Source organism: Rhamphochromis sp. 'chilingali', assembly GCF_963969265.1.
Source record: "Rhamphochromis sp. 'chilingali' genome assembly, chromosome: 4".
In the NCBI taxonomy this organism is placed as follows: domain Eukaryota; kingdom Metazoa; phylum Chordata; class Actinopteri; order Cichliformes; family Cichlidae; genus Rhamphochromis; species Rhamphochromis sp. 'chilingali'.
The window spans coordinates 35,306,800-35,450,978 of NC_137948.1; the positions used below are offsets into that span (position 1 = coordinate 35,306,800).

At 38.4% G+C, this 144,179-nt stretch overlaps 3 protein-coding genes and 2 pseudogenes across 5 annotated transcripts; 3 read left to right on the forward strand and 2 right to left on the reverse strand.

Annotated features, from left to right (window-relative positions):
* Positions 1-1,474: 1,474 nt before the first annotated feature.
* LOC308395319 (serine protease 1-like) lies at positions 1,475-20,703 on the forward strand (the record flags this gene model as incomplete). The annotated part of the gene is made up of 6 exons (XM_080880120.1): positions 1,475-1,523; positions 19,139-19,331; positions 19,464-19,640; positions 19,998-20,059; positions 20,324-20,466; positions 20,548-20,703. 6 exons carry the CDS (start codon positions 1,475-1,477, stop codon positions 20,701-20,703), a joined length of 780 nt encoding a protein of 259 aa, XP_080736246.1.
* A 7,206-nt stretch (positions 20,704-27,909) lies between these two features.
* On the reverse strand, positions 27,910-31,012 carry LOC308395028 (uncharacterized protein; the record flags this gene model as incomplete). The annotated part of the gene is made up of 4 exons (XM_080879682.1): positions 27,910-28,425; positions 28,732-28,891; positions 29,290-29,392; positions 30,642-31,012. 4 exons carry the CDS (start codon positions 31,010-31,012, stop codon positions 28,295-28,297), a joined length of 765 nt encoding a protein of 254 aa, XP_080735808.1. The 3' UTR covers positions 27,910-28,294.
* A 2,131-nt stretch (positions 31,013-33,143) lies between these two features.
* LOC308395320 (kallikrein-8-like) lies at positions 33,144-116,754 on the forward strand (annotated as a pseudogene). The gene is made up of 6 exons: positions 33,144-33,192; positions 34,377-34,557; positions 34,718-34,895; positions 116,024-116,076; positions 116,342-116,499; positions 116,599-116,754. The product of its transcript is annotated as a kallikrein-8-like (transcript).
* Positions 67,140-77,433, reverse strand: LOC308395920 (F-BAR and double SH3 domains protein 2-like; annotated as a pseudogene). Its single transcript has 7 exons — positions 77,186-77,433; positions 71,194-71,292; positions 70,746-70,898; positions 70,528-70,649; positions 69,165-69,248; positions 67,491-67,674; positions 67,140-67,406 (listed from the first exon to the last, which is right to left on the reverse strand). The product of its transcript is annotated as an F-BAR and double SH3 domains protein 2-like (transcript).
* Positions 110,733-113,906, forward strand: LOC308395921 (lysosomal alpha-mannosidase-like; the record flags this gene model as incomplete). The annotated part of the gene is made up of 5 exons (XM_080880970.1): positions 110,733-110,842; positions 112,580-112,753; positions 112,830-113,023; positions 113,460-113,592; positions 113,698-113,906. Exons 1-5 carry the CDS (start codon positions 110,764-110,766, stop codon positions 113,904-113,906), a joined length of 789 nt encoding a protein of 262 aa, XP_080737096.1. The 5' UTR covers positions 110,733-110,763.
* Positions 116,755-144,179: the final 27,425 nt, after the last annotated feature.

Sequence of the window (144,179 nt, forward strand, 5' to 3'; positions counted from 1 at the left end):
GGGTCTGGCGCCTGTGGCCCGGCTGGGCCCCTTCCGGGGTGTGGGTTGCCCTCAGGCCTCTGGCCTCTGGGCCTGAGGCTTGGTCCTCTCTGGCACAGCCGGCTGCCGGCAGAGCCTGCAGGCACATCACTGCAACCCCCTCTGGCCTCTGCTCTGTGGCTGCTGGGTGACCTCTCGTTTGGGCCGTGACTTCTCAGAATAGAACCAAGGGGGGAGCAGATATAAAGAAAAGAGGAGGGTGCCTAGAACTGAGCCCTGTGGTACACCACACAAGAGAGCAGCGGAGGATGACACATGGTCACAGAGACTGACACAAAAAGTTTGCCCCACCAAGTAGGACATGAACCACTCCAGCGCAGTTCCTAATGCCCACCCAGTGCTCCAAACAACAGAGTAAAATGGCATGATCCAGTGTATCAAACGTAGTTGTCAAATCTAAAAGCACAAGAACAACATAGTTCCCAGCGTCAGTAGCTAAAAATATGTCATTAAAGCTTATTCAGTGCTATGAAAGGGTTTAAAACAAGATTGAAAAACCTCTAAAACATTTTGCTTTCCCTGGAAGGTCATTCATTGGCTGTAAACTATCTTTTTAAGAATTTTGGAAAGAAAAGGTTTGGAGATGGGCCTGTAATTTGCTAGAGTCATTGGATCAAGAGCAGGTTTTTTAATCAGGGGTTTGACTACAGCATGTTTAAATTTTTCCAGGGACTACACCTGACATCAAACTGTGGTTTACCAGCTCGAGAACCAAAGGTCCAACTGTAGGTAACACCGCTTTTAAGACTCGAGGAGGGACAGCATCATTTGGAGACCCTGCAGGCTTAGAACGACCAACAGTCTCCTTTAAAGAGGACAGAGTGGCTCAAACCTGTCAAAGACAGCAGAGCAGGGGTCATGAGCACAAGGACAGATTTGGACCCTGGTGGAGGAGACCTTCTCACTACAAAAGTGTAAAAAATTTTCACAGGCTTCAGACGAGGGCTCCATACAGTCAGTACGTGGTGCACAAAGAACAGGATTAGTGGTTTTAAATAAAACACGCAGCTTGTGGCAGTTTGACAGAATAATGTCAGATACGCCCAGCTCGACAGCACTCACGTGTGACAGCTCGGGTCGTGTCGTTCAGCCAGGGCTCAGATTTAGTTTTAGGGTGCCTGGTTTTTAATGGAGCCACGATGTCCAAAGCAGTCTGGCAGGTGGAATGAAACCATGAGCTTAGTTTCCCAGTCTGGCTGTATAAAAACTCCAGGTTAATTACCTTCTTTTTTCCGGGAAGAAAAGCAAGGTAATTAACGAGGAGCAACACATTAATTTTTTTAAAAAACAAGACATATTCAATATTTGCATGAAGAACGTTCCAGCCAATGGAGTGTTGTTGATAAAGTTCTTCTCTGTGATTGGTGACTCCATGACCACCAGTACAGTGAGAAGAGGTTTAAAAAGTCCCAGCACAGCATTCACTGCAAGCTGAATGACAGCAATGGCTCATCTGAAGTTCCTCCTTCTCCTTTTGTGGGTTGGTGAGTCAACAACAGCACTTATTTCGTATGTGTGTGTGTTTGTTTTTAAAAAACTGTTCCTCGGGTAATCAGATATCTGCGTTAACCAAGTTTTGCTGTCATGGTTCCAGGTTTCTGTGAGTTTTTTGTTTGTTTTTTTAATTATTAGAGATTTTTTTTCATTCAGGAGACTTTTTACAGCTTTTCTTTTAAAAGCTCGTTGTCTGGTCCCAGTGCTGCTATCAGGGACTCTGAGCTGTGTGAAAGAAATAGCACGTTGTGCCTCACCACCGTAGTATTGCAAACCATGCCAATCCTTAAAGTATAACACTGCACAGACATGGATCATTACTCTGCTTAGATGAGTAGATTTATTGATAATGACTGATATGAAATGTAAGAGATGTGAAAGCCTTTTTTTTACATTTAAATGTTTTTAATGATAACTTTATTAGATGTTTTGTTTTGTGTTTATTTTTTGTGGGGTTTTGTGGGGATTTTTCTTTTGGTTTTGTTTGGTTGTTTGTTTTTTTACGTACCTCACACCAAATACGAATATAAAGAAATATGTGTGAACTTTTCAAATTTAAATCTAAATTCAAATTCTCATCTATATGGTGGTGCAAAAGAATGTTTTACTGCTTGGCAAAAATCACTTAAGTAATCCCTTTAATATCAATTTTCAAACATTGTCTAGCAATGTGAAATACATCTCTGTCTTGAGACCTAGTGGAACTCAAATGGGTTTTAATCTGTTTTAAATGAAAGGTCTCCCCACCTGCAACAGTCACAGTGTGCAAAATGCTGCTTCTTCAGATATCAGTGGCTCAGCGTCTGGAGTGTAGGTATGAGTAGATTGGACTGAGGCAGCTAAGCCTGAGCCAGAGGTTTAATGTCTTTATCCTGGCAGCAGGTCAGGGTAAGTGATTTAGTATTTATATGTACAAACCGGACGCCAGCATCGATTACACGGTGGCTACAAAAAGAACAAAATATTTTCTGCTAGAAGTAGAAAGAAGTGAGCTAACTAATACTGGGAAAGTCAAACTTTATTTTATTTGGGCTTTGCTACGAGTTTAATTTCCACCTGTCTCTCTTTTCTTTTTTGAAACCCAGAATTCACTTTTAACCAGAGTTGGCAAAAGTACAGACATTCTGTACTTAAATAGAAATACAAATACTACTTTTAAAAAAATACTGCAGTATAAGTTGAAGTACTGATTCAACTCTTTACTCAAGTAAAAGTAGAAAGGTACCAGCTCTGAAATGTACTCATGTAAAAAGTATCTTTTTCTATGTGCAAAGCTAAACGAACTGTATGTAATAACATAACATCAGTTGATGGGAATACAAACTTTAGGCTAACTTTTTTTCATTCTAATTATACTTAGCTTGAATCTGAAGAGTAGGGAGTAAAAGTAAAAAGTAGTCAGAAAAAAAGAACTACTTAGGTAAAGTACCTCAAAATTGTACTTAAGTAAAGTTAAAAAAAACAATTTATTGTACTGTACTGTATTTCAGGTGTCACAGTAAGCACCGTGGTGGATTTGCGCAAGAGAATCTATGGTGGTCACGACTGTCAAAATGAGCGTCACTATCACGTGAAAGTTATTTCACAAAAGGATGGAATAAAGGGCTACTGTGGCGGCTCACTGATCCATCCACGGTGGGTTTTGACTGCAGCTCACTGCCAGGAGAGTGGATGGTGAGAAATCTACAGTTTTTACATAAAGAAAATTCATTAACAAATTGTCCTGCAATGTGTCTTAAAATACTGAAGCAAAAATAATTACCAATAATTTTTCATAGCAACAATAAGATAATAACAACATTCATCATTCTCATATTTTAATAGTACAGTCACTATTTCTCTTGTGCAGGACTCTGAGTGTGAAAGTGGCAAAGAAAATGCCCTATAAACAAGGCATCTTTGACACACTGAAGACAGCTTTCTTCAATTTCTTTAAGACAAACATATGGAAGACAAATATCTTTAATAGAAAGCATGACATCATGCTACTGGAACTTTCTGAGCCACTGACTGGGATTCAGCCTGTAGCCTTACCTGACTGTAACAAACCGCCTAAAATGTGAGTTTTCATGAAATTACTGTGTATTCATCCTTGAGATGCTGATATAAGATGTTTCAGGTTCTTATGTTAATGTTTTGATTTTTTTCTACCCAATGATTACCTGTGCCAGATGACTGTTTTTTTTTATTTGTTTTTTAATTAAATGTCACAATTTCATATTGGTAATTCTTTAACTTTGTATTGCAGTAGTCAGAATTCCACATACTGTTTTTAACCCAATCACACAACTTCAATAACATTTCTGTATTTTTAGCATATTATTATGAAGTACTGGGTTGGCAGCCTTTTCAGAATTTAGTCTCCCTCTTCTGGGCGACTGGCTTCAGAGTGGTGGACAGTGAAGCACGGTTAATCTGTTAGTGATGCACGCTGAGCCTAATTTCTAAGTTTTCAGTGTTTCAGGTGGCTCTCTTGTTACCTGGTAAGATCACCATGGAAATATGCTCCTGTTGAGATTATGTTCAGAGTTTTCGTGTAAAATGAGCAGGAAGCATCAAATTTTCATTAGTTATTTAATTTATAGTATGCTTTAAACATGACATAGATTGTCTGCTGAACTAATAAGTTTTATATAAGCAACTTGTTAAGACATACATTACTAACACCATCAGTTTAGGAGCAAACAGGTTTGGTTTGAATCTGCTCCTCAGTCTGCTTCACACTGCTGGAAATACAGCTAATAGAACACAGATTAGAAAATGTATCAGTAACATTTGTAAACTATTTATCAGCTGTTCAATCTACAAATTTCAATTTGATCTGGAGCCAAAATAAAGTGACTTCCTGACCTTCTTTATTAAGCTATGGGCATTGAAAACAGTGAGTGACCTGTTTTAAATGTACGCCGTTTAAAGTTTCAGATCTCCAATGTGTGGCTGTCATGTTAGATTAAAAACAGCAGCACCGATAGCACAGTGATGATCAAATCATAATGTTTCTGCAACTTTTCTTTGATTTGCCACACCAGTGTTGTATTTTGCTGTTATATATTTTTATATTATTTATAGCACACACACACACACACACACACACACACACACACACACACACAACCATCTCTAGGGTATACAGAAAGTGGCATGAAAAAGTATAATATCCACTGAGTCGCAGTTTTCTGGATGAAAATGCTTCGTCAGTGCCAGATATCAGAATGGCCAGCCTGCTTTGAGTTGATGGGAAGGCAACATCTCGAACACTTAAAATAAAATCGCAGGAAGGTTAAGAGCCTCTGTAACCACATGTATCTTTGTTTTGTTTTTTTAAACACCATCTAATATGCTTACACAACTTAACACATTAGACATAAAGACATAACTCAAAGCAACACTGTAGCAAGATCTGCAACATCTCTTCAACTTTTATTTTGAGTGTATTTTTACATTTTGAGTAGATGTTTGCTGGGTTTCTGCTGACGTCAACCCATTTTTGCGATCATACTAATTTGCCCTGTCTAACTAATGCTGACAGTCTATGGCTGAGAGGATTGCGCCTAATTCATGGATTCTGCATTGCTTGAGAACTGTTTGCTCATCAAGATGACCAAATCCCAAGACTGTAAAAAAACAGCTCTCAATTTGTTCATTCTTGTGTTATAAGCAGACCTTGACTAAAAAATAGTATCTAGTATCTTGTAGCCCATACAAATGGAGCCAAGCCATGAGGCAGTAGCAGGTAAATGACAGTGTGTTGTTAATGCAGCAGAAAGTGTCAGAATTTTCCTTGTGAATCAAACATGTTTATAAGCTTCTTAGTAAAGCTGTGTGGAAGCGACTTGATGACCAGAAAAAAAACATAGTATAGATCATTTTGAGAATAAAGTTGAAATTTTGAGATTTATTAATTTATTTGATGTTTAAAACACATGGATGGACCTGAAAGTAATTGATTATTATTTATTGGTCTGTTTCTAGAGGAGACGTCGTTCAGGTTACAGGACTTGGTGGGTATAGGGTAAATGCGACAGGCCACACACGTAAGAAAGTTTTTTGATGAATTATTTCACAGTTTATGCTAGACTTTATTTTGGTTTCTGTGTCTGTTTTACAGTTACATTCACGTTTTATTTGACTACTGTAATATAAACAAAGATTTTAAATTTTATAGTAGATATACTGTATGCCAGGTTCCTTGTTTAAAAATCATTTGGAAACATCCAGAAAAAAGACAAAACATCAATTTCCTCAAGATTTTAGTTTTTGAAAGGTTATGAATGACTTTTGTTCTTTGGCTTTTTTCTCCAGTCCCTGGCCAACCACCTCATCTCCAGTGTGCAAACATGCATGTTGCTGACTGTGAGCCTACCAGATACTCTCAGTGTACTGCATATGTGCCATATAACAACAGGCTGTGTCTGGAAGAACCTAATGTAGATACACGTAAGGTAAGTTGACTGCTAACATCACTGTATATCATCTCTGTATGTTTTAGATCTTTTGGAAGAAACTTGAACACAAACTATATTTTTCTCTCTCAGGGTGATTCTGGTGGTGGAGTGATTTACAACAACATGATTTATGGTGTAATCAGTGGCAGTGGTGTACGTGTCTGTACTGTACCAGCTGTTACTGTGAATGTTTGTTCTTACATGAAATGGATAAACCAGACAATTTATCCAAAAAGTAATGGAAAATAACTGAATGAAAATAACATCCAGAATAAACAATCATCTCTACATGAAACTTGTGTGCTGTGTGTTGTTTCTGCTCTAGAATATCTTCATGTTAACTGCAAATTGTGAACCTTTTTGTTTGGTCTAAATTATTGTGTTAGATTTGCAGCTTGTGTGTGTTTGAATGTGGTGTCAGGTGTGTAGCAGCTCATGCTGTTGTTCAGAAACTCTCAGACTCACACTGTGAAGATGCAGAAAGGCTTTCTGATCAGACATGCCACCAACCAGCTGCAGGGCCTGAACATGATAAACTTCATAAATCTGAGTTGATTGTTGAGGCTGAAAATGTTTACGTGGAGGCTGTTGGCTCATTGGTGGCAGATAAACTTTTCTTTTAATCACTTCACTATACAGGGCATTAAAATAAATACAGTAACTATCAAAATACGTTTTGTTGATAAAATGCATTTTTTGAAACTGTCCATTGTTTTGTCCCAACTCTAATCACACAACCCCCACCCCCAAAACAGAAAATAAATAAAATAAAATCATAATACATATGAACATATGTATTTTATATCTCATAATACATTGTTTCCATCTTATCTTCAGTCCTGCATTTTTATACTTCTAAGACCAAAGTGAAAACTAATCTTTTAATATTCACAAAGCTCATGGACACTATTACTCAAACCAGATGTCGCTGTTACACAAAACTATTTCACTCTAATGCTTCTCGCGTAAACACTGTCATAACTATTCTCATAACCAATAAACTGAGAATGTGTTTCACCTCATCAAAGCTCTATAACATATAGTTTTTAAAAAAATATTTATATTGCTTATTGTCACTGGAGGTTTTTATTTTTAGACCTGTAGAACATTAAAAGAAAATTAATATGAGAATAGATTTCAGGATTTCATCATGATTCATTTTCCATATTAGGCAGCACGTTCAAATTTCCTGGGAAGTAGTGAAAACATTTCAAAGTAGATATCATTAAATGCTAATTAAAACAACGTCTTTTAAATTGCATCAATATTTTCCTACTGAGCAGTAAAAGCACACAGAGCTCTTTTAACGTGAAGCAGCAAAGTGATGTTTAAATATTGTTTATTATTACAATAAGAGACTAAATTAACTCGTTTTGAACTCCTCAGTTTTCTCTTTCAATGCTGCTGTTTGTTTCCTCCTCCACTTGTATTTTTCTTAACGTCAGGGAATGTGCATAGCGCCCTCTGCTGTGTGTTTGAGAGCACTGCACTGCATGGTCATTAAATTAAACTGCCCGGAGGTATAACATGAGCAAAGGAAGCTCATGAAGTGAAGACGTTTCTTGGATAAGAAGTTAAACATCATCCAGAACCTTAAAGAAGTAAAGTCGCTTTCTTTCCAGGCTCCTTAGACAACCATGACCTGGATGACTGAGAACCTACAAACACACATGAGCAGCAGTTTATTTAATGTGGAGGTGAGCAGTGCACAAACCAACAACCAACAAGTTTTATTGAACCCTACTTCAGCCAATCAGCTGTGTGTGTGTGTGTGTGTGTGTGTGTGTGTGTGTGTGTGTGTGTGTGTGTGTGTGTGTGTGTGTGTGTGTGTGTGTGTGTGTGTGTGTGATTATATTGTATGATATTTTAATCGTGCTCTGTTACAATGTTACTGTTTTGGTTGTGCTGCATGAAAGACGTTGAGTGTGTATTAGGGAAGGTTAGTTACCGGAGCTGGAGATGAGTTATTCAGGCAAACTCTCGACAGCATTAACTGTCCTGTTAATGTAAAACCTTAATAAACCACGGTGAAGCAAAATGTCTTGTGCTTAAGACTCTTTTTTTTTTTGGTCCCGTTTGGATCTTTAGCCATCAGAATTGTTGTCTTAAGGCCAAGAAAGATGCCAAGCGGATCTATTTTACCGAGTGGATCATCATGGCCTTGCCATATTGGTCCATTTGATTGACCTTTATTATAATTATGTATTTATTTTATTTTATTTTCGGTTGCTACAAACGGGACAGACATGACTGAGGGATAGGACAGGGAGAAAGAATGAAAGAAAGAGAGGGAGAGAAAGAAAAACAGAGGGGAGAAGAGACGGTGAGAAAGGGGGGAAGAAAGAAAAACAAACAAAACACCTGGATCACCTGTATGGAGAGAAAAAAAAACAGAAGAGAAAACAAACAAAACACAAAAAATGATAAATACAGCACCATCACAATAAACTAGCTAGCAGTAGATAACAGTAGATACTAAATATTAAACGCTATTGTGCAGCACGCAAGATAGACAGCGCACAATGTGCTTTGAGGCAGCAGCCAAGAAAGGTGTAGTCCGCTCAGATGTAGTGTTGCTGTGTGCTGTTCTAAAGTGCATGCTTTACTAGCTGACTCTACTTTTCCAAGCGATATTTAGAATAGATAACACTCTAATCGAATTTTTAAGTTGTTCCATTCTCCAGGAGAGCATGGTCCTGCTTCCTATCAGAGAGTAGCACGGCTCCTCCCGAAAACCCTGTGCTTAAGACGCTACATGAAAGTTACAGTGAAAATTAGAGTATATATGTTCAGTGCAGATAGGCATATAGTGTATATAGTTAGATAGTTATACATATCATACAAAAATCCACCACAAACTATTAACTATTTTTCTTCCTCACTCCCTTTCCTCTTCATCCACTTGCTCTCTCAACCAAACCTGTTTTATTCTCTCTTCATTCATTTTCCTCAGTGAGGAAATGAAAGATGATATCTTCTAGAAGTATTGAACAGACTGTTAGTGAACACAGGCTTGTAATTGTTACTTTTTATTGGCATTAATCACAACAGAGAACAGAGTAAACTTCAGACTAGTTGCGATCAGGTTCTAAACCTGCAACATAAAGTAGAGGCCAACACAGCAGTTTACAACAATAAGAGTTTCAGTTCAAGAAAATAACTGAAGATAAAATGTTGGGGATGAAGCACCAAACAGACTTGAACTGCCTTTAGTGACTTTTTACTTGATACATGACCTGAAATATTGATTTGAAATCTCAAACATGATTTCACATCGTCATCGACTTGTCTGAACTTTTCTCAGCTGACCTGATCCAAAACACTGAAAACATCATAAGTTCATAAATTCAAACAATGTTTTGGAGTATAACTAACAAAATAGTAAGAGTGCTTTAAAAAAGTGCTGAACTTTTTAGCTCACAATGTCACACAACATCATTGGTCAAAATGATTTATTCTTATGATCCTAAACAGAACAATCAGAGATAAAAAGACAAATGGATACACCACTACGAAAAGTCAATAAGAAATTCAACATCAATATTTAACCAGTTCATTTAACCCTTTAAAACCGGTCAGAGCGGGCACGCTCCGTTTTGCGTAACTATTTTAAAATCCCGGTAGCACTGCAACCACGTGAGCTAGCGTGGTAGCGTGGTAGCGCAATAATTGTTTTTGCATATGAAACCGGAGGAGTTGTACTTACATCTTATGGCATCAGCTTGTCCTAGGTCACAGTTTCCTTCCACATAAAGCTTTGCAAAAACTGCATAAAAAGCACTTGCAGCAAAAAAACCCATAATATTCCAGAAACAGGCTTTGCCGATCCGATCAGCTGTTCATAACACTTCCTACGTCCATCAGCACAAACTATCGCATGTCCGTCATGTCCTGCCCGAAACCGGAAGTGACGTCATTGTCGCGGAAATGTAGTTTTTTTTACCACCAAGGCCTCATGAGCCTATACTGGTGTTTTTAAAAGTTATGTTTGACTTTATGACTTTCTGTGTCGTTTCTGGGAGGCTTAGGACTCATATTGCACTGCTGGAAATAGTTTATTTTGATGCATATGCTGCTTTTTTGCAAATTTGCACTATAATATTTATTTTCGTTTTTCCTGCAGTGTATAGAAATTGGTGTATTTCAAAAATAAAACTATGAAGACACTCAAAATAAATTTCCTGTGGTGGGAAACTTGTTTGTGCAACTTTTTTGTATTTACAGTTTTGAGGGATAAGCCTCTTAAATTTCTCTAACTAGAAATATATGTTAAAAAACAAAAACGATTTTCAATTTTTTTGTAGTTTATTGCAATTTTTTGCAATTTATGTAATTACTATGCACTTAATGCATGCATATTATTAACATTTAGGCTGTAATGGTTGTATTGATGTATAGCAACTTGAAATGCTCCCAAAAATGGCACTACAACATGTAAAAATATAATATAAGCTCTGGCAGACTTGGTTCTGTGGTAGGTCTTAAAGGGTTAAACACTTCATTCTGCCCAGACTGAAGGGGACACTTAGGCTACGTTCACACTGCAGGTCTTAATGCTCAATTCCGATTTTTTGATCAAATCCAATTTTTTTGTCTGCGTGTTCACACTACAAATAAAATGCGACAGCAAACGCGCTCTAGTGTGAATGCTAAAAGCGGCCCGCATGCGCAAAAGAAGACGTCACACACAACGCACTCTGGTTATACCCTGAGCAAACAATATTGTTTGACTGATGGCCGTTAATATAAAGACTTCCGACTTTACGTTTCCCAATTTTTGCTTTAAGTTATTTTGTTATTTACATAATAATGTAGATAACCTAATAATTATCCTTATTGCTGTTTTAGAGGAGCGGTGCTTCAAAGGATAGTTGCAGATTTCTGTCAGAATCTACAGATTATACAGTACAAATAAAATGTTCACGTTTCTCCAACGTTGTCTTCCCAACAGTTTCACTAACATCTACACTGGATGGCCAGGAAGCGTTCGCAATGTCTTATCGGGCGCTTCTCCGACGCTGATAATTGGCGTCTGTCTTGTGTCAGTGACGTAAAAGACGGATTTAATGCGAAATGACCATTCACACAGCAGTCGCTTTCTGAAACATCGGATATGTATCGGATTCAGTACCACATACGAAAGTGACCCAGATCGGATTTGAAAATATCGGATTTGTGCCGTTCACACTGTCATACCATGATCGGATATGGGTCGCATAGGGTCAAAAAAATCGGATTTGATGCGCTTTCGCCTGCAGTGTGAACGTAGCCTTATTTCCTGTCTGCTAATTTTCACCAGTCCAGCTGAGGGAGACATTGTTGAACAATATGACTGAGGACACATCATCACTGTAACATCAGCACATTCAGTTTGTGTTAAAGCTTGTTTTTCCTGAAGAAACATGCACACCATCTTTCAAGTATTATGGCATCGGAAAAGATCACAAAATCTTGAGATGCTCCAAAAAGATGCAGACAAAAACACAACAATGTTTGTCATATTCTCTAAGGTCTCCCAGGCTTGAAATGGATTCTTGTATAACAGCATTTTAGTGCAAATATGGTTAAATGAACAGATATTGTGATAAAGCTTAGAAATAGAAAATGGTGCTAAATAATGCAAAGTTTAATGAGAAACACAAACTGTAAACTAATAATGGAAGCTGTGATTCATCCCAGAGTGTGACAGAGAGCAGAGACACTCTACATATTAGAAAACACAGAATTTGACCATCTGGAATGCAGGTGACAAAAAAAGGCATCAAAACTTGAAGGCTGGTGTCCTGAAATAACATAATACTAATACTACTAAAACTACTACTACTAATAATAATACATTTTATTTAAGAAAGCGCCTTTCAAAACACTCAAGGACACTGCACACAAGCAATAACAACAACAAACATAACAATTTACAAAATAATAACAACAAGTTATTAGAAAAGTTAAGTAAAAAATAAAAAAATTAAAGTAGCGGGATGGAAAAATTGATGTGGAACAGGCTAATGTGAATAGGTGAGTTTTGAGTCTGGACTTAAAAAGAGGGAGGGAAGTGATGTCATTAGCAAGACTATAGAACTTGACTGCACGCTGAGGTGTTCAGGTCAGGTTCAATACCAGGGGTGGGCAACTCCAGGCCTCGAGGGCCGGTGTCCCATCTTTAGATGTGTCCTTGAACCAACACAGCTGATTTAAATGGCTAAATTAGCTCCTCAACATGTCCTGTAGTTCTCCAGAGGCCTGGTAATGAACTAATCATGTGATTCAGGTGTGTTGACCCAAGGTGAGATCTAAAACCCGCAGGACACCGGCCCTCGAGGCCTGGAATTGCCCACCCCTGTTCTATACAGTCTTGCTAATGACCTTCTAATTGTATTCAGATGTGTTGCAGCAGGGGCACATGTAAAAGTTTCAGAACACCGGCCCTCGAGGATTCGAGTTGGACACCCCTGATCTAGATCCACTGAGTAAACACAGCACTGCAAACACAGAAATTTCAAATACAAGATACTTTTACTCAAATGTTTGACTCTCACTTCTCCTCCACCTTGTGCTGTTTAGTCTTAAATGTCTGACTGTGCTGAGAATATGTGTCAGCTATAGTCAGTGTTTTACATGAAGTTTATGATGTGGTGATGAGGAAAAAGGTGGATCTATCTCTAAGTTCGATCTCTTAGGAATAACTCAAGTGCTTTGAATATATTATATGATTTGAAAACAAATAATTGACATTAGAGCCCAGGGCCCTGTTTCAGGAAGCCGGTTTAGTGGAAAAACTGAGTAAGTATACCCTGAGTTAACGAAAACTCTGGGTTTTCGGTTTCACAAAGCGAGTTCAGCTGCAGCCTGAGTGAGTCACTATGACGACACACTCCGTGAAGCTAACCTGCCCCCTAGCAGGTTTACTACAACTAACCCTGACTGTCTCCGCCCCTTTGTCGGAAACCTGACAGTAGGAAGTGTCGGACATGGCGTGCCACTTCCTTGAAGAGCCAGTAGATGTTGAAGCCCAAATTCTCCGCAGAGCTCTCCGCCGGGAGAGAGTGATCAGAGCGCGTTTGGACATTTTATCATTTCCTGATGATTTTCTGTGCGAACGTTACCGTTTCTCAGCACAATCTATAATTTATTTGGATAACATCCTCAGGCCATATATTACGCATGTGACACATCGCGGACATGCTCTCAGTTCATTGCATATTATTTGTATTGCACTTCGGTTTCTTGCAAACGGGAGCTTTCTGTATAATATTGGTGACGCTGAGCACGTTTCCAAGGCTACCGTCTGTCGGGCAGTCAGGAATGTTACAGTTGCACTGAAACGTCTCCTGTACTCGTCTGTGGTGTTCCCCGGTCATAGACCCACAAGATTTATCAAAGAGGGATGCCACAAAATTGCAGGTATCAGGATGACCAAAACTTAATGTATGATGTGGTGATACTTGGACTACTACTTAAATTGCACATTTATTTTCAGGGTTCCCAGGCCTGATTGGCTGTACAGATGGCACTCACATTCCAATCATTGCTCCTTCAGTAAATGAAGGAGACTATGTGAACAGGAAGTCTTTCCACAGCATTAATGTGCAGGTACATAGTTCCCTGTAGCATGTCAAACTAACAAATTATTTCATTATAGTAATGGATGCTAATTTGTGTTCTCTGCACTGTGAAGATCATATGTGATGCTGCCAACATTATCACAAATGTGGAAGCCAAGTGGCCAGGCTCTGTCCATGACTCACAAATATTCCGTGAATGTACACTGAGCACAAAATTTGGACATGGTGAGTTGAGAATACTTTAAAATATATAAAGACCAATTGCTTCAGGGACATTTGAACTGAAGTGTACCCTTCTGTCTTAGGAGAGTTCACTGGCTACTTGCTTGGTGATAGGGGGTATCCATGTTTACCCTATTTGCTTACCCCTTACCCTGACCCTGAACCGGGCCCACAGCAGCGATATAATCTGGCTAATTGCAGGACAAGAGCCAGAATTGAAATGACTATCGGAATGCTTAAGGCCCGGTTCCAGTGCCTGCAAAGACTCAGGGTCACCCCAGAAAGGGCATGTGACATTATTGTGGCATGTGTGATTCTTCACAACATTGCCACAATTAGAGGAGAACACTGTCCTTCTGAACCAGACATCAGCAGTGATCCAAACCATGAACATCCTGACCCTCCCACGGACATACAAGATGGAAGAGCAGTCAGAGACACCATATGTCACAATCATTTCCTTTGACCCATCACCTCAACATGTTGAAAGAAGAATAAACAGATTTTTTGTTCAACTGGCTTTATTGGTCGCCTGTGTTTCCTGTACACAAAGTATTAAAAGATGTAAACCTCATAAAGTGTCTCTGTTGCTTCCTCCTCTGTAACAGCTGTCAATGTTTCTTCATTATTTTCCTGTAGTAAAGAAATTAACAACATTGCTGTTCTACTGTAAACTCATATAATCTGTGGAGTATTACTCACAACTGCATGTTGGTCTGGCTCAACAGGAGGCTGCACCAGATGCAGTACACCATCACCATCAACTGATAGAATATGAGGTTTATACAGGTCACTTATAACTTACAAGGGACCAAATGGCAATTAACAAACATACCAATCACCTTACACTTCATTGTCATTATGCTCTCAAAGACAACCAAGACTGAGGCAAGGCAAAATCAGTAGGAAAATAACTTCACTACAAAATAATCCATTATGGTAAAGAGTTTATCAAATGAATGAGTCGCACTGCAAAGGTGACTGTGAAGAAAGGATGTATGCACATCATGTATTATTTTGAATTTACCCCCTATGTAGGCACTTGTGTCTTGCGGGGTTATTGACTCAGAGGATGTCCCCGCAGAGATGCCTTCGGCCACAGGGCGCCCACTGTTTTGGCTGAGGGCCAACTGCTCAGCCTCTGTGAGTGGTGGTGGTGGAGGACCCCCACCTGTTTTTCGGGCCTCCGCTTTTTTTCTGTTGGCTATAACGGGCCACATTTGAGCATACAGAGTAAGCAAATATGTACTTGTAATGTGCTCAGATAATTTCAATAAGTGCTTACAGAAAGAAAATTAATGTAGCCTCTAACTGCAATTGATTTACATGGGACAAACAGACCAAGCACTATGGCTCATAATACAATTACACCTTACCTGTTTGGACTATATTTTTATATTTCATTTTTACTTGCTGCCAGGCACGTTTGGGGCCTGTTGGGTTGCACCTGCGCTCACATCACATCACAAAATAAAATGTATAAAATAACAAATAAAATAACATATGATAAAATAACGTGTTAAATGGGTGGAAATCCCTAGATCAATGTTTAGATTAACACTCACGCATTGACTCTGTCGGCTATGTTTTGCCATGCATGCTCCCTTTCTTTTGCAGCTGAGGCTGTGTTACTTTTTTCCGCGGAATTTGCATGTTATCGGCATATGCTGCCATCAGAATTTCGGCCTCAAGCGCTGTGAAATACATTGACCGCGCCTTCTTTCCCTCCGTCTCCATGGTGACTCGCTTAATCTGTGCTCCGCTTATCAGGGCTTTATGTATCCTCGTCCGCGCGCTTCACTTGGGGTTAAAGCAACTCCGCGTTGACTGAACTAATTGTTATCAGCCTTTCTGAAACCGAATATTCCGAGTTGGACAGTTCGGGGTTACTCAACCGTGAGTGTCGTTTTTCACTCTGAGTTTTCCAAACCGGCTTCCTGAAACAGGGCCCAGGTTTCCTGTCCACCATCACATTAGCTGAGTAGATGGCAAATCTGTGGGGAACAGAGAAGATCAGCCATCAGTCAGTCAGAAGTTTCTGTTTTTTGAAGAAAAAAAAATCAGTTGATTTCGACTACAGACACTCCATCACACTAATGCAGGGACCCATTATGAGACATCAGTCCTCTGAGATCTGAGAGGAGACGGTTTGTATCAAGTAAACCAAACTGACAACTGACCACAGAGCATATAATTAAACTCATTTTGTTGCTCTGTTGGGCATTTATAAAGAGACCATGCCTGGTAAGATAACACAACATTTATACAGCACTGCCCCTGTGTGGTCACACTGAAACACAACAGCTTCTCATTTTCTTTACTAATCACTGCTGAAAGTGTAATTTTAATCATCCCTTCACCAAAAACAAAACAGTAAGATAAAAATAATGAAACTAATCAAATGAATTAACTCTTGATGATCTTATTATTAGTTTCTATTATCCACCTACTTTCTTACTGCCTCATCTCACATCCACCCTCTCTACTCAGCATCCTCCAGTTTTTATTTGTCTGTCCTTCCAGAACAATCAGTCAATATAATCTGTCATCACCAATAAAATCCTGAAAGTTTATATAAGAAGAACTTACAAAATACCTTTGTAGTATTTTGCAAGACAATCCAGGGATCAGAGTCAAGCTTTTAAAAATGGGTTAAATAAAATTATGTGGCCACATGTTTGTAGTCAAAGTAAATCATTGTGTTTGTGTGCAAAATCCCAGTCATAAAAAGAGCAGCTTATAATAACGTGTTTAAAACTAAAATAATGTAAATTTAATCAAACACAGATTGAGGGAGTATAAGTTAACACAATGCCAGTGTCACGGTCCTCAGTGGCTGACCGTGTGGAGAGCGTTTGGAGGACCCAGGTGTGGACACAGATGAGCAGACAAAATTAACTTCAAACAAAAGGCGAGCCTTTATTTGAGGCTGGAGTACATGAACTAAACTAAACGAGAGCTGAAGAGGACAACAACTAAACAGGAACCTAAACTGGAAAGAAACTAAGAACAGTGAGACTATAAACAAGACTGTGCCAGAACATGAAGGAACTATGAAATATATGAATAAGCAACATGAGTCATGACCTGCACAGAGACGTGGAACCTGACATGAAATAGTGGGTGGAACACAGACGACGCAACACAGACTGAATGAAACACAGAGACTGAATACATATAAGGGATGATCAAGGGAAGTGGCCACACATGGGAGCACAGCTGACACACATGAACCTGAAGACCGGACAGGAGAAGTGAAACTAAATACACTGACATTGGACACAGACTTTCAAAGTAAAACAGGAGACATGGAGATTAGACATGACGTGAACTTAACATAATCACACAGACATGATGCATGACAGGTAGACGCACGAACCAGGGAGACTGAGTACAGGAGGAGATGACATAAACAACTAAGAAACAAAGGACTAAACAGCAACCTAGAAATTAACTAGATGAACTAAACTAGGGCACAAATGAATACCAAAGATATAAAAAAAAAACTCAAACACTGGGTCACATGACCCAGGACCATGACAGCCAGCTTGCTTCTGTTTGATAAGCCAATGGCAGGAGAAGACATTTTACTAACAGAGATAAACATAAGCACATGCTAACCATCTGCAGCCTGACTGGAAGTAAAACAGCTCCTGCAAACCCAAAACTTGCCACTGTTTTACCTTTTTATATAAGTGGCACAAAAATGTAAAGAGACTAAATTTAACTTCACTTGTAAACTGTTGTTTTTGTTAGTCTGTGAGCTTTGAGTGCAGAAACAGTGAGTACCCTCAAACCACAAAACACATACTGTGCACACTTTTTTCTTTCTGCTGCATTAATAAACGTGCTTGACATGAATTCTCCTGGTATCATGTCTTGACCACAGCTCTGACTTACAGCTGGAATTGAGTGCCAACTTCGCAGTAGCTCCAGTAGTGATTGCAAAATGCATGGACGTGTCTTCTCTTTCAAAATATTGTATATAGTCAGGGCTGGACTGGCCATCGGGCATACCGGGCATTTGCCCGGTGGGCCGCTCGTGATTTTTCGTTTTTATGGGCCGATGGGGTTTTATTTCTTTTCTTTTTTAACGATATAAATAAATGGTGGTGGATTGGCCAGTTGGTCATGATCGACTCTGGGCTTGACCAGTTACAGCAGAGGAGGTCGAACTTTAAAGTTGAGGTGAAAAGGAACGCGATTTCATAACTACTTCAGCTAGAAAGATGCTAATTCAATCATGAAACTGATCAATGATCAGCTGATCAGCTTTTCTCTCTGCGCCAGAAAGAGGGAACCAGCAGATGTCGCGCTAAACAACAGCAGCACGTTTAAGCTGAATAAGAAATACCAACAAAAACTTAGAAAGTAGCAGCTGACCACTGAAAGAGGCACAGAGAAAGGTTTTAAGGCTGTTACCACAACTGATATGTGTTGCTTCTTGAAAATGTTGCTTCTCATAAGCAAGTATTGAACTGAACAGGAAATTCTAAGGCCCCGAGTTTTGTGCTCAGTGAGCCAGACGTAGTTGTTCAGCAGTATCACTTATTAAAATACAGGAAAGTGCAATACAAAATACAAACAAAAAAGAAAATAAACACATTGTTAAATTAAGTCAGTCAATATCTTGCTAATTGAAGAACAGATGTTTTATAGTTTTTCCTTTATGCTACTCTTAGAAAAAGATATACACACACCCTAAAAAGTTGTGTGTGTATAAATTAACTTAAACTTTGAAATTATTCTGTTAAAAAACAACTTATTTTAACAAATGCAGTATCATTTCCTGGAGTATGTGGATGACAAAGACTACAAATAATGAGGACACTTTTTTGTTAAGATGAAGAGATGTTCAACATTTGCATGAAAACTGTCCTAACGAACCAATGGGGTTTTGTTGATAACATTAGGCTCTTTGATTGGTGGATCCATCACTAACTAAAAAATGAGGCTTAAAAGGGTCCCAGCACAGCATTCACTGCAAGCTGAATGACAGCAATGGCTCATCTGAAGTTCCTCCTTCTCCTCCTGTGGGTTGGTAAGTGAACTACTGCACTCACTTCCTGTGCTTGTTTGAACTTTGTCTGTTTGAACTGTTCCTTAGGTTATGACACATCTATGTTAATAAAGGCTTGTTTTGCTTGTTTTGTGTTAATATCATGTATGTCCTTCTAATTCTTTGTTTCTCCTTTGATATCAGTTTTGTACATTTGTCAGAATTTCCCAGTATCAGGAACACTCGCTCATACAATATGTTTGAATTTCATCAGTTATTTATGATAAATCTTTTTAGCCTAACAACTGGCTGAGAAAGATAATGTTGTTCAGACAGTGAACCAACTATTTGTAAGTAAATTACTGGGCTTATTTCAGGTGTCACAGAGAGCGCAGTCCTGGATTTACACAAAAGAATCTTCAACGGTTATGACTGTGAAAACACCAAGCATCTGTACCATGTGAAAATAACTGCAACCAAAGGAACAGCTGTTTCTCGATGTGGAGGCTCTCTGATCCACAGAGAGTGGGTTCTAACTGCAGCTCACTGTTGGATAGATCAACCTGGATGGTGAGAAAATGAGAATTTCACTTAAAACTTAAGATTAGACAGAATCGAAAAGGCCAGAGGCAAAAATCATTACTGATATTTGTTCTTTATTTTCATAATAAAGACTTTGTTATAACCATTTCCATTGTTTAGGACTATGTCTGCATATGTAGGAATTCATCCAGGTCCAGGAAGTATGGTTACAATTAAGGATCACCAAATCTTTGAGGACCAAACAGGAAAACATGACATCATGCTACTGAAAATCTCACCGGCATCGATCAGGACTGACCTTGTTCAGTTACCTGATTGTTCCATTCCTCCGAACATGTGAGTTCCAACACAAGCATGATAGGTTTTCTTTTTAAACTGTTGTTGTAACCTGAATTATTTAGATTTTCTTACATGCTTAAAGCAAATCTGCAAGTATGCTTTAGAATGAGAATAAGACTCTTTACTTTAGGAGATGCATTCATGACCCAGAGTAAAGGACAATAAAATATGAGAGTGGCATAAAATTCAGAGAATAATCAGAAATTTAATGTTTAATTTTTGAATCCTCAAAGTTAATTTAGCTTTAGTCATAGTGAACTGGAAATACCCAGCCTGTGGACTCCAATCATATGAATTTATCTTGTACTCACAACACATGGATGGACTAATTAATTATTATTCTTTAATTTGTAGAGGAAATGAAATTAAAATTGCAGGCCTTGGTGGTTATCTAGTAGATCTACAGAACATCGCACGTAAGACCTATTTTATTTTATTTTTTCATTTTTCTAGCTTACTTTAGAATTTGATTTTGGCTTGTGAACCTTTTTAATTTTACAACTGTGATGACATGCAGTATTTATTTGATTTTATGGTGGATATACTCTCAGTTTCCCTCCTTTTTAAATGCTGCTCAGCTTCACACATTTTGTTCCAGAAATGAGTGAAAGCGTGTTTCTGATCTGATTTCATTGCATGAAACACTGAGTAGCTTTTGTTCTTTTCCTCTTTTTTTTTAGTCCCTGATGAACCGCCTCATCTCAGGTGTGCAAAGATGCATGTTGTTAACTGTGAGCTTAATCTCACTCCATGTGATTTACCATTATTATGGCCAAATGGAAACACGATGTGTTATGAAGAAGCTGGAGTGGACACATGTCCGGTGAGCTGCCATGCTGCTAACGTTTACTCTCCATTATCAGATGTTTTAAAATAAACCTATGGATTATATTTTCTTTCTCAGGGTGATTCTGGTGGTGGAGTGTTATTCAACAACATGATTTATGGTGTTCATGTTGGAAGTGAGGAATGTGTCTGTAGTGGATCAGCTGTTTCTCTGAAGGTCTGCTCTTACATTGGTTGGATAAAAAACTTCATTACACCAAATAATGGAAAATAATTCAATTAAATAAGATTTCAAGAAAAAAAATTAAACAATCAGCTCTACAAGAAATATGTGTGGTGTGATTTGTTTCTATCCCAGAACTACTTTTTCTCAGAAATGTAAATTTATGTGTATAAAAAAATATGTGTGGTGTGAATATAGTTTCAGATAGTAGATCATTTTGTTCTTCAGAAACTGTGAAATTGACACTGTGAAGATGGAAACCGGGTTCGTGACATGCCATCAATCAGCTGCAGGACACCTAATGATGAAACACCACTTCATAAGTCAGAATAACATTTTGGAAAGGATGGACTGGACGGAAAGGAAAATTCGGAGGTCATCAAGAGTCACCTCTAAGTCCTCCAGCGCATCATCTGTGAGCGGACAAGAAACTGCTGCTAAAATCGCTGCAGCTCAAGCAACATTGAAAATCATACATGAACAACAGTGTCAGCAAGCAGAGCTTCTGCAGCTGGAAGCTGAAAATAAAAGACAGATTGCAGAATAAACAGCTGAGGCCTGTAGATGATGTTTAAGGATGGAGGAAGAAGAAGCACAGTTGCAAGCAAAACTTGAGGTTGAAAATGCTGCCAGGCGAAAGGTTTTGGAAGAGAAGTGCAAGGAACTGGAGTGATTGGAAGCACTCAAACAGTTAAGGCTGCTAAGGCATCCATGCAAGTGTAAAAGCAAGAGCAAGATGAAGATTCAGGAGAAGAAATTAAGCAGTTACTACTTGCATGAAAATCTGAAAGGGAAAAGGAAGGAGACTCAAGTCATCACACAAGTCACATATGTAACTCACATATGTGACAGATGTTCACCACAACAAGCTATTATACAGCCACAGCATGACGGTAGCATTGCAGCACTTGCCATAGCAGATTCTATTAGTGCTAGTCATCTTCCTATGCCAAAGCCAACTACATTCAGTTGTGACCCACCAAAGTATAAGAACTGGAAAGCTGCCTTTCAAACTTTGATCAAAAGAAAAAAACACACCAGCCTCTGAGAAAATCTACTATTTGTGCAAGTACGTTAGTGGACCAGCTAAGAAGGCTGTTGAAAACTATTTCCTGTTAGGCACTGAGGCTGCTTATAAAGCACCATGGGAAGTTTTAGATGAGAGATTTGAAAACTCTTTTCTTATTGTCAAAGCCTTTAGAGATAAACTTAGTGCATGGCCTAGAATTGGCTCCAAGGACAGTTTAGAACTTAAGTGTTTGTAGACTTCCAGCGTAGCTGTGAAGCTGCTGAAAGCCAGATTAAGGGTCTACAGGTCCTTAATGACTATAATGAGAATCAAAAAAATCCTCTCTAAGCTTCATGATGGGCTGACTTCAAGGTGGAACAGAAAGGTCTCGATGATAGAAGAGAAGACTTCCAAGCTTAGCCAGTTTGTGCAGTTTCTCATAAGGGAGGCCAGGATTGCATGTAATGTTGTGATTTCACTCCATGCCTTGAAACAGTGTGATGGAGAAGGCCAAAGCACAGTGGCCGGGGTGGGTATCTTGCTGTCTGTGCGTTGGAGTTTTTCCCAATGGGAGAGAGGAACAGGTCCTGTGCTTTTGGTTCAAGAAAAGGGTCCTGACAGTTGTCTGTGTGCCGAATGACAGTTCAGAGTACCCGGCTGTCTTGGAGTCCCTGAGTGGGCTGCTTGAGGTTGCTCCACCTGGGGCCTCTTATATCTTATTGAGAAACTTGGGTGCTCATGTGGGCAATGACATGAGCACCCAAATAAGGGCTATGGTTACCGTGATCATTTACAAATATCTCTAAATCACAGAAAATACTAAAAACTCTTAAATTTTTTATCGCATAAAAGTGATTTTTGAGTAGAAATAAAAAGATGGTTTTTGCACTAGGATTTGTAGTGGTCTGAAACTTACACAGACTGCAATTTTCCTCATTATGACACAATGCCAAATCTTACACTTCAAAACCCTTCGTTTAGGCTGACTGGCATCTGACTATTTAGACCTGTTTTCTCTTGTATTTCCCTGCCTAAGGTTTCTGACCGAAAAGAAGAATCCTGATACAAGCCGCAAGCAAACATGTATATGAATCTACAGCCTGCAGAAAAGAGTGATGCATGCATGCAGTACAGTAACATTCAAAAACACATGGACTGCTCAGGATTAACTGACTAAAACCACAATGCCAGTTGCTGGGATAGATTGTAAAAAAGTACTCTGGATTCTCTGGATATATCCTGTACTTCACCCCAGTTAATGTGGTTGAAACCCCAGTGTCATCTCCCTGGTTTCAGTATGATGGCTAAAAATGATTTGTAGATGGATGGATAGATATCTCTTCACTGATGTCAACATCATAGACTCAGATGATAAATGGTAAATGGTCTGATTGTTATATAGTGCTTTTCTACTCTCCAAGAGCACTCAAAGCGCTTTATATAACATGCCCCATTCACATATTCATACAAGCACTTTCTCCTATTCTGAAGTGCATTGTACTTAACATTCACACACACATTCATGCTTCAATTGATACATCGAAGAGCAACTTGGGGTTAGGATCTGGGTCAATAATGAAGAAAATTATGTTGTCCTTCGCATGATTAAAAAAAACCTCTGATCATTCTGGCAAAACCTCACAAAATAACTAAAGTTGTATCTTTGCTGAAAGCCACACATCTTCATGATCGCAAAGAAACAGTAAACATGATAAGCATTTATGAGCTTTCAGCACACAACAAAACTGCAAATACAGTGGACATATAGATCATGTGGACAACTGCTGCTGTTTGCAAGAACTGGAGGACACTTTGAAATAACTGTAAATTTGTTACCTGATCAAATTTTTTTAGCTATACATATTTCAAAAAATTAAAAAAACATAAAACTTATTAACAAATCATATAAAAAAAAACATTTCATTCACAAAGAGATGAATTTCATTCCTTGTGTGTGTGTGTGTGTGTGTGTGTGTGTGTGTGTGTGTGTGTGTGTGTGTGTGTGTGTGTGTGTGTGTGTGTGTGTGTGTGTGATATGATGTAAGTGCTCTATGTGATTTGATTTTTATTAAGCTATTTCCAAGGTCACAAACAGAATTTTAGGCTTGCAGACTAATGTTAAAGTTTAACTTTTTCTAACTGCAAGTATGCTTGTATACCATCTGTAGGAGGGACAATGGGTTGGCCCTGCTATAATTTTCTTGAGCAACTGTGTGTTCAGAGGCCCAGGCTGACTGGCTGCCTATGCACCATCCCATTAGTTAAGTAGTTGTGAGGCATTGTGGGGATCAGAGAAGGACAGTCATCAATCAATCATTTCACAGAATTACTTGATTTGTAAACACAGTAGGGTTCTGAGACATTATGGTAAATGGCCTTCTTCCGATATTGCACTTTTCTACTCAAAGCACTCTATACAAGATAAGCAATTTCTTTCTGTGCTTAAGTGCTTCCTATCTACCATCCTAACAACATAGCTAGGATGATTGGGATGGGTATAAAAAAACAGAACTAAGTTAACCGCAATCTGCAATCTACTGACATCCAGTGGTGAAAATTTTACACACCATAACATCAGTGAACTCAGGAACACCGCATGCAGAACACCGTTCCAGAAACATATTTTTGAGGTCAGACACTGATGATGGATGAGCTTGAAGTCTCTGCTCTAATTCATCCCAAAGGTGTTCTGACGGGCAGAGGTCAGGACTCAGGGTGGAGCCCAACTCCACAAAAACAACCCCACGTCATGAGCCCCGCTCCACCAAACTTTACACTTTGCACAATGCAGTCAAACAAGTACCATTTTCCTGCTAACTGCCAAAAGCAGACTCATCTATCAGATTGCGACATGGAGAAGCGTGAGCCCGGGGTAACAAGCACTGAGTTATCTAAGAACTGTCTTCTGTTCACAAAAGGAATCTACACTTCCAACTGCAAACATGTCTTGAACACACACACACACACGTACACCAACATATACTTTTATGGTATTACATAGATGTGCTTGTCTGTCAAATTAAACTGTTATATTCAAATGGGCTCAATCTCAAAAAATGTTATTGTTTGACAGTAGTTTATCTATATTGCCTCTTTCATATCAGATTTTGTATGTTAACTGAATTGTTTTGTGTCCTTTCTTAAACCGATGGTGATTTGCTAATAGGGTCATTTTGTCTCAACTCAAACAATTTTTAGAATTTTTCCTGGTCCTTCCAACCATGAAATTAAATCAGGATCTGTCATCAGGGAAATGTACCACAAAAAATTCTAGGTATGGTCTAGTTAAATTATATTATTAAAAAAACTTATTTAAGATAAGATAAGATAAGATAACTCTTTATTGTCATTGCACAGTCATACATAGTACAGTAGTACAATGAAATTGGAAAAACTGTCCTACGTCGGCACTACATATAACACAACACGACACGATATGACACATCACAACGTAACAAACAACACAACACAGTATATTAACTTAGTATAAAAAAAGAAGAATAAGTGTATGTGTATTGCACACTGTTATTATTGCACATTAATTATTATTGCACCTTGTTATAAATATAAATATTATTGTTATCGTTTTAAACATTGTTACCTCCCCCTAAAAAGTCCAGGGAGGTATCCAGTCAGGTCAGCTATTTACATTGATCAGGGCTATTGCCCTGTTGTAAAAGCTGTCCTTGAGTCTATTTGTTCGGGACCTCAGCAGCCTGCACCTCCTGCCAGACGGCAGCAGCTTAAACACCCGGTGTCCTGGGTGTGTGCAGTCCCGTAGGATGCTGCGTGCCCTCTTGAGACAGCGAGTGCTGTACAGGTCCTTCAGGGAGGGAAGAGGATGTCCAATGATTTTTGGGGCCATGTTGATGACCCTCTGGAGTGCCTTTCTGTGTGCTGTGGTGCAGCTGGAGAACCACACACCGATGCAATATGTCAGCACACTTTCAATGGAGCAGCGGTAGAAGACGGTCAGCAGCTCCTTCTTCAGGTCCATTTTTCTGAGGATTCTCAGAAAGTGGAGACGCTGTTGGGCCTTCTTTAAGACCGCAGAGGTGTTAGAGCTCCATTGGAGGTCCCATATTTGAGCAAACACCAAAAAGAATTTGAAAAGTACTCTACATGTTTTATTTTGTCCATTCGTCCATTGTCTTCTGTGTATCCTTAATAGGGTCATAACTATAAACCATTCAGAAAAAATTACCAAATGTTTTGCAGTGTGGCGGTCCACGTCCATGTTGATTTCTTGTCTATGGAATCAATTTCTGTTACTGTCAGTCTCCTGAAAATTACAATACCACTACAATACAATACTAACTGGCAAGAGAAAATATTTTGTGAATGAAACATAATTCATTATTATTATTACATGAATGCCTATACTTTCATTGATATTTGGAAAAATATAAAATATAAAATATTTTTTACTACTACTGTATAGTTAAGAGTTTAATGATAATGTATTATCATATATTATTGCTTATTTATTTTTACAGTATCCACTAGAACAGCGGCATATGGAGCCTCTTGCAGAAAGGCAGAGAGGATGACAGTCATCATCCTGGCAAACTAACCACAAAATATCAAAGTTAACCTAATAATTCAAGAGGAAAATATTCCACATCAGTTTTATATGGACTAACATTACTGTTCTGTTATGAGTTTAAGATTGAGCTTCTTTTAAATGCTTTATATTCAGTTTAATCTTCAGTCGCACTGGGGATTAATAAAGTAAACAATCTCTCTGTATGCCTGTGTAGCTATCTATATTATAAGACATTAAACTGTATTAATTAAATAACAAATAAAATCACAGCTGAGCACCATGTGACATGATTAACTGTTGATATCCGCAGGATTACTAAAATGATTGAAACATGAAGGTGTTTTGGCAAAAAAGCTGGTCAAACATTAAACTGCAAAACTGAAAGTGCTGCTTGAGTCTGAACATTTTCAACTCACCACCAGAAAAAGATGCTGTTCTCCACAATATGTAAATAAGGATAGAGTATAGGCGATATCAGCAGCTGGATCAAAATGAGAATTTTATATCCCCCATAGTTGAGTATAGGCATTCAATCCAAAAGGTCACATGTTGTGGAGAAATAATGTGAATCTTTTGTGCAATCAAATGTTTTATTTTTATTTTAATAGCACAACAAATAATACATTTGTTAATAAATCTTATTCAGACACAAGTTTGCTTGTTGCTTGCTTCCTCACAAACGACCATTTCTGCTCCTTACATTCATCACCCTGAAAACAGCACAGTGAACAAATCATACTGAAACACTGTGTTTATTTCAGTTACAAAAGTTATTTTTATTTTAGGTTTCATGAAACACATATATATTGTTGGCAGTACTTTAGATGAAGGCAGCATGCTGCTCTCAGACTTACACTTAAACTCAAAGGGTCTATAATCTCTAAACTGATATATTTTACAAAGAAATCCTGTCTGGGCAGCGTCTGGATTTGGACTTAAGAGCTCGTTGGCATTTCTAAAACAATAGCAAACCTGCACACCATACATTGTTTTGTTTTTTGTGTGTGCATGTGAAACTTTTCTGTCTTGTGTTGTGTTCATTTATGTCTTTTCTTTTCTCTTTAATGTTTCTGTCCATTATATGTGCAAGAACAAACTTCTGAATCACCTCTTAGTGATAAGTGTCTACAGTTTCCTTTCTCGTTTGGCTCTGGATGAAGGCAGTCGCACTTTTCTCCTCTCCCTCTTCCTTCTCTTTCCTGCTTGGCTTCTCAATGTCCTTGTCTAGTCTCGTCTACTTTTCTACTTTTGCCCTGGATGACTCTCACGGTCTGTTACAACCTAAAAGAGGAATTATGGATTTGAACAACTGGTCCCTGAATGCAATTGACACGCTCTTCTCAACGAGAAGCCTGGGCTTGAGTAAGTCCGAGTGTCCTAGAGGGACGTTCCCCTCTGGATACACAATGGACGGGTGGAGGAACTGGAGGGTCGTGTGCCTGGCGGGACTGTCAATCGAGGACATTGTAGACATCTACCTTTTCGGAACCATGATAACAGGGTTCTTGCTGTTCGGAGTTGGCTTGGCCCTGGCTTATCAAAGATAGCAGAATTGGCTTTCCAAAACCCCACAAGGCTGCCCGCTGTGATGGAAATGATGGGACGGGTCGTGACTTCTCAAAATGGGCTCATTGAACGCAGCACGGATACGATCTTGGAGAAGCTCACGGCAGTCTCTGCTCTCTGAGCACAAGATTGATAACATCTCAGAGAAGCTCTCCAACGGGAGACTGAGAGACCAGTTAGACCAACTGTGAAATTGACATGCAGTTGTTCGCACTAAAGGAAAACCACCATCATTTCATGCAGCTACCATATCGGTGTCAGCTGTGGTCTCAAGGCTGGAGCTGATACGTATGTATGTTCGGGGGGTCCAATTTCACTGCAGATGTAAACATTGCATGTGACAAATAAAAGGCTTGATTGAATAGCTTCAGACTTATGTTCAAAGAAAAGAAAAGAAGCCCTCAAACCTCTACTCTACTTTATGTGTTCATTTAATGAGCGAGTTCACTTTGTTTCTCTCTTCTCTCAAACGTCTAATCTCTCCTCCTCCTCTTCCTCTGTGTTTTATTCAGTCGTACCGTTTACAGCAGCGAGCAGGGCTTCTTCTTGACCTTGGCGGGCTGAGGGCAGAGGACGGCACGAATGGCCTCATCAAACACAGTCTTCAGACCACGCTGGGTCAAGGCTGAGCACTCCAGGTATTTGACTGCATCTATACATGCGAAGACACATATATGTTAATAAAAGAAGAGAAAGAACTACAAAGACAAAGTAAGAGAAGAAAGGTTTGCTGGTAGTGGAGAAGAATAAGTTCAACTTTCAAAGAACACTATAGTCAACTACAGCTACTATACTTTTACTGTGATGCCAGGAAATGAGGGGAATAACAAAAATTTGCAGAGGCAGTCAGGCTACAAAGTTCTCTAGCATCTTCATCTGCTAGTTTCATATCTTCACTGGTGAGGAGAGCTTCAAATCTTAAAGTGCTTTTCAAGCAAATAAAGTAAGAGTGACTGACCTATCTCCTTAGCCAGAGCTAGGCCCTGTGGATAGGTGATAGGCGCCAGCTTCTTGTCCTTCAGTTTCTCAATGGTATCCTTTTCATCCCTCAGATCCAGCTTAGTGCCAACCAGGATGATGGGCGTGGAGGGGCAGTGGTGACGGACCTCAGGGTACCACTGGCAGAATACAGAGTAAAGGAAAACTAAATAAGAGGCAAGAAAGGGGAACACGCAAAATCAAGGAACGTGTTAGAGGCAAAAAACAGAATCAAAGGTGGAGGGAGATGAAGCTCTGATGCCAGGTGTTACAGAAAGGTGGATGAAGGCATGAAAAACAAATGATATGCTGTAGCTATTAAAGATGAGAGAAATACATCATCCAACTTTCACCCACAGCATCAATCATTCATTCACATCAATTATTAGACCTGTTTAGGCTTTTTCTCCATTTTGTAATCCAAGTACCTATTTTTTTTCTCTATAATAAATTACTGCTTTTGTTCTGTTTGTTCTTTTTTACATTTTGTTCCTCGGCAGCTGAGAGACAGGCCTCATAAAAAACAGCCAAAACTCACCTTAGCTCTGACGTTCTCATAGGATGCCGGGCTAACCAGGGAGAAGCAGATTAGGAAAACATCCTGGATGGAGAGACAAGGAGACAAAGAATTAGAATAGCTGCTGCAGTTTTAATTAGCTGACATGTTATACAAGTTCTGTCTCTGTAACTTTATGTCCATTAGTTACTGTGTGTGCCTGTGTGAGTCTGTACCGTCTGTGGCTAGGACAGTGGGCGGAGCCTGTCATAATCTTCCTGTCCAGCTGTTTCCCAGAGGCCCAGGTTGACCGGCTTGCTGTCCACCATCACAATATTTGTCGAATCTGTGGGGAGAGTAGAGAAGGTCAGCGATCAGCCAACAAGTCATAGGCAACCTTTCATTTCATTGGTTATTCATTCATTCAACAATCTTTCAATTCACTGATTGTTTAACCAGTGAAACTCCTGTAATGGAGAAAAAAACAGGACCATACTTGAAATACCACTGTTCACAAAAACATTAACCAACAACATTACTTTGGTTAGTTTGACACAAAAGCCATCCTAACCATGTCTAGTAAGAGAGAATAATACATAATAAGGCAGGGCTGCCCCCGTGTGGTCTCATAGTAGAATAACAGTTTAATTTCTCATTTTTAAAAACTTGAGAAATTTCATATTCATATTCAAATGTATTCAGGCTCAAATGAAACTGATAACACAAATGTTTGCAGACACAGATGTTTTTTTTACAGAAAGAAAGAGACTAGTGTACCAGATTAATCCTGTTTTATGGCCTGTCCGAGGTCTACCCCGCCCTTTGCCTAATGACAGCTGGGATGGGCTTCAGCCTACTTAATGACCCAGTAGTTAAAAAGATGGATGGATTTCCTGAAATAGAAAAGTCACTGAAATAACGTAAACTGTCAAACATAGAACAACTATGACAAACAGTCAACACTATCTGAGATCCTGCTGGTGGTTAGGGAGGATATACGTGATTCTGTTTGTTGTTTAAACATATTTATAGAGTTAAGAGTTCAGATTGCTGGAAGAACAACATTCACGCAGTCTGATTGCTGTTTTTCTCCCAAAATGTAGAAACACCTGCTAACCATGGCACACTCTGCTTTTCCATTAGGTCTGTGCAAATACTACTTAAGTACACTCATCCTCCTGTGCCATTAGTGATATTAACAGAGTGTATTTTTTGACATATATAATATAGTTAGTATAGTTATTATACTAGCCGTAGCTGCCCCGCTTATTTTAGACATTCACAATAAAAAAGTAAGCGATAATATTTCAATATCAAACGTCATAATTAAGGTCAACATCTAAATAATGCTGTGTACAGACTCACACAGGTGTTAAATTACAGCATAAACTTACCTTAGACCTTCCTCCGTCATTCTCCTCCTAATTGTGCTCGGAGACACAGAAAACATATCGGCAATTACCCCGATGGTTATCCAGGACAGCACTAAAGTCCTGAGTGCTGCAGCCGGGATTTCAAGACGTGGACGACCAACATTTGAAGACTGTTCTTCCTCGGCGTATTCCAAACGAACACGGTGCTGAATTGATCTTAAACTTTCGACAATGCTGTCATCGATGCTAACATCTTGAAGAGCAATTATCATCCCAAGCATTTCAGAAACATCATCTAAACGACTCAAAACAGTATCTACAGGTAAATGATCCCTCTCTATCTGATCTGCTAAAATGAGCAGAATTGACTGAAGTTCACACCAGTCCGCCATCCTCCCTGACCTTTGACCTAGCACGTTTTTGCTACCTGTGGCAGCCGTCCGCGGAGCAGGTATCCAGGAAAACTAGTCGATAGTAAACGATCAGCCAATAGGCGCAAAAGTCAAGCCCACTTGTTGTGTGCCCACCTTATTACTAAATTAGGCAGAGCACTCTGAATTGAATCAGGACATAAAGCACGGTCTTTATGTTGCTTTATTGAACACTGTCCATCTTACAACTAGCCACTTAACGGGGCTTCCTTCGGACAACCACATCCGGTTCAAAGGTCATCACATTAAGACATAGCCATATCAATACATGACATCCCCCTTTTCCTTAGATTCAAACTTTAGTTGTAATAACTTTGATGTCTTTTTTTCCCCAACATTGAACATTCTTCTTGTCTTACTTTCTAACAATTATATAATCTAAATGTCTCACCACACATGTACCTTTCTTTTTTCAATATATACATGTCGAAATACACATATGAACTTGAAACTTGCCAAATGTAAGTTACCTCTTCACCTTAACATATTATAGTTCATTTCACCACAAAATCACGAAACCTCTCGGGTATCTTTTTAGCCCTCTGTGATCTACTTGGTCTCTCTGGCCCCTGGGAGCCCTCTTGTGGTGTTGGAGTGAAGGTGTCAGTCTTTGTGGGTGTTTCACCTTCCTCCCTTTCAGGTATTGTGTCATAGTGTCCTTCTCTGGTCTCATTTGTCTCGTATTTCTTCACATGTGTGGTATTCCGGTGATAGCGAGCTCCTGTTGGTGATTCAATAATGACTTGGTTTCCAGTTCTGCTTACAACTTTGTGTGGTGTTGCGTTGAATGGTGTTGTAAACTTGTCCACTTTGTCTTGTTGAACCAGCACTGTGTCTTCCTATTTTTATTTATTTTTATTTTATTTATTTTTATTTTTATTTTTCTTTTATTTTTCTGAAATTACACACGTTAGCAACCGTAACGTGTGTAATTCCAGAAAAATAACAATCTCACCTGTCCTAAGGTTATTTTTCTCACCTCCTATCACTTCCTGTTCCAACACATGGTTGTGTTTTTGTGTAGCTTATCTGGATAGCCGAAATAACTAAAAACTTATAGATAACTTCTTATTTCATAGTTTAATCTTCACTTTTTTCATCCGAAGCACACTCTCTTGTATTCACTCCCTGTATTTTTAGGAATTCGCTACCTTAGCTTAGCTAAGCCAAATAACACACACCAATTAGTTAAACTACATGAATGTCTCAAAGCCATAAAGACCTGGATGACCTCTAATTTCTGCTTTTAAATTCAGATAAAACTGAGGTTATTGTACTCGGCCCTTAAAATCTTAGAAATATGGTATCTAACCAGATTCTTACCTTGGCCTCCAATAACGCTGTGAGGAACCTTGGAGTGAATTTTGACGAGGACATGTCCTTCATTGCACATATTAAACAACTATGTAAGACTGCTTTCCTCGATTTGAGCAACATCTCTAAAATTAGAAATATCCTGTCTCAGAGTGAAGCTGCAGTTATTACTTCCAGGTTGGACTACTGTAATTCATTATTATCAGGATGTCCTAAAAACTCCCTGAAAAGCCTTGTAGTACCATATCACCCTATTAGAGCACTTCACTCTCACACTGCAGGCTTACTTGTTGTTCCTAGAGTATTTAGAAGTAGAATACGAGGGACAGCCTTCAATTTTCAGGCCCCTCTTCTGTGGAACCAGCTTCCTGTTTGGACAGACACTATCTCTACTTTTAAGATTAGGCTTAAAACTTTCCAAAATATATAATTAGGGCTGGACCAGGTGACCCTGAATCCTCCCTTAGTTATGCTGCAATGCGGTGGGCTGCTGGGGGATTCCCATGATGCACTGAGTATTTCTTCTTCAGTCACCTTTCTCACTCACTATGTGTTAATAGACCTCTCTGCACTGAATCATACTTGTTATTAATCTGTCTCTCTTCCACAGCATGTCTTTATCCTGTCTTCCTTCTCTCACCCCAACCGGTCCCAGCAGATGGCCCCGCCCCTCCCTGAGCCTGGTTCTGCTGGAGGTTTCTTCCTGTTAAAAGGGAGTTTTTCCTTCCCACTGTCGCCAAAGTGTTTGCTCAACTGAAAGGCAGTTGTTAGAGGGTGAATGGCAGGAACACTGTGTCTGCTGCCTCTTCTCTTGCCTCTGTGTATCAGTGAGTATTCAACAACAGTTTCTATATTTAACTGCAGGTTCTTACTGCATAATTCTGTCTGTATAATATGAAAATGATTCAATGCATCGAGTTATGCCAAACCTCACAGAAACTGTGCATGGTGGGTATTCTGAATTGCTGCTCGGCACATATATGCAGACCACAGTCAGAGCCTTACCCTCTGCTGCTTGAAGTCACACAGAGGTAACCCACTCGCTCTCTGTCAGCACGCAGTTGCAGACTCGTGAGCGAGGTTTTTTTTTTCTTTTGTTTTGCTCTTCTACTCTTAAGAGCTCCATTAGCCACACAGAGGGCACAATATGTTCTGCATTGCTTCTCAAAGTTAGCATTGGTTAGTGATCATGAGCTGTTTTAGGTTTATAAATCATTGGTTTACACCATATTCCTCTGAATTAATGTCACAAATTGACAAACTGACAGTGAGATACAGTGAAGCGTGTAGAAAATGTAATTCAAATCAGAGCACGAGCAGAACAAGAGCATGAAGCTGAGATCAAACTTCATTTGCTTCCATCTATAAGGTGCAGGTCACTGAGGTCTTCTGACAGAAACCTGCTGGTGGTTCCTCGTTCTAGGCTGAAAACTAAAAGAGACTAAGTGTGTCTTCAAGGCTGTTGGCTGATAATCTATGGAATGCACTAATATTACATTTGATCTCTGCGGTCTGAATATTTGAAAGAGCAGCTCTACTTATTTGTACACGCTTAATTTTAGGTAGTGGATATTATTATTGTCTTTTAATGTTTGTATTTATTTTTTATTGATTATTATTGTGAAGCACTTTCTCTATAGAAACATTTTACCTTCATTTCCCTTCTGTCACTTTATGAAAGCCAAAAGCAAAAAGAGACGATAAGTAACTTTGCATAAATGTGTGGAGCTTTGCAGCTTTGCAGTTGATAAAGCTTCATAATGACACTATGTGACTATGCAGTGTCCAATATTCAAACTGAAATGCAGTCATTAGAGAGTGAATGGCAGCAACACTATGTGTGGTGCCTCTTCTCTTTTCTCTGTGTATCAGCGAGTGTTCAGCTACAGTATCTATATTTAATGGCTCTGGTGTTCACTGCGTGGTTCTGCCTTACTTCTGAGAGCAGATATTTTACAGGTACAAAGAAAAACTGGCAGTGACCTGGTGGGGCGGGGGATTCCTCTTTCAGGTGTGACGGCGAACACAGAGGTCGCTCTGCAAAAGAGAGTCATTGGAGGTGATGAATGTGAGCGACAGTATCATGTACAGCTCAGAGCAGTTTATCCACATGGACCTTCCAGCTTGTGTGGAGGCTCTTTGATCAGCGACCGCTGGATTCTGACTGCAGCTCACCGTCTGAAGCCAGGAGGGTGAGGAGATCAGAGCAGCAACTAAAACTTGTTAACCCAAGGAATGTCTAGTAGCCATGTTTTTGCTATTCAGTAAAAAGTAAAATACATTCAGACAAGATGAGAAATAGAATATGGTGACCATCAGTAATCATGTTTTATGTTTGCTGTGCACATGCAGGACCATGTTTGCAAATCTAAGTGTGCATCAAGGGGGTCCGAACAAGAAGTGCAGATAACAGCAGAAGCTGAGATCTATACAGACAAAGACACCAGCACAGGCAGAGTTCATGACATCATGCTGCTGCAGCTACTAGCAGCTCTGATATCCAACCTATAAAACTACCTGACTGTGAGTTGTGGATGTTTCTGCTTCAGGTTCATGTGTTCTGACAGATACTGACACGTCGTGCTAACTTCAGTTTTAGATTCAAATGATACTTTGATGTTCCTGTGGCTCAAAGTTTCTTGCTTTGAAGTTTTTTTTCTTAAAGTTTCTTCTTGACCTGAGCTCTGTGCTGTGAAGTGAGTTCAGCATATGTAGAATATATTTCCTTTATCTTATCCCAACAGTGGGAATCAAATACTCACAGGAAGCTGCTTATCAATTGAAAGCCCTGGTTATCAAGTTAACCAGGGCTTTCAATCCTAACGGATGTGGATAAACTATACTGGCAGTGCAGGTTTTAAAAAGGAAGATAAAACTGTAATATTAGAAAAATATGAAGGGTTTAAATGCATAATACAGACTGAAGGTAACAGCTGCTGCAGAAAAACCAGTGGTGTGTGTGTGTGTGTGTGTGTGTGTGTGTGTGTGTGTGTGTGTGTGTGTGTGTGTGTGTGTGTGTGTGTGTGTGTGTGTGTGTGTGTGTGTGTAAAATTGCTGTAGGGTAGCTTAGTAGTAAAAGCGCAAGCACTTCAGATGCTTTGTTCAATAAGACTGGATGAAATCTATATCAATAAAGTCTAGCCCATTTGGAGACAAGCAAGAAAGACAGCAAAAATCCTGACTGACATCACGGCCTATCATTACACAGGAGAATCTGATGGATCATTAATCAAGTATTTCATTTAATTAATGTTTGAAAGACAGTTTCAGCTTTTATTCTGTCAGCTACAAACTTTCTGCTGTTTATTAGTTTAAGAGAAAATAAAACTTAATATAACAACAGAATTTAAACATAGGCTGCAAACTGAAAAATGTCTATGAAAAAATGCTATTGAAGAATTTTAGCCCCTCCCACTGTCCATGTAGTACAGTAGGAGGGTCTAAAGTTGAAAGTTTCAAGGGATCTTCCAGGAATGGTGATGCTGCTTTTCTGGACAAATGATCTCTAAACTTGAACTTAACCAGAGGGATATAGTACAAAGAAAATTTAACAAGGCTTGGCTTACTTTGTGTTAGCTGGCTTGAGAAAACGTAAAACACCAGTCAGTGTCACGCCGCCGGGTATATCAACTTCTCTTTTAAGCTGTGCTTTCTGCTTCATGCTCCGTGCCCACGCATGTAACAAGGGCTGCTACAAGGCCCTTTAAAACAGGAAGTAGCATGTGCTGCAGTGAGCTTGAATGGTGTCCCAATGCGCTGAGCAAGCACAGTGCAAGATATATGTCGAGTGAGTTTGCATGATCCCTCAGCTCACAGCTGCATTTATTAAACATTCAAAATACAGAAAGATTTTATAAACCTGGGAAACTGTATTTCTGTCTTGCAGGGAGACTCTGGTGGAGGAGTGGTTCATAATGGCAGGATTTATGGGGTCTCTTCTTTTGTGGGAGATCTGGACTTTGTATGCAGAGCACCGGCTGCCTTCATGGACCTCTGTGATCCTGAGTATGCAGATTGGATCAGGAAAACTATCAACCCATAAAAAGCTGTGAGGTGTGGATAACTGTAAACAAGCTGAAATAAATAATCTTTTAGAGTTTAGCTTTGGTTTCTTTTATTCTGTTTGATATAAGCAGTAGAGGATTTCAGAATTTCTGTGTTATTTGCCAAAAGACGTTTTTTCAGCTGCACCCACACACAGTTTCTTTAGATAACTTCAACTGCAGAAAGTAAAAACTCAGCATTAAGTTTCAAATGCAGTTTTAAAGATAATGATAATATGGAGTCCCTGAAGAAAACACCCGTCAATAGAAAAAGCTGCAAAATCCTGCAAAATGTAACAGAAGTTGAATAAAACACAACGGAAATAGAAAAAAATAAATGCAACAAGGCTGAAAAACTGAACAAACAAACAAAAAACAAACACAAATTACAACAGAAATAATAACAACGATATAAAAAAAATAAAATAAAGTAGAAAAAAAACATTCTCATCCTAAAACTTGGTGACAAAGTGGAATATGGTAAGGAAACACTCACTTAAGTGCTGTCATTACTCAAAGGTTCCTGATAATCATGCATGAAGTGATTTCTGGAGGGGAATGAAACTTAACTGAACTGCTCCCTGTGACATTTTGACCTGTCAAACGCAGGCGTAACTCCTGTTATTCATTGTTGTATTGCAGGTCTGCTGTGCACGACGTCTGTGAATCTGAGTAATTTGGTACAGATGAAGGAATAAGACTGCTCAGATGCTTTGGGTGTCACGTAATGATCCCTCAGGTTTGGGTGTCTTTGGTGCCCTTTGATTTCAATCTACCTGCACATTGAACAGAAATCCTGCCATGACAGAACACACTAATGCCTTTTCAAGGGAGAACCGATCCTAATCTGAGCTGTCAGCCCCAAGTTCTCTGCAGTCATCAAATCAAGCATAATCTGGTTTGAACAGGCTCCCTGCCTCACTGCAAAAGCCTTTTTACCAGCTGCTGTTTGACAAACTGCAAAGCCTCTGAAGAGACTTTAGAAAGGGGGAAAAAGGATACGAAGAAAAAGCTGAACAAAAAGCTATCCATGCACTGTTTAACATTTCACTTGGAGTTTATTGACTGTATTCTATCTGTGGATTGCATTATAGCTTCTCTGAGAGCTTTGCTCCCTGAAGATTTTATGATCTGTGAACGCTGAGTCTCTCTTGTGGCTGTAAACCAGTCTGCTCAGCATGGCAGAGTTTCTCTCCATTTTTTTGAATCACCTTTGCTCAGTTGTGCTCCTAACTGATCTCCTGAGTTTGGCTGTATTCCTGGACTTTGCCCTTTCGTTACTCTTCAGTCTCTTTGACACACAGGCTGCCAAATTTGAAATAACATTTTTAGTTTTGGAAAAAGAAGAGCGTGTCTAGCAAATTCTTGCACATCCTTGTTCTTAAATAGCACTTTTCTACTCAAGCACTCAAAGTACTTTATACACCTCATTCACCCATTCATACAAGCACTTTTCTGTACCTAAGTTCTTTCTATCTAACATTCATACTCTGATGGACACATGAAAGAGCAGTTTGGGGTTCAGTATCGTGTCCAAGGATACTTTGAGATACAGATCAGATCAGGCAGCGATCGAACCTCCAACCTTCTGATCGGTACTAATTGGACGTTTGCTGCTGCACATGTAGCATCACAGCTTAGAAGATGGTGGTGTGGAAATGTGTTTCCCATTAACAATTGACTAAGAAACTCTTAGTCAAGGGTTAACGTCACTAATGTCAGTATTTTCACTGACTCTAAAAAGGCACTGATCTTCATTAGATTAGATCAACATTGTGCCTTAAACCTGAGCTGTACAGGAAAATAGATTTCTGATACACATGTACATAAACAAATAAAGAGAGATGTTTCCCACCTGCTGAGAAGACAACAAATGCATAACCTGATTACCACCATTAATCTCACATCAACTGATTTCTGGCACCTATAAGTGAGATTGAGTTCACTGTCCTGCTGTCTTGGCCTTTAGGAGAACACAGTGAGACAGATGAAGCTTGCACCAGATGGTGGAAACACAATGATCGTGGTCTTAGACACAGCATCCACACTCTGTACATGATAGTGTGTGTGTGGTGCTGTTTGCAGGAACTTGATGAGGCTTTGCTTAAGTGGAAATCCACTGATGTTCAAGCCCCAGGGAAGTGGGCGGGGGGATAGGACCTCTGGGGCCCTCTTCCTGATGGAGCCCTACCTGACTCCTTTCACTGCTAAAGCAAGAATGGTGCCACAGCTCATTGAAACAATACTTCATTTCATCAGAATCATCAAATGATTGTGTTAAAAACAACCGCCCAGTGTACTTGCATGGCAAACATCGTGATTAGATATTCAAGAAGAGCCTCTTAAAGATGAAGGTCTGTGTCTCTTGACCTAAACACATAATCCAGTTAAATCTGATTTATGTTCATTAATGCCCCTCACACTGTAACTTAAAGTAATAAATCGGTCACTGATTAATTACAGAAGTACGTCTGTGAGCATAAAGATGTAAGCCTTGGACCATCAGGATAAAATGTGGTTGGGAAACTTAACAAGCTTTGATAAAACTTCATCAGTAGCTCAAGCAAGACCTCAAAACCTTCGATCACCACGGGTGGTTAGCAGACTGTGGTTGTACCATGCAGCCTAACAACATGCAGTAAATTGCAGGTTAAAGCAGTCTGCTTACACATTGTTAAACGAGGGAAGGGAACTAATGTGGCCATCACATTACCCTTTTGTCCCATTTCATCCCAGGACTTGATTCAATTGCTGCTCACTTTCTACAGTATTTAAAACTGATCAGTAGGACCTGAAACTGCAAACATTCAAACATTCAGGCCAACAATCAGTTGGTGAACATATTAATCTACTACAATTAGCAAAAATGAATAAATAAACAGAAGAAAGTTGGAGTGATATCAGAGTCATGCAAGTTTTTGACCAGCAGGTTAAACTCATGCAAATTAGCTTCATCCAGGCTCATGAAAACACTTTCCTGCTTATAAACAGCAGATCATTTGTGTCAGTGTCAGGATGGTTTATATTTGAGCTTTTAGTTCACACAGAACAATTTTTATTAATTGTTTTTAGCGATTACGAAAGTCTGTGAATCCCCAAATTGTTCAGTTGTTCTCTTTGCTCCCCATGAGGTCACTTTCACCATGTGACAAAAACAACACCCCACTCTACACACTCGGGCCACCAGCAACTTTCTAAATCCTCAATAAAAAGCTGACAGGTTGCAATGATGTTCCAAATAACCTATTAAGAAAACCACTAAATACACAGAAAATGTTATGAAAATTGGTTTATTTTATATCTCATAGTTTTAAATGATGCAATAAAAATATGTACAAAACATCACAAACTGTAATATTTTACAAATGCTTACGTCCTGCTGATGCAATGGAGACATCTTCCAGTGACAGTCTTCATCAGTGTGAGTGTGAGGAGGATCCTAAACCCACCGACACAGAAGTGCATGTTCACAACTCCCTCTGTGCAGGCGGGGTCAGGACCCTCCTCACCCTGGGTGAGGAGGGTTGGTGCTGTGGCCAGTCAGATATGAAGTGCTGAGAGTGGATCTTTGGTCCTCTGTGCAGCTCTGTCCACTCTCAGCTGCCCTGCAAAGCAATAACACAAGAAAGACGTCATTTTAACACAAAACAGCATTTTCATTGTTGGTAGCTGCAGTATGTTGTTAAAAAACTATTTTAAACCCAACGTATACACATGAAAAATATAAATAAAGCTAAACCTACAGTGCTGCTGACATAGGATGATGATTTATACCAACTATTGGAAGAATTTTGTCTTCAATACAGTTTGTTGTCAATGTGAGGTGATAACTTACATAGTTGGAACACAGCACCACTCTCCCGTTTTTCACTTGGTCATCCATCCTTCTCATCAGGTTGGTCGGGGTAAGGCTGTCTTCTGGGTGGGGTGTTTGCTCCATCTTGGACGTAACTGGAAGTAATAACAACTAAAAAACTACCTTTAATTCACAATGTAATATTAATATTAATGTCACATATCAAGAAAAAAAGAAATACATTTCACATGTGCGAGTCACATGTTCATATATCTGTAAAAACAAAAACACAAAGGCAAAGTTTAAAAACACGTTCTAACATAAACTAATCAGAGTCACTGTCATCCATGGAAAGGTTAAAAGGCCTCTCCCAGAAACGTCTGACTCCAAAACTACCTGAGGATGTTGAAGGGGCATCAAACTGGTCACTCACCTTGCACCTCTTTGCACTTACCTCTTCGGTGCAGATGTCTTCTCTGCTTCTCTTTTCTGAGGAAGGAGCAGCAGAGAGATCAGCTGAGGAAGCAGATGACAGAGCAGCTGAGGAAGGAGCAGCAGAGGGAGCAGCTGAGGAAGGAGCAGCAGAGGGAGCAGCTGAGGAAGGAGCAGCAGAGGGAGCAGCTGAGGAGGGAGCAGCAGAGAGAGCAGCTGAGGAAGGAGCAGCAGAGAGAGCAGCTGAGGAAGGAGCAGCTGGGGGAGGAGCAGCTGGGGGAGGAGCAGCTGGGGGAGGAGCAGCTGGGGGAGGAGCAGCTGGGGGAGGAGCAGCTGGCGGATCACCAACCTGGGCAACAACTCGAGGGAAGAATGGGGCATTGGCCTGGCCGAAAGGCGGCATGGGGATGGGGGCAGCACCTGGAGCAATAGGACGTTGCCAATCGTGCCAAAACGGCTCTGGAGGGTGCTCCCGGATGAGAGGGGAATCATCTCTCTCATCCATGGTGTCATACCCAGAGTCATCGCTAAGCCAATCCCCCCACTCTTCTGAGTCGCTCCAGTCAGATGAATTGTCAGTCTGTTCACTCACCTCTTCATCGTCTATAGGTAGGTAGGGGGGGTACTCACCATACTCACCTTGCTGTTCACCGTCATCAGCATCTGGTGCTTCATGAGAAGAGGGTGAGGGTGAGAAAGGGATAAAATACCTACCATACTCACCTTGCTGTTCACTGTCATCAGCATCTGGTGCTTCGTGAGATAAGGGTGAGGATGAGAGAGGGATAAAATACTCACCATACTCACCTTCGCTGATACGCTGGGTATCAGTGTCCTGAGCTTCACCAGAAGAGGTGGTGCTCTGGAGACTGTCATCCAGGATCCTGATGACTTCAGGAAGGCCTTCTTCTGCAGGGCGTTCAACCACATAGTCAAGACGCCCTGTGAGGAAACAATTTTTAAAATAACATTAGGAATGTAATAGACACCCAGTGTTAAAGCAACAGACCTACATCTGTTAGTTTGAGCAGAGGATGAGAGAAAAGCATTTTATGTCAGACTGAATGACACTTCTACTTGTTCAATCTTTAAGTCAAGTTTTTTAATAGAAGACCACCAAACCTCCACCAAGGCAGCTCACTCTGTGTACTTTTAAGGTGACACTATATTGACACTATATATGTCACTGTATTTTGTGTACATTCAATTTGTTTTATTTGTTCTTTGTAAGCCTTTATGCAAACACTATGTTGGAATAGGTAATGGATAATAGGTATTGATTTGTAAATAGCCGGACATGAGTAACTTATTATATAAATATACTACAGTACATTTATAACTAACCATGCAGCTCATTCTCCTGTTTTATTTACAATTCACGATGTCACACATTTTGAAAAAAGCTCATAGGTTAAATATGTGGATGCAAACCATAATGTAACATTTAGACCACATGTACCAATTGCATGTCCTAAATATAAAAAACAAACAAACATATATATATATACACATACATATACACACACACACATATATATATATATATATATATATATATATATATATGTGTGTGTGTGTATATGTATGTATGTATGTATGTATATATGTATATATGTATATATGTATATATGTATATGTGTATATGTATGTATATATATATATATATATATATATATATATATATATATATATATATATATATATATATATATATATATATATATATATATATACATATATACATATATACATATATACATACATACATACATACATACATATATATACACACACACACATATATATTTGTTTTTTTTATTTGGGTTTTTTTTAAATAAAAACACAACCTCCTTGGCAAGAGTAAAAATTGCACACACAAAGCTCTGCAGGTATGTCTGAAAATGATGGTCAAGTGAAAAACAAACAAACAGAAACTCTTAACCCAGAATCCACATTTTTAGAAATGTGCACAAAGACTGTATCTGCCATAAGGACAGGTACATCTAATCTGTGGTAAACATGCTATCACTGTGTAAATATCCCTGTGTACAATATCTCTCTCTGCTATCTAATAAGGTTAAAAGCATTACCGTAACAGAAGATAGGTCTTAATGCCATTATTACTACTGTTTTCATATTCTTTTGATATTATTTTATTTGCATTTTTTTATCTTTGTGTTTTGCAGCAGAGAAAAAATATAGTTTATGTCAATAAAGCCTTTGATCCGGAGAAGAAAAGGATGTCAGGAGGGGACCTGGATCTGTGTGTTTACGCCTGCGTGTTCTGACCCCGCCATGACATCTTGAAGATGCCGTTACCACAGAAACTGATTTTTGGGCATTTTACAAATTTTAGTCCATTAAGCTATTTTTAACCATTTCATTTTAAAGAAAAGTGTCAAATTTGAAGCCTTCAAGTCAAAGTAACACCTTTTTTTCATATTCATACACCAGTCGTTAATAATTTCTACACCTCTCCCGGAAAATTTAAAACATACAAACAATTTACGGGAAACAGACTTGAAATACACATATTTGATCACGTTAAAACTTGATATTCACACTGGAACTTGTTAAATTATTACAGTAATTTACATTTAAAGAAATTTTCACACTTACCTGCAGCGAAGTCCAGGTGACAGTCGGGGAGTCCGGGTCCACGGCGAGCCATCTTCAAACTTGAAAAACAAAAACAAGTACAAACGATGAAGTACTTGTTCTGCTCTCAAGTTATATCCGCTTTTAGTGAAATAGTTTGCAAAACTTAGCTTTCCACAGGCTGAGGTTGGAGCAGGTCGAAACAAGTCCACGAGCAAGTGTAAACAGACGTTTGGAACCTTGTGCAGCATTTATATACCCTCGGCGGCCATGGTTACGGTTGTCAACGTGTACACGTGCACGGGATAGAACTATCCGGTTGTCCAGTCTGACCTCACTAGCCGTGTCTAGGTCTAAACTCCGCTGCAGGTCCATATATCAAACGATCACTATGGCATTACTGAGAGTTGAAAAACTGTCTAAAGTCTTTCATTTTTAATAAAATGATCAGCGTTCTGCTCTACCAGGTGTAACAATTGAGTTTAACATCCAGGCATCCATGAAAACGGAATTTATGACATTTAACAGAGTTAGAAGTTAGCAGGGAGTTAGCTCGTTAGCTTCTATCTAAATACAATATAGCATGTCCTTACTGCAGGTTTTGGAAACAAATTAAAACGTACAGCTCTGCTATCACTTCCAGCATAAATGAAGACAGAAAACTAAACAGCAGTGACGTTTGTAGGGTTACTGAAGTTGGGCTAGCTGGTATATAATGATGTGCTACGTGACCGCTAGCGACACAGCTATGTTAGCATAATATAAACAAGCTAACTTTTTTCCACTCGATAAAAGTTAATGTGAGTGTTCTCGGTGGTCAGGAACAAATGTAATCGCATGGCAGGATGCTGTAAAAGGACCAAACTTCAGCCAGGAGGACAACTGAGATAATCCATCCACAATACGAGGTTAGTCATTCATATACTGCTGCATGGGCTGGGCTGTAGTTACATCCTAAGGTTTTAAAAACTGAGCTTAAATAAATGATTAGCGGTAATAAAAGCCGAGGGAGGTCAACAGTGATCACTGACTGTTTTAGGAGCTTTTTGAGATCAAATAGAAGAAAATACATAACATTAAACATGTTAACAATACAAAAGCCATATTAAACGCAGACTACTTTAGACCCGGAAGTACGATTCGTGTGTCATCACTGAACAGCTAAATTCGTAGGAATGTTTTAGCTTATTATTTGGATAACGACCGTCATTACAATAAATTAAATTTGTAGTCATTTAAAACTCACAGGCCTACAATCAGCTGGCCTATATAAAAAACAAAAACAAAACTTGAACACAGTGCTGAGCTGCATCTCAAATTAATCTTCCAGCTCTCAGCTGACATGTACCAGAGCCCAATTGATGGATCAGTTGATCAGGATCATTGGCCTGATATAGGTCTATCATAGTGACGTGGCTCTTAATCAGTAGGGTTATATATTTCCCGATATGATATATTTTTCAAAGAACATAATGTGGATTGTTTTTATTTGTTAGCTGTATGGGCAGCATTTTTGTGTATGTGATCCCTTTTCTTAAATTACATTTGCTATATACACATATTTTGCTCTCTTAGTATTTTTAGAACCTGACTAATACTGAAAACTTTAGGGTGATACTGATAAAAAGGAGTTAAAATTTTAGATACTGATACATTGGTCGATACTCTTTTTATAAATAGTATACAGATTACAGAACTTAGAATGTATACAGAAATTCATGTTTTTTGCAATGATCGTTCAAAATTGGTTTATAAATAAATACAGCAATATATCTGCAAGATTTGACCAAATTCACCACTCTTTTATACTATGCTAAACAATCAAAGATTAGCTCATGTCTAGTTGAATGATGTTTTAAAAATGTGTTTTCCTGTAGTGTTAATCACAGTGATGTTATGAAGTAATGTATGAACCTGACGTATGATAATATTTATCTCTACAGAGGAAACATCCATCGAAGATTGAGCAGTACAATATCACTGTGGCATCAACATCTCGTCAGCGAAAGACCACAGCCACACCAAACAAGCTCTCAGCAAATACACAAGCCAAGTTACCAGACCTGATGTTGAGAGCTGCAAACAAACATGTTCCACAAGCAACTGTTGACATGCTTGTCATCAATTTCATAAGTGAGGGTCTACAGCCATTTGCAGTGGTAGAACAGCCATCTTTCAAAGAATTGGTTACCACATTACAACCTCAAGCCAAAGTCATCTCCAGACCCACTGTCTGTGCCAGAATCTGTGAAGCTGCTGATCACATGAAGATGACTTTGGTTGCAGCATTGGATAAAGTCAAATTTGTTGCTACCACTACTGATTGTTGGTCAGCTCATCAGAAAAGTTACCTTGGAGTCACATGCCATTGGATAGAGGAAGAGTCCCTGGAAAGAAGATCTGCAGCACCAGCATGCAAAAGATTGAGAGGGTCTCACACATTTGACATGCTTGCTGGTGCGCTTGATGATATCCATTGCCAATACAAGATTAGAGGCAAAGTTGTAAGAACCACAACTGATAGTGGATCCAACTTTGTCAAGGCCTTCCACATGTTTGGGGCACAAAATGATGCAGATGAAGCTGAAGATGAAGCAGACCCAGAAACTATTGACCTGACTGACCATATTGACTACCATGAGGCAAGTGCAATTCTTGATGAAGACTCTGGTTTGGAGTATCAACTCCCGCCTCATCAGCGATGTGCATGTCACCTGCTAAACCTTGTGGCAACATCTGATGCTGCCCTAGCAGAGAGCATGAATGAAACCTACAAGAGGCTCTCCCGTGCAAGCTTTGCAAAATACCAGGCCATTTGGAACAAAACTGGCCGGTCTCATTTGGCTAATGAAGTGGTAGAGGACAAGTGTGAACTACAGATCATTCGTCACAATGCAACACAATGGAATTCAACCTACCTTGCCATTGAAAGGATAATACGCATCATTGATGAGAAGGGGGAAAATGACATCAGGAGCATTTGTGAGGAGTTCAAGGTGAAAATGTGAGTAAACTTGGACACCTACCAATATGGTTGCAAATTTTGTGAATTTTCCTTAATGGATGGTTAAAAACGTGAGCAGACTCTTAATATTAAATCAGAAGATCCCTATTATAGTCATGGTGGGTTTTGTTGTTGTGTCTTACAGGTTGAGTCCTGCAGAAGTTGCATTCCTTAGGGAGTACTGTACCACCATGAAGCCACTGGTGAAAGCTTCAAACATTCTTCAGTCTGAGTCCACTTCCTTTATGGGATGGCTCCTGCCAGTAATCCAACAACTACTGTCCAAACTTAGCAGGCTGGAGACATCAAGCAAGACATGCGTGCCACTCATCAGAGCCCTGCAAAATGGCCTTCAAAAGCGTTTTGGAGCGATGATGGAGGATCCAGAGTTGGCTGCAGCTGCAGTCCTCTTACCCAAGTTCAAGACTTCCTGGACTGACAGAGCAGATGTAACAGAGGCTGGTAAGGATTCATGTGATCCCATTTTTGTGTGTTTTTACATTTGAACACATGCTTAAGTGAGTATTTCACCTAATACATTGTAAGTTATTGATGGTCTGTCCTGAATACTAAACAATCCTTTTTGAGAATTTGCCATTTTTAAATTTGTGTTCAGGAATAATCACTGAAATGTAAATAACAAAATTGTGTTATCTACTTGCAATTACAGCCTTGACATACATCAAACAACATCTTGAAACGACAGAGCATGAGAGTGAGGATCAGCAAAGAGAGTCATCTGATGAAGATGAATTCTTCTCCAGACCAATCTCCAGAAGGCTGCAAAGTGCAGTTGAGCTTGATGGTTACCTTGCTTGTGCCACAGACACCATGGAGCTGCTGCACTCCTTCTCAGGTATCAAAAACCTCTCTCTTAAACTGAACACAGCTCTGCCTGCTTCTGCTGCGTGTGAACGACTTTTTAGCTGTGCTGGTCTACTCTTCACAACCAAACCAAGTCGGATTGCCTCTGTTAATTTAGAAAACCAGCTCTTGCTGAAACTGAACAAAAGGTTCAAGTGTGACAGAAATGCTAAGAGTTTAAGACACTCACCTGCCTGTTGTTCAGTGTATGGGGAAAAGTTTAAACGGTTCTACGCATGTTCAGAAACATATTTGTCATTGTTTTAACAAACAAAATTCCTTCTTTTATATCTACATTTATTTACAAAACAAGTTACCTTTCTATACCTTGTTCATCTGAGAAATGTGCTTTGAACATAAATATTTATACTGGTGAATCGAGTTGAATGCCTGCTATTGACGACAGAATAAAACATCAGTCTGTTAAAAAGTAATTAATACTCTGAGTAGTTTTTGAGAAGAGTACTTTGTACTTTTACTCAAGTATTTTTTTAACACCAGTACTTTTGCTTGTAATTGAGTACAATTTAACCAGTGTAACAGTACTTGTACTTGAGTACAAATTTTGAGTCACAGCAGGTGGATGAGGGAAAGAGGAGGAAGGAGGAGGAGAGACCCGTGGTGGCCGCCGGACCGGCCGCGCTTCGTATTGAAAAGGAACCCGATTTGTCCCGGACTTCAGCTTGAATGAAAAACAAATACACAAAGCTGGAGTTCTTCTGTGTCTTTACGTGGCCAGCTGCCTCTTCTTCTCCCATTCTCTCTCCCTCTCTCTCCTGTTGCTACTTAAATCATGAAACTGATCAATGATCAGCTGATCGCTTTTCTCTTGGAGATACTATATAGCTCATGCTTACGGAGCCCCTCTGATGACATCCTCCAAAAAATAAATAGATTGTGGTGACAAAATACTACTTCCTGCCCTCGAAATAGTATAAGTGCCCACGAAATACTTATTTGTGGCCACAAAATACTATTTCGAGGGCACGAAATAACGTGCGCACGAAATGCTAATTTGTGGGCACGAATTGGGTATAACGTGGCAACGAATTACGCATTTGTGGCAACAAATAGATGACGTGCGCACATCATATTGATACATTGGACAGCTGTGTAGAGACATAAGCATAAGAGTAGGCTAAACCTGTACAACATGGCCAGAGACAGTATGATTGAGTTTTATTTTTGTCATGGTCTGCGTGGCAGACCTTGGGTGTGTGGGGAAGGAGGACCCAAAATGCGTTTATTTACAGTGGAGTAAACAATACACAATAATAGGTCTATGTCCCTCAGACCCAGATCCCTGACAATTTTAGGCTGGGAATGAGCTACACATGCATTTTGAAAAGCCTGGCACTGAAAGGAACCATTATTATGGAGAGACAGTTAAACAGGATATTAAGAGCCCAGTTGCATTGCAGACGTAAGTACGACCCGGACGTTGGGATAGATTCTATTGTCAACCAACTGCAAGGGCCTGGGAAGGATCACGGTTATTGGTCAAGTGTTTCGTGCTCACAAATAAGCATTTCGTGCGCACGTTATACCCATTTCGTGGCCACGAAGTAGTATTTTGTGGCCACAATTTATTTATTTTTTGGACCATGTCATCAGAGGGGCTCCGTACATGCTAATATCACATCTTCACATTTTTTTTTAGAGGTAACAATAACTTTGCATTCTCGCTACTCACCATGCTCTAAAACAGGTATATGTTAGCAATGACAACATTTAACAAATGTTTTTAAAATTCTAGCCGTGCTAATTAGCCTTAGGATTGGTTGAGGTCTGTGAAAGCCTTTGGAACAAAATCAGTCTTGTAAAGCTCACTATTTTCCAGCTGAGCCTATAGCACATTTGTTAAAGTCAGTCCGGATTGTACAGCTTCTAATCAGAAACAATTAAAGTTTGTTTCTTTTTTTCTGCTCATCAATCTTTTTCTGTAACCAGGATACCTGGAAAGTCTTAAATAACTCATGTTAAAATGTTGCAGTGCTGTAGAGTGGGGTCATGTTAACAATCCATTCAAACTTGTGGTCTTCAAGGTCAACTTTATGATTTATTGGTTGAAAATTGACAAAAAGCTTTAGAACTTAGAAACTATCATTCCTACAACTGTGCTGTGTATATGTCACAACATATAGCAGGAACCTATAAAGGTAACTGACCTTTGACCTCTCCTCTAAGAAGGTACATGTAATGTCTACAGTGATTAGACATACTTAATAAAACTGTGTGGGGCACAGAGTATTGTTGTGCATCAGTGTGGAACATGTCAGTAACACTGAGGGTTACACACACTTTGCCAGGTACACCTGTTCACCTGCTCGTTAAACACAAATGTCTAGTGAACCAATCAGACATCAGCAAATTAAAGTATTTAAGCATACAGACATGTTCATGATGACCTGCTGAAGGTCAAAGCAAGTATCAGAATGGGGGAAAGAGATTGCGTGGTTGTTGGTGCCAGATGGGCTGGTCTGAGTATTTCAGAAACTGCTCATCCAATGAGCTCACAAAATTACCTCCACAGTTTACAGACTGTAGTGGCAATCCAACCAGCAAAAGGCCACCTGAGGGAATTTGAAGTATTTCCAACTCATCCTGGTGATGAGGTCAAACACAACCAGTACTTTTAACATTTTATCAATTATTTACCAAATTAAAAAACAACTTGTGGTAACTTATTTTTAATTTTGCTGCAGACAAGTTGAATGAATGCTTACTGGATCTAGAACACCATTTAGATCATAACAGCTCCTGATCAGGATGAATTTCATTTTCAAATCAAATTTCATGTCGCAGTTTCACAATTTTGTAACATATTATTTCAAAGCTTGCTTATGGGCTCGTTTTGGAGCAGACCAACAGTCAGGCTCGTCTTCACCCTTACTGTCAGACTCTGAATTGATGGTTCTGCTATATCTCACCTGGCTGAGCTCTTGTAATTATTTTGTGATAAAACTTTTTCTATTTTGAGATCAAGATTCAAGTGGAAATCTTTGTGTGTCTGTCTCTCTCCCTTGGTTTCTGTAGAGGTACAGTGTGGGGGCGCCTGGATAAATGTTAAACAGAAGCTAGATGTAGTGTTCCTCCACTGTCCATTAAGGATATGAGGAAAAGAAATGGTCAAGAACAAAGTGTATGGTGTATTTATAAAAGAAAATGGCTTTTAAATTGTATACCAAAACCACCACCAGAAAGTCAACTACAACTTGTTACATAATCATCATGACTGTTGTATCAGTTTAACAGTTTATGGGTTGACTTCTTTCAGTTCATTCACTGTTTACATCATGAAGGAAAAAGAAGGCAACAGGCTGAGAAATGAAGCTGTTGTGTGTCTTTGTGGCCACACGGGGGCAGTGCTGCATAAATAGTAGAATCTCTTCCTGGACACTTTTTCTAGACCTTTTTAAATGACTAATAAAGACAACAACAAAATGAATTACATCAGGATCTGATATGGTTGTCTTTTTTTGTTGAGCTTTATATATTTCAGAATGCCTAGAGTTTGTTTGTTTCCCATGTTTTGTGATACAGAACATCTCCTCTCAGACGGCTGTTGTCTCATAATGGGTCATTACCTGGTCTGATGGGGTGTTTGTTCCATTTATAAATCAAGCGATTGATTTGTAAAATGAGAGATGGCCTCTGACCTGCTGACTGGTGTCTGATCTTCTCTGCTCCCCTCAAATTTGACAACTACTCAGCTAATGTGATGGTGGACAGGAAGTCACTAAACCTGGGACTCTGGAAACACATTTCTAGGGATAGAAAAGTTAATGTAGATCGTTTCAGGAGATAAATACGAAATAATCGATTTGGTGATTATACTAATATAGTAAGAAAATAATGCATGAAAAAAAGATTTTTTATCTATACACTTAAGCAACGACCAGAGTCTTAGAATTGCACTTTCACCAGGTTTTACTTGACTGAACAACAGAACTTCTCTGTCTCCTTTATAAGGGGTCACATCCTGAGTTACACAATGAGTCTTTCAAATGTGTGCGATAACCCACTGCATGTGTAGTCGTGCTGAGACCGCGTGGTCTTATTTTTATTACCCCTTGATTCAGCTGTGACCTGCTTATCAAGTCTTTTTACAAGTACATCATAATTATCTGCTCTGTGCAGACATAAGTTGAGCAATGGTTTAACAAACTTTCCCATCAAAAACATGAAGGTTTAGCTTTAAGCTTATTTGTCCAAACAACAAAGGATAAACTGCCAGCACCTGGACTGAAACAGAACATAGTAGTGTTGGATGTAAGTAAAGGAAATACAAGTATAACTGTGACTATGGAACAAATCTCCTTCAATGTTAAACCTTAATGTTAACCTGATTGTGTTTATTAGAAAAATCAGCCATTACAGTGTCTGTGATTGCTTCACATAGTTAACTCTGGTTGTCTGTGGGTTTGTGTCAAACTTGGAGTGAACAAAAGCATAAAAACTGTGGAAGATGCAGACTGTGAAAGTCTAGTTTATTTCATGAATACAATTATTTTTTACAGTCGCTCGAACAAAGTAGCGTACATTCATGATAAAGTAAATACCACAACACAACATGGACAGTAAGAAGTAAACTGAATTGTCTTAGAACTTATTATATTCTTTAAGCTTAAAAGCAACACCCAGGATTAGACTGTTTGTGTTTTAAGCCTTTTATTCAAAGCTAGTATGTGTCAACACTTCTTTCTGCCAGCAGCATTATTGAAGTGACACTTTAACGACACTTTACCTGCTGATGCTTCACATCACAATCTTTATGACGAAAAAGCTCAGATGTCTGTGCTGTCACTTGTTATGAAAATGGACAGAACCTGGGCTCAGGCTTCCTCTTCTTCTTTCCTTCCTCTTTAATAATAACCATAGATCAGTAAAACAGCCATATTTTTAAACAAATGATTGTGATGAAGAGAATTTTTTTTTCCAGTGTGCATCAACTCAAAATCTTTTAAGTTTAAATCTTTTTTGTTTACCAACAACTGGGGAAATCCAAACTTGATGTACCAGGTCAACTCAGCGAGCTCCTGTCTTGACCTCCCCTCTGCCGAGCGTACACACACACACACACACACGCACACACGCACACACGCACACACACACACACACACACACACACACAGAGTATCATCATAAATGCCATGATATCTTTCTTGTTCAAATAGTTTATTCACTTAACAAAGAGGTAGCTCGGAAACTCAGTAAGAAGGAGGAAAAATAGTTTAAGGACACTTTCTCAAATAAAGAGGATTTCATCATCTTTCTGTACATAATGGGGTGATTGTGGCTCAAGAGTTGGGAGTTCGCCTTGTAACTGGAAAGTTGCTGGTTCGAGCCCCGGCTTGTACAGTCTCGGTCGTTGTGTCCTTGGGCAAGACACTTCCCCCGTTGCCTACTGGTGGCGCCAGTGTCCGGCAGCCTCGCCTCTGTCAGTGCGCCCCTGGATGGCTGTGGCTACAATGTAGCTTGCCATCACCAGTGTGTGAATGGGTGGATGACTGGTTGTGTAAGGCGCTTTGGGGACCTTAGGGACTAGTAAAGCGCTATACAAATACAGGCTAAATAAAAGAAGAGATACATCAGAAACAAATCAGTAGATCCAGAAATTATAGAGGCAAACTCTTTTCAGCTGTAGAGGTACACTTCATGCACTCATTAGCCTACAGTTCAAATGCCTGTGTTAGGGTGCATTGTTTCAGTTTCATTAAGTCTTCTTGCAGTTACATGATAATTATTAGTTTGGTTAAATTCATCATTCAGATCACAGACTAAACAACAAGTACAGTAGGTCTTCCACTCCACAATTAAAAATAGCAACACTCATGTAAGGCTTTATTCTCCATAGAGTCAACATAAAGCAACATTAAATAACGGATCTTTCATCTGAAAAAATTACAGTTTGTATAAATTTACACCGAAGACCAAAATACACACACATACATAAAACCCATAAATCACTTAAACCTATTAAAACACATGGAAAATTACCTCATTTGTTGTGCTATTCAAAGATGTGTATGTCTGTGTATTCAGGCCAAGTCATAAAGAAAACAATAGAGGTCAATATACTTTATGTTCTACAGTCGCTGCAGATTAATGAAATATAGTGGAAACCTGAAGATCCTAGGTATAGTAGTTTGTGGGAAATAAATACAGTGAAGTGACCATTTAGCTCTTGTGGCATGAAACTGCTTAGTGCATTATTATTTGCTTTTCTACAATATGATATTTGTTTAATAATTGATTTAGTGCATAAAATAGTTGATAAATAAAATGTTAAATATCTAATCATCATATCAAAAATCATATATTTGGAGGGAGTGTCTTTGACACATGCTGACTGCATTCTTCTTATAACCAGAACAGGAAGTGAGATCAGAGGAGAACAAGAGTGAGCAGTTTGGTGAAAGGAACAGGAAGGATGAAGAAGAGGTGAACATCCACACAGTTTAAAAGGAGACATCATGGCACAATAAGAGCACAAGCTCTAAGATGAAGACTGGTAATGATTAAAAACTGCACTAAATAGTATCATTCTGTGACTTCACACTTTAGGTAGTGCATAACATTTACCACTTTATATTAATTTTACTATATGTTTAAATAAATAAAAACAAATAACTTTAAAAGGTGCTGTTATTGAGTGAAAACTCAAAAGACTTCAGGGCTGTTGTAAGCCCTGTATGCTTCAAGATCCTAGCAACACCCTCGCCAGCAGCAGCAAACTGATATTACATATGCCCACATTCATCTATGGTGATCGCTCATAACTAAGCAGGGTGCTATGCTCTTATCAAACGATGCTCTTAAAATAATTATTACAAGAATATATTTTTCGTTATTGTTTTAGTTGAATATAAAATGTTTGTGTGTGATTGTCAGTACAAAGAGGAAGCGCGGACAGAGAGACTGGAACTAACAGAGATCAGGTGGATTTTTCACACAATCTACATGCATTAAATGGATGCGTTGTGTGCTTTTCAGTAGCACTCTGCTATTAATGTGAATAATAGCATTTAGCAGCATTCACATCACTGTAAACTTGAACAGGATGAATGCTACTATACTGATGTGACAGACTACAAATCTGTTCTCCACTCTCTGAATTGGTGTACACGAGTCTCTGTGCTGAGTCTGCTCAACAAAGTGTTTGGGTTTGCATGAATTCAAAAGCTGTCATTTAAAACCAGCTCTATTACCAGTTTGCTTCTTGTGCAGGTGGAGTCGCAGGGGGATTTTGAACTGTCTGTATTGTATAATGGTACTTTAAATACTTGATGATTTGGTGGACTGGCCTCTATGTGGTTAAGAGACTGAAACAATGCCGTGCAGGTTTCTCCTCTGATCTGCTTTTTCTTAAACTGTTTTTGAAATTTACTGGTCAACATGACTGTGCCATTGCATCGGGTTTTAAACTAAAGTGACCACCGTAAAGCTGATGTATTATATTAAAATCTGTTATTCTTAGACACTGCTGTAGGTCATCCAAAAATTACATTTCATTTGAAGGCAACACTAAAAGCATGACATTAAGACTGAGCTGAGCCCTCCTAAAGGTTTGATGCTGGAGTCGTCCCTGATTGAGTGCTTCTCACACATTTATGATTTTGAACAATTTACAGAAAATAATATCAACAGTAAGTACTTTTAAAGATTAAACATATAATAATAGTTGCTAAATTCATGCAAGTCAAATAACTGATTGATCAACTACAGAAACAAAATTTTATTTCATGTGTTTCATGAGCACAAATCTTCATCTGTAAAATAACAACTAAAGATGTCAGATATTTGTAGTGAAGTTAAATGTACCAATTTCCACTTAGAAGCAGCGGAGAAGAAGCCACAAATGTGATGGAAAGACCAAATAAAATAAAATAAAGTACAAATTCCTTACATTTGTACTTTACTGTAGTAATTGTACTTAATATCATCTGGCAAAAAGGACCCAACAACCTTCATGCAAACTTCACAGTTTCTGAACAACTGAATGATCTACTTGATGCCTGAAACTACATTGAAAACACACATGACATATTTATATTTTAACAATCGAAAGTTCACATGTAGAAACAATTCACACCGAAGCAGCTTCTTGCAGAGCGGACTGTTTATTTTGAATGTTATTTTAATTTTATTATTTTCCATTACTCCGTGTAATGACTTGATTTATCCAACCAATGTAAGAGCAGACCTTCAGAGAAATAGTTGGTCCGGTACAGGCAGGTTCACAACCACCAACATGCACACCATGAATCTTGTTGTTTTTGGCCATCACTCCACCACCAGAATCACCCTGAGAGAGAAAACATAAATATTTTGTACCAAAACATCTGATAATGATACAGATAAAATGTTGGCAGCATGGTAACTCACCTTACATATGTCCACTCGAGGTTCTTTGTAACACATCGTGTTTCCATTTGGCCATAAGAATGCTGAATTACATGGATGGAGGTTAAGCTCACACTCAACAACATGCATCTTTGCACACTGGAGATGAGGCGGTTCATCAGGGACTAGAGAAAAAAAGAAAATAACAAAAGCTACTGCATGTTTCATGCAAGGAAATCAGCTATTGAAAGAAACATGCTTTGCCTCATTTCTGGAACAAAATGTGTTCTTTAAAAGAAGCTGAGCAGCATTTAAAAAGGAGGGAAATTGACAGTATATCCACAAAAAAATGAAATAAATACTTTATGTCATCACAGTTTTCAAATAAAATGAAAAAGTAACTATAACAGGCACACAAGACAAAATCAAAGTATAATATAAACTAAAAAATTGTGAAATAATCAAAACAATACTGGTCTTACGTTTGTTGTAGTTTACATCAACCGTATAGCCACCATGGCCTGCAATCTGAATGACATCCATCCTACAAATTAAAAAATAAATAAAATTCCATCTCCATGTCTGCAGGCTGAGTATTTCCAGTTCACTCTAAGTCAGCTAATCTTTTCAGATTCAAACATTTTATTAAAACATTACATTTCCTTCCATTTCCTCATGCTCGTGTTTTATTGTCAGTTATTATAGATCATGGATGTAGCTCCTAAGCAGGTACCTAAAATCAAAACCAGAACCCTCTGCTCAATATTCAAGTCTCAGTTACATTATTGTTAATAAAGAAGCTCTGCAGTCACTAATGGGGGTTTGTAACTTCAGAAGCATGATGTCATTTTGTTCATAGACTACAGATGTTGCTACATTTTTTTGCTCTTCCTGGAAGTTTAAAAAACCAACCAACTAAACAAGAAAAATACATATTTCACCATCCAGGTTGATCTTTCCAGCAGTGAGCTGCAGTTAGAACCCACTGGCTGTGGATCAGAGAGCCGCCACATAGATGATGGTAATGTGTTCCATGGGTCAGAGTTATGTGCACGTGATACAGACGATCATTTTTCTCACAGCTATGGTCGTGAAAGATTCTCTTGTGCAAATCCACCTCTGTGCACACCGTGAAACCTGAGAGAAGAGTAATATACTTACAGATGGTTGGCTTACCACCTGAACAACATATTGTGCAGCAACTATACTCGCAGTCCCAATTGTTCTGTTTCACAAACTCTTTGCCTTTTTCAGTGATATAGATGCAAAGCTCAGTGACAGTTATTTATTTGCTTCAGTAGCTCATTAGGGTCTGTCTCAAACTTTTTATAAAAGCAGTATAAAAAAAGCATGAAACATCAGTTGTTCAGTTAATGTGATATTGGCTCACTTGATATAACAATTTCTTTTCTTTTATTTGTCTTGTACATATCGTTATTGCACTTCCATAAGTGACAACATTGAACACCGATGTTTGACAGAAACGAATCCACAATGTCTCATTCACTCAGTACAAAACCTTGAGGCTGTTTTCCTGCCTTAGTGAACAAAGATATGAAATGCTATTTGATTATGAGTAAGCTCAAAATGAAGTTCATTGTTCTGTGACATACAGCTGTCTTACAGCCTTAAAACTTTTTGTGTGGGCCTCTTTCAGTGGTCACTTATTGCACTCTTAGTTGTTAATACTCAATATTCAGTTTTTCCCCATGCAGGTTAATCAGTCATGTTTGCATGGTTGTAAAATAAACATATTCATTGTTAATTATTGATAATCAATAAGTACATAACCTAAGAAGTTGTTTCACATCCTCCTGAATCATATCTTGATATTGTTACCTTTTTAATAATAGCACAACTTTAATCAATTGAATTCTTTCACCTCAGGTGTCTATTTCCAAATCCACTCTAAGCTTCTTCAGAGCGGTTGGTGTGTGTGTGTCCAGGTGGCAAAGACCTTAAGGTCAGATTTGTGATATTTGGCTGTATAAATTAAAATATGCATACTATGTGATGTGATTGCAGAGAGATTCAGATGGTGCAAGAGGAGATTTAATGGTTCATTACCTGGACACAATTTAAACTACCATTTATCACAACTACCACCACCATCACCCAGGACCTGAAGTGGGAGCCCACCATCACCTCCGTCATTAAGAAAGCCCAGCAGAGGATGTACTTCCTGAGGCAGCTGAAGAAATTCAACCTGCCAACACGGACGATGACGCAATTCTACACTGCAATCATCGAGTCCATCCTCACCTCCTCCATCACCGTGTGGTACGCTGGAGCCACTATCAGGGACAAACAGAGACTGCAGCGTGTTGTGCGCTCTGCTGAGAAGGTGATTGGCTGCAGACTCCCATCTCTGCAGGACCTGTACACCTCCAGGACACTGGGGCGTGCAGCTCGGATCACAGCTGACCCTTCTCACCCTGGACACAGTCTGTTTGACCTGCTCCCCTCAGGCAGGAGGCTCCGGTCCATTCGCACCAAAACCTCTCGCCATAAGAACAGTTTCTTCCCCTCTGCTGTCGGACACATGAACAATAACCGTATGACTGTTCCCACCACTAACACATGACCCTACGCTGTGTTCACTGCATCATTCCATGTTTGGCACTGATCACCACCTGCACTCATGTATATATGATGTATATATCTATCTACTTAGCACTTTTAATTCTTACTCTTATTTTTATTTTCATGTCTATTTAAACGTAATTTATAACAGTATGTTTGCACTGAAGCACCGCAGCAATTTCCTAATGTTGTAAACCTGCTCAACATTTGGCAATAAAACCCTTTCTGATTTCTGAACTAGCTTGTAGCAGTATTTCTCTCTTTCTCTTTCTTTCCCACACACGCATGAGCGTGCAGTGGCGTGTGAGCACCTACAGAGTTAGTTTTTCGAATATATTTCAAATATGGACCCAAATGCAGAACTCAGGAGACAAAGGATGAACTCAAAGATCAGCTTCAATGCAGTAGCAAAAAATACAAAAACACAGTGGCAGGGCAGCAGCAGGGAAACTGGATACTAGCAAAACCAGGGAAACACTGAGGAAGGAAACAATACAGAGAGGGAGGACACAGCAACCAATTAAGACAAACTGAGGGAGTAAATACACAAGGAGCTCAGGACAAACAGGAGACACCTGGGAGGGCAGCTGAACCTAAATAAGAAAACGAGACAAGCGACGTAAAACTAAATAAAAACCACAAGAGACAACAGACTAACACAATAAGTAACTTGGTGTGCAAGAACAGAAACACAGACGTGACACAGAACGCAGGACAATGGAGGAAAATAAACTCACTGAACTATTTTTACAAATTACAAAAGGAGATAGTCTGAGAAATAAGCTCGAGGCTACAAAATTCAAAGTAACCAGAACAAACTAAGCATAAAGATGAAAGGTGAAAATTTAAATCACAAATAAACTAAGAAACAAATTGAAACTATTTAATAATAACAGCAGTATCTTGGGCTACGTCCACACGTACCCGGGTACTTTTGAAAACGCAGATTTTTCTATGCGTTCGCACCTTTCGTCCACACGTAAACGGCGTTTTCGGTCACTGAAAACGGAGATTTTTAAAAACTCCAGCCAGGGTGGATATTTTTGAAAACTCAGTTTTTGCGTTTACGTGTGGACGAGAAAAACGGAGAAAACGCAGCGTCAAAGGTGTGCGCATTTTTTGACGTCACACTGTGCGCCAGGTTATTGTTTCGGTGAAATGAATTTCTACAATGGCGGACTTACACAAAATACCATTACTGTTCATTTTACTCTCTGCAGTGTTTAAATGCTTACACAGTTACGGTCACTCCACACATAGGACTCAGTTCTGCTTCTATGCGCCATCTTTGTTTACTCTTTCCCACCCAGGCTGACTTCTGATTGGCCAACATTTCTACACGGATAGGAATATAGCGCCATCTGCTGCTTTGGCATGTTCCTAGCAGCGTTTTCCTTCGTCTTTGGCTTTTACGTGTGGACGGGATTTTTAAAAAAAACGAAAACGGAAAATCTCCGTTTTCAAAAACACCTGTGTACGTGTGGACGTAGCCTTGTTTTGTGTTTCTGGCTTCTAGGGATTCTAGAAGTGGAAAAATGTACTTGATGGAAGGGAAGAGCAGTCATGCTGTCAAAATGTAAAGTAAAACATGAGTTGAATCTATTAATTTACACACTTTTCTTATTTGCCTTTCCATCATACTGTGTCATAATGTGCTATTTCTTCTCTGCTGTGCTGAATTTCACAATAGAAGACGACCATTTGGCAGCCACTGTGCAGAGCTGTGGCCCAACTCCAAATGTGACCAGGGGCCCGTTCTTCGTACGTCGCTTACTACATCCAAGATCAAATCATCGCGCTAACCGTGAGCTCGCTAATCCGGTTCCCCGAACACACCTGCTGTTGACGATTAGTACAGCTGGACGCAGTAATGTGACATCACTGGGTGTCATAAAAGGGGCTACGCATCGATAGTAGAAACATTGATCGGCAACCCTCTGATTGGTCGGCGAAAATGTCGAAGGAGCGCGCTCGGCTCGGTATTTTTCGGCAGCAGAGCAAGAACTCCTGAGTGAGGGATTTCAGGAGTTTCAGAGTTTAATCAGAACGCAAGGGAACACTGCAAAGGCTGCAAAAGCAAGGAGAGAGGGCTGGCAGGAAGTTGCTGACAAATTAAACTCGTAAGTAATTTAATAATAATAATAATAATATATTGGATTTATATAGCGCTTTTCAAGGCACCCAAAGCGCTTTACAATGCCACTATTCAGTCACTCTCACATTCACACACTGGTGGAGGCAGCTACGGTTGTAGCCACAGCTGCCCTGGGGCAGACTGACAGAAGCCAGGCTGCCATATTGCGCCATCGGCCCCTCTGGCCAACACCAGTAGGCGGTAGGGTAGATTTATTATATTACACTATATTATCCAATATTATATTACATTATATTATATTGTTATATTATATCCTCTTTCACATTAGAGCCACAACAGGACCCACTAGAACATGGGAACAAGTAAAAGTGAAATATAAGAATATTCTACAGAATGGTAATATTTATCACTTATATTGCTTTTCGTCTCTTGGAAAGAGACCCTGGAATAATCTGTTTGTTTGTTTATAACAGCAACCAAGAAAAGGGCAGAGCAAAAAAAGACAGGTGGTGGTCCTGCACCCCCTCGTCAACAAGTTGGTTAAGTAAATAATATCCTCACGGGAAAATCGATATCTCTCAATGAGCACACTGTCGCGCTGAGCTAAAGGATCCTGTCTGTCCCGCAATATACGCTGAATTCTGAAAACTCTCCTTATCAATCTTGCACCTTCCGCAATGGGTTGCTCGCGTAAACGGACAGGACATGGCTGCGACAGGCTTCCCAAATCCACCTTGGCTTTTATAGCCGTGGTCTCTCATCTTGATTACACGAAGTAATTTACAATTACTACTCTGAAATATGAATTACATCTGTAATAATCACATACATGTAATAGAATGTTAATAGTACATTTCCCTTTTTTAGGAAATGACCTGTATGTATCTGTGTGACATCAATAAAAGGATCAAGTGCTGCATTATCTTCAGTTACATTGATGTTATTTATTTATCGCTGTTGCTTTCGTATAAATGAAGCGGACATACCTGCGTGGCCGCGATCTAATCCTGTTTACATAAAGTAAACCTGCTCCCGAGCAGGTTTACGCTTACGGCTCTGTTGCTATGACAGCAAGTCCCGGATGAGCTTCGGGGAACCGACTGATCCAGGATCACGCGAAATCGTCAACAATCTAATCCAGCTAACTTACTTAGCGAGGTACGAAGAACGGGCCCCAGAGCTCTTATCCATCCATTTAGTGGGTTTATCAGCAGTGATCAGTCCCATAGATATGGGCTAGTCGGGCTTTCTACACCTGCTAGTCAGTTCAGAAGGTTGTTATCATCCATTCAGATGGAGGATCACTAACAGGAGGATGGGAAGACTCCAGAATCCATTCTCACTGATCTCCGGTGGATACGGCAGTGTTTACAAGTGAGATGATTTAAATGGACAGCATTTATAGAGTGACTATAAAAAGTCAGCGAGTCTGTGTCTGTGCTGAACCATTTAGAATCAGGTTTTGAGTCAGGCTGCATTGAGTGTGGGACTTAAAAGCATTAGGCTTGAAGATGGTATGAAAATCTCTACTTACCTTCTACGCTATATTTTTGTTACTGATTTATTAATACATTTTACATTGTTTCTTTTGTTTATCAGTAGAGAGAACACAGATTTCAGAGGCGCAAAGAGAAGCACTGTTGCTTCATACTTAATACTTTAAAGCTGCATTAGGGGAAGACAAGAAGCAGAAGTACTTCCAGGCACAGCCACAGTGAGGGAGCAGACACCTTACACTGAGTTCGGTGCTGGACCAAGGCCAGGAAGATCGTGAAGGACCTCAGCCATCCCAACAACAGACTGTTCTCTCTGTTGAGGTCAGGAAAGCGATTCCGCTCCCTGAAGACCAACACAGAGAGACTGAGGAGGAGCTTCTTCCCGCAGGCGATACGGTCTCTCAATCACACCACCACACAGTACTGACCCACACATACAGTTCTTACACACACACTGGACTTTCTGGACTTTGGTTTTGCACAACACTGGTCACTATATTCTTCATTTCCGGTTAATACTTGTACAGCTGCTGTTATTGTGTATATATTTATTTATATTTAGATTTCTTCATACATTCTTATATAGTTCTATATTGTGTATTTTGTTGTACAGTTATTTTATTTTCAACTTTAATGTATATATTTATCTTTATCTTATTCTTCCCAGTTAAATTTACCCTTCATTCTAATTTGTGTTGTACAGTTATTTCATTTTTAACCTTAATTTATATTCTATTCCTTCCTAGTTAAATTTACCCTTTTTAATTTTTCATATTTATTTCCTATCTTATTCATAGCCTTTTCCTTTTTTTGTTTTCTTTAGGTCACGAGCAGTTGTCCAAGCATTTCACTACATATCGTACTGTGTATGACTGTGTACGTGACAAATAAAATTTGAATTTGTATTTGTATTTTGAATTTGTATTTGTATTTGAATTTGAGTTCAGAGAAGTCAGAATTTCAAGAAGCGTCTGAAACAGCTCAGGTTTGGAAAGAAGCCTTTTATGTTGGGTGTTATAAAAAATATACACATATTTATAATAACAACTATAATATTATTATAAATAGTAGTTATTCTCTTATTATTATAAATAAATATCAAACATTTCAGTTGATTTTCTATCACATATATTGTGTTAGCCCTGTGATAAACTGGCAGCCTGTCCTGCTTTTGCCCTGTGGCAGCTTCAACCTCCCACTGTCACGATCCTGGGTCTTTTGACCCAGCGTTTTAAGTTTTAGTTTATTTTTGATGTTTATGGTTTATTTTTAAGTTCATCAGGTTATCTAAGCTCATTTGTTTATTTAGATTCCTCTTGTGTCTTCTACCCCTGTGTTTTAGTCTCCCTTTGCCCTCTTATGTTATCAAGTTTATATTGTCTTGTCTGCGTCTCATGTTTCCTGTTTTATTTTGAAGGTCTGTGTCCTATTTCAGTGTAGTCAGCTTTGCTTCCTTTGTCTCCTTATGTCAGAGTAGTGTCAGCTGTTTCCCCATGTGTTTCCACTTCCCCCTAATCACCCTTGTGTGTATTTATTCTGTGTGTTTCTGTTCATTCTTTGTCAGGTTGTCTGTTGTTCCATGTCTCCAGGAGTGTCCATGTTTATGTTTTTGCAACGTTCAAGGTTTTGTTCTTTGCATTTAGTTTTCCCAGTTTACTTCTAGTTAGGTTCTTTCTTGTGTGCATCTGCCTTTTGTTTTTGTACTCGTTTATCAGCCACATTAAACGGCTCGCTTTTAACCTGACCGTGTTTTACCCAGCAGACATTTATTTCAGTGACTCTTTTGAATTTAACGGACTTTGGATTATTTCCTGTGCAGGAGGAGGAGAAGGAGGCTATTCGGGCTCAGATGACCCGGATAGCCACGGCTAACCCAAGGTTTCTGGATTTTCTTGCCTGATGATTTAAAGAACTTTGTTACTGCCTCAACCTCAGTAGTAATATAACTAGTTTAGGAGCATTTCACTTTTCTTTTGTGCTCTGAAAGACACAGAGGCTAATAGTTTTTAAAACAGAGTACCACAAACAACATGTATCCCTTTAGAAATAAACTTTTCTTGTGATACTTCTAAAAACCACATTCTTAACTAGCCACAATAGCACTGTATCGACCCCCCAATGTTCCTTTAATACACAGGTGTCAAACTCTGGCCCGCAGCCTAATTACATTTGGCCCGCGAAGCCATACCAAATTACTATTAGAGCTGGCCTACTGGTATTATACAGCTAATATATATATTGTTTAGTATTAAGCTTTGCTTGTTCCATATTCAGGTTTCCAGCAAAACTTATTTGAGTCCATAAGAAAATATTCATTCTTATATCTGGAGGAAGATTTTTTTTTCAATAAATATTAATGTTAGCCCACGACTTTGTTCCAGTTTTGAATTTTGGCCCACTGTGTATTTGAGTTTGACACCCCTGCTTTAATACAACCTATAATTGTCTAGTAGCCACACAAACGCACTGCAACAGTAAGACTTGATGATTAGACAGAGGGGGTTACAGGTAGGGCCCCAACAGTCAGCAAAACAAGTCATAAAACAATAAAAGCTGCATACTTATCAAGAGCATCCCAGCACACACATCCCAACTGTAGTTCCATAGTTTCCACCTTTTTTCTTTACAAACTGCTCTTTTCATCTCTCCATGTCAGAGGTCAACTGAAACCAAGTCCACCTATATAAAAACACCCCATCAGACACACAGTATTTTCCTCAGCACTTCACAACTTTCGCAAGGTATATCGTTTTAACTTTTTTTTTCGGACCCCGGACACAGCGCTGTGAGGTAGTTAGCACACAATTTGGCCATGTAGAAAGCATCGTTTGTTTGGAACGCGTCATCACTGTTCATAAGAGTTTAATTTAATCAAACCTCATTTCAGGATCTACGTGGCTCCTCATCACTCGCCGATTCATCATTTTATTTAAATATCTGAATTTTCAGAATGGTGATCCAAGCGGGACACAGAGGCTGCTAGTTTTAACGCACCAGAATGCCGCAAATATAAATAAAAGTCTGATTATCCCGAGAGCCTAGCCGCAGCGACACCTTTCTTTCAAATGGATGCCTGCAGGTGCGTTGGAGCCGACTTTGCTACCCGCACAGAGCGTTTCTGACAGTCGGGCGCTGCTTATGCAATAAAGAAAAACAACAATACAGCATGTTTCTCTGCTCCAAGACATCCGCGGTCCTTTCACACGGTAAGCATGTCTGTTATACCCAGCGCATAAATGTCTGTATGTCAGCGCTGATTAAACCCTGTTTAAAAAAAAAGAAAGAAAAAAAGAAATGTTTACGTGGAGGCTGTTGGCTCATTGGTGTCAGATGAACTTTTTTTCAATCACTGCACTGAGGGCATTAAAATAAATACAGTAACCATCAAAATAAGTTTTGTTGATAAAATACATTTCTTGAAACCGTCCATTGTTTTGTCCGAACTCTAAACACTGAATCCAATTTTCAAACTAAAAGCAGTGCTTTCAAAATTTACACTAAAGCAAAAAACCTACAAGAACAAAAAATAAACAAAATAAAATTATAGTACATAGCGACATATGTGTTTTATTTCTCATAACACATCATTTCCATCTTGTCTTCAGTCCTGCATTTTTATACTTCTAAGACCAAAATGAAAACTAAACTCTTCATATTCACAAACACTATTTGTTTCAGGATTTCATCATGATTCATTTTCCATATGAGGCAGTGCTTTCAAATTACTTTTGAAGTAGTACAGAGAAATTACTCTTCTCCTCTTCTTTTAAATTGCATCAATATTTTCCAACTGAGCAGTAAAAGGACACGGAAGTCAAACATGAAGCATCAACGTGATGTTTAGATGTCGATTAATATTACAATAAGAGACTAAAGTAACTCGCTTTGAACACTTCAGTTTTCTCTCTTGATGCTGCTGTTTGTTTCCTCCTCCACTTGTATTTTTCTGCACTTCAGTGAATGTGCATAGCGCCCTCTGTTGTATGTTTGGGAGAACTGCACTGCACTGTCATCAAACGAAACTGTGCAGAGGTGGAAAATGAGCAAAGGAAGCACATCAACTGAAGAAGCTTCTTGGATCAGAAGTTAAACATCATCCAGAACCTTAAAGAAGTAAAGTCGCTTTCTTTCCAGGCTCCTTAGACAACCATGACCTGGATGACTGAGAACCTACAAACACACATGAGCAGCAGTTTATTTAATGTGGACCTGAGCAGTGCCCAAACCAACAACCAAACAATTTTTATTGAACCCTACTTCAGCCAATCAGCAGTCTTTATCTGTTTCAGCATCAAACACAAACCACACCTTGAAGAGAGGTGACAAATCCACAAACACCTTCAAATGTAAACACACATCACACATGATGAACATGGATCCTAACATAGTTGATACTTTTTTTTGTAAAGCCTGATACTAAATGTATGCAGGCCACCTGAACTGCTTTGTCTCGAGTGCCGCCCACTGGGTTGGTCACTAGAACTGTGTGTTGCCATCACTGGAGCCGTGGTTGGTCTTTTAGATTATTTAGACTGGGACTGTTTTTTGTTGATTAGGCGGCATGGTGTCCTGACGGCTGCCTCTGTTGTTTTTTTTCCCAGGAGGAGGAGAGTGGAGCACAGGTGGACAGCAGCCACGGAGCAGAGAGCACGGAGTTTTGGGTGAAGACATGACACAGGAGTCGAGGGAGCTCAAGAAATTATTGTGTTGTCTTATTTACTCCACTGTAAATAAAGAGCACTCTCCATCGCACGAGTCCTGCTTTTGGGTCCTCCTTCCCCACTTCACAAACACTGAAACTAATTATACAGGTAATAATAAAGGAACCAAAAGTTCACATCTATAGCTTTAAATTTGGACAAATCTGTCAACACAACCATCATGAATAGAATAAAATACAAACAAACACTGAAACTAATGAAAAATTACACATGATATATGAACTGTGGAAACTAACTGAACAATAAAACTCAGAATAAACAAATTCAAACATTATATGAAAGGTATAAACTGATTTGCATCTTATTGATTTGCAGGCTCACTTTGCTCCAGGACTTGACGACTGGCCCAACCCGTACAGTCTTTGTCTCTTAATACTGAATGTTGAAAACTGATACTCATGGACACCTTATTTCAGCCTCTTTACTTTGCATAAGAGACCCAAAGCTTTACATCAACATGATGTTGTCTAGTGGACCAGCACGTCCATTACATGTTTTGCCGTTATTGCTGTTTGTTACGAGTTCAAATATTGAGGGTGAGCACAAAACAATAATGGTCCAGAAGAGCTTCGGTCAAACAATGATTTTAATGAACACGCACGTGGGGAGATGAACACTGCCCACAGACAGCATCGATCTCCGCCCAATGATACACAAGCAGTTGTTTTATACCATCAGGGTTTACTTTTATGACGCCCCCTCATGCGTCAAGCAGATACAACACAGGCATAAGTTTCAAAACCACAAATGTTCTGTTGACGACTTTTGACACATTTAAAAGGACATCTTCTCCGTCTGGAGGCCAGGTGCTTCCTATTAATCTTCTAACTCTCGCTTATCTCCTGGAACAAACTGTCCCTTAGGCAGACACAATTTTGCAGTCACAAGCTTTTGCAAACTATTATTTGAACTCTTACACCAACAACGCCGTTAAACTCGCCCTCCCAGAAGCCATCGTCCTCGTGGGTCTCTCTGCTCAGGATGGGGATGATGGCGCCTTCTGGGAACGACAGCTCATCTTCCGTTTGTCCCGCGTAGTCGTACAAAGCCTTTGCGAATGAAACTGCAACACAGACAGTGGCAACGAGGGTATTAAACAAAGCAGGAAATCAAAACTCCGATATTATCTGGTGGAGGCGGATCTCACTCCTCGAGTCTCCGTTGACGGAGCCGGTTGGGAGTTCGGTTTCAGGTTCGGTGGAGTTGCTGGAGGAATGGGATCGGGCGTCCAGCGCGGCCAGCGACTGCAGCATGCTCAGCAGGCTGTTGGAGGAGGGCAGCTGCAGGTATTTCTCCGGGACGTAGCCCACCTGTCCGCTACGGTTTCTGGCCTGGAAACACAGACAATGCACACAGACGATGACAACAGCCAAAAATGTTTCAACAGGAAAACTCCTAATGAGAAAAAATAAAGTCAGATGTAAAGAGTAGGGCTGTAACAATATCACTGCATCGTCGCCAGAATTTAATAACAGCCACAAAGAGAATAATAGGAGAGCTTTTGTTCGCTCTTCCTGAATTAACGAGAAATCTAAAATCCTAAACAAGCCTCTGCTGAATTCATGAAGCTTGATTTCATGAACACCGGTGGCCTCCCCTTCCGCTGCTTACTTATTTTCATTCAGATTGAAAACACTCAGAGGTATTGGGATCTCTGTTGGGGCATGCTGTGGGGAATCACAGCACTAAAACAGATCTATATAAATGATATTGCTCACATTTTTATGTATGATTATATTCATTAAAATAAATACCCCATTAAAACACTATATCTGTATATGAAAAGATAATCACCTAAGTAAATACACATAAAATATTGGCTCAACACGTGGAACATTTGCACAATGGCTCACAGGAAAGCCAGACTTACACAATAAACAAAAGTAAAACAGCAACAATGCACAATGTTCCTTCAGGGAAATGATCTGAAAACAACCACACACAAAGTACACAATGACTACACACCAGCAGCTCTGCAGAGGCGTTTATAAAAGAATGACTTCACACAATGATGGGAGCATCCACAGCTGACATTTCTACATTTAAGTAGACACCACTGACCACCCGAAAAATGTCCTCAAAGACTTCTCAAATTTTCTCCCAAAGGTCCAGGAGCAACTTTGTAACAGTCTGTGACAAACAAAGTGAAAATGATAACTAAGTAGCTGGGAGATCATCAAATTAACATTTTATATCCATGACCAGGTCACTCCGCAGATCTCAAACTGATCAAGAGTCCACGAACCGCTGTTAAAAAGCAGAAGCTGACAAACTGTGATCAAACCGGAGCGCTGCTGAGGCAGGATTGGATCACCATCAATCAGGATTTGGTCCAGATTTTCAGTAGCTGCACTTAAGGTATGAATTTAAAAACTGCCTCATTCATGAATTATTGCATTCACAAACTTGGGTGCCATGCCCGCCCACCTGCCTGCCCGGCTGCGTGACGAGAATCTCCCATCAGCCCTTTACGGCTGCAGGGCCAAAAAAGAAGCAGAGAACTGTGTATTTGTACATTTTTTGATTTGTCTTTATGTTCAGCAGAGCTTCTACCACCCAGGCCAACCTGACCTGCCTCAATGCACCGCACGCATTTTAGTTGAATTATTCTAATTCCTGAAGCCACATCAGTTCAACTGATCCCAGAGAAACACTAAAACGTCCAGTAGATAGTCTGTACCGGTGCGAGGTCTTATAAAAACTGAAACTAAATGTTTGTCAAACAGTCTAAGAGCCAGAGAGTGAACTAATACACAAAACAACCAACCCTCAAACATGAGAGTGCATCTGCTACATAACTGTGTTTGTGTTATTTTTGTACCTTGACCCAGTCCTCCATGTCGCCATCATCGATGCCCTCCAAGATTTCCTGCTCCTCGATGGTCAGCTCGTCTGGCTGAGAAGCCTGCAGACAGACAAACACGTTCATTCAAATTAAAGCTGCGATGTAACAGTTTAACCATCTTCATTTCACCCGTGATGTATATTTTTCAAATACCGCCACACTGGTGAACGGACAAAAATGCTCACTGTGGCTTCAATAACATCAGCCAGAACACTGAAGAAAACACTGAGACCATGCCTGCATTTATACCACACTTTACTCAGGACTCAGGTAATATAAAACAACTAATACTCCAAAGCAGCACAAAACTCAGACTTACACTAGAATTTCTGTACAAATTCAAAGAGCAGGTGTTTTAAACCTGGACACAGAATCATTAGTGCCACAAAGTTTGGGAAAGTAAATCTAAATGGGGGTTAAACACGACTGGAACTGATTAAAAACAGCCAAAACAAAAAGTGGCTTTACTTCAAAGTCAGAATTATAATTGGTGACATGTTAAAGATCCACGTCCAATCCAAATATTTAAATCATGTGTGGAGAGGTTAACCGTATTTACATCTTAATAGATTTTATGACGACATCCATCCAGCAGGGATGGAGGAAATCCCAGCCAGCTTTGTAGGCTAACACAGAGAGCATCCACATTATAATGCACCACACAGACGGCAGACTTCAACCACACTTTCAGAAAATATAACAGGAATGAGTCTCCAGCTGTCTGCGTCAGTAACAGAAGCTTTAATCTAACAAGTTTGTCTTTTAATGAAGGAGGAACCTGGAGAGAACCACAGAGGCACAGGAGAGCATGACAAGACACTTAAAAAGATTTAAATATTAATCATATAATTACCAGAAAATATGGTTAAACCTACAGAATCTTAAAAATACTTTTCCTTTCACTTCCAGCTGTTTTATGTATTCTGCATGAAAATGAGGTTTACGGAGGACAGAAAGTGTAACTCTGCAAGTCACTGTTCTTCTAAAAACACATTTTTTGTGGCTCCTGAATCTTCATCCATCAATATCCAGCTACACCAGCTTCCTGCATTTTCTAATAATGACTGCTTCTGTAACTCCCAACACGCACTCCCCGTGCCTCGAGCTCGAGGCAAGGCCGGCCTCTACACGTATTTTAAAGAGTTGTGAATACAGAAAGCGCAGAGATGCTGCAACAGCAATCAAACAGTGTTTTTTTCCAGAGCAGCGACACTGATTGTTTAGAAGACTAAACTCAGACTCGACTCGCTGCAAACACATGAGGCTTTGTAGATGTCACCATTTCTCTGGGCGCTGACCGACTCATCGGCTACGACCCTGCTTAAGCGTGTGTCGTTACCTTGTAGGAGTAGAGCACTTTGCAGGTGAGTGGATAGTTTTTCAAGGTGCTGGAGGGGCTGGAGCTGCTGTCATCCAACACTCCATCTCCTCTTCATCCTCTCGCTCCAAATCTGCTGTTACCTACGGATGTTAGACCGACATCTGCGTTTAGGGCACAAATCTACAGCGCATATACTTCAAAACTACAGCACTGTGGAATTGGAGTTTTCGTCTTACGGAGAGTGAAGGATCGTGGGTACTGAGGTTGTTCCAGCGCTCGTTCTCCAGCTCCTCCATCACCTGGTTCATCGCACTCTTCAGCCACGTTTCAACCGGGACTCCCGCCTCCCTTAGCAGGTCCAGCTGGGCCTCGGCTTTCGCTTTCACCGTCTAGCAGCAAAAAAAATAAAAAATAAAGGTGAGTTAAATACCACCAGACTTTCACAACCCACTGACAAGCCCCCCACCCCCCAAAGAATAAAGAAAACACAATGAGATTAGTATGAAAATAAAATAAATACTTAATGTGTTTTAAACACCTCTGCTCTCTTCTAACAGAACATTAATCCTTTAAATCTGTCACTTCCCCTTTCAAACCAGCAGGTGCCGCACTGGGGCAACTTTAAATAAGGAGAAACTGATTCAGAAGATGGAGAAATCGCTGATCTAGAAGTTCAAAGGTTACCTCTGCCCTCCGGAGACTCTGCCTGGCCACCTCCATCTTGATCTCCAGCTCGCTGTTGCTTGGCTCCGAAGCTTCCTGGGTCCCGTACTCCTCCAGGGCCTGAAAACAAAACAATTACAACTATTGTGGTGACGTATACAAAGGAACACATGGAATAGATGGAAACGGTCCAACAATAAAGCGATCAACATAACCAGGGACATCTGGAAACAGGTCGCTGCACGAGCTGTGCTCACCTATCTTAAACCAGCTTTCGCAATAAACCAGTGAGACGGAGCTCTTATCAATTTTATCCTTTCATGCCACAGTAAAATATGGAGAAGTTTATGATGCCGAGGTTTATTATTATCATCCAGCTGACCGGCTTCGCTGCATTAAAGGCCAAATTCCAGTTTAATGGAAAAAAGTGACACATCAGTGCATTTTGTACACTTCCTGCAAAGATTTTGCAGGGATTGTGTGAGTAAGGGGTGACAAACCACATCAGAATAACTCCAAACCCAAACACAGACATAACACGCACGTTTAGATTCAGAGACTTAAACTTCCCAGAGGATTTCCTTCTCTTTGCAGAACGTCACACTCATCATGTCCAAAGGGTCATTTTGACTCCTCTGGAATTGTGAAAACTGTTAAATTAAAATCCCATGATCATCATATTTCATGACTTTTCCTTATATGGGTTTATTCATTATATAGTGAAAGCAAAAGCAACAAAAATTACCACCACTCATACCTTTAACTGCTGAGGATATCATTTTGATAGCATCGAAATTTATGTCAATGCCAATTTTATTTATAGAGCACATTTCATTACATGCAAAATGTGCTTAAACAGAAGAGGCTCAAGGCAGTGAGAACAAGAAAATAAAATTTAAAATAGAGATTGCAAATGCATTTTGATTAGAAGGCTGCAGTAACATGAGCCAGAGCTACCTAGACATGACTGATGGGTAAATATATTGCCTCAACTGCTGCTGTTGCAGGATGGGGGCAGGTCTAGCATTACATTTTTTCTCAATATGAAAACATGGACTAATTTTAACATATTTTTAAATCCACAGATTCTCCAAAAAAGCTACAGGATCTATTTTTAACAATAGAGGGCTCAACAAGTAATCTGTAGCTCTAAAACTAGCAGATTTTTACACCCTAAAAGAAAATTTAAACATCAACTTTGTGGGACTTTTTTTTAAGGTGCTTTATGTTTAAAACCGGAATTTGCCAATTTTTTTGCTTAGCTTTATGAATCTAACAAAACACAGAAAAGTTGTTTCTGTTGTGAAACAGCAGATGGTGCTACGCTGGCACTGACCGGATTGTAACAGATGGACTTTCAGGACGTTTCTGTGTCGAACAGCCACCCAGTCAGATCGTCTCTTACACAACAAGAAAAGAACATGCTTATGTCATTACAATAAAGAAAACCTATCTCCTATGTGTATCTGCTGTTTTAAATATAACATCTTATTTGACTGACTGATTGATTCGATTTGAACTAATTTGGTTACTGGATCGCTGTGAATAATGATCACACGCTTTACTCGGAGCACAAGGACCAGTGTTACCTGCTGTGTTTTCAAATATCCACACCGTGCTTTAATCATTTACATACACCATGCGTAACTTAATTCACTGCACGGTGTCTGGACTGTTACACCACGTCAGCATTATAAACCCTTTCTTAGTCGTCTTATGAACGACATGGTTATATTTGTTTCAATTTTCTTCTAATCAATAAAAATATAATTAAACAATTTCAGGGGGAGGCAGGGGAGGCTCTCCACCACTAATGTTTTCTTTAGGAACAGGCTGCTGCTTGTTTGACTTCCAATGAAAACAACACCAGCGTTTGCAGTTTGAACAAATTGTCTAGTGTTGTCCGGCGGGGCAAAGGAGAAAAGGAGCGACGGAGCTGGGCGGCAGAATCTGACTCTTTTACATCCACGAACGGGAGTCGTAACACATCGCTTGGCAGACCTGCGGCGTCACCTTACAGCCTGATAGGAAAATATTTTTGGACCAAAGCTGACATTTACATTAATTTTTATAGTGGGCAAAGAATCCAATAAAAGCCAAATGTGGCTGTAAAATTATTTAAAATAGACTTAAGGCCACAAGGAGACACTGCGGGCTTCATGAGCAGGTGCACCTGAATTGCACCCATGTCTGCAATGGGACTCGTAAAGGAGTTTCGGATGTGTATTTTATATACGCATATCTACTTTTATCAGCTAAAGTGCAGCTCTCAGGGCAGATTTTGACCACAGCAGAGGTTTCAGACCTGAACTGGCACTGAAAAACAATCCAGACAGTCAAGTTGAACTGAGAAATCCATAAAGCTGAGAGCGTAACGGATGCAAAACAGTCGGAGGGAAGAAAAGAAGGAAGGAAGGAAGAATTTAGCAACTCTGGAAAGTTATCTCAGCAGCATCATTTCACCAGCCATATTGTGGCAATCATGAGGTGAACAGCAGCATTTGATTTTCTGTAAACTTCTTACCTAACTTTATAGGCCTGTTACATGTTGCATGACCTGTTGCACAGGGCTATCATGTAGAAAGGGAGGTTCAGACCTGCGGGTGTTTTATAAAATAAAAATCCTGGGTCATTCCACACACACATGACCCCACATGACCCCGTTACAATCAGCTGAATATATATGTGTAATAACTTTAGTACATTTTTATGAATTATAGGCGCAGAAAGTGCATAGTGGTGGGTTGAAATGTAAAACTTTTTCAACTGCGCTATTGAAGATTCATAATTTTATAAGTACAGGAGATATCTATATGAAATTAACAGGGCTGGAAAAACACATTAAAGCTCTGGTAAAAAACAAACAAACAAAAAAACTGCAAATAATCAACTTTAACCCACATGCCACAATCTAAAGCCAAAATCTTGTTTCCTTTAATCAACTTTGAGTTGTTTCAAGTAGTTTCAAACAGCAATCCTGCACCAATTTAATCTCTATGATGTGGAGAAACAGAAGCAAACATCGGTGCTGCCGGATGTTTTGTGTGTTTTCTATTAATTCACCGGCGAATACAGCATTTTGAGTAAAACTCTCAAAGCTCTTAACATGTGTGCTACCAAGTGAGTGCAAATGAAACTTCTCCATATTTATACCAGGATCATCTTCTAGCTGGCATCTGTCAGATATCAGTTAGGTAGATTTTGCCTGATGCTGCTGGATGGATTTTGATGGCCTCTAAAATGACTGAAATAGACCAGGTAATCACAGATAAAGAAGACTGCAGATACTCTGTCTCTTTTCATAACCTTATGGCTCAAGATGAATAAACAACAAGTGTTTGGACTTCTAAAACGAGGCGAAACTCTTTGATTTAAAGCACAAGACAAAACGAGAGCTTGGAAGCAAAAGTAAATGGAAAACAGTGACAGTCTTTTCCAGATTACTGTGTCTGTATCTTGTCTTATAATCACAGGTCATTTAGCAGTGAGGACAATGAGTTGAGACAATCTTTAAAGCACGCGTTTATCTGTTTACACTTCCTGGAAGTGTGTGATGACAGAAATTAAGTTCAGAGGAATAAGTGTGTGGTGTGCATTAACAATAAAAATGGAAAATGTCATTATATTGTGCAGATATTCCTCTGTGTTTAGGACAGCGACTAGTTAAGATATGCTTTTTAAAATATATATATATATATATATATATATAGAAGCCACTGACATAAAGACAAGAAAGCTCCTTACCATGCATGGAGGGTTTCACCCCAAGTCCAGCACCCTGAGGCTGTACGCTAAGCGGAAGGAAGGGGGCCGGGGACTGGTGAGTGTCAGCACCACAGTCCAGGATGAGACAACGAACATCCAAGAATACATTGGGAAGATGGCCCCAACTGACCGAGTGCTCAGTGAATACCTCAGGCAGCAGAAACCCAAGAAAGAGGAGGGAGACGAGGAACCATCATGGAAGGACAGGGCCCTGCACGGTATGTACCACCGGCAGATAGAGGAGGTGGCTGATATCCAGAAATCCTACCAGTGGCTGGACAAAGCTGGACTGAAAGACAGCACAGAGGCACTAATCATGGCAGCACAAGAACAAGCTCTGAGTACAAGATCCATAGAGGCTGGGGTCTATCACACCAGGCAAGACCCCAGGTGCAGGCTGTGTAAAGATGCCCCAGAGACAATCCAGCACATAACAGCAGGGTGCAAGATGCTAGCAGGCAAGGCATACATGGAACGCCATAACCAAGTGGCCGGCATAGTGTACAGGAACATCTGTGCCGAGTATAACCTGGAAGTCCCGAGGTCAAAATGGGAGACGCCCCCAAGGGTGGTGGAGAATGACCGAGCTAAGATCCTGTGGGACTTCCAGATACAGACGGACAAAATGGTGGTGGCTAACCAACCGGACATAGTGGTGGTAGACAAACAGAAGGAGACGGCCGTAGTGATCGATGTAGCGGTTCCGAATGACAGCAATATCAGGAAGAAGGAACACGAGAAGCTGGAGAAATACCAAGGGCTCAGAGAAGAGCTCGAGAGGATGTGGAGGGTGAAGGTAACGGTGGTCCCCGTGGTAATCGGAGCACTAGGTGCGGTGACTCCCAAGATAGGCGAGTGGCTCCAGCAGATCCCGGGAACAACATCGGAGATCTCTGTCCAGAAGAGCGCAGTCCTGGGAACAGCTAAGATACTGCGCAGGACCCTCAAGCTCCCAGGCCTCTGGTAGAGGACCCGAGCTTGAAGGATAAACCGCCCGCAGGGGCGTGCTGGGTGTTTTTTTTAATTTTATATATATATATATATATATATATGTACTGAAGTGCAAATTAAAAGTTGAGGTTGTGCATTTAATTAGGAAGATAAACAGTCTGATAAAGTCGGAACAAACACGAGCTGGAACTAGTCCCACGGTGAGGAAATGAGACGACACATCTGTAAATAAAAACTAAAAATGGGAAATAATCTAAGTTCCTGTGCAGGGCAAGGAGTACAGTACAAAGTTCACTGTTCTGCCTTCAGGCTCATAGTTCAGACTAACAAAGATAAAGACCAATCACGCAGGACTTATTATGTTTCCTCCTTTGACTTCTTACCCAGACTGTTCCATAATGTGTGTGCAGCACTTTTGTGATTAAAATCTATTTAAATTAGTTGTTTATTTCAGTGCAGACAGATTATTGACACTCAAACAATGGAGCTACTTTGTCTGTTACTTACAATTTTTTAGAAAATTAGAAAAATTAGAAAATTTTTTCCTGCTTGTGTATCAATTTAGAGGAAAGGTCATCACCCAGCTTCTCAAGCTTCATACTCCAGTGATCATGAATGTCTAAAAAAAAAAAAATCTTTTCTGCATCTGGTATTGTTGAGATGTTTAACTCTGGACCAAAAAGGTGGATCTGCTCTGCCTAAAGCCGCTTTGAGCATCAAGGTCCTGAGCCGAGTCCAGTCCGGGCTTTTGTGGCCACGGCCAGCTCAGCTTTCAGGATGCCCGTGAGCTGCTTGTTCCACTCGTCTGATTTTGTATTGATTGTTGTCTAAACAAATTAATCTGTCATCTGTTGAGCTTTGTTCCACTTCTCAACAATCTCCTCTGATCTGTGTTCATTACAGCATTTTACCTGTGGTTTCCAACCTGTGCAGTTCAAACCTGAAGGATCCACATTTCACTTCACTTTTCTGTAGAAATTGATTTTCCGGTAAACTGATTAACACCTCCTGCCAACTAAATTAGTCAAACACGAACCTTATTTTATGCTACAAAATTTGTATTAAAAGCAACCCAAACACTTTGAGATTTGGATTTTAATAGTTTCAAAAATTATTCTTCAAGTTTTACTTGAACATTTTAGAGAAATCATGTTAAGTTCAAAATTTTTAAGGTTGGGGATTTCATTCCATGCATAATAAATACGAGTTTATTTTCCCCAATAATCACTAAAAGCAATCGCATGTGATATTTTATGCATTTAATAATGAATAAAAAGAGAAAAACATCAGTATTTACCGTATCTGAGTCGACAGGCTGGAACATGAAGTCTGGTGCTTGCTGGAACGCCATGTTCTTCTGCACAAACAGCTGCTGTTGAAACTCCTGCAGAACCTGCATGCGTTTCAAGGGAACAGACAAAAATATACATATATACTTATTTAAGGTTTATCACAAGCTTACAAATCAGCCCATGTCTAAACCTGCATAATTAACACTTAGTAAAGCCTTTAGGGTTCAGGCTTGCTCCCTATTTAGTTTAAATTTCTTGCCCACATTTATTTCTATTTAAAATTAACTTTGAAAAAAAAAAAGACCTCCAGCTGAATGAATTGTGGCCAGTGATCCGTGTAGCTTTGGGCCACATTTATAATTTTTTATTTTCCATTACTCTGTCAGTTTATTTCTGTTGTATTAAGTTATGTGATTTGCTTATAAAATGAACCCAAATCAGCTTTTTATTATTTTAAACAAGTCAAATAAAAGAAAACGCCAATAACAATTAAGAGAATGACCATAAAGCCGTTTCTGGTTACTATCAGCTGATCTGAATGCTGATGACCACGCTGGTGTTTGTGGTCACAGCCTGACATTAAAAACGTATCACAGGCTCGAGTTCACCGCCTGCCTATTTTCACACAGACTATTTTTAACTCTCCAGCTGCTGAAAGCTTAAAGAGACAGTTAACAAATTACATAACATATCACTGTAAGTAACACAGGTGAAGGTACAAACAGTTTTAATTCTAATTTCAGGTTTTTTCTAAAGCCAGCTAAAGCAGCCGGGGACTGGACCACAACCTGGACCACAAAGCTCTCTGCCCACCCGAGGGAGGACGAAGTACCTGTGTGGATATTTTAAGCTGAACTCATGGGGCACAGCTATTAGCTGTTCTGGAAAACAAAGAAACCTCCCCAGTACTGGTCCCAGGCTAGTAACTTTGGTCTTTTGAATTGTACTTAAGTTTGGCCCCTCATCAAGAACCAGTTGCCTTGGGGAGACCATACCAGGGGACAGCATAGCTTCTCCTCCTCAACTGCGATCATTCACAGAAAGGAAAGGAGCCAGTGTAGGTGGTTTGACTGGCATCTGAAATAGGAGGCCTCCAGAATGTCTCCTAGACGAGCTGGTAAGGGCAGACCAAACACACACTGGACACATTATGTATCTCGGCCGGCTCGCCGTGGTATCCCAGTATTCGCTGCCTGTCTGTTGTCAGACGCATTTGTGTGACCATAAATACCACTTAAGTGGGAAAAGGAACTTCTGGACATCTCTGCTTGGACTGCTGACTCAAGTGTCAAAAAATGATTTGATAGAGGAACTTGTATTGGAAAAAAGAGGAGCAGGGTATTGATCCCTGTTGATTTACCCGTCAGTCTACAGTCATACCTTTACCTATGACTAAAATCTGACACAAATGAGCATCTTCTGAAGGATGTCTGACCTCTGCCTTAGAAACACGATGAAGAGCTGAGTTATTTGGAAAGCTACTCGTTTACACCGAAAGGCACCAGAGTGGCGGCTCACTGTTCTCCAGGAAGAGCAGGAGTAGGTGGCTGGGGAGGGGGACGTCTGGGCATCATGACCGGACTCAGATAAGCAGCAGAAAATAGATGGAAGGAAATCAGGTTTAGTAATATCAGTTTTATATTCTTTAATCTTGTACACCGTATAAATGCCTCACATTTTAATCAAGCTTCCTGTAGAAACAAGATGCTGCTGCGTCTCTGCTCACATGGAGAGGCAGAGGTTGAGGTTGTGTGTGAGAAATATATTACTATGAATTACTAGGCTAACAATTACACCAAACTGCCAGGCTTGACACCATCTGAAAAGTAAAATGAGCATAAAATGAGCAGCTTACCCAAGCCAAGTTAAATAGTATCCCACAAGTAGCTCATTTTACTTTTGCTCCCCCAACTTATTTAATCAACCAGCCACAGTGTGGAGCTGACATTCCAATCAAGCTTAATCAAACAATTAAGCTCTCTCTTTCATAGATATAAATAACTGCTGCTAGCTATGACGTTTAAGGAGTGAATAGTGAACTTCTTTTAATGGTGTGTTTAATTAATTTTATTTAATAACTTGTGACCTTTGAGTCCCTTCCTTGCAAGAATTATGGCCAATGACGGAAATGTATGTATTACATTTAAGATTGGAAAACAATGTTAATGCCACAAACGTGAGTTGTCATATACATCTGTGAGTTAATCTGCACAACCGTGTGCACATGTGCTCTGTGCATGTACACACACAAAGAATTGACCTTCGTTCCTTAAATTTGTAGCATTGCCTCTGTGCTGACTGATGGTGCTCAGTGGCTTTTGCTTCTTGCTTTTAAATCAGATGTCACTCTCAACATAAACACAAGCTACAGCAGCCAAGCAGTCTTAGCTGAGGAAACAAAGATACATTTCCTCATTTAATGTAAAATATTGTGGTGATGTTATGTTATATTAGGCAGGCAGCTGCCCAAATAACACTGTGACAATCAAAAGTATATCTATTTTGAACGCCTCAGCTGGAAAAATTCAAAATGGTTTGTAAAGTTGGCCACAGGTCTGTATGTAAATGGGAGTTAAAACATTGCTTCATATTTGGATATGTATGATGTTAGTGTTTCTAAAATACTAAAAAATGTGTTTATTAACAAAGTAAACTAAAAATAGACATTATTAAATTTTATACTTTTAACTACTGAATTGAACATAATATGAAATAATGTGTTTCCACTGTGGGAATGATGGATCCAATGACAAATAACTTTCAGATTAGTAAAGCTATATTTTTAATCTTTCTAGTTTTCCATTTCTATTTAGATGATTTATATTTATATTTAAAAGGAACAGGATCATAACAAAATAACACCACTGCAAGTGTAACAAAAATATGTTGAAATCAAATGGTATGTTATTTGAAATCAATATGAAACAATGACACATGCATTTTATCCAATTTTTTTTATTTATTTAATTTTTCCCAATTGTCCAAATTAGTCTGTGATTTGCCTTATTGTCCAACAAATCATATTTATATACAAATGCTTCTCTGGTGTCCTGGATTGTTGATTACCTGACAGGAAGACCACAATATGTACGTCTCCCACAGTGTGTGTCTGACAAGGTGATTAGCAACACAGGGGCACCACAGGGGACTGTCCTCTCCCCCTTCCTCTTCACCCTCTACACCACAGACTTCAGCCACTGCACAGAGACCTGCCATCTTCAGAAGTTTTCTGATGACTCTGCGGTGGTTGGATGCATCAGCAGGGATGATGAGACAGAGTACCGGGCTGTGGTCGACTCCTTTGTCACGTGGTGTGAGCAGAATCATCTGCAGCTCAACGTGGCAAAGACCAAGGAACTGATCGTGGACTTCAGGAAGACCAGGAAACACTTGACCCCTGTTTCAATCCAGGGGGTCAGTGTTGACATTGTGGAGGACTATAAATACCTTGGAGTACACATTGACAATAAACTGGACTGGGCTAAAAACACCACAGCACTTTACAGGAAGGGCCAGAGTCGTCTCTATTTTTTGAGGCGACTGAGGTCCTTCAACATCTGCCAGAAAATGCTGAGGATTTTCTATGAGTCTGGGGTGGCCAGTGCGATCCTCTATGCTGTTGCATGCTGGGGGAGCAGGCTGAGGGTCGCAGATGCCAACAGACTTAATAAACTGATCCGTAAGGCCAGCAATGTTGTGGGGATGGAGCTGGACTCCCTCAAGGTGGTGTCGGAGAGGCGGATGCTGTCCAAGATAAAGACAATGTTGGATAACACCTCCCACCCACTCCATGACATGTTGGTCAGTCACAGGAGCTCGTTCAGCAAGAGACTGAGATTACCGAAAAGCACCACTGAACGACACAGGAAATCATTCCTCCCTGTATATATTGTACTATTCTTAGTTAGCGTATTGTCTGTCTTGTCTTAATGTTGGTTTAAAATGGAGCACTGTAACAAAAAATAATTTCCCCCAGGGATCAATAAAGTATTCTGATTCTGATTCTGATTCTGATATGTGACTCTCAAATATGATTTAAATGGATCATTCCTCACTTGATGACGAATTATCCATTTAAATATTTGCAGAGTCCTAAACTTGATGCCAGTGAACTTATCAGCGGTTGGTTTTAAGAAAAAAAGCCCAAAAAATCCCCTATGAGCAAGCACTTGGCGACGGTGGGGAGGAAAAACTCCCTTTTAACAGGGAGAAACCTCCGACAGAACCAGGCTCAGGAAGGGGTGGCCATCTGTCGCTGCCGAGTGGGCTTAAAATGTTCACTGTCCATCCTCCTTCTGACAGGAACTTCCTACAGACCAGGTATGAAGGATGCCTGAGTGGACATACAAAACTCACAAGTTCCTGGCTCTCACGGCTCCTCTGCAGAGGGTTAGTCGAAGAAGGAGGGGCATCGCGAGGGGCGTCGGGGGACGGGGGACTGTGCCTCACTGCCCTCCCCTTCTCCAAGAAACCCGTCTTCAACCGAGCCGAGAGAGCCGGGAACTTGTGAGGTGTGCATGTCCTGGTGAGCCTCCACCGTTTTATGGGTGGGTGCAGCCTCGACTGTACAGAGACAGACCAGACCAGCTGCACCACACAGACACTTCAAACCTGATCTGTGGACAATAAACAGACACACACACACACACACACACACACACAGACAGACACACATATATACACACACACACACACACACACACAGACAGACATATACACACACGCACACATACATACATACACACACACACACAGACAGACATATACATACATACATCTTACTATTAAAAAAATAAATAAAGTTAGGGTTCCTAACAATTAGCAATACAAGACATAAATACACACATAAACATTACAAGACAAAAAAACAAGTCAAAGATATTTGCAACAAACAGACCTCAGTGCAAGAAAGTTACTTAACAGCAATTGAAGACATACATACAGACATAAACATTATAAGACATAAAAACAAGTCAAAGATATTTGCAATAAACAGACCTCAGTGCAAGAAAGTTACTTACCAGCAATACAAGACATAAATACACATTTAACAGCAATACCAGACATAAGTACACAAATAAACATTATAAAACATAAAAGCAAGTCAAAGATATTTGCAACAAACAGACCTCAGTGCAAGAAAGTTACTTAACAACAATTGAAGACATACATACAGACATAAACATTATAAGACATAAAAACAAGTCAAAGATATTTGCAATAAACAGACCTCAGTGCAAGAAAGTTACTTACCAGCAATACAAGACATAAATACACACATAAACATTATAAGACATAAAAACAGGTCAAAGATATTTGCAACAAACAGACCTCAGTGCAAGAAAGTTACTTACCAGCAATACAAGACATAAATACACACATAAACATTATAAGACATAAAAAAAAGTCAAAGATATTTGCAATAAACAGACCTCAGTGCAAGAAAGTTACTTACCAGCAATACAAGACATAAATACACATTTAACAGCAATACCAGACACAAGTACACAAATAAACATTATAAAACATAAAAGCAAGTCAAAGATATTTGCAACAAACAGACCTCAGTGCAAGAAAGTTACTTACCAGCAATGCAACACATAAGTACAAATATAAACATTATAAGACATAAAAACAGGTCAAAGATATTTGCAATAAACAGACCTCAGTGCAAGAAAGTTACTTAAGAGCAATTGAAGACATAAATACACACATAAACATTATAAAACATAAAAGCAAGTCAAAGATATTTGCAACAAACAGACCTCAGTGCAAGAAAGTTACTTAACAGCAATTGAAGACATACATACAGACATAAACAATATAAGACATAAAAAAGAGGCAAAGATATTTGCAATAAACAGACCTCAGTGCAAGAAAGTTACTTACCAGCAATGCAACACATGAGTACAAATATAAACATTATAAGACATAAAAACAGGTCAAAGATATTTGCAACAAACAGACCTCAGTGCAAGAAAGTTACTTACCAGCAATAGAAGACATACATACACACATAAACATTATAAAACATAAAAGCAAGTCAAAGATATTTGCAACAAACAGACCTCAGTGCAAGAAAGTTACTTACCAGCAATGCAACACATAAGTACAAATATAAACATTATAAGACATAAAAACAGGTCAAAGATATATACACACATAAACATTATAAAACATAAAAGCAAGTCAAAGATATTTGCAACAAACAGACCTCAGTGCAAGAAAGTTACTTACCAGCAATACAAGACATAAATACACACATAAACATTATAAGACATAAAAACAGGTCAAAGATATTTGCAACAAACAGACCTCAGTGCAAGAAAGTTACTTACCAGCAATACAAGACATAAATACACACATAAACATTATAAGACATAAAAACAGGTCAAAGATATTTGCAACAAACAGACCTCAGTGCAAGAAAGTTACTTACCAGCAATACAAGACATAAATACACACATAAACATTATAAGACATAAAAAAAAGTCAAAGATATTTGCAATAAACAGACCTCAGTGCAAGAAAGTTACTTACCAGCAATACAAGACATAAATACACATTTAACAGCAATACCAGACACAAGTACACAAATAAACATTATAAAACATAAAAGCAAGTCAAAGATATTTGCAACAAACAGACCTCAGTGCAAGAAAGTTACTTACCAGCAATGCAACACATAAGTACAAATATAAACATTATAAGACATAAAAACAGGTCAAAGATATTTGCAATAAACAGACCTCAGTGCAAGAAAGTTACTTAAGAGCAATTGAAGACATAAATACACACATAAACATTACAAGAAATAAAAACAGGTCAAAGATATTTGCAACAAACAGACCTCAGTGCAAGAAAGTTACTTAACAGCAATTGAAGACATACATACAGACATAAACAATATAAGACATAAAAAAGAGGCAAAGATATTTGCAATAAACAGACCTCAGTGCAAGAAAGTTACTTACCAGCAATGCAACACATAAGTACAAATATAAACATTATAAGACATAAAAACAGGTCAAAGATATTTGCAACAAACAGACCTCAGTGCAAGAAAGTTACTTACCAGCAATACAAGACATAAATACACACATAAACATTATAAAACATAAAAGCAAGTCAAAGATATTTGCAATAAACAGACCTCAGTGCAAGAAAGTTACTTAACAGCAATTGAAGACATACATACAGAGATAAACAATATAAGACATAAAAAAGAGGTCAAAGATATTTGCAATAAACAGACCTCAGTGCAAGAAAGTTACTTACCAGCAATACAAGACATACGTACAAATATAAACATTATAAGACATAAAAACAAGTCAAAGATATTTGCAACAAACAGACCTCAGTGCAAGAAAGATACTTAACAGCAATACAAGACATAAGTACAAATATAAACATTATAAGACATAAAAACAGGTCAAAGATATTTGCAACAAACAGACCTCAGTGCAAGAAAGTTACTTAACAGCAATTGAAGACATACGTACAAATATAAACATTATAAGACATAAAAACAGGTCAAAGATATTTGCAACAAACAGACCTCAGTACAAGAAAGTTACTTACCAGCAATACAAGACATGAGTACAAATATAAACATTATAAGACATAAAAACAGGTCAAAGATATTTGCAACAAACAGACCTCAGTGCAAGAAAGTTACTTAGCAGCAATCCAAGACATACATACACACATAATCATTACAAGACATAAATACACACATAAACATTACAAGACATAAAAACAGGTCAAAGATATTTGCAACAAACAGACCTCAGTGCAAGAAAGTTACTTACCAGCAATTGAAGACATACATACAGACATAAACAATATAAGACATAAAAAAGAGGCAAAGATATTTGCAATAAACAGACCTCAGTGCAAGAAAGTTACTTAACAGCAATTGAAGACATACATACAGACATAAACAATATAAGACATAAAAAAGAGGCAAAGATATTTGCAATAAACAGACCTCAGTGCAAGAAAGTTACTTACCAGCAATGCAACACATAAGTACAAATATAAACATTATAAGACATAAAAACAGGTCAAAGATATTTGCAACAAACAGACCTCAGTGCAAGAAAGATACTTAACAGCAATACAAGACATAAGTACAAATATAAACATTATAAGACATAAAAACAGGTCAAAGATATTTGCAACAAACAGACCTCAGTGTAAGAAAGTTACTTACCAGCAATACCAGACATAAATACACACATAAACATTATAAGACATAAAAGCAAGTCAAAGATATTTGCAACAAACAGACCTCAGTGCAAGAAAGTTACTTACCAGCAATACAAGACATAAGTACAAATATAAACATTATAAGACATAAAAACAGGTCAAAGATATTTGCAACAAACAGACCTCAGTGCAAGAAAGTTACTTAACAGCAATTGAAGACATACATACAGACATAAACATTATAAGACATAAAAAAGAGGTCAAAGATATTTGCAATAAACAGACCTCAGTGCAAGAAAGTTACTTACCAGCAATACAAGACATAAATACACACATAAACATTATAAAACATAAAAGCAAGTCAAAGATATTTGCAATAAACAGACCTCAGTGCAAGAAAGTTACTTAACAGCAATTGAAGACATACATACAGACATAAACATTATAAGACATAAAAACAGGTCAAAGATATTTGCAACAAACAGACCTCAGTGCAAGAAAGTTACTTAACAGCAATTGAAGACATAAATACACACATAAACATTATAAAACATAAAAGCAAGTCAAAGATATTTGCAACAAACAGACCTCAGTGCAAGAAAGTTACTTACCAGCAATACAACACATAAATACACACATAAACATTATAAAACATAAAAGCAAGTCAAAGATATTTGCAATAAACAGACCTCAGTGCAAGAAAGTTACTTAACAGCAATTGAAGACATACATACAGACATAAACATTATAAGACATAAAAACAAGTCAAAGATATTTGCAACAAACAGACCTCAGTGCAAGAAAGATACTTAACAGCAATACAAGACATACGTACAAATATAAACATTATAAGACATAAAAACAGGTCAAAGATATTTGCAACAAACAGACCTCAGTGCAAGAAAGTTACTTACCAGCAATACAAGACATAAATACACACATAAACATTATAAAACATAAAAGCAAGTCAAAGATATTTGCAATAAACAGACCTCAGTGCAAGAAAGTTACTTAACAGCAATTGAAGACATACATACAGACATAAACATTATAAGACATAAAAACAGGTCAAAGATATTTGCAACAAACAGACCTCAGTGCAAGAAAGTTACTTAACAGCAATTGAAGACATACATACAGACATAAACATTATAAGACATAAAAACAGGTCAAAGATATTTGCAATAAACAGACCTCAGTGCAAGAAAGTTACTTACCAGCAATACAAGACATACGTACAAATATAAACATTATAAGACATAAAAACAGGTCAAAGATATTTGCAACAAACAGACCTCAGTGCAAGAAAGTTACTTACCAGCAATACAAGACATAAGTACAAATATAAACATTATAAGACATAAAAACAGGTCAAAGATATTTGCAATAAATAGACCTCAGTGCAAGAAAGTTACTTAACAGCAATTGAAGACATACGTACAAATATAAACATTATAAGACATAAAAACAGGTCAAAGATATTTGCAACAAACAGACCTCAGTACAAGAAAGTTACTTACCAGCAATACAAGACATGAGTACAAATATAAACATTATAAGACATAAAAACAGGTCAAAGATATTTGCAACAAACAGACCTCAGTACAAGAAAGTTACTTAACAGCAATTGAAGACATACATACAGACATAAACAATATAAGACATAAAAAAGAGGCAAAGATATTTGCAACAAACAGACCTCAGTGCAAGAAAGATACTTAACAGCAATACAAGACATACGTACAAATATAAACATTATAAGACATAAAAACAGGTCAAAGATATTTGCAACAAACAGACCTCAGTGCAAGAAAGTTACTTACCAGCAATACAAGACATAAATACACACATAAACATTATAAAACATAAAAGCAAGTCAAAGATATTTGCAATAAACAGACCTCAGTGCAAGAAAGTTACTTAACAGCAATTGAAGACATACATACAGACATAAACATTATAAGACATAAAAACAGGTCAAAGATATTTGCAACAAACAGACCTCAGTGCAAGAAAGTTACTTAACAGCAATTGAAGACATACATACAGACATAAACATTATAAGACATAAAAACAGGTCAAAGATATTTGCAATAAACAGACCTCAGTGCAAGAAAGTTACTTACCAGCAATACAAGACATACGTACAAATATAAACATTATAAGACATAAAAACAGGTCAAAGATATTTGCAACAAACAGACCTCAGTACAAGAAAGTTACTTAACAGCAATTGAAGACATACATACAGACATAAACAATATAAGACATAAAAAAGAGGCAAAGATATTTGCAATAAACAGACCTCAGTGCAAGAAAGTTACTTACCAGCAATGCAACACATAAGTACAAATATAAACATTATAAGACATAAAAACAGGTCAAAGATATTTGCAACAAACAGACCTCAGTGTAAGAAAGTTACTTACCAGCAATACCAGACATAAATACACACATAAACATTATAAGACATAAAAGCAAGTCAAAGATATTTGCAATAAACAGACCTCAGTGCAAGAAAGTTACTTAACAGCAATTGAAGACATACATACAGACATAAACATTATAAGACATAAAAACAAGTCAAAGATATTTGCAACAAACAGACCTCAGTGCAAGAAAGTTACTTACCAGCAATACAAGACATAAATACACACATAAACATTATAAAACATAAAAGCAAGTCAAAGATATTTGCAATAAACAGACCTCAGTGCAAGAAAGTTACTTACCAGCAATACAAGACATAAATACACACATAAACATTATAAAACATAAAAGCAAGTCAAAGATATTTGCAATAAACAGACCTCAGTGCAAGAAAGTTACTTAACAGCAATTGAAGACATACATACAGACATAAACATTATAAGACATAAAAACAGGTCAAAGATATTTGCAACAAACAGACCTCAGTGCAAGAAAGTTACTTAACAGCAATTGAAGACATACATACAGACATAAACATTATAAGACATAAAAACAGGTCAAAGATATTTGCAATAAACAGACCTCAGTGCAAGAAAGTTACTTACCAGCAATACAAGACATACGTACAAATATAAACATTATAAGACATAAAAACAGGTCAAAGATATTTGCAACAAACAGACCTCAGTGCAAGAAAGTTACTTACCAGCAATACAAGACATAAATACACACATAAACATTATAAAACATAAAAGCAAGTCAAAGATATTTGCAATAAACAGACCTCAGTGCAAGAAAGTTACTTAACAGCAATTGAAGACATACATACAGACATAAACATTATAAGACATAAAAACAGGTCAAAGATATTTGCAACAAACAGACCTCAGTGCAAGAAAGTTACTTAACAGCAATTGAAGACATACAAACAGACATAAACATTATAAGACATAAAAACAGGTCAAAGATATTTGCAATAAACAGACCTCAGTGCAAGAAAGTTACTTACCAGCAATACAAGACATACGTACAAATATAAACATTATAAGACATAAAAACAGGTCAAAGATATTTGCAACAAACAGACCTCAGTGCAAGAAAGTTACTTACCAGCAATACAAGACATAAGTACAAATATAAACATTATAAGACATAAAAACAGGTCAAAGATATTTGCAATAAACAGACCTCAGTGCAAGAAAGTTACTTAACAGCAATTGAAGACATACGTACAAATATAAACATTATAAGACATAAAAACAGGTCAAAGATATTTGCAACAAACAGACCTCAGTACAAGAAAGTTACTTACCAGCAATACAAGACATGAGTACAAATATAAACATTATAAGACATAAAAACAGGTCAAAGATATTTGCAACAAACAGACCTCAGTACAAGAAAGTTACTTACCAGCAATACAAAACATAAATACACACATAAATATTATAAGACATAAAAACAGGTCAAAGATATTTGCAACAAACAGACCTCAGTGCAAGAAAGTTACTTAGCAGCAATCCAAGACATACATACACACATAATCATTACAAGACATAAATACACACATAAACATTACAAGACATAAAAACAGGTCAAAGATATTTGCAACAAACAGACCTCAGTGCAAGAAAGTTACTTACCAGCAATGCAACACATAAGTACAAATATAAACATTATAAGACATAAAAACAGGTCAAAGATATATACACACATAAACATTATAAAACATAAAAGCAAGTCAAAGATATTTGCAACAAACAGACCTCAGTGCAAGAAAGATACTTAACAGCAATTGAAGACATAAATACACACATAAACATTATAAGACATGAAAGCAAGTCAAAGATATTTGCAACAAACAGACCTCAGTGCAAGAAAGTTACTTAACAGCAATTGAAGACATACATACAGACATAAACATTATAAGACATAAAAACAAGTCAAAGATATTTGCAACAAACAGACCTCAGTGCAAGAAAGTTACTTACCAGCAATACAACACATAAGTACAAATATAAACATTATAAGACATAAAAACAGGTCAAAGATATTTGCAACAAACAGACCTCAGTGCAAGAAAGTTACTTAACAGCAATTGAAGACATACATACAGACATAAACATTATAAGAGATAAAAACAAGTCAAAGATATTTGCAATAAACAGACCTAAGTGCAAGAAAGTTACTTACCAGCAATGCAACACATAAGTACAAATATAAACATTATAAGACATAAAAACAGGTCAAAGATATTTGCAATAAACAGACCTCAGTGCAAGAAAGTTACTTAACAGCAATTGAAGACATACATACAGACATAAACATTATAAGAGATAAAAACAAGTCAAAGATATTTGCAACAAACAGACCTCAGTGCAAGAAAGTTACTTAACAGCAATTGAAGACATACATACAGACATAAACATTATAAGAGATAAAAACAAGTCAAAGATATTTGCAACAAACAGACCTCAGTGCAAGAGAGTTACTTACCACCAATGCAAAACATAAGTACAAATATAAACATTATAAGACATAAAAACAGGTCAAAGATATTTGCAACAAACAGACCTCAGTGCAAGAAAGTTACTTAAGAGCAATTGAAGACATACATACACACATAAACATTATAAGACATAAAAGCAAGTCAAAGATATTTGCAATAAACAGACCTCAGTGCAAGAAAGTTCCTTACCAGCAATGCAACACATAAGTACAAATATAAACATTATAAGACATAAAAACAGGTCAAAGATATTTGCAATAAACAGACCTCAGTGCAAGAAAGTTACTTAACAGCAATTGAAGACATAAGTACAAATATAAACATTATAAGACATAAAAATAGGTCAAAGATATTTGCAATAAACAGACCTAAGTGCAAGAAAGTTACTTACCAGCAATACAAGACATAAGTACAAATATAAACATTATAAGACATAAAAACAGGTCAAAGATATTTGCAACAAACAGACCTCAGTGCAAGAAAGTTACTTACCAGCAATGCAACACATAAGTACAAATATAAACATTATAAGACATAAAAACAGGTCAAAGATATTTGCAATAAACAGACCTCAGTGCAAGAAAGTTACTTACCAGCAATGCAACACATAAGTACAAATATAAACATTATAAGACATAAAAACAGGTCAAAGATATATACACACATAAACATTATAAAACATAAAAGCAAGTCAAAGATATTTGCAACAAACAGACCTCAGTGCAAGAAAGATACTTAACAGCAATTGAAGACATAAATACACACATAAACATTATAAAACATAAAAGCAAGTCAAAGATATTTGCAACAAACAGTCCTCAGTGCAAGAAAGTTACTTACCAGCAATGCAAGACATACGTACAAATATAAACATTATAAGACATAAAAACAGGTCAAAGATATTTGCAACAAACAGACCTCAGTGCAAGAAAGTTACTTAACAGCAATTGAAGACATACATACAGACATAAACATTATAAGACATAAAAACAAGTCAAAGATATTTGTAACAAACAGACCTTAGTGCAAGAGAGTTACGTACCAGCAATGCAACACATAAGTACAAATATAAACATTATAAGACATAAAAACAGGTCAAAGATATTTGCAACAAACAGACCTCAGTGCAAGAAAGTTACTTAACAGCAATTGAAGACATACATACAGACATAAACATTATAAGACATAAAAACAAGTCAAAGATATTTGCAACAAACAGACCTCAGTGCAAGAAAGTTACTTACCAGCAATACAAGACATAAGTACAAATATAAACATTATAAGACATAAAAACAGGTCAAAGATATTTGCAATAAACAGACCTAAGTGCAAGAAAGTTACTTACCAGCAATGCAACACATAAGTACAAATATAAACATTATAAGACATAAAAACAGGTCAAAGATATTTGCAACAAACAGACCTCAGTGCAAGAAAGTTACTTAACAGCAATTGAAGACATACATACAGACATAAACATTATAAGACATAAAAACAGGTCAAAGATATTTGCAACAAACAGACCTCAGTGCAAGAAAGTTACTTAACAGCAATTGAAGACATACATACAGACATAAACATTATAAGAGATAAAAACAGGTCAAAGATATTTGCAACAAACAGACCTCAGTGCAAGAAAGTTACTTACCAGCAATACAAGACATAAATACACATTTAACAGCAATACCAGACATAAATACACACATAAACATTATAAGACATAAAAGCAAGTCAAAGATATTTGCAACAAACAGACCTCAGTGCAAGAAAGTTACTTAACAGCAATACAAGACATAAATACACATTTAACAGCAATACCAGACATAAATACACACATAAACATTATAAGACATAAAAGCAAGTCAAAGATATTTTCAACAAACAGACCTCAGTGCAAGAGAGTTACTTACCAGCAATTGAAGACATACATACAGACATAAACATTATAAGAGATAAAAACAAGTCAAAGATATTTGCAATAAACAGACCTCAGTGCAAGAAAGTTACTTACCAGCAATTGAAGACATACATACAGACATAAACATTATAAGAGATAAAAACAAGTCAAAGATATTTGCAATAAACAGACCTCAGTGCAAGAAAGTTACTTACCAGCAATACAAGACATAAATACACACATAAACATTATAAGACATAAAAACAGGTCAAAGATATTTGCAACAAACAGACCTCAGTGCAAGAAAGTTACTTAACAGCAATTGAAGACATACATACAGACATAAACATTATAAGAGATAAAAACAAGTCAAAGATATTTGCAATAAACAGACCTCAGTGCAAGAAAGTTACTTACCAGCAATACAAGACATAAATACACACATAAACATTATAAGACATAAAAACAGGTCAAAGATATTTGCAACAAACAGACCTCAGTGCAAGAAAGTTACTTATGAGCAATTGAAGACATAAATACACACATAAACATTAAAAGACATAAAAACAAGTCAAAGATATTTGCAATAAACAGACCTAAGTGCAAGAAAGTTACTTACCAGCAATGCAACACATAAGTACAAATATAAACATTATAAGACATAAAAACAGGTCAAAGATATTTGCAACAAACAGACCTCAGTGCAAGAAAGTTACTTAACAGCAATTGAAGACATACATACAGACATAAACATTATAAGACATAAAAACAAGTCAAAGATATTTGCAACAAACAGACCTCAGTGCAAGAAAGTTACTTAACAGCAATTGAAGACATACATACAGACATAAACATTATAAGACATAAAAACAGGTCAAAGATATTTGCAACAAACAGACCTCAGTGCAAGAAAGTTACTTAAGAGCAATTGAAGACATAAATACACATTTAACAGCAATACCAGACATAAATACACACATAAACATTATAAGACATAAAAGCAGGTCAAAGATATTTGCAACAAACAGACCTCAGTGCAAGAAAGTTCCTTACCAGCAATGCAACACATAAGTACAAATATAAACATTATAAGACATAAAAACAGGTCAAAGATATTTGCAATAAACAGACCTCAGTGCAAGAAAGTTACTTAACAGCAATTGAAGACATAAGTACAAATATAAACATTATAAGACATAAAAATAGGTCAAAGATATTTGCAATAAACAGACCTAAGTGCAAGAAAGTTACTTACCAGCAATACAAGACATAAGTACAAATATAAACATTATAAGACATAAAAACAGGTCAAAGATATTTGCAACAAACAGACCTCAGTGCAAGAAAGTTACTTACCAGCAATGCAACACATAAGTACAAATATAAACATTATAAGACATAAAAACAGGTCAAAGATATTTGCAATAAACAGACCTCAGTGCAAGAAAGTTACTTACCAGCAATGCAACACATAAGTACAAATATAAACATTATAAGACATAAAAACAGGTCAAAGATATATACACACATAAACATTATAAAACATAAAAGCAAGTCAAAGATATTTGCAACAAACAGACCTCAGTGCAAGAAAGTTACTTACCAGCAATGCAAGACATACGTACAAATATAAACATTATAAGACATAAAAACAGGTCAAAGATATTTGCAACAAACAGACCTCAGTGCAAGAAAGTTACTTAACAGCAATTGAAGACATACATACAGACATAAAAAATATAAGACATAAAAAAGAGGCAAAGATATTTGCAATAAACAGACCTCAGTGCAAGAAAGTTACTTAACAGCAATTGAAGACATACATACAGACATAAACATTATAAGACATAAAAACAAGTCAAAGATATTTGCAACAAACAGACCTCAGTGCAAGAAAGTTACTTACCAGCAATACAACACATAAGTACAAATATAAACATTATAAGACATAAAAACAGGTCAAAGATATTTGCAATAAACAGACCTAAGTGCAAGAAAGTTACTTACCAGCAATGCAACACATAAGTACAAATATAAACATTATAAGACATAAAAACAGGTCAAAGATATTTGCAACAAACAGACCTCAGTGCAAGAAAGTTACTTAACAGCAATTGAAGACATACATACAGACATAAACATTATAAGACATAAAAACAAGTCAAAGATATTTGCAACAAACAGACCTCAGTGCAAGAGAGTTACTTACCAGCAATACAAGACATACATACAGACATAAACAATATAAGACATAAAAACAAGTCAAAGATATTTGCAACAAACAGACCTCAGTGCAAGAAAGTTACTTACCAGCAATACAAGACATACATACAAATATAAACATTATAAGACATAAAAACAGGTCAAAGATATTTGCAATAAACAGACCTCAGTGCAAGAAAGTTACTTACCAGCAATACAAGACATACATACAGACATAAACAATATAAGACATAAAAAAGAGGCAAAGATATTTGCAATAAACAGACCTCAGTGCAAGAAAGTTACTTAACAGCAATTGAAGACATACATACAGACATAAACATTATAAGACATAAAAACAAGTCAAAGATATTTGCAACAAACAGACCTCAGTGCAAGAAAGTTAATTACCAGCAATACAACACATAAGTACAAATATAAACATTATAAGACATAAAAACAGGTCAAAGATATTTGCAATAAACAGACCTAAGTGCAAGAAAGTTACTTACCAGCAATACAACACATAAGTACAAATATAAACATTATAAGACATAAAAACAGGTCAAAGATATTTGCAATAAACAGACCTAAGTGCAAGAAAGTTACTTACCAGCAATGCAACACATAAGTACAAATATAAACATTATAAGACATAAAAACAGGTCAAAGATATTTGCAACAAACAGACCTCAGTGCAAGAAAGTTACTTAACAGCAATTGAAGACATACATACAGACATAAACATTATAAGAGATAAAAACAGGTCAAAGATATTTGCAACAAACAGACCTCAGTGCAAGAAAGTTACTTACCAGCAATACAAGACATAAATACACATTTAACAGCAATACCAGACATAAATACACACATAAACATTATAAGACATAAAAGCAAGTCAAAGATATTTGCAACAAACAGACCTCAGTGCAAGAAAGTTACTTAACAGCAATACAAGACATAAATACACATTTAACAGCAATACCAGACATAAATACACACATAAACATTATAAGACATAAAAGCAAGTCAAAGATATTTTCAACAAACAGACCTCAGTGCAAGAAAGTTACTTACCAGCAATACAAGACATAAATACACACATAAACATTATAAGACATAAAAACAGGTCAAAGATATTTGCAACAAACAGACCTCAGTGCAAGAAAGTTACTTAAGAGCAATTGAAGACATAAATACACACATAAACATTAAAAGACATAAAAACAAGTCAAAGATATTTGCAACAAACAGACCTCAGTGCAAGAAAGTTACTTACCAGCAATACAACACATAAGTACAAATATAAACATTATAAGACATAAAAACAGGTCAAAGATATTTGCAATAAACAGACCTAAGTGCAAGAAAGTTACTTACCAGCAATGCAACACATAAGTACAAATATAAACATTATAAGACATAAAAACAGGTCAAAGATATTTGCAACAAACAGACCTCAGTGCAAGAAAGTTACTTAACAGCAATTGAAGACATACATACAGACATAAACATTATAAGACATAAAAACAGGTCAAAGATATTTGCAACAAACAGACCTCAGTGCAAGAAAGTTACTTAACAGCAATTGAAGACATACATACAGACATAAACATTATAAGAGATAAAAACAAGTCAAAGATATTTGCAACAAACAGACCTCAGTGCAAGAAAGTTACTTAACAGCAATTGAAGACATACATACAGACATAAACATTATAAGAGATAAAAGCAAGTCAAAGATATTTGCAACAAACAGACCTCAGTGCAAGAGAGTTACTTACCACCAATGCAACACATAAGTACAAATATAAACATTATAAGACATAAAAACAGGTCAAAGATATTTGCAACAAACAGACCTCAGTGCAAGAAAGTTACTTAACAGCAATTGAAGACATACATACAGACATAAACATTATAAGACATAAAAACAAGTCAAAGATATTTGCAATAAACAGACCTCAGTGCAAGAAAGTTACTTACCAGCAATACAAGACATAAATACACACATAAACATTATAAGACATAAAAACAGGTCAAAGATATTTGCAACAAACAGACCTCAGTGCAAGAAAGTTACTTAACAGCAATTGAAGACATACATACAGACATAAACATTATAAGACATAAAAACAAGTCAAAGATATTTGCAATAAACAGACCTCAGTGCAAGAAAGTTACTTACAAGCAATACAAGACATAAATACACATTTAACAGCAATACAAGACATAAATACACACATAAACATTATAAAACATAAAAGCAAGTCAAAGATATTTGCAACAAACAGACCTCAGTGCAAGAAAGTTACTTACCAGCAATGCAACACATAAGTACAAATATAAACATTATAAGACATAAAAACAAGTCAAAGATATTTGCAACAAACAGACCTCAGTGCAAGAAAGTTACTTACCAGCAATACAAGATATACATACAGACATAAACATTATAAGACATAAAAACAGGTCAAAGATATTTGCAACAAACAGACCTCAGTGCAAGAAAGTTACTTACCAGCAATACAAGACATAAGTACAAATATAAACATTATAAGACATAAAAACAGGTCAAAGATATTTGCAACAAACAGACCTCAGTGCAAGAAAGTTACTTAAGAGCAATTGAAGACATACATACACACATAAACATTAAAAGACATAAAAACAAGTCAAAGATATTTGCAATAAACAGACCTCAGTGCAAGAAAGTTACTTACAAGCAATACAAGACATAAATACACATTTAACAGCAATACCAGACATAAATACACACATAAACATTATAAGACATAAAAGCAAGTCAAAGATATTTGCAACAAACAGACCTCAGTGCAAGAAAGTTACTTAAGAGCAATTGAAGACATAAGTACAAATATAAACATTATAAGACATAAAAACAGGTCAAAGATATTTGCAACAAACAGACCTCAGTGCAAGAAAGTTACTTAAGAGCAATTGAAGACATACATACAGACATAAACATTATAAGACATAAAAACAAGTCAAAGATATTTGCAATAAAAAGACCTCAGTGCAAGAAAGTTACTTACCAGCAATGCAACACATAAGTACAAATATAAACATTATAAGACATAAAAACAAGTCAAAGATATTTGCAACAAAAAGACCTCAGTGGAAGAAAGTTACTACCAGCAACACAAGACATAAGTACAAATATAAACATTATAAGACATAAAAACAAGTCAAAGATATTTGCAACAAACAGACCTCAGTGCAAGAAAGTTACTTAACAGCAATTGAAGACATACATACAGACATAAACATTATAAGACATAAAAACAAGTCAAAGATATTTGCAACAAACAGACCTCAGTGCAAGAAAGATACTTAACAGCAATTGAAGACATACATACAGACATAAACATTATAAGACATAAAAACAGGTCAAAGATATTTGCAACAAACAGACCTCAGTGCAAGAAAGTTACTTAAGAGCAATTGAAGACATAGATACACACATAAACATTAAAAGACATAAAAACAAGTCAAAGATATTTGCAACAAACAGACCTCAGTGCAAGAAAGTTACTTAACAGCAATTGAAGACATACATACAGACATAAACATTATAAGACATAAAAACAGGTCAAAGATATTTGCAACAAACAGACCTCAGTGCAAGAAAGTTACTTAACAGCAATTGAAGACATACATACAGACATAAACATTATAAGACATAAAAACAGGTCAAAGATATTTGCAACAAACAGACCTCAGTGCAAGAAAGTTACTTAACAGCAATTGAAGACATACATACAGACATAAACAATATAAGACATAAAAAAGAGGCAAAGATATTTGCAATAAACAGACCTCAGTGCAAGAAAGTTACTTACCAGCAATACAAGACATAAGTACAAATATAAACATTATAAGACATAAAAACAAGTCAAAGATATTTGCAACAAACAGACCTCAGTGCAAGAAAGTTACTTACCAGCAATACCAGACATAAATACACACATAAACATTATAAGACATAAAAGCAAGTCAAAGATATTTGCAACAAACAGACCTCAGTGCAAGAAAGATACTTAACAGCAATTGAAGACATAAATACACACATAAACATTATAAGACATAAAAGCAAGTCAAAGATATTTGCAACAAACAGACCTCAGTGCAAGAAAGATACTTAACAGCAATACAAGACATACGTACAAATATAAACATTATAAAACATAAAAACAGGTCAAAGATATTTGCAATAAACAGACCTCAGTGCAAGAAAGGTACTTACCAGCAATGCAACACATAAGTACAAATATAAACATTATAAGACATAAAAACAGGTCAAAGATATATACACACATAAACATTATAAAACATAAAAGCAAGTCAAAGATATTTGCAACAAACAGACCTCAGTGCAAGAAAGATACTTAACAGCAATTGAAGACATAAATACACACATAAACATTATAAGACATAAAAACAGGTCAAAGATATTTGCAATAAACAGACCTAAGTGCAAGAAAGTTACATACCAGCAATGCAACACATAAGTACAAATATAAACTTTATAAGACATAAAAACAGGTCAAAGATATTTGCAACAAACAGACCTCAGTGCAAGAAAGTTACTTACCACCAATGCAACACATAAGTACAAATATAAACATTATAAGACATAAAAACAGGTCAAAGATATTTGCAACAAACAGACCTCAGTGCAAGAAAGTTACTTAACAGCAATACAAGACATAAATACACATTTAACAGCAATACCAGACATAAATACACACATAAACATTATAAGACATAAAAGCAAGTCAAAGATATTTGCAACAAACAGACCTCAGTGCAAGAGAGTTACTTACCAGCAATGCAACACATAAGTACAAATATAAACATTATAAGACATAAAAACAGGTCAAAGATATTTGCAACAAACAGACCTCAGTGCAAGAAAGTTACTTACCAGCAATACAAGACATAAATACACATATAAACATTATAAGACATAAAAACAGGTCAAAGATATTTGCAATAAACAGACCTCAGTGCAAGAAAGTTACTTACCAGCAATACAAGACATAAATACACACATAAACATTATAAGACATAAATACACACATAAACATTATAAGACATAAAAACAAGTCAAAGATATTTGCAATAAACAGACCTCAGTGCAAGAAAGTTACTTACCAGCAATACAAGACATAAATACACATTTAACAGCAATACCAGACATAAATACACACATAAACATTCCAAGACATAAAAACAGGTCAAAGATATTTGCAACAAACAGACCTCAGTGCAAGAAAGTTACTTACCAGCAATACAAGACATAAATACACATTTAACAGCAATACCAGACATAAGTACACAAATAAACATTATAAAACATAAAAGCAAGTCAAAGATATTTGCAACAAACAGACCTCAGTGCAAGAAAGTTACTTACCAGCAATGCAACACATAAGTACAAATATAAACATTATAAGACATAAAAACAAGTCAAAGATATTTGCAACAAACAGACCTCAGTGCAAGAAAGTTACTTACCAGCAATACAAGATATACATACAGACATAAACATTATAAGACATAAAAACAGGTCAAAGATATTTGCAACAAACAGACCTCAGTGCAAGAAAGTTACTTACCAGCAATACAAGACATAAGTACAAATATAAACATTATAAGACATAAAAACAGGTCAAAGATATTTGCAACAAACAGACCTCAGTGCAAGAAAGTTACTTAAGAGCAATTGAAGACATACATACACACATAAACATTAAAAGACATAAAAACAAGTCAAAGATATTTGCAATAAACAGACCTCAGTGCAAGAAAGTTACTTACAAGCAATACAAGACATAAATACACATTTAACAGCAATACCAGACATAAATACACACATAAACATTATAAGACATAAAAACAGGTCAAAGATATTTGCAACAAACAGACCTCAGTGCAAGAAAGTTACTTACCAGCAATACAAGACATAAGTACAAATATAAACATTATAAAACATAAAAGCAAGTCAAAGATATTTGCAACAAACAGACCTCAGTGCAAGAAAGTTACTTACCAGCAATGCAACACATAAGTACAAATATAAACATTATAAGACATAAAAACAAGTCAAAGATATTTGCAACAAACAGACCTCAGTGCAAGAAAGTTACTTACCAGCAATACAAGATATACATACAGACATAAACATTATAAGACATAAAAACAGGTCAAAGATATTTGCAACAAACAGACCTCAGTGCAAGAAAGTTACTTACCAGCAATACAAGACATAAGTACAAATATAAACATTATAAGACATAAAAACAGGTCAAAGATATTTGCAACAAACAGACCTCAGTGCAAGAAAGTTACTTACCAGCAATTGAAGACATACATACAGACATAAACATTATAAGACATAAAAAAAGGGTCAAAGATATTTGCAATAAACAGACCTCAGTGCAAGAAAGTTACTCACGAGCAATGCAACACATAAGTACAAATATAAACATTATAAGACATAAAAGCAAGTCAAAGATATTTGCAACAAACAGACCTCAGTGCAAGAAAGTTACTTACCAGCAATACAAGACATAAATACACACATAAACATTACAAGACATAAAAACAAGGCAAAGATATTTGCAACTAACAGACCTCAGTGCAAGAAAGTTACTTACCAGCAATACAAGACATAAATACACACATAAACATTATAAGACATAAAAACAGGTCAAAGATATTTGCAACAAACAGACCTCAGTGCAAGAAAGTTACTTACCAGCAATACAAGACATAAATACACACATAAACATTACAAGACATAAAAACAAGGCAAAGATATTTGCAACAAACAGACCTCAGTGCAAGAAAGTTAATTACCAGCAATACAAGACATAAGTACAAATATAAACATTATAAGACATAAAAACAGGTCAAAGATATTTGCAATAAACAGACCTCAGTGCAAGAAAGTTACTTAACAGCAATTGAAGACATACATACAGACATAAACATTATAAGACATAAAAACAGGTCAAAGATATTTGCAATAAACAGACCTCAGTGCAAGAAAGTTACTTACCAGCAATACAAGACATAAGTACAAATATAAACATTATAAGACATAAAAACAGGTCAAAGATATTTGCAACAAACAGACCTCAGTGCAAGAAAGTTACTTACCAGCAATACAAGACATAAGTACAAATATAAACATTATAAGACATAAAAACAGGTCAAAGATATTTGCAACAAACAGACCTCAGTGCAAGAAAGTTACTTACCAGCAATACAAGACATAAATACACACATAAACATTATAAGACATAAAAAAAGGTCAAAGATATTTGCAACAAACAGACCTCAGTGCAAGAAAGTTACTTACCAGCAATACAAGATATAAGTACAAATATAAACATTATAAGACATAAAAACAGGTCAAAGATATTTGCAATAAACAGACCTAAGTGCAAGAAAGTTACTTACCAGCAATACAAGACATAAGTACAAATATAAACATTATAAGACATAAAAACAAGGCAAAGATATTTGCAACAAACAGACCTCAGTGCAAGAAAGTTACTTAAGAGCAATTGAAGACATACATACACACATAAACATTGAAAGACATAAAAACAAGTCAAAGATATACGCAATAAACAGACCTCAGTGCAAGAAAGTTACTTACCAGCAATACAAGACATAAATACACACATAAACATTACAAGACATAAAAACAGGTCAAAGATATTTGCAATAAACAGACCTCAGTGCAAGAAAGTTACTTACCAGCAATACAAGACATAAATACAAACATAAACATTATAAGACATAAAAGCAAGTCAAAGATATTTCCAACAAACAGACCTCAGTGCAAGAAAGTTACTTACCAGCAATACAAGACATAAATACACACATAAACATTACAAGACATAAAAACAGGTCAAAGATATTTGCAATAAACAGACCTCAGCGCAAGAAAGTTACTTACCAGCAATACAAGACATAAGTACAAATATAAACATTATAAGACATAAAAACAGGTCAAAGATATTTGCAACAAACAGACCTCAGTGCAAGAAAGTTACTTACCAGCAATACAAGACATAAATACACATTTAACAGCAATACAAGACATAAATACACACATAAACATTACAAGACATAAAAACAGGTCAAAGATATTTGCAATAAACAGACCTCAGTGCAAGAAAGTTACTTAACAGCAATACAAGACATAAATACACACATAAACATTATAAGACATAAAAGCAAGTCAAAGATATTTGCAACAAACAGACCTCAGTGCAAGAAAGTTACTTACCAGCAATACAAGACATAAATACACATTTAACAGCAATACCAGACATAAATACACACATAAACATTATAAGACATAAAAGCAAGTCAAAGATATTTGCAACAAACAGACCTCAGTGCAAGAAAGTTACTTACCAGCAATACAACACATAAGTACAAATATAAACATTATAAGACATAAAAACAGGTCAAAGATATTTGCAATAAACAGACCTCAGTGCAAGAAAGTTACTTACCAGCAATTGAAGACATACATACACATTTAACAGCAATACAAGACATAAATACACACATAAACATTACAAGACATAAAAACAAGTCAAAGATATTTGCAATAAACAGACCTCAGTGCAAGAAAGTTACTTACCAGCAATACAAGACATACATACACACATAATCATTACAAGACATAAAAACAAGTCAAAGATATTTGCAATAAACAGACCTCAGTGCAAGAAAGTTACTTACCAGCAATACAAGACATACATACACACATAATCATTACAAGACATAAATACACACATAAACATTTGAAGACATAAAAACAAGTCAAAGATATTTGCAATAAACAGACCTCAGTGCAAGAAAGTTACTTACCAGCAATACAAGACATACATACACACATAATCATTACAAGACATAAATACACACATAAACATTACAAGACATAAAAACAAGTCAAAGATATTTGCAATAAACAGACCTCAGTGCAAGACAGTTACTTACCAGCAATACAAGACATACATACACACATAATCATTACAAGACATAAATACACACATAAACATTAGAAGACATAAAATGAAGTCAAAGATATTTGCAACAAACAGACCTCAGTGCAAGACAGTTACTTACCAGCAATCCAAGACATACATACACACATAATCATTACAAGACATAAATACACACATAAACATTATAAGACATAAAAACAGGTCAAAGATATTTGCAATAAACAGACCTCAGTGCAAGAAAGTTACTCACGAGCAATGCAACACATAAGTACAAATATAAACATTATAAGACATAAAATCAAGTCAAAGATATTTGCAACAAACAGACCTCAGTGCAAGAAAGTTACTTACCAGCAATTGAAGACATAAGTACAAATATAAACATTATAAGACATAAAAACAGGTCAAAGATATTTGCAACAAACAGACCTCAGTGCAAGAAAGTTACTTAACAGCAATTGAAGAAATACATACAGACATAAACATTATAAGACATAAAAACAAGGCAAAGATATTTGCGACAAACAGACCTCAGTGCAAGAAAGTTACTTACCAGCAATACAAGACATAAATACACACATAAACATTATAAGACATAAAAACAAGTCAAAGATATTTGCAATAAACAGACCTCAGTGCAAGAAAGTTACTTACCAGCAATTGAAGACATAAATACACACATAAACATTATAAGACATAAAAACAGGTCAAAGATATTTGCAACAAACAGACCTCAGTGCAAGAAAGTTACTTACCAGCAATACAAGACATAAATACACACATAAACATTACAAGACATAAAAACAAGGCAAAGATATTTGCGACAAACAGACCTCAGTGCAAGAAAGTTACTTACCAGCAATACAAGACATAAATACACACATAAACATTACAAGACATAAAAACAAGTCAAAGATACTTGCAATAAACAGACCTCAGTGCAAGAAAGTTACTTACCAGCAGTACAAGACATAAATACACATATAAACATTATAAGACATAAATACACACATAAACATTACAAGGCATAAAAACAAGTCAAAGATATTTGCAATAAACAGACCTCAAAGCAATAAAATGACTTTCCAGCATTGATTCCTCATTTTCAGGGAGGGTTTTTTCATCTTGCACTTCGCTGACACGCATCAGCATCCAGTTCTTTATTAGAAAAGGGGAAGACTGAGGGAGGGATATACTCACCGTCACCGACACGCTGGGCATCAGTTTCCTGTGCTTCATCAGAAGAGATGGCGTTCAGGAGACTGTCATCCAGGATCCTGATGACTTGAGGAAGGCCTTCTTCTGCAGGACGCTCAACCACATAGTCAAGACAGTCTGTAAGGAAACAAGTTTAAAATAACATTAGGAATGTAATAAACAGCCAGTGCTAAAGCAACAGACCTACATTTATTAGTTTGAGCAGATGATGACAGAAGAGCATTTTAGGCTACATTTATGTCAGACTGAGTGACACTTCGACTTTTTCATGTGAGATCAAAAGATGTCAACTAAGTTCACATCATTAAGTGAAGCATCCATTTTTAATAGAAGAGCACCAAACCTCCACCAAGGCAGCTCACTCTGTGCACACTACACTTTTATGGTAACACTATTTTATTTTGTATACATTCATTTCTTTTTATTTGTCCTTTTTAAACCTTTATGCAAACACTACGTTGGAGTAGGTAATGGATAATAGGTACTCATTTGTAAATAACTGGACATAAATAGCTTGTTACATAAATATACTACAGGAAATGTATAACTAACTAGGTAGCTCATTCTCTTATTTATTTATTTATTTATTACAATTCTTTCATTAACAATGTAACACATTTTGAAACAGCATCAGAGGTTTAATGTACCAATTTCATGTCCTAAATGTTCCCAATACAAACAAAGGCAGTGGAACTCCAAGCACATATTTTTTAAAATAAAACACAAAATAAAACACACACATAAAGGTTTGACTTCATGATTATTTTGACTATGCTTAATGTTTTCAATATTATTTTTATATTATTTTGTTTTGATTATTTTTTTTTATCACTGCGTTATGTAGCTGGGGAAAAACGTTATAGTTTACCTAATGAAGCTTTTGATCCAGAGAAGAAAATGATGTCAGGAGCTACAGGGGATCTGGTGTGTTCACCTGCATGTTCTATCATTGTGACAAAATGCTGTTACCATAGAAACTGATTTTATTTTTATTCTTTTTTTGGGGAGTATTTTACTAATCTTTGTCCATTAAGCTAGTTTAACCATTTTATTGGGGGGCAGTGTCAAATTTGAAGCCTTCAATCAAAGTAACACCTTTTTTCACATTCATAGGCCAGTCGGTAATAAATTCTACAGCTGTCCCGCAAAATTTAAAGCATACAAACTATTTACCGGGAAAAATCTTGGAATACACATATTTTGATCACATTAAAAATTTGATATTCACACTGGAACTTGTTAAATTATTATAGTTGTCTAGTGACTCTTAAAATAATTGAAGAATCTTTGAAACGTACCAGCCAGGTGACTTTCAATGAGTCCGGATCCATGATGAGCCAGCCAGCTTTGCTGTTATGACGAAACACAAGTACAAACGACTCAAAGAAGTCGTTTGTACTGTCGCTTTCTAGTAAATTCCGCTTTCTGTAGAAATATTCTCCAAAAGTTATCTTTCCACAAGCTGAGTTTGGAGCAGGTCAAGACAAGTTCACGAGCCAGCACAAAAGAACGAATGGAACGTTGTGGAAGTGCATTTAAACACTCGCCTTGGTTACGGTTGCCAACTGCGTGTGCACGTAATAAAACTATAAGAATGGAGCTCACTGCAATGTAATTTACAGTTAATTTATGGTCATTTATAGTTACTGCCTTTTCACCCTTTATGTGGGATGTAATATAAGCACGTAGGTATAGGTATATCCAGAAATAAACATAGATATTAGAAAGCAGCAAATCCGTAACTGAGATGTTTGCTTGAGTGAATAACATTAGCATATAGCTCATGGTAATATTACATCTTCACATTTTTCTTATCGAAGCTAACAATAACTTAGCGTTCTCGCTACTCACCATGCTGTAAAACAGGTATATGTTAGCAATGACAACATTTAACAGATATTAAAATGCTAGCCGCGCTAATTAGCCTTAGGATTGCTTGAGGTCTTGTTTTCAGCTCTAGTGGTCATAAGCGAACTTAGGCCTGTGCCAACCTTGAGCACGAACATCAATCTTGTAAAGCTCACTATTAAACTGACAAAAAGCCTTAGAGCCTAGAAACTATGATACTTACAACTCTGCTATGTTTGTGTCATAGCATATAGCAAGACCCCATAACGATAACTGACCTTTGACCTCTTCTCAAGATTAATCTTCAGGTCAAAGAGATAATGCTATATACAGCTATTTTAATACTATGTTTCTTACTGCCATTGTCTGACATAATATCCTTGAATCTTTTTCTAATTCAACACTTAATATAAACACTGTATGTTTATTTAAAAATTAAGAATTAAAAACGCTCCTTGTAATGCCAACTTTTGTTTTCAAATGTAAATAAAGTATATCAACTAACATACTGGACACTGTTCTGCTGAACAACACACATATTACGAATATTGTAGCTGGTGTTTTTTAGTAATTTATTATTTTATTTGTCATACAATTTAAAACTTTAATAACCTTTTCAATAAAACAAAGTATCAGATGTAATTATTCTGAAACTAAGTCTAAGCTTCCCATAACTTTTTATTGCAAGTTACATTACTGACATAATAAACATAAAATGTTTGTATTGTTCATCCACAAGTGCAGTCTCTGGCTCAAACAACACAGAAGCTTGGTGTGTTTGTTTCTCAGTCCAGGCATTACTGCTTGAATGCCTGTCATGAATTTAGGTAATTCAAATGCAATTGCCTAAAGAAAGTCTTTTACATTGTCCCAACTTCCCTTAAGCTGTACTGGGCTGGAGATGCAATGAAAGTAAAGAAGAGAAAACAATGTACAACGAGGGAAAAAAATAACCAACTATATACATGGTGTATGCGTAAGAAACATTGAAACAGAAACATTGTGGGTGTATACAAGGGCAGTTATATAATAAAATAAATAGGGGTGAAATGGTAAATGGTCTGTATTTGTATAGCGCTTTTCTAGTCCCTAAGGACCCCAAAACACTATACATCCAGTCATCCACCCATTCACACACTGGTGATGGCAAGCTACATTGTAGCCACAGCCACCCTGGGACGCACTGACAGAGGCAAGGCTGCCGGACACTGGCGCCACCGGGCCTTCTGACCACCACCAGTAGGCAACAGGTGAAGTGTCTTGCCCAAGGACACGACGACCGAGCCTGTCTAAGCCAGGTCTCGAACCGGCAACCTTCCGATTACAAGGCGACCTCCCAACTCTTGAGCCACGATCGCTGGCTGGATGGAGGGGCTATGGTCGTTTAGGGTGGTAATACCACTGAGATACCACTGAGACCAAAATATTGCACAGGACCATAAATATTGCACACACTAGAGATATGGCACATGAGCCTAAAATATTGCACAAAACATGGAAAGACTGAGATATTGCACATAGCTAATCAATAGCAGCATCACAGTGGATGAACTGGGGAAGTCAGTTCATACTTTTAGTTTGCATTAAGAGTTCTGACAGCACATGGGAAGAAGCTGTTCTTATTTTCTTCAATCAGTAATGAATAGTAAGATGTTCTAGCTTTATGGAGGGCTTTTTTAATAAAGCAGGCTAAATGATGATCTACTACATTTTTGCACACCATTTCATCTCCAGCTTACGAGTTATCTGTTAAATGTTCCGTTTCTATGTCGTATGTTAAAACAAGATCTAGAGTGTGATTAAAGTGGTGGGGGGGCTTATTTTACTTTTTGAGAGAAGCCAGTTGAGTCTGATAACAGATTACACGCTGTCATTTTGAGCAATACAAATAATAAAACATTTTAACTGTCAGATAATTTCAAATGCAACAAACATCAGTATCATTATTTCATATTCTGTATAGTTTTTCATATTTATATCCTGTTCATAGCTTGTACTCACTACAGCCTGTACATACTTATAGTTATAGAATATTCACAACATACTTCATACCGTGTACATTATAACATACCATAATAGACCCATTTCTGTAATATACTTACATATCTATCCATCCATCCATCCATTCGCTTATCCTTTTCAGGGTCGCGGTAGGCGCTGGAGCCTATCCCAGCTGTCATAGGGCGAAAGGCGGGGTACAACCTGGACAGGTCGCCAGTCTGTCGCAGGGCCAACACACAGGGACAGACAACCATTCACACCTAGTGGCAATTTGAATTATCCAATTAACCTATCCCCACAAGCTGCATGTCTTTGGACAGTGGGAGGAAGCCGGAGTACCCGGAGAGAACCCACGCAAACACGGGGAGAACATGCAAACTCCACACAGAAAGACCCCAGCCTGATGTTGGAATTGAACTCAGGACCTTCTTGCTGTGCGGCAACAGTGCTAACCACCGTGCCACCGTGCTGCCTCTTTTTTTTTTTTACCCATTCACACACACATTCACACACTGGTGATGGCAAGCTACATTGTAGCCACATATCTATATTATTGCTATTATATATTGTAATATATCTATATCACTAAAGCACTTCTGGATGGATGCAAACTGCATTTCGTTGCCCTGTACCTGTGCATGTGCAATGACAATAAAGTTGAATTCTAATTCTAATTCTAATTCTAAACACGAGCCCCACCCCCCACCCCCATCCCTATGTGATTGTGGAATATATATGCAGATGATGTTGTTTTGGTCCTGTCAAATCCTGAGCGATCTGTTCCTGTACTATTAGATCTGGTGAGGTTGTTTGTTATACAATTAACTGGTAGAAGATTGAGTTTGTGGCTTTAACTGCAAACCTGGATGTTGATTTCTTGAAAACTTTGCTTTTTAAAATTACAGACAATAATAATTAAATGCACTTAAGAACAGGACGCAGCAACACTACATATGAGCGGGTGGAGGGAGGTTTGGGGTCTTCACTCACCCCCGTTCTGTTAACCGTCTGGGCAGGGGGACTGGGAGGAGGTGCTGGCCGTCAGATTGGGGTCTGGGATGCGGGGCCTCCCTGCTGCTGCAGATAAGGAGGCGGTTTGCTTTCCTCCACCCCAGAGAGAAGGGTTACATCTCCTGGGTCCGGGTCCGGTTTGCCCCTCTGAGGGCGGGGGTACCTGGACCTGAGATATAGAGTTAGACTCTTTGTGTCTGTCTCCACGTCGGGTGAGTTTGTGTATATGGGGGTGGGAATGCACCGTCTGTGTTTATATGTCAGCTTGGGTCTTAGACTCCACCTCTCTGGGAACATCTCAGGCTCTCCGAGGTTTGGAGGCCTATCTCCCCTCACTGCACTCCCTGCCAGTGGCTGATGCCCTCAGACGTTGGTGTGTTGGTGGTTCTTGGTGTCTGGGGCTGAGCGCTCATGTATGTGCCGACTCACTCCTGGTGGCCAACTGGCAGGGCCTGGTGCCCGTGGCCCGGGTGGGCCCCTTCCGGGAGGTGGGGTGCACTCAGGCCTCTAGCCTCTGGGCCTGAGGCCCAATTCTCTCTGGCACAGCTGGCTGCCGGCAGATCCCGCGGGCACGCCACTGCAACTCCCTCTGGCCTCTGCTCTGTGGCTGCTGGGTGACCTCTCGTTTAGGGCTCTCCTCAGCTCTTCCCAGGAGGGTGGCACGGTTGCACCCCTGGTGGTCCTCCTTGGGTCCTCGTATTCTGGGGCCTCTGAATGTCTGGGGGCTCCCCACACTCCCTAGCAGATCGTTACATGGAGAAACCTTTTGAATACAAGCATGCTGATCCACACAGGTGTGCACACAGGTGTGCACACAGGCGGACACACGGGTTTTCACAGACACAAACTACACCTTTCTTGGCTGCTACCTCAAAGCACATTGTGCGCTGTCGATCTTGCGTACCTTTCTCACCATCTCTTCTCCCCTCTATTTTTCTTTCTCCCCCTCTCTTTCTTTCATTCTTTCTCCCTGTCTTATCCCCCAGTCATGTCTGTCCCGTCTGTAACAACCGAAAATCAAATCAAATAAATACATATTTATAATTTAAAAAGAAAGAAAGAAAGAAAATATTTTTGGCAGACGATCACTTTTTGGAGTGAATATTTGTCGACATTATGACTCTTCCGACAGAGCAGTACAGCTGTATTCATAGAGTGTGTGTCTGTGTGCAGTCATGTCATGCCACCAAGCCGGGCATGTTGAATGTCCACCTGGTCCCGCACACACATGATGACGTTGGCTGGCTCAAGACTGTGGACCAGTACTTCTATGGAGGTCAGTGTGACACATACAGAAAAAACACTGTGAAGCTATTAGCCAACCTCCTGCTCTGTGTTTACTCTGTCAAATGTTTGCATATGTTTCTATTTACTCTAGTAGTTCTGCTGATGCAAGTTAATCTGCTCTATTGACTGGTACTAAATATCTTCCTGATTGCTGCTACAAGTGATTGTGGGTCTTGTGACCAGCAGCGTTATCCTCCTGCTTTAAAGCCCTATGATGTGTTTTAATGGTGGTTCATTCACATGATCTCTGGATTTGATTTGAATGTGAACTGGAGTGACAGCCATCACTCATGTTCGAACTACTCTCTGTTGTTGGGGCTGTGCGAAATGTGGAAATGTATCTTTTTTTTTTCTTTTTTTTTGTGTCCTGTCTGGCACTGTAGCAATCAGAATTATTGTCTGAAGGCCAAGAAAAATGCCCAACAGATTTACTTTCCCAAGTGGGCCTTTTGCTATACTGGCCCACTTGATTGTCATAGTTTATTTGATCTTTATTAGTTATTTTTATTCTAAGATATTGTAATCAGGCCAGACTGGACTCGGGGATGGGAAAGAAAAACAAGAAGAAAAGTTCAGAAGAAAGTTAACAGAAGGAGAGGGAAAGAAAAAGGAGAAAAGAGATAGAGAGAAAAGACAATGAAAATCTGCTTCATCACCTTTTTTTTCTCTTTTTCTTTTCCTGGATCACCTGTTGAGAAAGAAAAAAGAAAACAAGCAGAAGAAGACTAGAGCAATAGAATAAACAACATCACGATGATCTATGGGAATATAACAGTAAATACTAAATGTTAAACAATTTTTGTGCAGCACGTAAGATCGACAGCACACAGTGTGCTTTAAGGTAGGAGCCAAAAAGGGTGTAGTTTGTGTGTGTGAGCACTCGTGTGTACACCTGTGAGCATGAGCGCGCTTGTTTTTAAAAGGTTCCTTCATGTAATGATCTGCTAGAGGGTGTGGGGAGCCACAGCCCCGTCCTCCAGGGCATGAAGCAGGTATGGAGGAGATCAAGACTCCAGACATCCAGAGGCCCTCAGAGCACAAGAGACCAAGGAAGACCAACAGAGGGGCAGCTGTGCCACTGTCCCAGAAAGAGCTGAGGAGAGCCCCAGATGAGGGGTCACTCAGCAGCTGTGGAGCAGAAGCCAGGGGGGTTTGCAGTGACCTGCCCGTGAGCTCCGCCGGCAGCCAGCTGCGCCAGAGTGACCGAGCCCCAGGCCGAGAGGCCGAGGGCACCCCACCCCCGAAGTGGCCCGAGCCACTGTCGAAATGTACCAGAAGACGATATTAAAACACCTTCGTTTAATTTTATACTCTGTCGTGTATTTCACGCTGCCTCATAATGTACTGTTTACTGCAACAGTTTACTTCTTCATTGCTTTAGAGTTTTATGCTTTTAGTGCAATTGATTGTCGAGCTTGCATATTTTAATGTCACATGTTGTTTATAGTAAGTTGTAAGGCCAGGTGTTGTGCAGGTGACCGTCATCTGATATTGATTTCCAGTCTGGGTTAATATGTAAGCAGAACTCATCTGCAATGAGGGTGGTTTGTTTGGGCATATGCATGAATGCAGATGAGCACATATACTTTCTTGCTGTTAAGATACGTTAGTGTAAATAAATATTTTTCAAACTGTGACACACAGCAACTAAATTCTGACCACTTCTTGAAGCATTGACAAAATAACGTCTCTTTTGTCCTAAATCTGTGCACATTTGTGCGCGTAGATCGTAATGACATCCAGCACGCTGGTGTTCAGTACATCCTGGACTCAGTTGTGGATCAGTTGTGGAAGAATCCAGACAGGAGGTTCATCTATGTGGAGACGGCCTTTTTCTACCACTGGTGGAAGAGTCAGAGCTCCAGCATGCAGCAGACAGTCAAACAGCTGGTTAATGAAGGTAAATACCCATTCAGTACTATACAGCTGCGTTAAGTGTTTCAGTGCATCCTTACCAAAAGCTGCTCCTCCCGCAGGCCGTCTGGAATTTGTGAATGGTGGTTGGTGTATGAGCGACGAGGCTGCCACACACTACAGCGCCGTCATTGACCAGATGACCATTGGTCTGAGGTTCCTTAATGAGACTTTTGGAGCCTGTGGCCGTCCCCGCGTCGCCTGGCACATCGACCCCTTTGGCCACGCCCGGGAACACGCCTCCATGTTTGCACAGGTAGCATAGCTCTTTATGTTTATTCTTCGAGTTTTGTACGAGTCACACTTCAGAATTGCTCAGCTCATTCACTGTCACACTTTCAAACGTTGGCCATGTTTAATATCAGCAGTATAGGGCAGAATAGAAGGATGAGCATAATTGGTCACCTTAAGGAAGGCCTGATTTCTAGTGAGACTTAAAATGGGAGAATTTATCAGTTAAAGAAGAGAGTTGAGGCTAATTAGAGTTAGAAGGTAGCACTCACGTCGAGAAAGACTCTCCGTTTTCTCATTACAAATTTTTGGCTGTATCGTCATTATCAGATTTGCTGCTCTGCAATGAATCAAATGGGCTTATTTCCAGAATGCTGCATTATTACATGAAGGCACAATTTAGTTCACTGGCTTTCCATTTGACTTTCCTTTAACCATTAACTGTCTGTCTTTTGCTGCAGATGGGATTCGATGGCTTCTTCTTTGGTCGTCTAGACTATCAAGACCGGGCTCGCAGGATGAGGAATAAGGAGCAGGAGCTTCTATGGAGAGCCTCCGACAGCCTCACTCCTCCAATGGCTGACCTCTTTACTGGTATGCAAAGTTTCTTTCTTCATCCCTTTATGTTAATGACTTCTGGACTCAGCAACAGGACGGTGTCACATTATTTTTTAACCGCTTGCCCCCGTTAACCAACAGGGATCCTTCCTAATGGCTACAACCCTCCTGAGGGCTTCTGCTGGGACCAGCTCTGCAGTGACCCACCTATCAGAGACGATCCTGATCTTGAAGACTATAATGTTGATGATGTGGTGGGACGCTTCCTCGTCATCGCCAACAGTCAGGTTGGACACAACTCCACACTGGCGCACAGAGACACTGATTTATCAGTCACGTGGTGTTCTTAACACCGCATGTTTAACTAACACTACGAAAAAAATGCTCATGTTAAATCAAAAGACATCAAACAACGCTTTCTGATTTAGAAAAAGAGGAAGCAGAAGGGATGCTGTGCTTTTTATCCCAGCCCATATACAGCTGTGACTAGCTAACATGACATGTAAAATTTCAGTAGGAACCTCTTGTTTCAAGTAATGTCAGCATATCTTCATGCAGGTCCCCATAATTTTTTTCTCAACCTGTCTGGTTTTATTTTATGAACCTGTCATGATCACAATAATAAAGACATCTACAGATAGTGTAATGCAATGTCCTCCTTTAATAATCCGCATTCACCACTTTAGCCATCATATAAATGTGCTTTGAATAGTGTGAGGTGACGGAGCCGGTTGGGAGTTCGGTTTCAGGTTCGGTGGAGTTGCTGGAGGACTGGGATCGGGCGTCCAGCGCGGCCAGCGACTGCAGCATGCTCAGCAGGCTGTTGGAGGAGGGCAGCTGCAGGTATTTCTCCGGGACGTAGCCCACCTGTCCGCTACGGTTTCTGGCCTGGAAACACAGACAATGCACACAGACGATGACAACAGCCAAAAATGTTTCAACAGGAAAACTCCTAATGAGAAAAAATAAAGTCAGATGTAAAGAGTAGGGCTGTAACAATATCACTGCATCGTCGCCAGAATTTAATAACAGCCACAAAGAGAATAATAGGAGAGCTTTTGTTCGCTCTTCCTGAATTAACGAGAAATCTAAAATCCTAAACAAGCCTCTGCTGAATTCATGAAGCTTGATTTCATGAACACCGGTGGCCTCCCCTTCCGCTGCTTACTTATTTTCATTCAGATTGAAAACACTCAGAGGTATTGGGATCTCTGTTGGGGCATGCTGTGGGGAATCACAGCACTAAAACAGATCTATATAAATGATATTGCTCACATTTTTATGTATGATTATATTCATTAAAATAAATACCCCATTAAAACACTATATCTGTATATGAAAAGATAATCACCTAAGTAAATATACATAAAATATTGGCTCAACACGTGGAGATGGTCTGTGCCTCCTGAGCCACTGCTCATAAAGGCTAACAGGGACAAAAACAAATACAGTAGCAGTGTTAAGTTCAAGCATTGAGTGCAAATGTACGGTTTTCTGTGTTTTTGTTTTGTTTTTTTTCATAGAAATGTTTTGTTTTGTTTTTGTTTGTTTTTTTTGTTGTCCGGTTTGGATCTTTAGCAATCAGAATTGTTGTCTGAAGGCCAAGAAAGATGCCAAGTGGATTTACTTTACCAAGTGGATCATCATGGCCTTGCCATATTGGTCCATTTGACTGACCTTTATTACAATTATGTATTTATTTTATTTTTGTTTTTTAAAGACGGGACAGACATGACTGGGGGATAGGACAGGGAGAAAGAATGACACAATAAATAAACAATAAACAATAAACTAGCTAACAATAGATACTTTTTTAATTTCACCTGCTGAGAATGAAAAAAGAAAACAAGCAGAAGAAAACGAGAGCAATAGAATAAACAACATCACAATGATATATGGGAATATAACTGTAAATACTAAATATTAAACATTACTGTGCAGCACGTAAGATCGACAGCGCACAGTGTGCTTTGAGGTAGGAGCCAAAAAGGGTGTAAAACACCAGTCAGTGTCACGCCGCCGGGTATATCAACTTCTCTTTTAAGCTGTGCTTTCTGCTTCATGCTCCGTGCCCACGCATGTAACAAGGGCTGCTACAAAGCCCTTTAAAACAGGAAGTAGCATGTGCTGCAGTGAGCTTGAATGGTGTCCCAATGCGCTGAGCAAGCACAGTGCAAGCATGCTAGCCAGGTGTGGTGCGTGATGATAAAGTGGTGACTAAAACTCTATAAAGGACATAACTAATATAACAGCAGGTCAGGGTTACTCTTACAATTTTCTCTGGTAAGAAGTCAAAATCCTTCATATAGAACTCTGAAGTTACCTGGAGAGATGAGATCCTGCTTCATAGTACAGGCCTCAGGGCAACATTTCAAAGTTAACGTGCAAAACAATCAATATATGTATTTGTATGTAACTGACAAAAAAAGGAGAGAAAAGCGTCCAAACACTTCTTGTGTCATTCCAGAGTTGAGGTCGCAGGTTATGGTGCCACCACTGGACTAGCTAATGAGAAAAGAAGGAAGATGATTTTTAACAAATTTGTTGTATTAAGAAAAAAGAAAACAAACCATCCAAACTGTTACTTTATTAGTAAAGAGATGTTGCAGATATTTGTACTGAAATTGTATTTTTCTTCATTTCTAATGTGTTCAAAGCAAAAACAAGCTTTTCCTGTGAGCTCAGACCATTTTATTTCTTTCTGCTGCATTTCTGCATAAAATACAAATCTGCATCATTTTTTAAAAAAGTGCTTTAAGCTGAACTAATTGTCCCTTTTTTCTAGAACCTGGTGAATCACCCTCTCTTCACTGTGCAGAGACTGAGGTTGTCAGCTGTACAGAGCTCAATGATATTTTACAGAAATAATTCCCCGAGGTCCACCGAGTCAGGAGCTATCAGCACTGGTTCTGTGGACAAAGTCCTGGGAAAGATATATGTCGAGTGAGTTTGCATGATCCCTCAGCTCACAGCTGCATTTATTAAACATTCAAAATACAGAAAGATTTTATAAACCTGGGAAACTGTATTTCTGTCTTGCAGGGAGACTCTGGTGGAGGAGTGGTTCATAATGGCAGGATTTATGGGGTCTCTTCTTTTGTGGGAGATCCAGACTTTGTATGCAGAGCACCGGCTGCCTTCATGGACCTCTGTGATCCTGAGTATGCAGATTGGATCAGGAAAACTATCAACCCATAAAAAGCTGTGAGGTGTGGATAACTGTAAACAAGCTGAAATAAATAATCTTTTAGAGTTTAGCTTTGGTTTCTTTTATTCTCTTTGATATAAGCAGTAGAGGATTTCAGAATTTCTGTGTTATTTGCCAAAAGACGTTTTTTCAGCTGCACCCACACACAGTTTCTTTAGATAACTTCAACTGCAGAAAGTAAAAGCTCAGCATTAAGTTTCAAATGCAGTTTTAAAGATAATAATATGGAGTCCCTGAAGAAAACACCCGTCAATAGAAAAAGCTGCAAAATCCTGCAAAATGTAACAGAAGTTGAATAAAACACAACGGAAATAGAAAAAAATGCAACAAGGCTGAAAAACTGAACAAACAAACAAAAAACAAACACAAATTACAACAGAAATAATAACAACGATATAAAAAAAATAGAAGTAGAAAAAAAACATTCTCATCCTAAAACTTGGTGACAAAGTGGAACATGGTAAGGAAACACTCACTTAAGTGCTGTCATTACTCAAAGGTTCCTGATAATCATGCATGAAGTGATTTCTGGAGGGGAATGAAACTTAACTGAACTGCTCCCTGTGACATTTTGACCTGTCAAACGCAGGCGTAACTCCTGTTATTCATCGTTGTATTGCAGGTCTGCTGTGCACGACGTCTGTGAATCTGAGTAATTTGGTACAGATGAAGGAATAAGACTGCTCAGATGCTTTGGGTGTCACGTAATGATCCCTCAGGTTTGGGTGTCTTTGGTGCCCTTTGATTTCAATCTACCTGCACATTGAACAGAAATCCTGCCATGACAGAACACACTAATGCCTTTTCAAGGGAGAACCGATCCTAATCTGAGCTGTCAGCCCCAAGTTCTCTGCAGTCATCAAATCAAGCATAATCTGGTTTGAACAGGCTCCCTGCCTCACTGCAAAAGCCTTTTTACCAGCTGCTGTTTGACAAATTGCAAAGCCTCTGAAGAGACTTTAGAAAGGGGGAAAAAGGATACGAAGAAAAAGCTGAACAAAAAGCTATCCATGCACTGTTTAACATTTCACTTGGAGTTTGACTGTATTCTATCTGTGGATTGCATTATAGCTTCTCTGAGAGCTTTGCTCCCTGAAGATTTTATGATCTGTGAACACTGAGTCTCTCTTGTGGCTGTAAACCAGTCTGCTCAGCATGGCACTGCATGGCAGAGTTTCTCTCCATTTTTTTGAATCACCTTTGCTCAGTTGTGCTCCTAACTGATCTCCTGAGTTTGGCTGTATTCCTGGACTTTGCCCTTTAGTTACTCTTCAGTCTCTTTGACACACAGGCTGCCAAATTTGAAATAACATTTTTAGTTTTGGAAAAAGAAGAGCGTGTCTAGCAAATTCTTGCACATCCTTGTTCTTAAATAGCACTTTTCTACTCAAGCACTCAAAGTACTTTATACACCTCATTCACCCATTCATACAAGCACTTTTCTGTACCTAAGTTCTTTCTATCTAACATTCATACTCTGATGGACACATGAAAGAGCAGTTTGGGGTTCAGTATCGTGTCCAAGGATACTTTGAGATACAGATCAGATCAGGCAGCGATCGAACCTCCAACCTTCTGATCGGTACTAATTGGACGTTTGCTGCTGCACATGTAGCATCACAGCTTAGAAGATGGTGGTGTGGAAATGTGTTTCCCATTAACAATTGACTAAGAAACTCTTAGTCAAGGGTTAACGTCACTAATGTCAGTATTTTCACTGACTCTAAAAAGGCACTGATCTTCATTAGATTAGATAAACATTGTGCCTTAAACCTGAGCTGTACAGGAAAATAGATTTCTGATACACATGTACATAAACAAATAAAGAGAGATGTTTCCCACCTGCTGAGAAGACAACAAATGCATAACCTGATTACCACCATTAATCTCACATCCACTGATTTCTGGCACCTATAAGTGAGATTGAGTTCACTGTCCTGCTGTCTTGGCCTTTAGGAGAACACAGTGAGACAGATGAAGCTTGCACCAGATGGTGGAAACACAATGATCGTGGTCTTAGACACAGCATCCACACTCTGTACATGATAGTGTGTGTGTGGTGCTGTTTGCAGGAACTTGATGAGGCTTTGCTTAAGTGGAAATCCACTGATGTTCAAGCCCCAGGGAAGTGGGCGGGGGGGATAGGACCTCTGGGGCCCTCTTCCTGATGGAGCCCTACCTGACTCCTTTCACTGCTAAAGCAAGAATGGTGCCACAGCTCATTGAAACAATACTTCATTTCATCAGAATCATCAAATGATTCTGTTAAAAACAACCGTCCAGTGTACTTGCATGGCAAACATCGTGATTAGATATTCAAGAAGAGCCTCTTAAAGATGAAGGTCTGTGTCTCTTGACCTAAACACATAATCCAGTTAAATCTGATTTATGTTCATTAATGCCCCTCACACTGTAACTTAAAGTAATAAATCGGTCACTGATTAATTACAGAAGTACGTCTGTGAGCATAAAGATTTAAGCCTTGGACCATCAGGATAAAATGTGGTTGGGAAACTTAACAAGCTTTGATAAAACTTCATCAGTAGCTCAAGCAAGACCTCAAAACCTTCGATCACCACGGGTGGTTAGCAGACTGTGGTTGTACCATGCAGCCTAACAACATGCAGTAAATTGCAGGTTAAAGCAGTCTGCTTACACATTGTTAAACGAGGGAAGGGAACTAATGTGGCTGTCACATTACCCTTTTGTCCCATTTCATCCCAGGACTTGATTAAATTGCTGCTCACTTTCTACAATACTTAAAACTGATCAGTAGGACCTGAAACTGCAAACATTCAAACATTCAGGCCAACAATCAGTTGGTGAACATATTAATCTACTACAATTAGCAAAAATGAATAAATAAACAGAAGAAAGTTGGAGTGATATCAGAGTCATGCAAGTTTTTGACCAGCAGGTTAAACTCATGCAAATTAGCTTCATCCAGGCTCATGAAAACACTGTCCTGCTTATAAACAGCAGATCATTTGTGTCAGTGTCAGGATGGTTTATATTTGAGCTTTTAGTTCACACAGAACAATTTTTATTAATTGTTTTTAGCGATTACGAAAGTCTGTGAATCCCCAAATTGTTCAGTTGTTCTCTTTGCTCCCCATGAGGTCACTTTCACCATGTGACAAAAACAACACCCCACTCTACACACTCGGGCCACCAGCAACTTTCTAAATCCTCAATAAAAAGCTGACAGGTTGCAATGATGTTCCAAAGAACTTATTAAGAAAACCACTAAATACATAGAAAATGTTATGAAACTTGGTTTATTTTATATCTCATAGTTTTAAATGATGCAATAAAAATATGTATAAAACATCACAAACTGTAATATTTTACAAATGCTTACGTCCTGCTGATGCAATGGAGACATCTTCCAGTGACAGTCTTCATCAGTGTGAGTGTGAGGAGGATCCTAAACCCACCGACACAGAAGTGCATGTTCACAACTCCCTCTGTGCAGGCGGGGTCAGGACCCTCCTCACCCTGGGTGAGGAGGGTTGGTGCTGTGGCCAGTCAGATATGAAGTGCTGAGAGTGGATCTTTGGTCCTCTGTGCAGCTCTGTCCACTCTCAGCTGCCCTGCAAAGCAATAACACAAGAAAGACGTCATTTTAACACAAAACAGCATTTTCATTGTTGGTAGCTGCAGTATGTTGTTAAAAAACTATTTTAAACCCAACGTATACACATGAAAAATATAAATAAAGCTAAACCTACAGTGCTGCTGACATAGGATGATGATTTATACCAACTATTGGAAGAATTTTGTCTTCAATACAGTTTGTTGTCAATGTGAGGTGATAACTTACATAGTTGGAACACAGCACCACTCTCCCGTTTTTCACTTGGTCATCCATCCTTCTCATCGGGTTGGTTGGGGTAAGGCTGTCTTCTGGGTGGGGTGTTTGCTCCATCTTGGACGTAACTGGAAGTAATAACAACTAAAAAACGACCTTTAATTCACAATGTAATATTAATATTAATGTCACATATCAAGAAAAAAAGAAATACATTTCACATGTGCGAGTCACATGTTCATATATCTGTAAAAACAAAAACACAAAGGCAAAGTTTAAAAACACGTTCTAACATAAACTAATCAGAGTCACTGTCATCCATGGAAAGGTTAAAAGGCCTCTCCCAGAAACGTCTGACTCCAAAACTACCTGAGGATGTTGAAGGGGCATCAAACTGGTCACTCACCTTGCACCTCTTTGCACTTACCTCTTCGGTGCAGATGTCTTCTCTGCTTCTCTTTTCTGAGGAAGGAGCAGCAGAGAGATCAGCTGAGGAAGCAGATGACAGAGCAGCTGAGAAAGGAGCAGCAGAGGGAGCGGCTGAGGAAGGAGCAGAAGAGGGAGCGGCTGAGGAAGGAGCAGCAGAGGGAGCAGCTGAGGAAGGAGCAGCAGAGGGAGCAGCTGAGGAAGGAGCAGCAGAGGGAGCAGCTGAGGAAGGAGCAGCAGAGGGAGCAGCTGAGGAAGGAGCAGCAGAGGGAGCAGCTGAGGAAGGAGCAGCTGGGGGAGGAGCAGCTGGCGGATCACCAACCTGGGCAACAACTCGAGGGAAGAATGGGGCATTGGCCTGGCCGAAAGGCGGCATGGGGATGGGGGCAGCACCTGGAGCAATAGGACGTTGCCAATCGTGCCAAAACGGCTCTGGAGGGTGCTCCCGGATGAGAGGGGAATCATCTCTCTCATCCATGGTGTCATACCCAGAGTCATCGCTAAGCCAATCCCCCCACTCTTCTGAGTCGCTCCAGTCAGATGAATTGTCAGTCTGTTCACTCACCTCTTCATCGTCTATAGGTAGGTAGGGGGGGTACTCACCATACTCACCTTGCTGTTCACCGTCATCAGCATCTGGTGCTTCATGAGAAGAGGGTGAGGGTGAGAAAGGGATAAAATACCTACCATACTCACCTTGCTGTTCACTGTCATCAGCATCTGGTGCTTCATGAGATAAGGGTGAGGATGAGAGAGGGATAAAATACTCACCATACTCACCTTCGCTGATACGCTGGGTATCAGTGTCCTGAGCTTCACCAGAAGAGGTGGTGCTCTGGAGACTGTCATCCAGGATCCTGATGACTTCAGGAAGGCCTTCTTCTGCAGGGCGTTCAACCACATAGTCAAGACGCCCTGTGAGGAAACAATTTTTAAAATAACATTAGGAATGTAATAGACACCCAGTGTTAAAGCAACAGACCTACATCTGTTAGTTTGAGCAGAGGATGAGAGAAAAGCATTTTATGTCAGACTGAATGACACTTCTACTTGTTCAATCTTTAAGTGAAGTTTTTTAATAGAAGACCACCAAACCTCCACCAAGGCAGCTCACTCTGTGTACTTTTAAGGTGACACTATATCAGGAGTGGGCAATCTCAGTCCACGAGGGCCGGTGTCCCTGCAGGTTTTAGATGTGTCCTCGAACCAACACAGCTGATTTAAATGGCTAAATTAGCTCCTCAACATGTCCTGAAGTTCTCCAGAGGCCTGGTAACGAACTAATCATGTGATTCAGGTGTGTTGACCCAAGGTGAGATCTAAAACTTGCAGGGACACCGGCCCTCGTGGACTGAGATTGCCCACCCCTGCACTATATTGACACTATAAATGTCACTGTATTTTGTGTACATTCAATTTGTTTTATTTGTTCTTTGTAAGCATTTATGCAAACACTATGTTGGAATAGGTAATGGATAATAGGTATTGATTTGTAAATAGCCGGACATGAGTAACTTATTATATAAATATACTACAGTACATTTATAACTAACCATGCAGCTCATTCTCCTGTTTTATTTACAATTCACGATGTCACACATTTTGAAAAAAGCTCATAGGTTAAATATGTGGATGCAAACCATAATGTAACATTTAGACCACATGTACCAATCGCATGTCCTAAATATAAAAAAAACAAAAACAAATATATATATATATATATATATATATATATATATATATATATATATATATATATATATATATATGTATATGTGTGTTTTTTTTATTTGTTTTTTTTTTAAATAAAAACACAACCTCCTTGGCAAGAGTAAAAATTGCACACACAAAGCTCTGCAGGTATGTCTGAAAATGATGGTCAAGTGAAAAACAAACAAACAGAAACTCTTAACCCAGAATCCACATTTTTAGAAATGTGCACAAGGACTGTATCTGCCATAAGGACAGGTACATCTAATCTGTGGTAAACATGCTATCCCTGTGTAAATATCCCTGTGTACAATATCTCTCTCTGCTATCTAATAAGGTTAAAAGCATTACCGTAACAGAAGATGGGTCTTAATGCCATTATTACTACTGTTTTCATATTCTTTTGATATTATTTTATTTGCATTTTTTTATCTTTGTGTTTTGCAGCAGAGAAAAAATATAGTTTATGTCAATAAAGCCTTTGATCCGGAGAAGAAAAGGATGTCAGGAGGGGACCTGGATCTGTGTGTTTACGCCTGCGTGTTCTGACCCGTGACATCTTGAAGATGCCGTTACCACAGAAACTGATTTTTGGGCATTTTACAAATTTTAGTCCATTAAGCTATTTTTAACCATTTCATTTTAAAGAAAAGTGTCAAATTTGAAGCCTTCAAGTCAAAGTAACACCTTTTTTTCATATTCATACACCAGTCGTTAATAATTTCTACACCTCTCCCGGAAAATTTAAAACATACAAACAATTTACAGGAAACAGACTTGAAATACACATATTTGATCACGTTAAAACTTGATATTCACACTGGAACTTGTTAAATTATTACAGTAATTTACATTTAAAGAAATTTTCACACTTACCTGCAGCGAAGTCCAGGTGACAGTCGGGGAGTCCGGGTCCACGGCGAGCCATCTTCAAACTTGAAAAACAAAAACAAGTACAAACGATGAAGTACTTGTTCTGCTCTCAAGTTATATCCGCTTTTAGTGAAATAGTTTGCAAAACTTAGCTTTCCACAGGCTGAGGTTGGAGCAGGTCGAAACAAGTCCACGAGCAAGTGTAAACAGACGTTTGGAACCTTGTGCAGCATTTATATACCCTCGGCGGCCATGGTTACGGTTGTCAACGTGTACACGTGCACGGCATAGAACTATCCGGTTGTCCAGTCTGACCTCACTAGCCGTGTCTGGGTCTAAACTCCGCTGCAGGTCCATATATCAAACGATCACTATGGCATTACTGAGAGTTGAAAAACTGTCTAAAGTCTTTCATTTTTAATAAAATGATCAGCGTTCTGCTCTACCAGGTGTAACAATTGAGTTTAACATCCAGGCATCCATGAAAACGGAATTTATGGCATTTAACAGAGAAGTTAGCAGGGAGTTAGCTCGCTAGCTTCTATCTAAATACAATATAGCATGTCCTGACTGCAGGTTTTGGAAACAAATTCAAACGTACAGCTCTGCTATCACTTCCAGCATAAATGAAGACAGAAAACTAAACAGCAGTGACGTTTGTAGGGTTACTGAAGTTGGGCTAGCTGGTATATAATGATGTGCTACGTGACCGCTAGCGACACAGCTATGTTAGCATAATATAAACAAGCTAACTTTTTTCCACTCGATAAAAGTTAATGTGAGTGTTCTCGGTGGTCAGGAACAAATGTAATCGCATGGCAGGATGCTGTAAAAGGACCAAACTTCAGCCAGGAGGACAACTGAGATAATCCATCCACAATACGAGGTTAGTCATTCATATACTGCTGCATGGGCTGGGCTGTAGTTACATCCTAAGGTTTTAAAAACTGAGCTTAAATAAATGATTAGCGGTAATAAAAGCCGAGGGAGGTCAACAGTGATCACTGACTGTTTTAGGAGCTTTTTGAGATCAAATAGAAGAAAATACATAACATTAAACATGTTAACAATACAAAAGCCATATTAAACGCAGACTACTTTAGACCCGGAAGTACGATTCGTGTGTCATCACTGAACAGCTAAATTCGTAGGAATGTTTTAGCTTATTATTTGGATAACGACCGTCATTACAATAAATTAAATTTGTAGTCATTTAAAACACACAGGCCTACAATCAGCTGGCCTATATAAAAAACAAAAACAAAACTTGAACACAGTGCTGAGCTGCATCTCAAATGAATCTTCCAGCTCTCAGCTGACATGTATCAGAGCCCGATTGATGGATCAGTTGATCAGGATCATTGGCCTGATATAGGTCTATCATAGTGACGTGGCTCTTAATCAGTAGGGTTATATGTTTCCCAATATGATTTTTTTTTTTAAAGAACATAATGTGGATTGTTTTTATTTGTTAGCTGTATGGGCAGCATTTTTGTGTATGTGATCCCTTTTCTTAAATTACATTTGCTATATACACATATTTTGCTCTCTTAGTATTTTTAGAACCTGACTAATACTGAAAACTTTAGGGTGATACTGATAAAAAGGAGTTAAAAATTTAGATACTGATACATTGGTCGATACTCTTTTTACAGATAGTATACAGATTACAGAACTTAGAATGTATACAGAAATTCATGTTTTTTGCAATGATCGTTCAAAATTGGTTTACATTTGTAAATAAATACAGCAATATATCTGCAAGATTTGACCAAATTCACCACTCTTTTATACTATGCTAAACAATCAAAGATTAGCTCATGTCTAGTTGAATGATGTTTTAAAAATGTGTTTTCCTGTAGTGTTAATCACAGTGATGTTATGAAGTAATGTATGAACCTGACGTATGATAATATTTATCTCTACAGAGGAAACATCCATCGAAGATTGAGCAGTACAATATCACTGTGGCATCAACATCTCGTCAGCGAAAGACCACAGCCACACCAAACAAGCTCTCAGCAAATACACAAGCCAAGTTACCAGACCTGATGTTGAGAGCTGCAAACAAACATGTTCCACAAGCAACTGTTGACATGCTTGTCATCAATTTCATATGTGAGGGTCTACAGCCAGTGGTAGAACAGCCATCTTTCAAAGAATTGGTTACCACATTACAACCTCAAGCCAAAGTCATCTCCAGACCCACTGTCTGTGCCAGAATCTGTGAAGCTGCTGATCACATGAAGATGACTTTGGTTGCAGCATTGGATAAAGTCAAATTTGTTGCTACCACTACTGATTGTTGGTCAGCTCATCAGAAAAGTTACCTTGGAGTCACATGCCATTGGAGGAAGAGTCCCTGGAAAGAAGATCTGCAGCACCAGCATGCAAAAGATTGAGAGGGTCTCACACATTTGACATGCTTGCTGGTGCGCTTGATGATATCCATTGCCAATACAAGATTAGAGGCAAAGTTGTAAGAACCACAACTGATAGTGGATCCAACTTTGTCAAGGCCTTCCACATGTTTGGGGCACAAAATGATGCAGATGAAGCTGAAGATGAAGCAGACCCAGAAACTATTGACCTGACTGACCATATTGACTACCATGAGGCAAGTGCAATTCTTGATGAAGACTCTGGTTTGGAGTATCAACTCCCGCCTCATCAGCGATGTGCATGTCACCTGCTAAACCTTGTGGCAACATCTGATGCTGCCCTAGCAGAGAGCATGAATGAAACCTACAAGAGGCTCTCCCGTGCAAGCTTTGCAAAATGCCAGGCCATTTGGAACAAAACTCATTTGGCTAATGAAGTGGTAGAGGACAAGTGTGAACTACAGATCATTCGTCCCAATGCAACACAATGGAATTCAACCTACCTTGCCATTGAAAGGATAATACGCATCATTGATGAGAAGGGGGAAAATGCCATCAGGAGCATTTGTGAGGAGTTCAAGGTGAAAATGTGAGTAAAATTGGACACCTACCAATATGGTTGCAAATTTTGTGAATTTTCCTTAATGGATGGTTAAAAACGTGAGCAGACTCTTAATATTAAATCAGAAGATCCCTATTATAGTCATGGTGGGTTTTGTTGTTGTGTCTTACAGGTTGAGTCCTGCAGAAGTTGCATTCCTTAGGGAGTACTGTACCACCATGAAGCCACTGGTGAAAGCTTCAAACATTCTTCAGTCTGAGTCCACTTCCTTTATGGGATGGCTCCTGCCAGTAATCCAACAACTACTGTCCAAACTTAGCAGGCTGGAGACATCAAGCAAGACATGCGTGCCACTCATCAGAGCCCTGCAAAATGGCCTTCAAAAGCGTTTTGGAGCGATGATGGAGGATCCAGAGTTGGCTGCAGCTGCAGTCCTCTTACCCAAGTTCAAGACTTCCTGGACTGACAGAGCAGATGTAACAGAGGCTGGTAAGGATTCATGTGATCCCATTTTTGTGTGTTTTTACATTTGAACACATGCTTAAGTGAGTATTTCACCTAATACATTGTAAGTTATTGATGGTCTGTCCTGAATACTAAACAATCCTTTTTGAGAATTTGCCGTTTTTAAATTTGTGTTCAGGAATAATCACTGAAATGTAAATAACAAAATTGTGTTATCTACTTGCAATTACAGCCTTGACATACATCAAACAACATCTTGAAACGACAGAGCATGAGAGTGAGGATCAGCAAAGAGAGTCATCTGATGAAGATGAATTCTTCTCCAGACCAATCTCCAGAAGGCTGCAAAGTGCAGTTGAGCTTGATGGTTATCTTGCTTGTGCCACAGACACCATGGAGCTGCTGCACTCCTTCTCAGGTATCAAAAACCTCTTTCTTAAACTGAACACAGCTCTGCCTGCTTCTGCTGCGTGTGAACGACTTTTTAGCTGTGCTGGTCTACTCTTCACAGCCAAACCAAGTCGGATTGCCTCTGTTAATTTAGAAAACCAGCTCTTTCTGAAACTGAACAAAAGGTTCAAGTGTGACAGAAATGCTAAGAGTTTAAGACACTCACCTGCCTGTTGTTCAGTGTATGGGGAAAAGTTTAAACGGTTCTACGCATATTCAGAAACATATTTGTCATTGTTTTAACAAACAAAATTCCTTCTTTTATATCTACATTTATTTACAAAACAAGTTACCTTTCTATACCTTGTTCATCTGAGAAATGTGCTTTGAACATAAATATTTATACTGGTGAATCGAGTTGAATGCCTGCTATTGACGACAGAATAAAACATCAGTCTGTTAAAAAGTAATTAATACTCTGAGTAGTTTTTGAGAAGAGTACTTTGTACTTTTACTCAAGTATTTTTTAACACCAGTACCTTTTACTTGTAATTGAGTACAATTTAAGCAGTGTAACAGTACTTGTACTTGAGTACAAATTTTGAGTCACAGCAGGTGGATGAGGGAAAGGGGAGGAAGGAGGAGGAGAGACCCGCGGACCGGCCGCGCTTCGTATTGAAAAGGAACCCGATTTGTCCCGGACTTCAGCTTGAATGGAAAACAAATACACAAAGCTGGAGTTCTTCTGTGTCTTTACGTGGCCAGCTGCCTCTTCTTCTCCCATTCTCTCTCCCTCTCTCTCCTGTTGCTACTTAAATCATGAAACTGATCAATGATCAGCTGATCGCTTTTCTCTTGGAGATACTATATAGCTCATGCTTACGGAGCCCCTCTGATGACATCCTCCAAAAAATAAATAGATTGTGGTGACAAAATACTACTTCCTGCCCTCGAAATAGTATAAGTGCCCACGAAATACTTATTTGTGGCCACAAAATACTATTTCGAGGGCACGAAATAACGTGCGCACGAAATGCTAATTTGTGGGCACGAATTGGGTATAACGTGGCAACGAATTACGCATTTGTGGCAACAAATAGATGACGTGCGCACATCATATTGATACATTGGACAGCTGTGTAGAGACATAAGCATAAGAGTAGGCTAAACCTGTACAACATGGCCAGAGACAGTATGATTGAGTTTTATTTTTGTCATGGTCTGCGTGGCAGACCTTGGGTGTGTGGGGAAGGAGGACCCAAAATGCGTTTATTTACAGTGGAGTAAACAATACACAATAATAGGTCTATGTCCCTCAGACCCAGATCCCTGACAATTTTAGGCTGGGAATGAGCTACACATGCATTTTGAAAAGCCTGGCACTGAAAGGAACCATTATTATGGAGAGACAGTTAAACAGGATATTAAGAGCCCAGTTGCATTGCAGACGTAAGTACGACCCGGACGTTGGGATAGATTCTATTGTCAACCAACTGCAAGGGCCTGGGAAGGATCACGGTTATTGGTCAAGTGTTTCGTGCTCACAAATAAGCATTTCGTGCGCACGTTATACCCATTTCGTGGCCACGAAGTAGTATTTTGTGGCCACAATTTATTTATTTTTTGGACCATGTCATCAGAGGGGCTCCGTACATGCTAATATCACATCTTCACTTTTTTTTTAGAGGTAACAATAACTTTGCATTCTCGCTACTCACCATGCTCTAAAACAGGTATATGTTAGCAATGACAACATTTAACAAATGTTTTTAAAATTCTAGCCGTGCTAATTAGCCTTAGGATTGGTTGAGGTCTGTGAAAGCCTTTGGAACAAAATCAGTCTTGTAAAGCTCACTATTTTCCAGCTGAGCCTATAGCACATTTGTTAAAGTCAGTCCGGATTGTACAGCTTCTAATCAGAAACAATTAAAGTTTGTTTCTTTTTTTCTGCTCATCAATCTTTTTCTGTAACCAGGATACCTGTAAAGTCTTAAATAACTCATGTTAAAATGTTGCAGTGCTGTAGAGTGGGGTCATGTTAACAATCCATTCAAACTTGTGGTCTTCAAGGTCAACTTTAAGATTTATTGGTTGAAAATTGACAAAAAGTTTTAGAACTTAGAAACTATCATTCCTACAACTGTGCTGTGTATATGTCACAACATATAGCAGGAACCTATAAAGGTAACTGACCTTTGACCTCTCCTCTAAGAAGGTACATGTAATGTCTACAGTGATTAGACATACTTAATAAAACAGTGTGGGGCCCAGAGTATTGTTGTGCATCAGTGTGGAACATGTCAGTAACACTGAGGGTTACACACACTTTGCCAGGTACACCTGTTCACCTGCTCGTTAAACACAAATGTCTAGTGAACCAATCAGACGTCAGCAAATTAAAGTATTTAAGCATACAGACATGTTCATGATGACCTGCTGAAGGTCAAAGCAAGTATCAGAATGGGGGAAAGAGATTGCGTGGTTGTTGGTGCCAGATGGGCTGGTCTGAGTATTTCAGAAACTGCTCATCCAATGAGCTCACAAAATTACCTCCACAGTTTACAGACTGTAGTGGCAATCCAACCAGCAAAAGGCCACCTGAGGGAATTTGAAGTATTTCCAACTCATCCTGGTGATGAGGTCAAACACAACCAGTACTTTTAACATTTTATCAATTATTTACCAAATTAAAAAACAACTTGTGGTAACTTATTTTTAATTTTGCTGCAGACAAGTTGAATGAATGCTTACTGGATCTAGAACACCATTTAGATCATAACAGCTCCTGATCAGGATGAATTTCATTTTCAAATCAAATTTCATGTCGCAGTTTCACAATTTTGTAACATATTATTTCAAAGCTTGCTTATGGGCTTGTTTTGGAGCAGACCAACAGTCAGGCTCGTCTTCACCCTTACTGTCAGACTCTGAATTGATGGTTCTGCTATATCTCACCTGGCTGAGCTCTTGTAATTATTTTGTGATAAAACTTTTTCTATTTTGAGATCAAGATTCAAGTGGAAATCTTTGTGTGTCTGTCTCTCTCCCTTGGTTTCTGTAGAGGTACAGTGTGGGGGCGCCTGGATAAATGTTAAACAGAAGCTAGATGTAGTGTTCCTCCACTGTCCATTAAGGATATGAGGAAAAGAAATGGTCAAGAACAAAGTGTATGGTGTATTTATAAAAGAAAATGGCTTTTAAATTGTATACCAAAACCACCACCAGAAAGTCAACTACAACTTGTTACATAATCATCATGACTGTTGTATCAGTTTAACAGTTTATGGGTTGACTTCTTTCAGTTCATTCACTGTTTACATCATGAAGGAAAAAGAAGGCAACAGGCTGAGAAATGAAGCTGTTGTGTGTCTTTGTGGCCACACGGGGGCAGTGCTGCATAAATAGTAGAATCTCTTCCTGGACACTTTTTCTAGACCTTTTTAAATGACTAATAAAGACAACAACAAAATGAATTACATCAGGATCTGATATGGTTGTCTTTTTTTGTTGAGCTTTATATATTTCAGAATGCCTAGAGTTTGTTTGTTTCCCATGTTTTGTGATACAGAACATCTCCTCTCAGACGGCTGTTGTCTCATAATGGGTCATTACCTGGTCTGATGGGGTGTTTGTTCCATTTATAAATCAAGCGATTGATTTGTAAAATGAGAGATGGCCTCTGACCTGCTGACTGGTGTCTGATCTTCTCTGCTCCCCTCAAATTTGACAACTACTCAGCTGATGTGATGGTGGACAGGAAGTCACTAAACCTGGGACTCTGGAAACACATTTCTAGGGATAGAAAAGTTAATGTAGATCGTTTCAGGAGATAAATACGAAATAATCGATTTGGTGATTATACTAATATAGTAAGAAAATAATGCATGAAAAAAAGATTTTTTATCTATACACTTAAGCAACGACCAGAGTCTTAGAATTGCGCTTTCACCAGGTTTTACTTGACTGAACAACAGAACTTCTCTGTCTCCTTTATAAGGGGTCACATCCTGAGTTACACAATGAGTCTTTCAAATGTGTGCGATAACCCACTGCATGTGTAGTCGTGCTGAGACCGCGTGGTCTTACTTTTATTACCCCTTGATTCAGCTGTGACCTGCTTATCAAGTCTTTTTACAAGTACATCATAATTATCTGCTCTGTGCAGACATAAGTTGAGCAATGGTTTAACAAACTTTCCCATCAAAAACATGAAGGTTTAGCTTTAAGCTTATTTGTCCAAACAACAAAGGATAAACTGCCAGCACCTGGACTGAAACAGAACATAGTAGTGTTGGATGTAAGTAAAGGAAATACAAGTATAACTGTGACTATGGAACAAATCTCCTTCAATGTTAAACCTTAATGTTAACCTGATTGTGTTTATTAGAAAAATCAGCCATTACAGTGTCTGTGATTGCTTCACATAGTTAACTCTGGTTGTCTGTGGGTTTGTGTCAAACTTGGAGTGAACAAAAGCATAAAAACTGTGGAAGATGCAGACTGTGAAAGTCTAGTTTATTTCATGAATACAATTATTTTTTACAGTCGCTCGAACAAAGTAGCGTACATTCATGATAAAGTAAATACCACAACACAACATGGACAGTAAGAAGTAAACTGAATTGTCTTAGAACTTATTATATTCTTTAAGCTTAAAAGCAACACCCAGGATTAGACTGTTTGTGTTTTAAGCCTTTTATTCAAAGCTAGTATGTGTCAACACTTCTTTCTGCCAGCAGCATTATTGAAGTGACACTTTAACGACACTTTACCTGCTGATGCTTCACATCACAATCTTTATGACGAAAAAGCTCAGATGTCTGTGCTGTCACTTGTTATGAAAATGGACAGAACCTGGGCTCAGGCTTCCTCTTCTTCTTTCCTTCCTCTTTAATAATAACCATAGATCAGTAAAACAGCCATATTTTTAAACAAATGATTGTGATGAAGAGAATTTTTTTTTCCAGTGTCATGAACTCAAAATCTTTTAAGTTTAAATCTTTTTTGTTTACCAACAACTGGGGAAATCCAAACTTGATGTACCAGGTCAACTCAGCGAGCTCCTGTCTTGACCTCCCCTCTGCCGAGCGTGTACACACACGCGCGCACACACACACACACACGCACGCACACGCACACGCGCGCGCACACACACACACACACACACACACACACACACACACACACACACACACACACACACACACAGAGTATCATCATAAATGCCATGATATCTTTCTTGTTCAAATAGTTTATTCACTTAACAAAGAGGTAGCTCGGAAACTCAGTAAGAAGGAGGAAAAATAGTTTAAGGACACTTTCTCAAATAAAGAGGATTTCATCATCTTTCTGTACATAATGGGGCGATTGTGGCTCAAGAGTTGGGAGTTCGCCTTGTAACTGGAAAGTTGCTGGTTCGAGCCCCGGCTTGTACAGTCTCGGTCGTTGTGTCCTTGGGCAAGACACTTCCCCCGTTGCCTACTGGTGGCGCCAGTGTCCGGCAGCCTCGCCTCTGTCAGTGCGCCCCTGGGTGGCTGTGGCTACAATGTAGCTTGCCATCACCAGTGTGTGAATGGGTGGATGACTGGTTGTGTAAAGCGCTTTGGGGACCTTAGGGACTAGTAAAGCGCTATATAAATACAGGCTAAATAAAAGAAGAGATACATCAGAAACAAATCAGTAGATCCAGAAATTATAGAGGCAAACTCTTTTCAGCTGTAGAGGTACACTTCATGTACTCATTCGTCTACAGTTCAAATGCCTGTGTTAGGGTGCATTGTTTCAGTTTCATTAAGTCTTCTTGCAGTTACATGATAATTATTATGCTGGAGTGATCAAAGCTCATAAACATCTGAGTTACACAATGAGTCTTTCAAATGTGTGGAATATCCCAGCTGTAACCTTTGCTTTCAGTTTGGTTAAATTCATCATTCAGATCACAGACTAAACAACAAGTACAGTAGGTCTTCCACTCCGCAATTAAAAATAGCAACACTCATGTAAGGCTTTATTCTCCATAGAGTCAACATAAAGCAACATTAAATAACGGATCTTTCATCTGAAAAAATTACAGTTTGTATAAATTTACACCGAAGACCAAAATACACACACATACATAAAACCCATAAATCACTAAAACCTATTAAAACACATGGAAAATTACCTCATTTGTTGTGCTATTCAAAGATGTGTATGTCTGTGTATTCAGGCCAAGTCATAAAGAAAACAATAGAGGTCAATATACTTTATGTTCTACAGTCGCTGCAGATTAATGAAATATAGTGGAAACCTGAAGATCCTAGGTATAGTAGTTTGTGGGAAATAAATACAGTGACGTGACCATTTAGCTCTTGTGGCATGAAACTGCTTAGTGCATTATTATTTGCTTTTCTACAATATGATATTTGTTTAATAATTGATTTAGTGCATAAAATAGTTGATAAATAAAATGTTAAATATCTAATCATCATATCAAAAATCATATATTTGGAGGGAGTGTCTTTGACACATGCTGACTGCATTCTTCTTATAACCAGAACAGGAAGTGAGATCAGAGGAGAACAAGAGTGAGCAGTTTGGTGAAAGGAACAGGAAGGATGAAGAAGAGGTGAATATCCACACAGTTTAAAAGGAGACATCATGGCACAATAAGAGCACAAGCTCTAAGATGAAGACTGGTAATGATTAAAAACTGCACTAAATAGTATCATTCTGTGACTTCACACTTTAGGTAGTGCAAACATTTACCACTTTATATAAATTTTACTATATGTTTAAATAAATAAAAACAAATAACTTTAAAAGGTGCTGTTATTGAGTGAAAACTCAAAAGACTTCAGGGCTGTTGTAAGCCCTGTATGCTTCAAGATCCTAGCAACACCCTCGCCAGCAGCAGCAAACTGATATGGACCAGTTTATGCCTTTTATTTGGTTGTAAACTCTGATATACTTTTATAATTAACCTTTGGGTGACTGCACAAAGACTGAGAGGGGATGACAGAGAGGGAGGCAGATGGAGGAACTCAGCACATATAAGAAACAGGTAAGAGTGGACATGAAGTCAAAGTCAGGGACATGTCCGATAATAAAGACCTTCCACCTGGCTACATATATGTCACTTCTGCTTTGCCCACATTCATCTATGGTGATCGCTCATAACTAAGCAGGGTGCTATGCTCTTATCAAACGACGCCTTTAAAATAATTATTACAAGAATATATTTTTCGTTATTGTTTTAGTTGAATATAAAATGTTTGTGTGTGATTGTCAGTACAAAGAGGAAGCGCGGACAGAGAGACTGGAACTAACAGAGATCAGGTGGATTTTTCACACAATCTACATGCATTAAATGGATGCGTTGTGTGCTTTTCAGTAGCACTCTGCTATTAATGTGAATAATAGCATTTAGCAGCATTCACATCACTGTAAACTTGAACAGGATGAATGCTACTATACTGATGTGACAGACTACAAATCTGTTCTCCACTCTCTGAATTGGTGTACACGAGTCTCTGTGCTGAGTCTGCTCAACAAAGTGTTTGGGTTTGCATGAATTCAAAAGCTGTCATTTAAAACCAGCTCTATTACCAGTTTGCTTCTTGTGCAGGTGGAGTCGCAGGGGGATTTTGAACTGTCTGTATTGTATAATGGTACTTTAAATACTTGATGATTTGGTGGACTGGCCTCTATGTGGTTAAGAGACTGAAACAATGCCGTGCAGGTTTCTCCTCTGATCTGCTTTTTCTTAAACTGTTTTTGAAATTTACTGGTCAACATGACTGTGCCATTGCATCGGGTTTTAAACTAAAGTGACCACCGTAAAGCTGATGTATTATATTAAAATCTGTTATTCTTAGACACTGCTGTAGGTCATCCAAAAATTACATTTCTTTTGAAGGCAACACTAAAAGCATGACATTAAGACTGAGCTGAGCCCTCCTAAAGGTTTGATGCTGGAGTCGCCCCTGATTGAGTGCTTCTCACACATTTATGATTTTGAACAATTTACAGTAAATAATATCAACAGTAAGTACTTTTAAAGATTAAACATATAATAATAGTTGCTAAATTCATGCAAGTCAAATAACTGATTGATCAACTACAGAAACAAAATTTTATTTCATGTGTTTCATGAGCACAAATCTTCATCTGTAAAAAAACAACTAAAGATGTCAGATAATTGTAGTAAGATAAGATAACCTTTATTAGTCCCACACGTGGGAAGTTAAATGTACCAATTTCCACTTAGAAGCAGCGGAGAAGAAGCCACAAATGTGATGGAAAGACCGATGTAATGCCTCTATCACCCCTGTCCTTGCCGACCTGCATTGGCTTCCCGTTAAGTATCGCATTCAATTCAAAATCCTGCTGCTCACCTTCCGAATTATTAACGATATAGCTCCAAGCTACCTCATTGAGCTCCTTAGACATACACCCCTACGGTGTAATTTTACATGTAGTTGTTTTTTTACTGTGTAATAATATTCAGCATTGCTATCAATACATTATTCAAATAATGCTTCTCTGTGCAAAATGGGATTAAAAACATAAACTGTGGGATAGTGTTATTCCGTGATTTGAACCGGGGGAACAAATCGTGGCAGGATCAGCCTGATATTTTTTGTATCGCACTCTAACTTTACTGTATAAAGAGCTAACATCTCCAAAATGTCAGGAGTAGTTAGTCATTACAAGTGTTTGTGAACTAAAAATCAAGAATGTGGGACACTGTTTGTCCGTGATTTGAACAGCCCAGCGCTGCTCCCGACGAAGGGAAAACCAATTCTGCAGGGGAGACCTACCTCAGCACTTGTGCAGGTGAAACCAAAGGGAAGATATGCTTCACCATATTTTCTCATCTTTGGCTTAGAATAAAGTTGGTTTGGAAACATATTCAGCGATGCTTCATCTCCTGCTTTGCGTTTGTGTAGGCGCCCCGTGCTAGCAGTGTCCAAGGATTTTGTTTTTTTCCCCTTTTCATACCCCCCCCGCAGCCTGCAATGGCTCTGCACCCCCCCCCCCCCCCCCCCCCCCCCCCACACACACACACACACACACTTTGGGAAGCTCTGGCCTAGCCCCATCTTATCTCTCTGAGCTGCTGCAGCCTTATACACCCACCCGCTCTCTCAGGTCAGCTGATCAGCTGCTCCTAAATGCATCTGACTGAGCGTAAACTTAGAGGAGATCGTGCTTTTGCTGTAGCAGCTCCGAAACTGTGGAACGATCTGCCTTTAGAGATAAGACAGGCCCCTTCTCTGCCTGTTTTTAAATCACTCCTGAAAACCCATCTATTCACCCTGGCCTTTCACTCCTTGTGAGATGTTGGTTTTTAGTTTTAGTTTTACTTCAGTTGTTTTAGTTGATTCAATGCTGTTTTATCTTGTTTTTAAATATAGGGCTGTTTTAATTTTTATGTATTATGTTTTATTTTTTACTGTTTTGTTTTATTCCATTGTTCTTAACTTATTTACTGTACAGCACTTTCATCCTGTGCCGGGTATTTTAAAGTGCTTTATAAATAAAGACAGATTGGATTGGACCGAAATAAGAAACAAACTTATTTGATGCTCAGGATGTGGCCCCATTATCACACTGTAATTAATTAAGTAATGCTGAATTCTCTCGCAGCTGCTCTATTCCCATGTTGTTGCAGTATATTAATGACTTACCTCGTTTTGTGGATGGATTATCTCAGTTATTCTCCTGACTGAAGTTTGATCTGTTTACAGCATCCTGCCATGCGATTGCATTTGTCCCTGACCACCAGAAACCCTCATGCTAACTTTTACAGCTTCACTGTGTTTCTATGCTAACAAAGCTGTGTCGCTAGCAATCATGTAGCACATCATTATATACCAGCTAGTCAGACTTCAGTAACCCTACAAAAGTCACTGCTGTTTAGTGTTCTGTCTTCATTTCCCATATGGAAAAGAAATAGGAAAAACTTATAAAAGACTTGCATCAGATTTGGCCTACTTTATATAGTGAGTCATATAAGGCTTATATGATTAACTCATGAAAGTGGCCACTTTCTCATTACTTTCATATATTGTTTTAGTAAGTATCCAAAACATACCAGTTTCATTTATAGAATTTTTCAAGGGATCTTATATCTATTTTCACTCTTGTGTGCTTTTCATACAAGTTTCACACAAGACAGATACAAAATTTATAAGATTTATACATATATTTTCCATATGGGTTATGTTGGAAGTGATAGCAGAGCTGTACGTTTTATTTTTTTCAGAAATCTCTCAGTCAGAACATGGTATATCATGTTTAGGTAGAAACTAGCACACTAACTTCCTGCTAACTTCTAACTCCGTTAAATTTCATAAATTCTGTTTTCATGGATGCCTGAATGTTAAACTTAATTGTTACACCTAAGCAGCAACACAGATCATTTAATAAAGATATTAAAGCTATTGCTATTGCAGAAGCTTGGTATTGAATCTGCCCTGGGCCATTTTGTTTACAGCGAGCTTGAGAACATGTGCTGTTTGACTTAGAGATTGAAGAAGGTGATATCAGGGGAGGAAGAATACCAAGAACTAAAGTACAGACACATTACGCAGAAGTAAGAAGACGTTTTTAGAAAGAGGAAATATTCTGCAGTTATTCAGAGGTCATTTACATAAAATGGACAGATGTCTAGTTTACCACTAAAAGAATGTCAGAACAGAGGAAAGAGGAGCTGATGTCTGAAGATATCCAGAGGAGAATAAATACATCAGGAAAAATGCCATGGAGTTTGTTATGATGACATGACATTTTAAAACTTTGTATGACCTTTATTGACATATTGACAATACTCACCACACCTGTAAGAATCACTGTTTTTTTTAGTTATGATGCTTTTGTCCATTTGTGACCAATAAATGATCATGTAGATCTTGACAATCTCAGTGGAAGCAAAGAAAATTTTAATGCATTGTAAACATCAGCCCACTCTACATCCCTACAAGGTTTTATCAGAATTCAATCAAAACTTTTCCAGCTATCGTGTTTATAGGCAGAATGACACAGATGCTATGCTACCAAAAACATCACCTCATTGGCAGAGGTTATAGAGGGCATGATGTCAGCTTGATATAAGCGATCATTACATGATTACATTACATGTTTCTTCATCTTCATCATCTTCTTCACCAAATCACTCAGAGTCGTAAACATTTCACACAGCAGACATTTTGATTTTTTCAGCTCTTGTTGAAATCCCTCACCTAAAAGACTAGACGGGCATGGACTGTAACAGGAAGGTAGCAGCAGACAAAACCACCCTTTAACCTTCAATGACTCAGTTGTTGTAGCTTATTAAATAAGGAAGGCACAACAAAACAGTAAACAGCTTTAATCAATAAACAGATTTACTGAATGATGAGAATCCACACTGAATTACTGAAACCAACGGTTTCTCAAAACAGCAGGATTTACTGCTAACATCATCATCTCATTAAGAGCATCCTTTAACTTAAAGATCCAGTTTCATTTTTAATGTACCTGCAGTCATCTTGAAGTTATATAGAAAATTTCTTCCAAAAAATGAAAAATAAATCTATAGTTTTCTACAGTGAATCACTAGCTAGTTAGCAAGCACTGTTACTGTTAGCTAAAATGGTCGTTCACTCTGTTTTTTGCCGCTGCTCCTAATGAGTAACAAGGTATTTGTGTGTCACAGTGAATCACAATAACCTTTGTTTTATTTCAATGAAGATGATTTACAGAGAATGTGCTGTTTTGACTCTTCATCCTGACTTGCAGATCGAACAAACAGATTTCACATGAAGAAAAAGAAGAACAAAGAACAAAGAGTCACTCTCACAGAAGAAGTTGGCATTGAGCAGATGTTTGTTCTCATTGCAGAAGATTTTGCTGAGTCATCACCCAAATGTACTCAAATATTTACACATGCCAACAAATAATGAGAAATGCAATAAAAGGTTGTCAGTAAGTTCACCAATTGTATTGATAACTTCCGCTGCCATGTTATAACTAAACCAGAGTGGACACTAGTATAGATCACCTGGTTCAGCATGTGATCCATATGCTGTAAAGCTATTGCTATTGCAGAAGCTTGGTATTGAATCTGCCCTGGGCCATTTTGTTTACAGCGAGCTTGAGAACATGTGCTGTTTGACTTGCAGATTGAAGAAGGTGATATCAGGGGAGGAAGGATACCAAGAACTAAAGTACAGACACATTACGCAGAAGTAAGAAGACGTTTTTAGAAAGAGGAAATATTCTGCAGTTATTCAGAGGTCATTTACATCAAATGGACAGATGTCTAGTTTACCACTAAAAGAATGTCAGAACAGAGTAAAGAGGAGCTGATGTCTGAAGATATCCAGAGGAGAATAAATACATCAGGAAATTTGTTAAAGGAGTTTGTTAAAATGACGGTGAGCTGTAGGAACGTGTTCCCAATCTTTTGCTACTCCTCAGCCTCGTGTTTTCAGTAAAACCAAACAGCAACAATCAGAGGCTGACTTAGCCTCCCATGAAAGCAAACTATGAGAACTTTGAGAGGACAACGGTTCACCAATGTGAGGCAGCAACGTTTTTCAGAGACTGTTCCATGTGAAGTCCAGCTGTGGACATAAAACGAAATGACTGATTGAGCGTTATTAGTTTAAGCTCCAACATATGCTAGCAGGGACAACAAGAAAACCACAGTTGTTGTTATGGGCACCAAAAGCACACAGCATGCAGCTAACATGCAGCTAGTGCACATGGTGTTTGTCAGCAGCAGAGCTCTCGTACAGAACTCGTTTGTTCCACTGTTACTTTTAATAAAAAGAAAAGACGCACTAAGCCAGAGGTTGCAAACAGAATATAATGGCTAATGTGCCTGGTTGGTCATTAAACAGGACATATCACACTTGTTGTTTCTGTAAACTGATTGTTTATTATGAATGTTTATTTTTTTCATTTACTTGCTAATTTCTTTATTTATCCAAACAATGTAAGAACACACATTTTGCCATGGTTCTGGGTCATTTTCACCCAGCTTTCTGAGTTTCTATTCTCTGTTTAGTTCCCTGTTTATTGGGTTTGCTTGTGTCTCTGTCCTCTACGTCCCTCTCTGTGTGTTCTTGTGGATTTCCTTGTGTCTTGCTTTCCATCTTCTGTTCCCGTGTTCCCCTCAGTGGGTTTCATCCATGTTTCTCCAGCTCGTCCTGTCTCTTTCATCCTCTCTCTCTCTCGTGTCCCCTCGCTCCCTCTCGTCTGCCTCTCCTCCACTCCTGTGTCAAGCTCGTGTGTCAGTCTTGCGTTCCATTGTCTCCTGTTTTATTTTGACAGTCTTGCGTCCCATATTCAGTGTGTCCAGTTTGCTTCCTCCTCCTTCCCATTACGCTCATTTATCCCAGCTGTGTTTCCTTTTCCCTCATCACCCTCGTGTGTATTTGTGTGTAGCTATCATTCAGTGATTGTCAGGTCATCTCTTATGTTCACGCCATGTCTCCAGGTTTCCTCGTATCCACACCTTTATCACTCTTTATCAGCCCAAAAAAACGGCTCACCTTCTGATCGAACTCACTCACACCTCAGTGTCTGCATTTGGGTCGTCCTCCTCTCACCACGTGACACATTTACAGAAGCAGCTGGTGTAATTATTAGCTATGTGCACACCATAAATCTTGTTTTTGTATATCACAAAAGGTCTAAACTCATCTATGTTTCAGGAAAGTTTCAGCAAAACAATATTTCAATATCACAAAATCCATCAATTTTAGGAGTATTTCAAGAACTTTTGGTGGTGTGCATGTTTCCTGAGGGGAAAAAAAAGTTTTTCTAATCGACTGAATGTGTGCCCATGTTAGAGTGAAGATGTGTCGGAAGGAGGGTCACTCTTTCAAGGGTGCCAGTGTTCACATTTTGGACAGAGAAGGCAGATAGTTTGAAAAAAGGAGTGAAACAAGCCTTTTTTGTCCACTGTGAATGACCATCTTAGAACAGAGGGGGTGGCCTAAAACACCAGCTGTCTGCCACTTATAATCCAGTTTTGAGATCCCTACCCAGGCACCTTAACACCCACTCACATCTTGTCTCAGTTGACCTCAGCAAGTCACATGATAGGGTGAGGCAAGGTCTCATAATGGTTTCACCCAAAACCTCTCTGCTGATAATGAACCACACCCTTTTTCACATCTTAAAATCTGGGACTCTCCACCATTTGTGTCATACGGCCCGAAGGCCACCTTGAGAAGTGCAGACACCAATGCAGGAACAGCGATCAGATTCACAAATCCTTACTGAACACACTATTTACAACACTAAGAATGTGTGGGAAATGAATGGGGTGAGGTAGACTGAACACTGGGACTGAAGAGAAGTAACTGACTTGTCACGGAGCTGGAGCAGAGAATGGCTAGAAAGCAGGGAAAACAGGATTAGTGGTGGAGTCCCAGAGTCTGGGACATGTTTGAGAGTAAGAGGTTGCTTCTTTGCAGTGGAGGATGTTCTCCGGCTAGAGGAGGGAATCGCAAACAGAGTGAGTAGCTGGCTGTGCAGTGAGTTTGTCTGTCCTGAGGTGGAGAACTTCCAGAGCTGACTGGAGAGCAGGAGGGCAGGCAGCTGAGGTGAAGAGAATCCTAAATTCAGACAGCGAGGCTAGACGGTTGATGTGGTGTTGTGCTGGAGGCAGCAGACTACTGTCGGGGCGAGTGGTAAAACCAGGACTGTGAACACAAGGAGATGAGTTAAGACAAATGCACATGAACCCAAAGAAAACACCTGAGGTATGTGGCCTGATACCACCATTAGTAGCTGACAGACTCTCAAAGGAGAGAAGACAACACCTGGGTTTATATGCAGCCTACTGATTGCAGCTGATGAGACACAGGTGAAACAGATTCTCCTGGGATCTGCCTCCAGGTGGATCCTGGGAAAACACAGCCAGCCTTGAAGGCACACCCACCACTCACTCAGATCATGACAATTTGGTCTAGAACTGAAGAAGTTTCTCGGATGAGACGTGAGATGTCCTAAGAAAATTCCAGTTGCTTTTCTTTCCAAGCTCCTTGGACTTCTAAAGACTTCAACTTTATTTATTTAGTCCAGCCAACATGTTGAGTGCCCCATTTTCTTTCCTAATGTCCTGTGGGTTTAGAAATATTTCCTGTGTGCAACATTTAGAGTTTGGCACATTTATATTTGTGTCTGATAACAACAGCAGACTCTGCCTTGCAGCTAATGTGCAGCACAGCTGATTCTTTCTAGAGTTTTTATTTATTTATTTGTTTCATTTTTTATTGGAGTCCCCTTCAGTCACAGTCTTGCTGTGAAACATTAACACATAAATGAATGTGCATTTAAAAATAAAATACATATTATTTATGTATTTATCTATTATGTATTTATTTAATATTTATGGGAAAAGCAGTTTATAATGTAATACTGTAATTTACTTGCACCTTCCATACTTTACACTTTCACTCTGACAGATCTACTGCCTGGAGCGAGGCCTGTGATCCCAGAGGAGCTATGAAGGAAACAGAGTTTAGGAGCTGGAGATGTTCCAGCAGTGATCATGGGTAACACGCGGTGTTTGTACAATAATATGAACACACTTGGTTAGCTGATTGATTTGTTTGTTTTTAGTTGCAGTAATTTATAAACTATTGTAATTAAATTGACCTATTTGATATCTTACATCTACTTTATTTATAACCTGTTTTCATGGTAAATTTGTTTTGCTCTTTTATCATTTTTATGAATGGAGTTACTGTGAGTATAATATGGCTTTTTTGACAAGAATGTGTGTAAGAAATAAAAATTTGTAATGTAATGTTAATTAAATCATTTAAATGATTATGTAAATTAACATCATGACATACAAACACTCCAAAACATGGTGATAGCAACTTTATTTATACCAAAGCATCAGACAGAGAAAGGCAAAAGGGAATACAATCATTTAAGTATGTATGAAGTTGAACTGTGTGCGATGCTGCTTATCCATCTATACAGGGACAGCTCCTAACCACCCAGTTTATTTATTTGGTTGGTTGGATGGATGGATACGTTTCAGTCAGACAGTTTCTGATCAGTCTGTTGGAGGAGGGATGATGTCAGGACAGAGATGAGCTAGAATGAAAACAGCGGGAAGAGGAGGGGAAACATGCTATTTTGTACACTGTTGTAGACACTATTGAAAACAGTGTCCTGTCTTGTTCTGTTGCCTTGACCTCACACACGTGTGGCTCCATAAAAGTGTTTTCAGTGAGTAAAGTTATAAAAAGAAATTGTGAATGAATCCCACACACATAGAGACTGTTGAGGAAGTGATCCTGAGCTGCTGCTGTGAGGGTTTTTTTTGTATTGTTTTTATTTTTTGGGAGAAATGTGCTGCTGGATCCTGTTCTTGATCCCAAGCAGATAACATTTTATATTCAATGTGTTGTACGCACAGGTGGCATATAAATCTCCCTAATCCAAACCTAATTCTAGCAAAAATTAAGTACTCTTAATATTTTAAAAAGAAGGCGAGTGACGGAAGAGAAGGCGAGTGACAGGTAAGTGACGGAAGTGACGGGAGAAGGTAAGCGAATTATGCTGTAGGTGACGTCAGACGCCGGAGATTTGGCGGAAAAAAGTAAATGGTAGCATAGAATTTAAAAAATGCTTTAAAACTTCAAGTATTCCAAATACACTAATCTATTGTCATTTAATTAACCACATTTGTCCAACTATCTCCAACACCCTGGAGGACAATGAGGAGAGTTTAGACGCTCTCCAAGATTTCATCGACCGGTGCTTCCACGACCTACTCTCAGAAAAATGATGATGTCTTCA